We start from the raw sequence: 144,179 nt of genomic DNA, 5'->3' as shown, positions 1-144,179 counted from the left end.
TTGTCCTAAAGTTTTGGAGGTCGGAAGCCTAAAATGGTTCTCAATGAACTTAAATCAAGGTGTCAGCACAGCTACATTCCCTTGAGGAGGCTCTAGGGGAGAATCCATTTTCCTTGGCTTTTCCAGCTTCTAGAAGCTGCCTGCATGCCTTGGCTCAGGGCCCCTTCAGTCTCCAAAGCCAGCAGTAGCTGACGGAGTCTTTCTCACATTACATCACTCGGACTCAGACTCTCTTGCCTCCCTTTTTCACTTAGAAAGACTTGTGATTGCATTAGATATTCCAGAATAATCTCCTTATCTCAGGATCTTTAACTTAATCACAAAGACAAAGTCCCTTTTGCCAACCCATTCACAGATTCTGGGGATTAAGATGTGGAAACCAAAGGCAGGCCATTAGTCACCTACCACATGTACCATAAAATAAAGCATAAAAACATAATGTTACAGAAGGATACCGACAACAAGATTCCAATTATATTAATTTTTGAAGTGTGTGAAACAATACTATATACTGTGTGTGGGAACTCATGGTTTGTGTAAATGTGAAAATAAGTGTGGGATGATATACTTGCCATCTGCCAGACAGCAGTGACCCTGGGGGAAGGCAGGAAGAAGGCAGAGGAAAGGGTTTGAGGGTATCACTTTATTTCTTTAAGAAATCTGAAGCAAAATGTTAACATCTTGTAAAATCTAGGTGGCTGTTACATAAATGGAGGTCTGTTATATTCTCTTACGTGTTGTATTACTTCGTAATTGATAACTAAAAAACATTAAGATAGTATCCAGCAACATCTCACCGTTGGATAACCTGAACTACCTCCAGTTTGATTTTGTTGTCACGAAGAAACCAGTTTTCCATAACTTTTACAAAGCATACCGGAAAGTGAATACAACTTTGTTTTCGCTTTTACGACATTCGTTATACAATCTGCTTCTCCATACAATATTTAGGTTCCTAGTTATTACTTATATGTTTTAGCATTTAGCATTCAAATTGATATTTCAAATGAAAGTGTTGATCTTTTCTGATTCAAGCACATAACTATCTCGTTAGTTGTAGGATTTGAGTATTAATTTGATGACTGACCAGAATGGCAGGAAGCAATGAGAAAAGACCTATCCCCTGAAAGGGCTTAATGAGTACTGGGGAAATTACCCCAGAGATATCAATTCTGAGACTCTGCCTAATAAAACTATTAGATTTCAAAGAAAAAAAATAAAATCTTAAAGGCCTGCAGGCAAAAATGTCGGATGAGTTATAAAAGAAAGAAGAATTAGTCTGGCAGCAAAAGAATTAGTCTGGTATCAAACTTTTCAGTCTCCGTACCAAGGAAGCAACAATGGACACCATTTAAAAAAAAAAACCAAAAAACAAGAAAACCCAATGGGTTTTATGCCCAACCAAGCTGTCCTTCAAATATCAAAGCTAAAGAAAAATAGTTTTAGACATAATAACATAGGGAAATCTGCACCCATCAACCCTCCTTGAGGATTTAACACAGGATGTGTATTATATAACCAAATGATGCCTGGGAAAACTTCAGAAAACATGATGGTGAGTATTCTGAAGCATATAAATGTACCTCTAAGATTAAAACAAAAATGGGGACAGAGGTAGAAGACCAATGTACAGATGTTATACACTGTGACAAAACTGAAATACACAAACTAACATATGGGAGAAGGGAGCAAGAAAGTAGAAAACAGAATAAGCTTATGAGTAATTGTAGATAATAGGTAGGCTTTAAAGGAGCCAGATCATAAAAATTAAATAAGAAAACAAAGGAGAGACCTAAAAAAATGAGCCAGATCATAAAAATGAGCCAGATCATAAAAATTAAATAAGAAAACAAAGGAGAGACCTAAATATGAGACTGAAACCATAAGGCTCCTAAAAGAAAACATAGGCAGTAATCTCTTGGACATCAACCATAGCAACATATTTTGGATAGGTCTCTTCAGACAATGGTAACAAAAGCAAGAAAACTATTGGGACTACACCAAAATAAAAAGCTTTTGCACAGCAATGGAAACTATCGACAAAACAAAAAGACAACCTACTGAATGGGACAAAATATCTGGAAACTATCGACAAAACAAAAAGGCAACCTACTGAGTGGGACAAAATATCTGTAAATGCAACCAATAAGAGGTTAATATCCAAAATATATCAAGAATTTACAACTCACTACCAAAAAACCCCACATAATCCAATTAAGAAATGGGCAGAGGACTTGAATTGACATTTTTCCAGTGAAGACACACAGACGGCCAACGGACACATGAAAAGATGCTCAACATCACTCATCACCAGGCAAATGCAAATCAACACCGTAGTGAGATGTCACCTCACACCTGTCACAACGGCTAATATCGAAAGACAAGAAATAGCAAGCGCCGATGAGGATGTGGAGGAAAAGGAACCCCGTGCACCGCTGGTGGGAATGCAGACGGGTGCAGCAGCCGCTGTGGAAAACAGTTTCAAGGTACATTAAAACATTAAAAACAGGGGGGCGCCTGGGTGGCTCAGTCGTTAAGCATCTGCCTTCGGCTCAGGGCGTGATCCCAGCGTTCTGGGATCGAGCCCCGCATCAGGCTTCTCCGCTGGGAGCCTGCTTCTTCCTCTCCCACTCCCCCTGCTTGTGTTTCCTCTCTCACTGGTTGTCTCTCTGTCAAATAAAAAAAAACTCTTAAAAAAAAAAAAACTCCATTAAAAACAGGAATACCACACAATCCAGTAATTCCACTCTTGGGTATTTACCCAAAGAAAATGAAAACACTAATTCAAAAAGGTACATGCAGGCCTATGCGCATTGCAGCATAACTTACAATAGCCAAGGTATGGAAGTGACCCAAGTGTCCATCGGTAGATAAATGAATAAAAAAAGATGTGGTATGTGGTACACACACACACACACACACACACACACACACTGGAATATCACTCAGTCATAAAAGAGAGTGAGATCTTGCCATTTGTAACAACATGGATGGACCTGGAGGGCATCCTGCTAAGTGAAATAAGTCGGGGGGGGGGGGGGCAAATACCATGTGATTTCACTTATATGTGGAATCTAAAAAACAAAACAAAACAAAACAAAACAATCAATAAAAGACTTAAATACAGAGAACAAACTGGTGGTTACCAGAGAGAAGGTGGATTGGGGGGATGGGTGAGATAGGTGAAAAGAACTTCCAGTTATGAAATAAAAAAGGAAAAAAGAAAAAGGAAAAAAGAAAAGAAAATTGGGGAACAAGGGCATGAAAAAATTACAAAGGACTTCTGCCTCTAGCATGACAGAGTAACAGGGCCTGGATTCACTCTCCACCCTTAAAATGACTCAAACAAAGACAAAACATGTGCCACATGATTTTCAGACATTGCACCTTAGATTACGCAGAACAGGGATTCCTGAGAGTGGAAACACTTCCTGAGAGACGAGTGAGCGCCGACCTTGCTGTCTGGCGACAATCTCCAGGTGGTGGGGGAACGCAGGTAGAGCCCAGGGGTTTCCCTGAGTTGAGGAACTGGGATCAGGAGTTCTGGAAGGCCAAATGGCTAGAGTGTGCAGGGCGAAGTGTCAGAGAGGAGACAGCTGCGTGTGTCTACACACACACAGAGACGCACGCATGCCAGAGACTTCTTCTAGTCTCCTCAGTGCATGTGTATGAGGAAAATACTCAAGGCTGTGGGAAGAATCAGCCTTTCAGATGAAAGGGAACAATCCCGGGAGGTCACACAGGGCTGGGAATTGTCCCTATGCTCACGAGCTAGAGTGGGAAGCCTCACAACTCACGTCAGTGAGTAGAGGACTAGAAAGTCATTGCCTCAGGAACGGAGTCATATTAGCCACAGACTAAAGGCTGCTCTGATCCCACCTAACCAACCCAAAAAGGGAAATCCAAAAGATCAAACTGTTTCTAAATAACTTAACTTCATCCCAGAACAAAACTCAATGATATTTATAGGAATACAAACAAGATACAATATTGAATAATAAAAAAAAAAAAGCTGGTGTTCTGGTATTCATTCAAAAATTTCTGAGCATACAGGGGCGCCTGGCTGGCTCAGTCAGTAGAGCACGCAACTCTTGATCTTGGGGTTGTGAGTTCGAGCCCCACGTTGGATCTAGAGATTACCTAAAAATAAAATCTTAAAAAAAAAAATTCTGAGCACACAAAGGAGAAGGAAAATATGACCCACAGTGAGGAGAAAAGCAAATCAATAGAAACAGACCCAGAAATGACAAGATGATTATATCAGTAGACAAAGCAAACAGTTAATGTAACTCTGTTATTACGTTCAAGAAGGAAAAGCCTGAATGTGCTAAATAGAGAGAAGAAAGATATAAAAAAGACATAAATGAAAACTCTAGAGATGAACCATGCACTGGAATTAATAGCTGATTAGACACTGCAGGAGAATAAAGGCCTAAGCACAGAGGTAACCACCGGAAGAAAACATGAACTTTATTAAATACCAAGAACGTTTTAATAAATAAGAGCAAAGAATGTCCTTTTTTTTTTTTTTAGGGAGAGAGTGTGCATGCACGGGGGTGGGGAGAGGGAGGGGCAGAACGAGAGAGAGACTCTTAAGCAGGCAGGGGTCTTGATCTCACGACTCTGAGATCATGACCTGAGTGAAATCTACAGTTGGACACTTAACCGAGCCACCCAGGCAGCCCAAGAATGCACATCTTGCAGGAAAAGAAGTACAGTAAATAAAATTGACCTCATTATAAAATTTGACAGAGACGAAACGCTTACCCATACACATTCTTCAGTATTTATTAACAGAATTTTTAGCTTCTCAAATTGACTAAAGGACATCGAAAACGGCTCTATGTTCGTACCTGGCTTCACTGCCTTTGCGTGCGACAGACTGTAATTAGAGCTACCACTTAAAGAATGACTGACACGCAGCCACGGCACCGAGAGGCTTTACTTACACATCTCATTCAATCTTCAGAACAACTCTATGGCACGTATGTATTATTACTCCCAGTTTACTATGGAGAAAACGAAAGATCAGAGAGGTCAAGTACTTGGTCCACGGTCACACAGTAGTAAGTGGCATAGACAGTACTCAGCCTCAGGTCCGTCTGAGTCCCTTGCCCCTGGACTCATCCGGTACCCCACACCGCCTTACTTTTCGTGAAGTTCTGATGAGGTATTTAAACAATATGGTCAGATTTCCAGAATGCATATTAAATACTATGCTAAATATAAAAAAATGCCACGTCGAATAAGTATCCTTCATTTTAGAGAAGACTTTAAAATGCCCAGCATGGAGCTCCAACTCACGACCTTGAGATCGAAACCTACACACTCCACCAACTGAACCGGCCAGGCACTCCATACCTTTTCTATTTTTAATAAAAATAGGAGGACAATACTGATTTTTTTTTTTTTAGATTTTATTTATTTATTTGACAGAGATAGAGACAGGCAGCGAGAGAGGGAACACAAGCAGGGGGAGTGGGAGAGGAAGAGGCAGGCTCATAGCAGAGGAGCCTGATGTGGGGCTCGATCCCATAACCCCGGGATCACGCCCTGAGCCGAAAGCAGACGCTTAACCGCTGTGCCACCCAGGCGCCCCAGGACAATACTGATTTATATTAAATGGCCATTGCAACAGGGGTTATTGTATAAAGCAAAAGGTTACTTCAGGATCCTAATTACACTATTTTTTAAAAAGATTTTATTTATGTATTAGAGAGAGAGAGAGAGCATGAAAGGGGGGAGGGTCAGAAGAAGCAGCAGATTCCACGCTGAGCAGGGAGCCCCATGGCGGACTCGATCCTGTGACTCCAGGATCATGACTTGAGCTGTAAGGCAGTATCTTAACCAACTGAGCCACCCAGGCGCCCCATACACTATTTTATATATATAATCTCCCACTTAGTTCTTCTTTGGGCATAATCAAATGAGCAGAATCATTAAATAATTGTTGTTTTAAGTTTTCCTAAAATATTTTGATATTATAAACATGCTCTATTTTTTTTTCAGATTTTATTTTCACATAATCTCCACACCCAGCATGGGGCTCGAACTCACAACCCCAAGATCATGAGTGGCATGCTCCACTGACTGAGCCAGCCAGGTTCCCCTGACTTGCTCAACCTTTGAACTGTACAATTTCCGTGGCTTATGGATCCTAACACAAACTGTATTTGTATTCCGGACCTGAGGAACGTGAGTATGCTGACTGTGTACACGGATACATACACACAATCAAGGCTTTCATAAGGTTGCATTTATATTAACATAAGTATATAGTATCTCCATTCAATCCGGAATAGTAGCAACTTTATTTTTATCTGGATTTAAATTCCCTAAGAATTCTCGCAATGTGTGTAATGACAATTCCTGGCCTCAGAAACTGTGTGACATGATACATGTTTGCTGTGTTCAACAGCTGAGTTTGGGGGAAATTGTTACCCAGCAATAGTTAACCAAAACATTGTGATACAATCTAAGTCAACTAAACAGATGATATGGAAGTTATTGGTTATCATGGCAGCACATCTCAAAAGTTACTGAGTGGTTCTAATTAAATCAGTGCTTAATAAATTGTTGGAGATGAGATGTCTCGCGGCTTACTGCCTTGAATACAGCTTCGTCAGTGATACCAAGCATTTACTCATCACCGTCTTCTAGGGAGCGAGCCCCTGAATCTGGATTATAAGAATAATTTGGCTGCATTCTCTGTTGGGGAATAAAGATGATCCTGTTTGCCTGTCTCTGAATTTAGAGGAATGACCACTTCCAATCCATTCTACTCTTTTGATCTGTTTTATGCCCGTCAAACAAGTCGGAATAGTAATTCAGCTTTCCTGACCGCTGGGAAGGAGGGTGGGGGTGGGGGGTCCTCACTGTGCGGCAGGAACATTTGGATCTGTGGATGCTGTCCTAGACTGCTCAGCCAAAGGCCATCTGGACAAACCCCAAATCTGACAAAGTCAGGTTTATTGGCTCAAGGAACTAGAGCCTGCATCGCAGCAGAGCTCTGGGGCATTTCACCAAACAAAGAGATAAGGTTATTATGTAATTTGGGGGAAGGGAGTTTAGGTAAAATTTAAATGAAGTCATGTTTGGATAGCCTCAAGCAAACAGGCTGTGTGTAAGGGGTCAAGTTTTGGGTGTAAACTGCAAATCAGACTCAGGGCTTTGCCTCTTGGAAATTAGCAAATGAAGATAGCTATATAAACGTCCCGTCCAGGGAATCCTTATCTAGAGCCTGCGTTTGGGTTCAAATGGAGGTTGTTTCTCTATGTTAAAGACACAGATCTTCCTGGCAGAAATGGGATCTTTCGTTCTCACTGACTGGATTTTAAACAGCGAAGTTTCTGACAGTCTCTGATTTTAGAACAAGGTTTCTCACCAAGAAAACAGAAGTCACTCAAAAGGGGGTTTGTTATGACATTTTACAGCTTTAGTATGACCTTGGGAGTAATACTGTTTCCAGTTAACTTTGCAGCTGGCTTTGTGTTTGCTCTGCCAGCCAGATTCAGGGTAGGGCAGTTTTTCCTTTCTCAGTGGTCTGGAGAGAGAATTGTTTGAATCTTTATTAAAAAAAAAAATCACCAGCTACTTTGCCGAATGTAGTACACCACAGATGAATACAATAAGAAATAATTGCAATGTTTCAAAACAATCCAACCAACCCCAAATACTTTAGGTCAGCTACATCATTCTTTCACAATCATCTATAAAAAAGTGGCGTTCACATCAGAGGGATCCGGAGCATGATTTTAAAAGTAATTAAAATATTGTATGATTGCGAAATGTGACTCAAGACAGAACACATGTGTTTTTTTTTTATTCCATGAGAACCTGAGAGATCAACGCCAAGAACATTTCTTTCTTGTTAGACGGTGTTAATCAGTGTCCAATCAGAAAATCAAACACTCTAGATAATTCTAGTAAACAGGGATTTAATGCAGGGACTTAGCTACAAAGACCTTGGAAGGGCTGGAAGAGCCAAAGGCCTAAGAAGTGGGGGCTGGGAGGGAGGTGAGGATTATGGCAAACGCTCCTAGTGCCTGGCTGGGGGACGTGGATCTGCGTTACCATTCTTCTATTATTGAATCAACATAAAAATTTCAATCACAATTTGATACTGAAAAATCCACAGATAAGCCTGTTGAGTAGTGGTTCAGAGCAAGGACGTGACTACCAGGAATTTCTAGCTGCGTGACTCTGGGGCAGGTTTTCTCACTTGGCAATGAGAGCAGGACCTATCTCCAGGGGTTGCTGCAATGGCTAAAGAGGGCGCAGCTTGTGAACGGCTCACCGCAGGCCTGGACCATCAGTCAGTGGTCCTTCAATCTGCGGGAAGGGGCGCCTGCCTAAGCCTGAGCCCATGCCAGGGACGCCGCTCACCCTGGTGGAGAATGGAAGGAAAACTACATGGAAATGACTGGGATCTTCCTGGAGCCCATACAGTGTTGAGAGGAGGGAGGAGCGGTTGGAGTCAGCCAGTCCTGGGTTTAGTACCCACTGGGCGGCCTACCTGGTCCTGGGCGCCGGGAGTGCAGGTCTGAAGGGCTTCCTGAGCTGCAGGTTTCCCACGTGGAAAACGGAAGCATTTTCTTCCTTGCAGAGCAGATGTAAAAACTAAATGAGATTTTTTTTTTAAGTATGTGAAAAACCTAGCTTATAGCAGTTCAATGACAGGAACTGCTGTAATTGAATAATTATTTTATAAATAATTAACATATAAATAATTAAAAATAATTGAAACAATTAAATATTTAAACATCACTATCAAAATGCCATAAAGTATTGTGTCTGTCCTGTCATCATGTGCGGTGAAAACCTTTATCTGCGTGTGTTTTCAAAGGGAGAGCGTGGTGTGCATGCACGTCCACCATGGATACTTCATTAAAGGTGGCTCGGGGCCGCGCTTTCTCTCTGGCCTGGATCCTGCATTCCGGATTTGGGATGCTTTGTCCCCGGATTCCCGGTTCTGGAAAAGGTGACGTTCCCAGATAGTGCCAGCAGGTGGCGCAGCGATCCTTTGCCAGCCAGGCTATTGCGAAAAATCCGCCAGGTTTGGAAGCCTGGGAGGTTTTGTCAGAAGCTCTGGCAGGGTTGGCAGTTTATCTGGAAGTGGCCAGGAGAATGCACGACCTCAGTGCGGGGCAAGAAGGCTAGGGACGAGAGTCACAGCAGGAGAAGGAGTAAAGACAATGTGTCAGTGAAAGGTACCCATGGGACTTGGGGAGGGGCTCTGGCCCAAAGCCCACAGATAATTCATCCATTCCTGTCAAAACATATGTCAAGTGCTTACCTTGAGCCACGGACGGGGCACAGTGTGAAATCAGCCCCCTCAAGCAGCTCACAGTCTTGCTGAGGAGTTTGACACATGGACGAATGGCTAATATGTCATGTGGAAATAATGGGACATCACACCACCATCTCTTTAACCCTTATGACCAGCCGGGTGCTTTAGTAGGAAGAGATACTCTTCCTACTTTGCACATGAAGAAACTGGATTCAAGGGATTCACTCGTTTCCCAAATTCACAAAGCTGAGAAACAATGGATTCGAGCCACGCCACTCTCTTTTAAAGGCCATGGCTAGTAGCGCTTTACAAAGCACGACTCCTCCACTAAAACAAGACAAAACAGCCCCGCTCCTTCAAAGCTCACCACCTGAGGTTAGTCTCCGCAAGGGCTGTCAAGAACATGGCGGGCACCCCCTCTGGGCTCAGGTGTCCCCTTTCCCTCCTCCCTGCTGGCACCTCCCCCTCCTGCTCACTGTCCACTCACTAAGGCATGTGGCTCACCTGAACCACCATCTTCTGGTCACTGCAGCGGCCACAGCCTGGCCTTGGTGATCGCTGACGGATGAGCTCTCGAGAGCACAGTTCCACATCTCCCTGTTTACAGCGACTTGGCCTTGCAGCTGGTTGGCTCAAGGGCCCCGCTGCAGCTGTGAAAATTGATACAAGGAAACCTCATTTAACGCGGCGTGAGGAGGCCAGCAGGGGGAGCTCTCCCGCCCTGCCGCTGGTTGTCCATTGCAGACCCAAAAGCAAGACTTACCTGCTCAAGGAGAGAGAATTGAGTTGCTCCTTCGCTCTCCAGGCAGGAGAGAGAAAGAGTTCTCTCCTCCCCGCTCCCACAGCCCAGCCAATGGGAGACTGTCACAACTCAGCCTGTGAAAAGCCACTGCACGTTGAACTCCCAGTTTACACCAATGTAACTCCTCCCCCATCTCCCCCACTTCCTCTATGAAAGACCCGTCCTCTCCTTTGTTTTGTGGACTTGCCTAGGATTTTGCCACAGCCTGCTTGTCCCAGGTTGCCATTCTCTGATATTCCTGAATAAACCCATTTTTGATGGGAAGATAACTGAGTTTTATTTCAAGGTTAACACAGCTATTCTTTGCTTTGCTGGGTCCCTTTGACAGCTGGTCTGGCTTCTCCCTGCATCCACCTCTCCTGACTTCACTTCCTTCTTTCCCCAGCTGAGTTCCCATCATGTGGCATGTCAGCTACTCTTAAAGAACACCCAAAGCTCGCCCTTGTCCCACCCTCCTCCGTGGTGCTGGCTTCCACCTCGGATCACCTGTCCTTGCTCATGACTGATCCCGCAGCTGTGGTGGGAAACCTCGCAGCAGGGGAGCCTGTTGGAAGAGGAGGAGGGGAAGGCCATCGGCACTTCTGAACGGAGTTGAGGGAGTGCGCATCCAAAGGCTTCAGAGTCCTCTGGGAGGGGAGCGAGGGTGTGGGCTCCCAGGGCTGAAGGTGCTTGAGAGAATGGGGGGATCTTGGCGGCATGGAGGGCCCCGGGGAGGATGTGGACCCTGGGTCTAAGGTGGGACCAATACTGTGGTTGTGGCTTTCCACTGTTACCACTCTGCAGACATTACCAGATGACCTGGCTTGAAAACCTGATTGTTTACGGATTGTTGACAAAACAGAAGCTTCCTGAGGGCAGGGCCTTGTTCTCCACGGAATCCTCCCCTGTTGCGGGTCCCTCTTGGAGCAGGTGAAGTCAGGCGATGAGAAGCAAGAAGCTCAGAGCTCTGGCAGCAGGGCAGAAGGTTGAGGGAGAGAGGCTGCGGCTACAGGAGATGTCCGAAGGCTCTGTGTCATAGTTGGGTCGCTTCTGGAGATGACCTGCTTAGGACCCGAGCCCCTGAGGTCGAGTGCAGGTGGGGGAACAATCCACTTCCGTTTGCCCAGACCCTCCTGGCTCTACCACCGGAAGCCTTGTGTCCTGGAGAACCTTCAGTCCTGGCTAAATGGGCCAAGTGGTCACTAAGCAGTGGACGGGAGTATCTCTGAGAAGCCAGAATATCGGTCAGTGGTCTATGGAAGCTGCAGGATTGATCACTCTTGTGGGCTTGTGTCATTTTTTGGCCATGCTCCATGTGGGACTCGTGGGGCATGTTTTCTCAGCAGTGAAAAGGAGCTTTTTCATAGCCCTGAGCTCTAGGAATAACAAGTATGCTAAACATGGCAAATACTTCCAAGAGTGGAACGCCAGAGTATGGCTACATCAGCATTTTCTTTTCTTTTCTTTTTTTAATGATTTTTTATTACATTATGTTAGTCACCATACAGTACATCCCTGGTTTCTGATGTAAAGTTCGATGATTCATTAGTTGCGTATAACACCCAGTGCACCATGCAATACGTGCCCTCCTTACTACCCATCACCGGTCTACCCCATTCCCCTCCCCCCTCCCCTCTACATCAGCATTTTCAAGTCTGCAAGTTAAGTGCGTTGTACTCAAAGCCTTAAAGAATCATATCAACAAAGCTCCCCCTGTTAATTCTTTTCTTTCTAGCGGAAGTTTAACTGCTGATTTATTATAATAGCACCTATTTTCTTAGAATATAATAATGTCAATTTGCAATATTACATGAAAGGACTATATATAAATATCATAATTTTATTTAATTGAGCATAAGAATCATATCAAGAATGAAATAGTCTTTGGTTAAATAGACATGTCTAGTGTTGAAAATAGATTTCACACTCCACATGCATTACATAGCATAGACAAACCATAGCTTCATTCTAATTCAAATTTTCTAATAACTGACTTGTGGTTTTAGCCATCAAATGTGCATCAATAAATTATTCTGGAGCTGTTTTATTTTCAGAACAGTATTTGATGGTTAAATCATTGAAAATGAAATACAGACTTTCTGGAAAAATTGCAGAAATACATTTCAACCAAAAAATAACTCTTTCATAATATGTCCATAATATGTCCATATGTACATAATATGTCCATAATATGTACAAGGCATATTGAAACACCATCAGAATTGTATTCTCTATGTCAACATCATGGATATGTACAATCACTGTAAATAAAAACATGGGGGTCAGGATATAGTTGTTCACAGAAACAAAAGAATTCTTTCCCAGAATATTTAGGAATATTCCAGGAAGGTTACTGAGAGTACAGTTCTTTGCTATAACCGTCAGGGGAGAATCGGTATGCACAAACTCGGATTCCTATACGTACCCATAGCTTACTCAACATGCTTACGTCATAAAGTTGAAGATATCCTTCTTTTCTAAGTGTCCCACATAAAATCTACATAGAGATTTGTTGAATTCTTATTAATTTGTATTCACTATTAAATTGAATACATTTAAGGAAACTTAAATCTTCTCTCTCTTTCACAAATGCCTATATTAATGGCTAACCAAAGACAACTAATGTTGTCTGTTCTGTTAGATTTTGGCAGAGTTCAGTTTTTTGTTTTCATTAGGGACTAACAGGAAGGAGCATAAATGCCTTGGTAATAAGCTGAACCTTATATTTTGTTTGTATTAAACTTTTCACTCTGAGATAATTGTAGATTCTGAGCTATTTGCAGAAATTGGATTCACATGCAGTTGTAAGAAATAATACAAAGAGATCCTGTCTGCCTTTTACCCAGTTTCCCCCAAGGGTAATATCTTGCGAAACTATACCATATCCCAACCAGGATTTTGACACTGATACGGTCAAGACACAGAACGTTTCCGTGGTAAGGATCCCTTGTGTTACTCACTTCTCTCCTCCACCCTCCCCTAGCAACCTCTAATCTGTTCTCCATTTCTAGAATTTTGCATTTCAAAATGGTATATAAATGGAATTGTGCGGTATGTAATCCTGTGGGATTGACTTTTCACTCAGCAGAATTCTCTGGAGATTCGTCCAAGTTGTTGCTCCTACGAGAAATTATTCTTATTGCTGAGTAGTATTCCATGGCATGGATATATCACACGTTTAACCAGCCACCCATTAAAGGACATCTGGTTGTTTACAGGTTTTGAATATTATGAATAAAGCTGCTATGAACATTCATGTGCGAGTTTTTGTGTGAACATAAGCTTCCATCTCTCTGGGATAAATGCCCAACAGTGCAATTGCCGAGTGTTACGGCAGCTACATATTTGGTTTTACAGGAAACTGCCACATGGTCTTGCAGAGTGGCTGTTCCATTCTACGTTCCCACCGGCTCTGTACGACTGATCCGGTTTCTTTGCGTCCTTGCTAATACTGGGTGTCGCTGCCGTATCTTAGTGATTTTGGTAAGTGCACGGTGGTATCTCACTGCGGTTCTAATCGGCAGTTCCCCAGTGATCGATGATGGTGAGTAGCTTTTCATGGGCTTATTTGCCATTTGTAGAGCTTCCTCAGTGGAATGTTTGCATATGTTCTCCAGTTTTGAATTGGATTTTTAAAATTGTTGAGTTTTGTGAGTTCTCCGTGTATTCTAGGTATTAGTCATTTGTCAGACATGTGCTTGCAGATATTTTCTCTCAGTCTGTAGCCTGTCTTTTCGTTCTCTTAATATGGTCTTTTTTCAGAGCAAAAGTTTAAAATTTTGATGAATTTATCAAACTTTCCTTTATGGATTGTGCTTTTTGGTGTTCAATCAAAATACTCTTGATGCTTAGCCCTAAATGCTAGGTGTTAAATCAAAATACTCTTTTTGGTGTTAAATCAAAATACTCTTGATGCTTACTCCCTACAATTTTCCATTTAAAGAAAGTTTTATAGTTTTACATTTTATGTTTAGGATTATGACCCATTCTGAGTTCATTTTCATATAAGGTATGAGGTTTAGGTTGAGGTTTTTACTTGCCTGTGGATATCCCATTGCTCTAACACATTTATTGAAAAGACTATCCTCCCTCCATTGAATTACTTTTGTACTTTTATACAAAACCCAAATGAGTATATTTGTATGGACCTATTTCTAGATTTTATATTCTGTTCTGTTGATCTATGTGTCTGTGCCTCCACCAATAAAAACCATACTGTCTTGATTACTATAGCTATGTAATAAATTTTTATATTGAATAGAGTGATTCCTCCTACTGATTTTTCTTTTACAAGACTGTTTTAGCTATTCCAAGGCCCTGGCCTTGGAATTTTTAGAAAAACTTGAATATGTCTACAAACTTTGCTGGAATTTTGATACACACTGCATTAAATCTATAGATAAAATCTATAGATAAAATCTATAGATAAAATCTATAGATTAATCTGGAGAACATTCCAATCCATGAACATAGTGTATCTCTTCCTTTATTTAGGTCTTTGATTTCTTTCATCAGTATCTTTTAATTTTCAGCATATAGATCTTGTACATGTTTTGATAAATTTATACCTAAATATTTATTTTCCTTAGAGTGATTGTAAATGGTATTGTGCTTTTAATTTTGGTTTCCGCTTTGTTCATTGTTAATATTTAGAAATGCGATTACATTTTGTGTGCTGGTCTTGTATCCTGAAACCTTGCTGAACCCATTAGTTCTAGGAGTTTTCTTTTTCTTTAATAGATTCTTTGGAATTTGCTATGTAGACAATCATGTCATCTGTAAACAGAGATACTTTTCTTTCTTTCCAATCATATGCATTTAATTTCTTTTTCTTGTTTATTGCCACGTGTAGAACTTCTAGTACAGCCTTTAACATTTTCATCAATGTAAATTTCCAGAGATTTGCTGAAATGTACTGGCCTGAACAGGGCCCATCATTCTCAAACAGATGCCCTTTCAATATTCTTCTTATCATCCAACCTGTTTAGACCTCATTTCCTATCATTTGGTTAAATAACTGACAACATTCATCAGTGGTTATAAATGGCACCCACACTGCAAAGCCCCTTGAAGCAGCAGAGAGGGCTTTAATGAGCTGAGAGGAACCTGATTATAAAGCAAACTTAGCATACGAACATTATTTCGTAAGACAGAACCAGGAGGTAGTGATGCCCAAAGAATTAAGGTATGAGGTTGACTTATGGAGCATGTGGTTTACCCTTGCGGTTTTCCCCTCCTACCTCTAAATTGGGGGTAATGATAATTTTTAACTCAGAAATACAAAGTACCATCAAAGTGACCTTATTCTTATGTATTAGAAATTGCTCTTGTTAGGAACTCTTTTGAGAATTGGTTTTTGACAAAAAACAATTCTGTGCATCTTACTAAGCTTTTAGTAACAGGCACTTAAACAATATTTTGACATCTCAAACTCTGTTCATGTCTTAATTTTTTAAATAAAAGTATAACCATTAGTAACATTTGACTTATTTAAAAAATGTATATTTCCTGTAGTGTTGTGTTTTTATGTTACCCAACACACCTAGCACACCATAGAGGGTTCATAGCCATTATAAAAAGACAGAAAACTGGGTACTGCTAGATCTTTACAGACGTCAATGGAAGAAGTCTTGGATGTCTACACATAGGTCCTTTATAGACCTTAAGATGTGTACTCAGGTACAATGTCGTTCCTTGCAAAACCAGGAGCTCCGGCATATAATTTGTAGAAAATTTTAAATCTGTAGTAACAATCAAATTTCAGAGACTGTTTGTTTGTTTTTTGGTAGTTAACAGTGGCAAATCAGCCTCAGGTAAGTTAATCCTCACTTTATTTGATTTTGCCGATTCAATGACCACCCATGCATTTCAGTGACTCTCCTGTCTCATTCTCAAGATGGGAAATTGTCTAAGTATCATTCCATCCATTGTGTGCGGTGAGTCAGACGCCGGGATGCTGCCTTGGCCTGTCTGAGCCCCAGTTTTCTCGTCTGCAAGTGACAATGATGATATGACTACCATTGGCCGTCAGGCTTACGTGAGATGACCCTGCCAAGGGCCTGGTCCAAGGCTGGGCAGGGAGTGTGCCTTCGATTACAGACTTCTATGCTTCCTTGTACATTGTCCTTGCTTCCTTCCCCCCCCCCCAACACACAAGCCACAGAATGAGACCCTCATTATTTTGGATGCCTCTCCTCGTGCCTAAGGGACGGGAACCCTCTCTCAGCAGCATTAGCAGTGGGGATCTGGGGATCTGGGGATCTGGGGCTGAAGCTGTCCCACCTCGTGAATGAATCGCCACGGCCTGCTTACACAGAAGGCGGCTGTGCACAGGACTCTGTTCTCACACAGTTTGTCTTGTTACAGTGGGACACGGGCTTCCTGAGTGACCAGGACATTCCAGCATCTGCAGTCCAGCAAGCCGCACGATGAATACTCCACAGACAACCAGTCCCGCGCGCTCACCCCAGCACAGGACTGTGGCCGTGTGATGCGTGTTTAGCTCCCCCGTGCTTGCGGTGAGCTTCCAATCAAGGCTGCTTTGGACACAGCAAGCAACAAAAATACTCTCACAATACAATGCAATCACATGGCACATACTTTTTTTTTTTTTTTTGTCCTAAAGAATGGAACGGCAACTGTCTCAACGTGTCACTTTGACAACCCACGATGATTCCCTAGTCGGCGAGACCGGGTTGAATACGATACAGAGGCTGTACATACGTGAGTACCTGCGTGAGCGGGGGTTTGCGAATGACCGCTCTAATCTCCAGCCTGGCACCGGGCTCCCTGGTCACCCTCTCTCGTTCTGCCGTGAGGATGACCGGGCGGCCGTAAGGCCTGCAACAGACAGACAGCAGTCAGGCCCGGTCTGGCCGCGCGACTGGAAAGGTGTTCGTTTCCCGCAAACCCCGAGGACTTCTTACTGCATCAGGCCTTTCTCGGGACTGCTTTGAAGTAGTCCTCCTTTGAAACGTCGGCGACTCCTCCATACCATTTCTGAAGCCAGATGTGCTCTACCCTCATCTTCATGAAGAACCATTCATACTGGCGAGGCCACTTCCTCATCACGGGGTGTCTGCAGAAATAAAGGACAGGACGGGGAGAGCTGCTGCCATCGGCAGGTGGGCCCTCTGGGGCCCCCGGTCCAGACTCCATGGCATCGGCCAGGTCATACAGGCCTCCAGCCCCCAGGTCTCATGTGGGCTGAGACCCGAGGCAGAAGCCAGGGAGCCAGGGATGGGGTCTGGGACGGCCTCGGGAGGGCAGGGAACTGCCACCTCCACGGAGGGGCCAAGCAGCCTTGTCCCGGGCTCCTGGGTTCGAATCCCAGGTCGGCAGCGGATGAGCTCTGAGGCTTCGGGGGCCGTTTGCCCTCTCAAACCCTGGTCTCCTTACCCGTCCTGGGGCATGCCAGTGGTGCTGCTCGGACCATGGGGCTGCGTGGGGGAGCGAACCACTCCGCATACATGAGGCACCCGCACAGAGCAAGTGCTCAGTGAACGTGGTTGCTGATACCCGGAAACATCAAGAAAGGCTTTCTGCAGCTCCGTATGAAACGTCACAAGAATCGTGAGCCCATGAAACAAATCTGGGGGTGGGAAGATTCCTATTCCTGCCGCAGGATTAGAACTGCTGAACCAAGGGGAGACTCAGGCAGAATGGACAGGGCTCGTCACACTCCACCTTCTACTTACTGACTTGCTCTCTCCCTCACGGGCAACCCTAAACACGGGCCTTATTCTCAAGGGCAGGCGCTTGGCTCAAGCTTCCTTTAAACTTCATAAAAATACAAAAATTAGATTCCTATCTAAACATGTCAAAAATGACACTCACAGGCCCAGTGCGGACGGGGAAGGCTATCTGCAACACTGTAGAGGCAATAATAGGCCGGTGACCCTTTATAAGAGACCATCTGTTTTGAAATAACTGTAAATGCCCAAAGAAGTTGAAAGTATAGTACAACAAACTATTTTTTCCCCAAACCATTTGAAATGAAGTTGCTGATCTGATGCCCCAACACTCCAAATACTTGTGCAGCCAAGATAATAAAAGGATTGTTGTTATTTTTTTCTAATGTTTTTTTATTATGTTATGTTAGTCACCATACAGTACATCCCTGGTTTTTGATGTAAAGTTTGATGATTCATTAGTTGCGTATAACACCCAGTGCACCATGCAATACGTGCCCTCCTTACTACCCATCACCAGTCTATCCCAGTCCCCCACCCCCCTCCCCTCTGAAGCCCTCAGTTTGTTTCTCAGAGTCCATAGTCTCTCGTGCTTCATTCCCCCTTCTGATTATAAGAACTAGGAAGATTGGTAGGGGAAGAAAGGGATAAAGAAAGGGGGGTAATCAGAAGGATTGTTGTTATTTTAAGCAAACATGTTTTGTACTTGGGATGGGAATGCATTTTGGCACCTGCAGGGGCGGCGGCAGGTGAAAAATCCTAATGGGGGGGCGACGGCTTTGCATTTCGGCAGTGAGTGGCCCGTGGAGGGAACCCCAGGAGACTCACAGTGGGGGGCTTAGAAGAAGGGAAAGATGAGCTCAGTGGACGCGGGAGGTAAAGGGGCACATGTCACGTAGTGGTAAAAAGTTTGTCAACACAGCGCCTGCTGTGATGCAGAAAGCAGGAAATGAACTCAATGAACCCAGTGGTCTAGCTGAGGTTTTGGCCTCTTCTCACTGCTTATCGAAACACAGAAAAGGAGTGTTTAGAAATAAAGAGGACAGCGGAGTCCAAAAACATATCGTGCGGGCACACACACAAGGAATGTTCTTTTCTCAACCTATGTTCTGAAAACCCTGCCTTCAGGGGGCCGTATCCAGTCGCCATCCAATTCCAGAGCTCATTCCCATGTTCTCTGTTGGTGCGTGTGAAACCCTTTTCGATGGCAGTGGGAAACCAGGCTTCCCCTTTCCTTACCACGTTTACTGATTTGACGGCTCCCTGCAGGTAAAATCTTCCCTTCTCTGTGGGGGTGTGGGTGGCGCTCCCAACTTACCACCTGCTGTCGTGTTCCTCTTCCACGAACTTAGACAAAGTGTTAACCTGCTTGTGTTCATCACCTGCACCCCGGGGAGGATACCTTGGCCCAGCTCTGACCACTCCAGGTGGCCCTCTGCCTGGACACCCCCCCTCCCGCCACCCGCCCTGGGAGACCACCCCTCCCTGCGCACGCCCTCCACTCTTCCACAAGCTCTTGACCTCCTGCCGCCTCACAGGGCTGCCCTCTTGCTCACTTTGACCCCTGCAGCCGTGGTTGTTAAACTTCAGCACGCACGCTCATTTCCTGGGCCATGCTTGCAAAACGTAGAGTGAGTCTTCTCTCCTGAGAATCGGATTCAGTAGCAGGCCGGGCGGGAGGGTGGGGGCACAAGCTGTGGCCACCAGCACCCTCAGTGGGTCAGACGTCGGCGGCAGGGGACCACCCCGAGCAAGGCGCTCTCTCTCTGCTGCACTGCGCTTTGCTCAGAGAGGGCGTTTGAAATGGTTGTTGTGTTGCCTTCTCTGTAAAGCCCAGTTGTTTCCATTTCAAGGCAGGGCATTGTGGAAGGTCGCCAGTGCGCAGGAAGAGTGCCTGCGATCCCTCAATGCGGGAGCCCCTCCAAAGGCAGCAGTGGGGCCACCGCAAGCCCCCTGCTGCCCCCTCCCCAGCCGCCACACAGCCAGCGTGAGGTTGGCAGCGCTGCCCCCCCCCCCCCCAGGGCAGCTCAGACCATTCCTGTCACTGCTTTCAGGGGCATCCAAGGGCACGTCCTCCCCTCTGCTTTTTATTACGGTGTATTTCTGGGCAAACCGACTTTAAAGCAAATACACACCTTGAAAACATGGCTTGCTTGGCAAATTCTACTTCTTCTGGAGACACCGCGACCATCTGGCCAGTGAGGGTCAGGCGGGCGCATCGGGGGTCTTCCGGGTCGACGATATTTTTTCTGCATTCAAAGAACATTTTCCCCATGTTAAAAGGATGATAGGAGGATTTTATTAAAAATTAAAACTAGCAGTCGCGTGGCTGGCTGTACCATTCAGGTTTTTACACTGCGTGCCATTCCTTTACCCTACTCTGGCACGGGCCGTGTGTGTGTGTGTGGGGGGGGTGTGGGTGGCTGCCCTGCACACCCCCAGGGGGCGCCCCTCGCTTAAAGACACTCTGCGTGGTACTCCTACTGGTAATGCAGTGCGTCTGCCTGGACCCCGCGGTGAGAGAGGTGAAGGCTTGCAGGCATCACTCTCAGAAGGCGGACGTTCCTCGCTCAGCACAAGGGACGTTGGAAATAACGAGAACGTTAGTGTGACTGCATGTGTGACTACTTGCTCGAAGTGTTTCCATGGTGGCAGAATTCTTCTAGGACTTGCTTTCATTGAAAGAGTCACCTGGCAGTGAGGGTGTGTTTTGTATTCTGGATATCACTCTTTCTCTGGATAAAGAGAATTCTAGTAGAATATAATAGGATATGGTATGATATGATCTAACGTAATTCTCCTAATTAAAAATTCTCCTCATTAGGGTTGCCAGATACAATATTGCATGACACATAGTTACGTGAGAAAAAATATTTGTTGTTTATCTGAAATTTAATTTTTTACAGCTTTACTGATAAAAATAAATTTATATATATTTACATAAACTTCACCCTTTTAAAGTGCACCGTTGAGGGTTGTTAGGCTATTCACAATTGTGCGACCATCCCCATAACCTAATTTTAGAATATTTTCATCACCCCCTGAAAAACCCGAGTGTCCGTTAGCAGTTCGCAGTTATTCCTCCTTCCTGACCCTGCACCCCACCCCGAGCAACCGCTGATCTTCTCTCTGCCTCTACAGACGAGCCCGTTTCGCCGAGACAGATGGAATCGGGCCGAATGTGACTATCTCCTCTCACTTAGCATAGTGACTTTGAGGTTCATCCACGGTGTAGCCTGATCAGTACTTCGTTTTTTTTATTGCCGCATATGATTGCATTGTACGGATAGACCATTCACCAGTTGTGTTTATTCATTCATCAGTTGATGGACATCTGGGTTGTTCCCACTTCAGAGCCATTACAAATCATGGTGCCAGGCACATGTGTGTACGTGTTTTTGTGTTGACATGTTTTTCAGCGGTGGAACTGTGAGAAAGGGAATCGCCAGCTCCCACGGCAACTTCACGTTTAAGTTTTTGAGGAACAGCCAAACTGCCTTCCAAAGCAACTGCACTATTTTACCTTCCCTCCAGCCGTGTGGGAGGCCGGGTGGTCCCTGTCTTTGCCAACACTTGTTTTAGTCTGTCTTTTGCATTCTAGCCAGCTGAGGGGGTATGAAGTGGTACCTCACGGTGGTTTTTACTTGTATTTCCCTGATGGCTAATGATATTGACCATCTTTTCATGTGCTTATTGGCCATGTGTATATCTTTGGAGGAATATCTGTTCAAATCCTACGCCCGTTTTAATTTGGACTTGATGCAAAAAATTTTTTTTAATTTGCATCAAGTCCGAATTACCTATTTTGCATTTGTTTCCGTTTATGAATTTTTTAAAGCTCCCAGCAACCTAGGGCAAAGGATATTTATCAAAATCCTATATATATGTTATAGCTCACAGAACAAGACAAGCATGTCCATATTACCAGATATTATAGTTTTTGTAGTAAGACAAGAAATAGAAATATGTATAAGGATTGGGAAATAATAAACAAAGTTGTAGTTATTTGCAAATGATATGACTGTATACAAGGGAATCTACACTCGGAACATTAGTATGAGGATAAAACTCAGCAAGATTGTAGGATTCAAGAATAATGATTATAAAACAACTGCCTTGCTACTTATAAGCAAAAAACTATTTTTAAATATTAAAAAGTATATAAGATGGTAACAAAACCTATAAAATACCCAGAGATAAATTTAACAACAGTTGTGTGATACCGTGGGGGAAAAAATTATGACGTTATTGAAATACATAAATGGCCTACATAAAGGGCAAGTTATCCCATATACATGAATGAGAAAACCCAATTTAATGGAGATGTCAATTCTCCCAGAATTCATCTTTATAGATGATGTAATTTCAACTCAAATTCTGATATTTTTAGAAGATTTTATTTATAAGTAATCTCAATACCCAACGTGGAGCTCGAACTTACAACCCTGAGATCAAGAGTCACATGCCCCAGTGACTGAGCCAGTCAGGCGCCCCCAATTCTACTATTTTTTAAATAGAACTAAACAAGCTGAATCTAAACTTCACATGGAATAACAGAAGTCTGAGAATAGTCAAAACCATTAAGAGCAATATGGTGGGAGGGTTTCCTCTACCAGATAGCAAGGCCCAGGGTAGAGCCATATTAATTAAGGCAGTGGTATTGGTGCAAGGATGGACCCAGGAACAGACTGGAAGACCCAGAAACAGATCCATGCTTATATGGTACTTGACATACAACAAAGACTGAATTAGAAATCAGCAGGTAAGATTCTAATCATTCAATAAATGGTGCTGAAAAAAAATGATTATCTGTATGAAAAAGAGTTTAAAAATAGATCCCTATATCACACCCCACACAAGTAAATTCTACATTGAGTTAATGATTTAAACGTATAAAGCAAAGCCCTAATACTTTTAGGACAAAATCTTTATGACTTCAGGGTTGGAAAGAATTTCTTAAGCAAGACACAAAATGCACAAACCACAAAGGGAGATGAATGTGACTTATTAAAATGTAAATTCTTCTTTAATCAAAGACTTCATAAGTCAGCGATGGGTGAATCTGTTCATTCCCATCAGGACTTTTTATTCTGTCGGTGAGTGTGGTAGGCGGAATTCTGGGACAGCCTCTGTCATCTCCACCCCGTAGTGTTCCACCCTGTATAACACCTTCTAGAGTGTGGGTGGGAGCCGGCCCTCGCTTCTAGCCGAGAATACGGCAAAGGTGATGGGATGGTAATCCGATGCTTAGAAGATGTCACGGCCAGTGAGAGAGACTTAGAGACCGTGGCAGAGACAGAGAGACTGTCTTACCCGTGGGAAAGACTCTCCTGCGGCCCTTGAAGAGGTCAGCTGCTGTGAGGTGACCTTCCCTGGCTGTGCAGGGGACCGTGGTGGCTTCTGGGAGCTGTGGCCCCAGTCCTACAACCGCAAGGAATTGAACTGTTCCATAAGAAGCAGCACTCACGGGAGCTAGAAAGAGGACCAGAGCTCCAGAAAGGGATGCAGCCCCACTGACATCTTGCTCGCAGCCTCGGGAGACCCTGAGCAGAGGACCCAGGTAAGCCACGTCCAGAGCCGTGACCCACAGAAACTGCGAGAAAACACATCTGCGCTCCTCCGAGTCTCTATGCTTGTGTTGAGTTGTTACTAGCACGGAGAATGAACACAAGGGTCTGAAAACTGGAAGTTTTAGCTGACATTTTTTTTTACCAGTTACATTGTTTGTTACTGATTTCCAACCTAACTACGTTTTGGTCAGAAAGTTATCCATATGGTATCCGTTGCTTGATATTTGTTAAAATCAGCCTTAAAGCCTCCTGGTCAATTGCTGTGTGCCTGAATAGGATGGACATTTCTCTAATTGTTCGGTGCGAGGCTCTACAGACTACCATTACAGCAAGCCCCTTAGGTGTCTTCAAATCTCTTGTATCTTTGCAATTTTTGTTGTTTGCTTGCCCTATCAATTTACTAAAAGATGTGCTGAAAATTTTAGGGGCCTACTTTCTGGATTTCTGTCCTACACACACACACACACACACACACACACACACACACACACACACACACATTTCTCTTCCTCCCAAAGTAGTTATATCATAATTTTTATTGTTATTCATATAAATATTGTGTTTACAGTGAACACAGTATTTACATAAGCCGTTATGAATAAGCTTTTTATACAACCTTTTGTTTTCTTTTGGAATTAGTAATACCTTCCCCTTTTTCTTTCTTTCCTTTTTCTTTTTTGCTTAGTTTTCTACAAACCTACCATTTATTCACTCCCAAACTTTTCCGTTTAGCACAATTAAATATCAGACATATTTCACTGTATTCGAAAGAACTGAAAACATAAGTTCGTACAAAAACTGAAACAGTGATGTTGACAGCCGCATTATTTATAATAGCCCCAAAGTAGAAATAAACCGAACGGCATCAAACCACACAGAATGTGGGACAGCCATTCAATGGGGTATTATTCAGCGGTGACAAGGAACGAAGCACTAGGCTGCCAGATGGCTCAGTCCGTAGAGCACGCAACTCTTGACCTACACCCATCTTGGGTGTAGACATGACTTTAAAAACATTCTCTATAAAATCTGTGCCCTGTCTCACTTCTAAAAAAAAAATATAAAGTACTGATAGCATGGATAAGCTCTAAAGCTACTTCAAGGTGTGTGTGTGTGTGTGTATATGCATATATACAATGTTTATGTATATATGCAGAATATGCAAATTTATAGAGACAGAAAGAAGATTAGTGGTTGGAAGGGCTGGAAGAGGAGGAAATGGGGAGAGAAAGCTCATGTGCCTGGGGTTTATTCTGGGGGAAATAAAAATGTTCTAAAATTAGTGGTGATAGATGCACAACCTTCTGAATATTCTAAAAGTCAGCGAACTTCACACTTTAAAAAGGTGAATTTTATGGTATGTGAACTCCAGGTCAATTAAGAAAAAGGCAGTATTCCACTGAGTTCATTTTTTTCCTCTTTGGGAACCGCCTCTGCCCCACGCGCACCGTTCGCTTCCATGCTCGCTTCAGGACCACCATGTGGAGAACCCCTTTTATCAAGGAGGAATTTGCCCGGTCCTGTGTTGTATCACTTCCTTCCTTTTTCTTCTTATTTTGCTATAACGATTCTACTAAAAATGTGTGAGTGTTCTGAGAAGTACATTGGAAGTAAAATCATTTGAGGTTTTGTATGTCTGAGACAGTGATTCGTTAACTCTCGTTCTTTTATTTTTTTTTAAGATTTTATTTTTTTTGAGTAATCTCTACACCCAACGTGGGGCTCGAACCCACAACTCCAAGACCAAGCATCGCATGCTCCACTGACTGAGCCAGCCGGGTGCCCCTAGTTTACTCTCATTCTTGACTGATAGTTTGGCCTGGTAGTAAACGTTATGTTTACAATAATTTCCCCAAATACTGGTGAAGGCATTGCTCCATTCCAGTGCTGCTCCCGAACAGCCCAATGTGATCCTCTTCCTTGCTCTTTTGTACGTGGCTTCCCTTGCCCCTGTGAAAGCTTTCATGAACCAACCTTTACCCATGAGTTCCTGAAATTTCATGATGATGTACCTTGATACAGGCTTAAAAAAAAATCCATTGTTCTGGGCGCTTGGTGGATAGTTTTAAGCCTGGAGATGCATGTCTTTTGGTTCTGGGGAATTTTTCTCCAATTATGTCTGATAACTTTTTTCTTTTATTTTCTCAATTCACCTTTTCTGGAGTTCTTTTACTTTGACCGTTGGCCCTTTTGGGTTAGTCCTTTAATTTTCTTATTGTTCATCTCATATGTTTCATTTATTTCTTTTTATTCTACTTTTTGGGAGATTACCTCAAATCCACCTTCTAATGCTTCAGTTGAGTTTTTTATTTCTGTTATCATATTTTTAGTCCTTAAGAGCTCTTTTTTATTTGCCCTGAAGTGTTTTTATTTTAAAGCCCATATTTCTGCAATATATTGTCTTCTGCCCTGAATTGCTTCCTTCTCTTTGTATTGTTTTAATTTTCCCTAGTTCTTTTTATCTGGTCATTTTGCGTGGTAGAGATTTTCCTCAAATGCTTTCCATGGCTGTTTATTCATATTTAAAAGGTGGCATCCCAGAGCCACTTGGAAATTCTGACTGCATAGGAATGGCTTTCCGACTAGTGCACTTCACTCTAAGGTGAGCAGCTTTGATGATTTTATTGAGCAAACCATAACTATTCAGTATCAGTGTTTTGCTTCGTTTTGCTTGCATCTTGGGCTGTTCCCTCGGGGAATCCTCAAAGGATTCTCAGACAAAGTCTTGTTAAAGATGAGCTCAGTCCATAATTCACAGGAAGAAGCAAGAGCCAATAGAAACAGAAATACTAGAAATAGATACCCAAGATACACTTCACTGATGATAAGACCAGGATATCTAAAATGAGTAAGATCTCCCAACTTTAATTGAAAGGTTAGAGTGTAGCTCTTTGGAGGTCTGATTTTATATAGGGACTTTATTTCTAACTCTTCATCTGCCCCAGCCCAAGCTATTGTTTCTTTTTTCTAGTTGTATTAAAACCTAAGCCTCCAGGCGCCTGGGTGGCTCAGTCGGTTAAGCGTCTGCCTTTGGCTCAGGCCCTGATCCCAGGGTCCTGGGATGGAGTCCTGCATCGGGCTCCCTGCTCAATGGGGAGTCTGCTTCTCTCTCTCTTTCTCTCGCTCACTCTCTCTCTCTCAAATAAATAAATAAATCTTAAAAAAAAAAAAAACAAAAAAAACCAACACCACCAAAAAAACATAAGCCTCTATTGTTCCCAGACTGATAAACCCCACTAGAGAAGTTCTGGTTCTGGTTTTTTGTTTCATCTTCATTTTTGACCCCTAGGGATTTCTTTTTGTTTCTTATGAGTATGCATTTAAAAGGAGGTTTTTCTCCCTACTGTTTTTTAGATTGATGAAGTCTGTAGTTTAAGATTTTAAACAAAAATTTTTCTTCTTTTAAGATAATAACATAATCAATTTTCATGTGGAAGATTTGGAGACTATAAAAACACATGTTAGAAAATAAAAATAAATGTGTTTTTAAATAAACTTGGAATTATATCATACATAGAGCTTTTACCTTGTTTTTTCCACCTGAAAATTAAATTGTGAACATTTTATTTTGAGAAGTACATGCTGTGAGGTCTATTTACTCACAGAATTCTCAAACATTTTTCTGCCATTCCTGTCCACTGGGCATACAGAAGGGGCTCTGATGCTGAACGATGTCACTCTGTAGTCACAGGAAGGGCACGGTGTCCGCTCTCAGTGCCACCACTGACCCTTGTGAGCTGAAGCCCCATGGATGGAGCCTCAGTTTCCCCTTCTGTAAAATGAGGACATTATCTTCTTGCCTGCCTTCTTCACAGAGTTCAAAGGTATGTAAAAGCACCAAGGGCATCATAAAGAAGTAATGAATGGTGTTCTCATATAAACGTCAAACTACGGTGAGGTAATGGGAGCAGGCTAAAGATGGAGAAGCTTGTCTTTGACGTGGACTGAATTATTTCCCTTTTCCATTAGTCTATAGCCTTGAAAGATTTTTCTGGCATTGCATTTCATTATCGAAGGCTAAATGAGAAAACTTTATGATGGATTATTCTCCAACACAACAAAGGACAGAAGGAAGCAAACAAGACAGCTTGCATTTCCCTTTTGCTTGAGGCCGGGTACAGCCAGGAAAAAGGGAGATAAAGTACTCTCTCCTTGTCTGTCTTGTACAGTCTGTACAGCTGAGTATTTGATAGACGGTGAGTGTAGAAGGACGTGAAAGGCATATAGGAGGTGGTTAAGAGTGTGAGCTCCTGGGGCGCCCAGCTGGCTCAGTCAGTGGAGCACACGACTCTCCGTGTCAGGGTTGTGGGTTCGAGCCTCACATTGGATATAGAGATTACTTTAAATGAAATCTTTAAAAAAAATGAGCATGGGCTCCAGTCAGCCTCCTCGACTTGAATCCTGTCTGTAGACTCAACCTCTTTATGCCTCAGTTTCCTCACTTGTAAAAAACAGACACAAAGAATTCCTGCCTCATAGCAGTGTTGTGAGGTGTCAGTGTGGGGAGACAGGGAAACTTCTTGGTCCTGTGATGAGGGGGGTTCCCCAGGATAACACTCTCAACTCTCTCCGCTACTCAGACTTCAATTAACTGACGAATCTGAAAGAAGATACTGGACATCTCCCTGCAGGAAGTACCCATTCTATTCTACTGGTCTCTGCCGTAAACTGGAAAGACCTGCCACAGCTCAGGGAGGTCGAGGGTGAAGCGTGGCAGGCTGCGCAAATCTGTCAAATTCGGGAGTTTCCTCGTCCACGTTCTCCATGTTGGTTTGATCAATGTTAAAGGTGAGACTTGGCGATTCCCTTCTGCTTTGCTCTTTTATTTCTCAATTGGTTTAGACCAGGCAAATGATGCCCTGTCACCTGTTTCTGTTTGGCGTGACAGAGAAGAATGGATTTTACATTGTTAGAGGATGGAGAAAAATCAAAAGAATAATATTTTATGACACGTGCAATCTATATGAAATTTGGACTTCGGTCTACTTGAAAGACGCCGTCTTGGACTTCAGTCACGTCCACTTGCCTGTGGCTGTGTTCACGCTACCACGGCAGTGTGGAGTCGTTGTGACAGAAACGGTAAGGCTCACCACACCTACAGAAGCTGCTCTCCTCCCCCTACAGAAAACATTTTCCGAGCCCTGGTTTAGATGGTGGGACTGTTCATCGGGTCCCCTGGAACCGCCCATGAGGATGAAACGCACGAACTCACACAACATAATGAGAAGAGTGCCTGGTGTGCAGTAAGCGCTCAGAGAATGATGCTGTTGCTGCTCAGCTATCTGGGGGCCGAAAGGGTGGAGTGGCTGGAAAGTTCCGGAATTGTACAGCCTCGATTGGGGGTGGTATCGATCATGAAATCGCAAGAAGATTGCTATGGACTGAACTGTGTGCCTCTCAAATTCCAATGGGGAAGCACAAACTCCCAGTGGGTCTGTATTTGAAAATAGGGTCTTAAGAGAAGCAATTAAAGTTCATTAATTACTTAAGGTTAATGAGGTCATAAGGGTGGTGTCCCCATCCGATGGGACTGCTGATCTTATAAGAAGAGACCAGGGAGGGGCATTCAGAGGGAAGCCCGTGTGAGGACCAAGCAAGATGGGGGCCACCTTCAAACCCAGGAGAGAGGCCTCAAGAGAAAACCAGCCCTGCTGACACCTCAGTCTTGGACTTCCAGCCTCCCGACCTGTGAAAAAATACATTTCTGTTGTTTTGGCCTCCCAGTCTGTGGCTTCTCGCGATGGCAGCCTGAACTACAACAAAGATGGCAGGGACTGAATGGTGACTCTGAGGTGGTGAGCACCAAAAGCCTGCCCCTCTGCCCCTCTGGCCACAGAGGTTGCAGAGGGAGGGTATTAGAGGATGGAAGGGGTTAAATGAGGACGGTGGTAGATAATATATGTAGGTTGGAGTCAACTTATAAAATCCTAGAAGTGTTTTTTTTTTAAGCTTAAAACGGAGACCTATTATATGTTGGCAGACCCTCTCCCTCCATTGGGAGACTCGGTGTCTAAGGAGCCCAGGGAGATGTGGGAAAGACACACTCCAAGCTGACTCCGGGAAGTATGTGTATTTTTTTAAAAAATATTTTATTTATTTATTTCAGAGGGGGGGAAGAGAGAGAGAGAGAGAGAGAGCACAAGCATGAGTGGGGGAAGGGGAGAGGGAGAAGCAGGCTCCCCGCTGAGCAGGGAGCCCGATGTGGGGCTCGATTCCAGGACCCTGGGATCATGACCCGAGCTGAAGGCAGATGCTTAACCGATTGAGCCACCCAGGCACCCCAGCTTGTGTATTTTTACCATCCTAATACTGTGATATCCCCCGGCATCATGGTAAAAGCTGTCCCCACTACAAGAACCTTGACAGTTTCTAGCCGGGCTGTGCATTTCATTTCAAATCTACCCACCCAGCTACCAATCCATTTGTTTCACTTTATAATTTAATTACTGCTTGAGAAAATGACATCATTTCTTTTTTCCTCTTTGAACTCAGGTATTATTTGACATTCACGTTATCTTCTTTACGCAGCATGACCTATCTTTTAAGGCATCTGACTTGTTTTAATCCTCACAATCTCCACGTGACGTAGGCCCCCTCTCACGATTGCCTGGTACGTGGTAAAGAGCTAACTCAGTAGGCTGCAGCTGCTTAAACCCTGCGCATTCCAAACAGAGGCCTGTTTCAGGACTGGCCCTCGACTGGCTCCTGGGACATACCTTCTGAGTCCCTGACACATCCTCCTTTGTGAGAGTGTTTTTGTATGCCTGAGGCCCTGGGCCATGCAGGATCAACGTGACCTCATGGGGTCCAGAGACGGAGTAGCTAAAATCACTCCTGCAGACACTGCAGCGCCATGTGACCAAGTTACAGCAAAAACCCTGGGTATCGAGACTCAGGTGATCTTCTCTGGTGGGCAATACTTTGCATGTGTTGTCATGCTTCATTGCTGGGAGAATTAAGTGTGTCTCTGTGTAATCCCACTGGGAGGGACTCCTGGAAGCTTGGGCCTGCTTTCTCTTGGACTCTGCCTTTGATGACCATGACCTGTATCCTTTTGCTGTCGCAAAGCAAGAGCTCCTGCATCCCATGAGTCGTTTTAACGAATCACAGTGCCCCGGGGTGGTTTGGGGGCTCCTGACACAGCTGGCCAAGCAGATTCTCCTAGATCCTCTTCTCCCAGATGGCTTGTGTCATAAAATGGAAGCCTTGAGGCACGATTCATTAACACTCATTCTCACCCACTCAACTGCATTAAAATCTTGAGAAAGGTACATTTGTTAAGCAAAGCATATGTTTTGCTTATATATTAAGGAACTTATTTTCGCCTGCCTGGAAGCTTTTCTGTATTACACAGCCTACTGAGTTATAACGAGAGAAAGAGTGGACATGCCCACACTCTCAGGGCACTTGCTTCACGTGAGAACACTGTGCACCATTTGAAAGTGTTATGGTCTGCTGTGTTTAGGACACTGCAAAACTGTGGTTGCTGAATTGTGAATTTTTCTTGTGGGTTAAGATGAAAGAACGCTGGGAAGCAATCCACATAATAACTACAAAAACCGAATCTACATGGAACTTTGTAAAAAAACGCGAGACAGGAGAAAATAAGCAAGAACGGTGAACGGGAATTAATTTACATATACTGGACCAGACTGTCATCAGTTGTACCGAATTCTTTGTTCGCTATTAAAGCTAATTTCTTCACAAAATTGCTCTTTGATGAAAGCAACAAATTAGTATTCATAAGTAAGTCATTACCGAATTTAAATGGGGCCATCAGATTTAAATAGGAAGCGTTTTGCTTCCCCACTGGTGGTGATTACACAGAACAGAAAGAAGATTATGTAACGATGTACTATATGTTGGCTAACTGAACATAATTTTTAAAAAGGAGATTATGTATATAAATAGGTAAACAGAAAACTTTCCCTTTACACGGTGGGCAACCCGGCTAGACTCAGTGTAAGTTCCCTCCCACCTGTGGTAGGCAGGACAATGCCCCCTCCCCCCAAAGACGTTTGCAGCCTAACATGTGCCTGTGTCACCTTACATGGCACAGGGAAATTAAGGCGGCTAACCAGCTGGCACTGGATAGGGAGATTATGCCAGATTATGCGGCTGGGCCCAATGCAGTCACAGAGGTCCTTAAAGGTCACAGGGGAGACAAAACAGAGCGTCAGAGAGATGCGGCTGTGAGAAAGACAACTGGCCATCGCTGGCCTTGAAGGTGGAAGGGGCCACAAGCCAAGGAAGGCAGGCAGTTTCCAGAAGCTGGAAAAGGCAAGAAGATGGTTTTCCCCCTAGAGCCTGCAGGAAGGCACCCAGTCCTGCCTACACCCTGATTTTAGCCTACTAAGAGCGGTTTGGGACTTCTGACCTCCACAGCTGTAACAGAATCGATCTGTGGTGCTTGACGTGCCTATGCTGTGGTGCTTTGTTGCCACAGCAAGCGGAGACTAATACAGCATCTGAAGGAGGTGGGACGGCAGCCCCAGCCTTAGTCCTGGGAGCACGACACACCGGAGTTACTGGCAGCGGCTGCTCCTGAGCTGGTCAGTAAAGGCGCCAGCGACCAGCAAGGAGGGTGCCGTGTACCCTGGGGACCCTTTCAGTTTCTGAGAGCCTCCTTTGGTGAGCAGGTGCCAGAGACCGCACCCTCTCTCCTCTTGACACTGTACTTTGTATACTGTTTGGGCATTCACTTCTCCCCGACACAGCGTCAGGGAACCCTATTCCCCCCCAGATCCCGAGAGCTGGGATCGCCTACACCAGCCAGCACACTGTATCCCCCGGGCCAGAGCGATGGCCTCAGGGATTGGCACAAGAAGTCTGGTCACCAAAGCTCAAGGAGCTACTTGCTGGGGACTTCTGGAATGGCAGCCCCTGACTCTCCTTTGCAGTCTACCTGGAGAGGTGCTCACTTTCACTGGACATGAAGAGGGAGCGGCCTCGAAGCTGCTGGCACCACAACTGGATCACAAGCGGGGCCGCCCTTCACATGAAGCAGAAGAGAAGGAGAAGAGGAGAAAGGGGAAAATCTCATTTTGGCGGACACTGCAGAGCCCCTAAGAAAAGCCTACCTCTGGACTTTTCAGATAGGTCAACGAATACATTTCTTTATTTCTCTAAGTGCACCTGAGCTCATTTTTCTCTTTCTTGGCATCTGAGAGGCTCCTCACTGACAGAAGGGTTTGCCGTTTCTGGAACTCTCCCTGGTTTAGAAGGGATCCTGTGGTTGAGGCATGCCCACCTGACGCTGGGTGGTATTAAGAGTGATCTGCAAAAGAGTTCTCCATACAGGCAGTAAAATCTTGATGGAACTGTGTAAAGTAAGGATGGTTCCCATATGCATCCGTTTCTACTAACACAGTATCGTGCAAAGCAAAGCTGGCCCGTGTCTAAAAAACATTCACAATTTATACATTTCTTTGAGATAAGACTGTATACACCATCCGTTGGAAGCAGTTCTCCGTGAGTCTCTCATGTTTCCGACCTCCTGTGAGCAGAGGACTGGCTTCCTTTGTTCAGGACCACCTTTTCCCAAAGATGTTTCTAGAGCAAATTGCTTGGAAGATACAGTGTTTTCCTCTGGGGCAAAGGGCAGGCTTATTTACTGTCCAGTAGGATGAAGACGTGGTCTTTCTCGGGGACGGTGGTGGGGGCAGGCAGGCTTGATCTCTGGTACAGAGATTTTGTTTTCCTAGGCTGAGGGATCCTCTCCTGTTGCGCAACCCACTGTGCATACAGGTGCCACCTGGCCCTTGTCACCTCCCTGTGGGAACTGGGGCCCTCAGGAGCCCCTGCTGTAACACGCCACTGCTCTGGCCACCGCTCACGGCGAGGAACACAGTCCTTTGTCTCTGATGCATGAGCTTTGTGTCTTCTGCCAGCATCTGCAAACCACGGCGAGCTCACTCGTTGGTTAGAACGAACACAGCCAACTTGCTGGCAAATAGGGTCAAATCTTAAGACCTGTCCCAGTGCTTGACACCATGTAAAGCCAGTAAGTTTTTTTGCTTTTGGTCGGAATTGAATCACTTTGGAATCAGTGAGGTAAAAATAATATATCATACTGATCATAGGCTCTGATTTGCATATGCATATATATCTTTGACTAATAAAAACGGGAGAATGAGTTATTTTAAAACGTGATCTGCCCATTAGACAAAAATACTTTATTTTATATGGATTAGAGAGTGAAATAACGAAAAAGACCTTGCTGGTGTGAAATCTGGAATCCGTTGGTGGCCTCGTTCTTTCTGGTTTAGTCCGGGCCTTGGTGGTCCATGCCCCGACTGGGGATGGGTGCAGCACTGGCAGGAAGGGAGCTGCCTCTTCTACTGAACCTCCCCCACATCTGGTTACTTCTTGTTCCTGGTTATCATTTTGCGCCCCAGTCTGATACCCCATCTGCTATTTCCTGACCTCCGACTCCAGCTTAACTGCATTCCTTCACTCCTGATGGAGCAAGAAAATAAAATCACTACTGAAGAAACAGTAACTAACTGCAGCTGGTCAGGAGCTCCTGCGTCTCTGTGTGACTGGGGTAGAGGACCCGGTGGGGGTGGGGGTGGGGGGTAGCCAGCACATCTCCGGAAGGGCTACTCTTCTGTTCAGGAAAGCACGTGAATGAGTCTCGATGATCAGGACAAGGCAAGGCCCCCTCCCCAGGGCACCCAGGAGGCAGGAGTGCAGGAGGAAAGAGAGGTTAAGTGCGTACAGTCCTGTAAATGGCGGCCTCCCTGATGTCATTGCATTTTGGCTTCTGGTACCGGCAGGAGACACGGAAGAAGGAGTTTGGTTCTGTTTGCGTCGGTTGCTGAGACTCAGGGAAGAAAAGAAAGCACAGGCAGGAGACGTGGCGTTTGGAAGGGATGCCCAGCAGTGTGGCGGAGGCTGGAGGTAAGGAGCAGAGGCGCTCTCCATGCCCGCGGTGGGGGCCGGCCAGTGACGAGCGGGGACGCCATGCGACCTTCTGAGATGGCGGCTGGGCTGCCCTGGCAGCTCCTCGCCTGCGGCGCTGGCCTGAAACCACTTCCAAGATTCCACCCAGGCCCCCTCTGCCGTTCTGCCAACACCGCCAGCAGCCCATCCCGGGCAAGCGGGGCTCCGCTCTGGCCACCGGCTCTGAGATCCGCCACGGCTCCCGCCTCGGAAAGAGCACAGCGGCTCCCCGTAGAGGCTGCACAGACCGCAGGAGCCCTCAGAGCGGGCTTCGCTTTGGTCCTTGTCCCGAGTTAAGTGATCTAGTCGGCGGGCGGGGCCTGAGGGGTAGCAGCCACGCCCTCTAATGACGCGGCCCGGCATTGCACGTTCGGTCGTCCCTCCCCAAACCCCACTGTCCATCTTGCCCGAGAATTCAGCCAGAGAAGCTGCTGGCACTCACTTGAGAGGAGGGAAGGAGAGAAGGCAGCTCCAGAGCAGCCGAACCGGGGGCTGTGCGCGCTCGGTGGGGAGTAGAGCCGTCTGTCTGCAGAGACTGTGCGGTGGGGGGGAGCGAATGAGCGAACCCGCCCCCTCCACGTCTGCCCTCCAGCCCTCAGCCCTCAGCTCCTAACCTGTAGGACGGAAGGCGGCAGCCTAGGGCCAGGCCCTCACAGGCCGTAAGGACTGCCACGCGCACCGGAGCCCCGTCCCGTCTCACAGGGAAAGCTTTGCCGCTTCGAGAATCCCATCTGCCTGCCGCCCGGTCGACCTCAGCACCGCCCGCTCTGCACACACATCCCGGGGAACGGGGCAGAAAGGCGGGGGAGAGAGAACTAGGATCAGCAAGCGTGCAGCCTGCAAACACCCGCTGTCCCGGCAGACCCGGGTGCAGGGGGTCCTGGGCCGGGGCGCTGAGGCCGGGGCTGTCCTCGAGAGGCAGGCAGAGATGAAGGGCATCCTGGGGAATGAGCTGGTAATGACTGGGACGAGCAAATGCGAACACAGCTTTAACATGGGAAGGAAGAGGCAAAGAAAGGAAGGGGCTTTCAAGAGGTTAGTGTCTTCGTTGGTTTTGTTTTTTAGATTTATTTATTTACTTTAGAGAAAGACAGGGAGAGACAGTGTGCGAGTGGGGGGGGCAGAGGGAGAGGAGTCTCAAGCAGACTCCGCCCTGAGCGCAGAGCCCAACCCGGGGCTCGATCTCAGGACCCTGAGACCATGAGCTGAGCCGAAACCAAGACGCTTAACGGACTGAGCCACCAGGCGCCTCGGCGTCTTCGTTTTGAAGGACAGGTCAGGTGGGGCTGGATGAGATGGAAATGGTGGACAGACAGATGCGAAGTGGAGATGCTAAGCCGGTGGAAATCACACCTACCATGTGGATTTCTACTCCCCTCCTGTGGAGAGACGTGGTTTTAACAGGGGCCCGTTCTGCACATGGTCATTGCGGGGCATACGGGGAGCGCTCGGTAAATATTGTTTGAAAGAAAAATTTCCTAGTCTCATCACAATATTTAGTATGCTCCTTTGTACACAGTATGCTTAATTCAATTAATATTTAACTGAATTTATAGTATCTCCCTACTGCATCTCTACATTATTAGAATAACAGCTTTCCCTCACAAATTCCTTTGTAATCCAATTAATTAAAATCTTTTTTCTTAGACATTTACTTACCAATCTACACATTAGATAATTTAGGTACACTTCTGTATTATCTCAGGAAAGTGACTTCAATTATGTCCTTTTTCTGATGGGGGAGACCCAGCTTACAGAAGCGAAGGGACACTAAGAATATACAGAATTTATGTATTTATTTATTTTTTTTAAGATTTTTTTTTATTTGTTTATTTGACAGAGAGAGACAGCCAGTGAGAGAGGAAACACAAGCAGGGGGAGTGGGAGAGGAAGAAGCAGGAGCCCAGTGGAGAAGCCTAATGTGGGGCTCGATCCCAGAACGCTGGGATCACGCCCTGAGCTGAAAGCAGATGTTTAACGACTGCGCCACCCAGGCGCCCCTTATTTATTATTTTTAAAAAGATTTTATTTACTTTTTTAAAAGATTTTATTTATTTGACACATAGAGAGAGAGAGAGCACGCACAAGCAGGGGAAGCTGCAGGCAGAGGGAGAGGGAGAAGCAAGAGCAAGGAGCCCGATGTGGGGCTCGATCCCAGCACTCCAGGATCATGACCTGAGCCGAAGGCAGGCACTTAACTGACTGAGCCACCCAGGAGCCCTAGAATTTAAATGTCAACATTGAATCCTGAGTTTTTGTACTTCTTCCAATGACAAAAAGAAGAGAAAATTAGACAAAAATGCATTAGGAAAATATTTGCAAATTATACATCTGACAAGGATTGTATCCAGAATATAGAAAGAACTCTGACAACTGAATAATAAAAAGAGAAATAGACCCATTAAAAGCATGTAAAGGTATTAACTAGTTCTCCAAGGAAGATACACAGATAGCTAATAAGAACATGAGAAGACACTTAACACTAGTAGTCATCAGGGAAATGCATATGAGAACCACGATGAGATACCACTTCGAACCCACTAGATGACCATCATAAACAAGGCAGACAATAACAAGTGTTGGTGAGGATGTGGACAAACTGGAAACCTCATACATTGCTGATGGGAAGATACAATGGCACAGCCAGTGAAGAAAACACTCAGTTCCTCAAAAAGTTAAACATACAGTTACCATGTGACCCAGCAGTTCAGTTCCATGCTAGGTGGATACTAAAGAGAACTGGGGGGAGGGGAGGAAGCCCATACAAAAACTTTCAAATATTCATAGTAGCATAATTCATAAAAACCAAAACATGGAAGCGAATGTCCATCAACTACTGAATAAATCAATAAAAATAGATAAGTAGACTGTGGCGTATTCATACAATAAAATGGTATTTGGCCATAAAAAGGAATGAGGTATTGATATACCCTAAAACATAACGAACCCTGAAAGCTGATGAGAGAAAAACCCTCTGAAGTTCTGCAACGGAAACCATTCTAGATTTCTTTCTAAGTCAGCATGATTGTACATAAACTTTGCTCAAACCAAAAGCCTGATTTATGGCCCCCACGCACGCTGCACATCTGCTCTGTGAACGAATAGCCTAAAGGAAAACCATCTTGTCCTTGAGATATTGATCAATGCTCCTGTGCCCTGTGTTCCCTGGTGATAAAACTCTAGATTCCTGCCTCTATGCTAATCCATAATCTTTTGAGCTTCTACAGGATGTAAAAAGTATATAACCTTGAAAAAACAATTCATTCTCTGGAGTACTTTCTTCGCTATGAAAAGCATGTTTCCTAGGAAGCTGTCCTAACTTGGGCACGAATAAAATACTCTTCCTTGCTGTTAGAGATTCTAAAAGATTTGTTCATTTTGCATCAACAAGACATCGTGCTAAGTGAAAGCAATCAGTCATAAAAAGCATATATTATATAATTCCACTTACAGGAAATGTCCAGAATAGACACGCTCAATAGATACACAAAATACATTCGCAATTTCCAGAGACTAAGGGCCTTGTAATAAAACTGTTACATCTATCTTAACAAGCCTAAAAGCTTTCTGGAAGGTGTGTGTTTCAGGGAGGTACATCCTTCTCATGAATTCGTATCGTTCCAGCTCAAGGTGGAATCATGTCTAACAGGTGGCTGATGGGGAGAGGGAGTCAGAGACGTGGGAAAGACATAGTATAAAGACAAGAGGAAACAGAATCATCAGTTGACCTGTGAAATGAGTGCCCTGGGAACCACAGGGACAGAACTTCACGGAGCTAAAACGAAATTACGGAGAAAGAGGTGGCTGCAGGTTTCTGGGAGCAGTGACCTTGGAAATGAGTGGAAGACAGGAGAGAATACTCAAATACCTGCTCAGGAATCCTTCCCTTCACACAGCTCCCTTCTGTCCCAGACAGCTCTTCGAAAAGCAACTCAGGTCAATGTTAGCTTCAGGATTTTAGGGATGTGCGGGCAAGGGAGAGGAGCCAACGTGACTCTGGACAGGGAGCCATCGAGTTAGAAGATTTATATGTTGCCTTCAAGGGGAACGAACAAAATTCAGTGAAGAGAAATGGAATTCAGCTTCTTTATCTGATGAGGGCTGGGCCCTGCACGTTGAAACGCACGTCACGTCTCAGGTAGATGGAGTGCAGACGGAGATCCATCTTGGCCGTTAGCAGGCAAGTTGTTGCAAGCACATGCTTACTCTGTGTGTTCACTTGACTGAACTCTCCTTGAGAATGACGGAGAAGAGCGCCTTCCACACACAGTTCTAGGGGCACGGATCCCAGAGCCTGCTTTTGGGCTGGGCTGAGGTTTTTAGCTACCGTTCAACATAGCTTTTCTTCTTACAAGAACAGTTAAAAAGATGCAGGCTAAGGGGCATTCACATTTCTGGAATTTCTTGCTATCTTCTGCAAAGAAGGAACGATGCAACTCAGTTCACTATTTTAGCTGCGTGTGCCCACCAGGCATTTATCCTGTGCCCGTGGCATAAAGGCAGACCAGCCCACCCACCGACACCCTCCCACGTTTCACCGAAGGAGTTTCTTGTTCTGTCAATGTGCCTAGCACATGCAGGGGCTGCTCAGAGGAGACGGCGGGAACCTGTGTCCAAGCACATTGTCCCAGACCCTCTAGTGTGAGCGTTTTTGATGTGCGATTCTTCAGTGTTGAATCGCCTCTGCCGCGTGCATGCTCCAAGCAAATCATTCGGAAGGACCATCGTCTCTGAAGGGCTCCCGTTCTGCATTTCACACGCCCGCTGGCTTCAGTCCGTTCAGTCTGGCAGCTCCCTCTCAGAAATTAGTTTCCTTTACAAGCCGGAATCTTAGCTCTCCTCCCGCCAAACCACGCTGAGCCCTGGTCCATCTAAGAGCTTTGACAAGGCTCATTGTTTGGGCAGGGATGCCCTCAGACGGAGGGAAATGAATGGGCCATGGCAACACTTCATGAAAAGCCTTTGGGGAAAAGGAAACAAGTGTTTTCAGATCCTTCTTTTCTTTTCTTTTCCTTTTTCTTTTCTTTTCTTTTCTTTCTTCTTTTTTTTAAGATTTTATTTATTTGAGAGAGAGAGACAGAGACAGCACAAGCAGGTGGAGGGGCAGAGGAAGAGGGAGAAGCAGACTCCCCACTGAGCAGGGAGCCCGACGTGGGGCTCAGTCGCAGGACTCTGGGATCATGACCTGAGCCGAAGGTCATGATCCCAGACTGAGCCACCCCAGCATCCCTCAGATCCTCCTTTCTTGATAATTGAATAGAAACCTAGCATGTGTCCCAACTATCAATCAAATTTTTTTCATTGCAAGAAAAGCACCAGATAAGCCCCTTTTGCTTCTATTTATTTCCAGATCTTCAAAATGAAAGTTCAACTAATGCCAATGAGCAGAATGTCACTCAACAGAAGAGCCCTCCCCGGCCTGGAGGCAAAACCTAAACCCCACGGTGTTCAAGCCTGCATGCTCCCTAAGGAAAGATGTTTCAGCAGAAGAGAAATGCTCACGGTCAATCAGTATTTACTGGATGTTCATGCAACGGGGTCTCTTGTCTGAGCATAAATTCCCTTGGGCATAGGAGCTTCTCTACATGCTTATGTGTTTGAGGGGAGAGGAACATGAGAGAGCAGGGATTGCTCAGTGCTGGTGAGCACTGGCATCTCATTCTCAGTTTGTCATGTTAACCTGAGCTGGGAAACCTGAGCTTTGTCCCTTAGAAACCACCAATCCTGTCCTTTTTCGGTACTGAAAGTCGCTTTCTGCTAATTATCCAGTTAGATTCCCTTTCCAAATGATCTCCAGGAAGAAGGCAGAGTAATAGCACCCAATTCGATATGCCCTGGGCTGGGAGTCAAGACAACTGCGTGCAATTAAATCTGCTAACGTCCCTGTGAAATTTTAGGGTACGTTCAGGGACCAGAGGATCGGAGTGGTAAAAAGTTTGGGGGGAAATCCCATAACCAGATGGCATGGAATAACCCAGGATGAATTTTACAGATTCACTGAAAAACTCTTTAAGGTCCCCGTAAACCTGTAAAATACGGAGAAATATTCGTTCCTTTGCTTATTCTCAAGATGTTGGCCTCGCCCAGCTTCAGTTAAGGAAAGAACATCTGCTGTGTATTTTCTTCATCATTAAACTTCCTGAGAGTTTTGGATACGCGATACTCTTCTCCCATAGCAGTTTAGATCCAACTTTATCATGAATCTACAGGCCAGCTGAGAGACCCAAGTATCATGTTTGGGAGGCATGATCTGTGTCTACATACATATGGCGTTACTGAATGAAAAGCCCTTCTTATATGTATCATGGAATATTCCTCAGCCAAGAGCAAAAGGGAGCCCTGCCATCTGGGACAACATGGATGGCCCCTGGGGACATTACGTTGAGCGAGAAAAGTTGAACAGAGAAAGACAAATATGGTATGATCTCACGTACATGTGGAATCCAAAAAAAGCCGAACTCACCGAAAACAGAGAGTAGGATGGCGGTTACCAGGGCCTGAGGATTGGGGGAAATTGGGGAGATGTCGGTCCAAGGAGACAGACGTGCAGTTGGACGATGGATACGTTTTGGACAGTTAAGACACAACACAGTGATCACAGGCAAGATACCATTTACATACTTCGAAGTCGCTAGCAGACCAGATCTTAAATTCTCCCCACAAAAAATAAGGGGTAATTATGGGACGCGATGGAGCTGTTAGCCAACACTACGGTGGTAATCACACTGTAATATGTAAATGTATGAAATCAACACGCTGTACACCTCAAACTTATAGAATGTTATATGTCAAGTATATCTCAGGCAAAAAGCGCATTTCTTAGCTACATGCCAAACACCTATATCAGCTTTGATGGCAGCAAGCTTTTAGGTTAAACCTCTCAAATGAATAAAACTGGATCAATCAAATATTGAGTCAATTAGCAAAGACTCAGGCTCTCTTATCTATTTTGAGAGGGAGGAAGGCTCCCGACTGCGCAGGGCCTCTCAGGCCATTACTAAGGATTTTGTTATTCTTCCCAATGGAAGCATTTAAGCAGGGGACTTCCAGGATCTGATGTGGGTTCTGAAAGGTCCCTTCAGCTGCTGGATTGAGGATGAATTCAAGGTGACAGAGTGGACTGGGGGGATCCAGTGGGGGTGACTGAGGTATATGCCCTCGAAACGGGTAATAGTCGGATATGCGTGTGACAGTACACACGTGCGTGCACACACACACACACACACACACACAGCTGTCTGTGTGCGGAGCTCCATAAGCAGAGGGCCGATCAGCCTGCCTTCACAGCAGAATCAGATGCACTGGGCTCACCCTTGGCGGGCACTGTGCTCGGCCCTGCGTCGGGGGCTGAGGCCTGTCCGTGGAGGTGGGGCTCGCCAGCCGGTCCCAGCGCCCCCTCTGCGGACACCAGGGCTAACCCCGATGCACGCAGAGGCAGGCTGCAGCTGAGATGCCCTGTGGGCCTTTCAGGAAATGGCTGGGAGGGCACTGCTTTTCCTTCTCTTGGCGCATCGGCGGCCACATTGCTTCCTTCCTGTCTGGCCTTGGTTTGTGGTTCGGGTGCTGCGGCTCCTCAGCCCCTGCATGGCCCTCGGGGCCCTCAGTGCCCTGACGCATCACGTGGAAAGAACAGGAAAGAACAGGTTCAGGCTTTGTCTGGCCACTAGGATGCAGTGGGGTGGCCCCTGCCCCGCCGCAGGGGTGGAGAGCGGCAGGGGCCCATGAGCACACAGCACGCACCGAATGTGCTGGCAAAAATGCTATAATAGCACCTTTTCAATCTCCACGGACACCAGCTTTAACGAATGATGGCAACGCTCATTTTTCTGAGTATGAGCTGCCTTCTGAAGGTGGAAGGATCAGGTGGCTTTGAGTTATCGTCATCATCATGAGAAATGGGAGTTTTGTTTTTTTTTATCCCCCTGCTCTGTGGGAAATGCTTTGCCATGCTTGACAAAGAGGCCTGGTCCCACGGGCCGTCCGTCTAGGCCCTGGGATCAGGTAGGAGGGCCAGCCTGTTACTGCCTTGCCAGGTTGTAACCTTGAATTTCTGGCGCGTGGGGGCAGTTCTTCGCCACGGATGCTTCCACCTGATGCCTTGCTATGCTCCTGTGGCCCAAGGAGCTCCCACTAGCTTGATTACTCAGGACTCCAGTGCTGGCCTGTCTTTCTTGTGAAGTCTCTGTGCTCAACACCCCCAAGATTCTGGAGGCAAAACCCAAAATGTAATGCTGAATTTGGACTATGAAGCTCACACAGAGGAAACACACCTGGGCACAGGCCGTTGATTGCAAGTAGTGACCCTTGGGGTGACACCAAGCCCCATCGCCTGGTCACCTGAGCTTCCCCGCTTCCTGTGGCTAAACTGGATTTTTGTGTGTATTTCTTTCAGCTCTATTTCAATGCTTTGGAAGCTTAAGCAGGGCAAGGGGGGGAGCAGTTCTGAGAAGTGGTTTCGCGAGGATCTAGACATAGGTGTACCAAGGGTGGCAGCCCACACCTCCTCTTCCAGGCCAGACGTACCAGTGTGCTGAGACACCAAGGCCCTAGGGCCTGGGGGGGCGGCCTCGGGTCCCCAGCTGCCTCAGCCAGCTCCCCTGGCATGCTGCCCTGACGTGTGCACTTTCTGTAAGTGGTCTGCACACTGAAGACGGTCAGCACGCATGGTTCCAGGCCCTGCACGCAGGCAGGCCCGGTTCTTAGGGACCTGGATCCCCCCAGCGAGGCCCTGTCGAAGCCGATTTCTCATGGCTGCCAGCTTTCAGCTCCTGCTGGCGTCCCCTGGGACCTTCCAGTCGACAAGTCCTCCCACACCCGGAGCGCTGCTGCGGCTGCGCACACCCGGCTCCGGGTTCTGTCGTCTGTGTCCAAGAGCAGCTGTGGCATCGCCACGCTCCGGCCTCGTGATGACTTTTAGGATGCCTAACTTAGGAACTCCTCCGACGTTTAGCCAGGTATCCTGGGAATAGACCTCTGGTGCCAGTGAACTCGGCAGGCCAAGAACAGAGAGAATATTCCATGGAAGAGGAAACATCCCTTTCCCTGGCTTCTTGCCAGACCCTCTAGGGAACTGGGTCAGCTCAACTGCCTCCAGCCCTTGTCAGCGTCCCAAGGGGAAGCGACGGGGTCTTTTTATCTGGGTGGCATTTTACAGCATGTTGTTGCTTTGATTATTACCACCCCCCATCCCCCAAAGAGCTAATCCTTTTGTTTGCTTACTATGTTTTTTATGTTTTGCGTAAAGAATAACAGAGTTTTGGAATTGGGATGAATCCTAGCCTAGTTCCTAAAGCGTCACTACGTTTTACAATGAAGCGACAGAGTCCTGGGGCTTAAGGGACTCGCCTGAGGCCACCTGCCCCTTCGCTGCTCCTCGGGGGGTTCCTGCATGATCGGCCTCACACAAGCTTGGTGCAGCCCTCTCCCTGGCAGAATGCGACCTCAAGCTCCACAAAAGGTGCTGGATTAGCGTTTCATCTGCGCTGAAGTGGCTTTTCTTTTAGGCTTTTCAAAAAAGTGTGTTAAAGACTTCAGGGTCTTTGTGCACACATCTCTGGGGGTGTGGGGGATGGCGGGTTTGGAATTAATTTGAAAAACAAGAAACAGAGAGTGAACTAGGGAGCCCGCTGGGGGGCGGTAAATGGATTCCATGCTACGTGTGCCTCACAGACCAACCGCGGGACCTTCCTTCACCAACCTCCTCTTCCTACCCCTTTTCCATCATCACAGGAGCTGCCATTTGTCCACCAGGTATCGTGCGAGACCCTCAACTCTCCCAGTAACCCTCTGAGGTAGGAATTCTTATTCCCATTTCACAGAGAAGGAAGCCGAGGCTCCCGAAGTTGAAGTCACGGGTCCCCAATCACACCGCTTGGTGAGTGGCGGACTCCAAGGAGTGGAAAGCCACTCTTCCCACTTCAAGTTGGTGAACCCATCACTTTGCATCTCAGGGCCCTGCTAACGTCACGTGACCCAGGGAGGTCCCACCCCCTAGTTTCCCTGTTATATGCAGAGGACCTGTGGGGGCAAGGCCAACCCCTTTGTCTACCTGCAGAACTCTCCTTCCGATTCTGGCAGCAGGAGGGAGGCCATGGGGTTCTTCATCAGATCGGCCACTGCAGGGTCTTTGGGGGTCATATAGAAGAAAGGAATCCCAGTGCTGTTGTTCAAGGGGCCGTCGCTGATGGGCAGGCAGTTCCCAAACGGCAGTCCTGGGATCTAACAAACAACAAAAAAGGCTTTTTCAGTGCAGGGTTTTGGGTTGATCTGAGCTGGGAGCTTCGCTTGTGTCTCTGGCCGGGAAATATAGCAACGAGGATGGCATGGCATCACTATGGTTTTGACAGGTAGTAACGAAGGCACAGTGGTTCCCAATGGACCCAGTTCATCCAGTGATGGCTCCAGAATTTCTACAGAGGAGCTGAGCAGGGGCATTCTGTTTGGAACAACAGCTAGGGGATTATTTTTTTTTTTTTCCCAAATGTTCACTTTTTTTTTTAAAGATTTTATTTATTTATTTGACAGAGAGAGAGAGACAACCAACGAGAGAGGGAACACAAGCAGGGGGAGTGGGAGAGGAAGAAGCAGGCTTCCCAGGGGAACAGGGAGCCTGATGCGGGGCTCGATCCCAGGACCCTGGGATCACCCTCTGGGCCGAAGGCAGACGCTTAACGACTGAGCCACCCAGGCGCCCCTAGGGGATTGTTCTTGAAGCTGCTGCATGTACACAGAAAAATGCTCACTTTGTGCAATTTAGAGTTATTCGTGGGAGGGGCAATGAAATGTATGGAGGGGTGCTAGAACCTTTCCCACAAGCTGCCCCTGGGAGCCCCACTGTCCCAAGGTTTTAAAAACTTCGGGGATAGAACTTAGGTCTTAACTTTAATATCTTCCGTGATCTTTGGACTCCGGGAACTTTCTACTGCTGTTTCTTTTAGAGCCACACCATTTTCTTACGTATTAGTTACATTTTTCTTGTAATCAATATTTCATTATCTAATTCAGCAGCTCACCCTGGCAGTCACAGAAACATGCTACACTTGTTTTTGTTCACGATCGTCTGGTGGAGGAGGTAAAGTTCTCAGACATATACACAAATATTTCTCGGGTTTTCCCAACCCCTGCTGGGTCCCACATCCCAATCTTCATGAGCTTTATTTACCCTTTACAGAGTGCTCCTTATTGTCACTGAGCTCAGAGCCCAGGGGTTGTCTTTGTCTTTAAAGTGATACAGGGCAACAGTGTGTAGACTTGGAATAGGGATGACTTTCGTCTCTGAAGAAGACGCAATGCTTAGGAGTCTTCCAAAATGGTAATATGCGTTCACTCACAGATTCTGTTTTTCAGCTTGTCGTAACTGCCTAGAGGCATGCTTTGCACACATGATGTGTGCATGGGAAATGTTCTCTGAATGTATTGAATTTGGATTAAATGTCCATAATGGAAAGGGGAATTCCTAACAAAGCTAAGAAAAGAGAGGTTGAAAGTCAAAGTATCTTCAGTACATCAGCACTAGACTTTTAATTGCTTGAAACAATCTGTATTTTTTTAAACATTCACTCTATCTAGATCCTTCTTTCTTTAAAGTTTATTGATTTCTTTAAGTAATCTCTACACCCAATGCGGGGCTCAAACTCACAACCCCCAGATTGAGAGCCGCATGCTCTTCTGAGCCAGACACGCACCCTGAAAAAATTTGTTTTAAACGAAGATCAGCTTCATATTTAAGCTTCATATCTTCCTAAGGCGTGTCTTCAGAGCATAATGTATAACTGAGAGAAACCACTTGGATGCTGTGACTGTGGTTAAGATCACTGCCATAATCAAAGTAAACTTATTTATTTTTTAATAAAACAGGAACTTCAAAACTACATAGTCAACCACTTAATTTCATAGAGGAGGAAAGCAAAGTGGACAATCCAGTGACTTGGCCATTTCCAAATGGGTGAGACCCACACCTGGGTCAGAGCCTGCCTGCTGGCCAATGACCTATACATTCCAAAAAATTTGTTTTTTGCATAAATTAAATAGGAGTTCAAACTACCTCCCTGTAATAAAACCTTTATATGGATCTTACCAGCCCTGAAAGCTTTCTGGAAGGTGTGTACTTATGGATGTCACATCCTCATATTTCTCCATGTCATGTTGGCTTAAGGTGGACTCCTGGCTAACAAGTGAGTGAAACATTTGCGAAATGAATGATAAAACTGCAGCTGAAAACTGCTCATTCCAGTATGTGTACACTTTGCACCCTAAGCCTCCTTTCGAGAAAAATTTTTGAGTTCCATATTTCAAAATGTCAATTTCCACCAAAACCCCCGTGGTGTCTTTCTCCCAGTGCCCAGCGTCAGTAGGTGCCCGGGAAGTTCGGGTCTGTTGGGTGCCGTGGGCCGGGAGGCTGCGTGCGCCTACTCTAATGCCCACGGCGGGTCTGGCTTCTTTTGTCCAGGTCTCCAGTCGGGCGCTGGTTATGTGTAAGCCTCTTTGACCACCTCAAGACTGCACTTCAGTCCCCAGCGACCTGGCAGGATGCCTGGCTGTCAGCACCCACCTCCCCCTTTGCCAGGTTAAGCAAAGCACAGTCTGGTTCCATTATTCACGCGCTGTCCACAGTGCAACCCAGCCCGCTGGGCACGTCTGTGAGACCTGGGTCCGAGCACGGGGAGCGGTCACTAGCATTTCCCCGTCCCCAGGTCACCGCGAGGCACGCACCTGCAGCCGGCTCCCCGTGGGGCGGCTTACCTTCTCGTGGGCGGACACGGTGGCCAGACAGCCCCAGGCGCTGGCGTGGGCCAGGAAGCGGGCGGTGCCGGGGCACAGCCTCGGACCGCTCTCGCGCCGGTAGGAAAACATCCCAGGCGGCGCGGGGGGCGGCCTGGAGCGGGCGGCGCCGGGCGGGGGCGGCAGGTGCGCGTCCTCCTTGTGCGCCGAGGCCGGGAAGCTGCGCTGCCAGATGCTGCCCGAGTCCTCCAGCAGCGCGGGCAGCGCCTCCTCGGTGGAAGCGCTGTCCAGCTCCTCGTCCACCTCGTTGGTGACGGCCCAGGACACCGAGCTCACTATCACGTAGCCCGCGGCCGGGGACAGCAGGGCGCTGCAGCACAGCAGCCAGCAGAGGCGGGCGGCGGGCCGCGCGGGCCGCTGGCCGCGGCGCACGGACATCTTGCAGCGGCGCGCCCTGCCGCGGGGACCGCCTAGAGCGCGCGGGCGGCCGGCGAGAGCGGCAGCGCCCCCCTGCGGCGGGCGCGCGGAACTGGACTCGGCTTCCGACCGCCGCAGGATCCCCGGGCGGGGTCCTCACCCCGGGAAGCCCTCGCCGCCTCACGCCCGCGTTGAGAAGTCCAGGCTCCGGGAAAAGCAGATTCCACTCGCGCGCGGCACGTCCTGCAGCCGCCGTGCGCAGAGTCCTCACTGCGTGCCAGGTCCGGGGATGGGCTTGTTTCCTGTTGGATGGCACGGGTTCTGCAGCCAGACGGTGGTGGGCGTTCAAATTCCAAATCAACACACTCCTCTAGTCAGCAGCTCTGTGACCCTGCCAAGTCACTGAACCTGTCTGTGCCTCAGTTTCTGTATTAGAAAAACAAGCAAACCACAGTATCTAGCTCACAGGGGCGATGGGTGGGAGAATGAAGTAAGTTACCATCTGCAAAGGCTGAGAACAGTGAGGGGCATGGAGCAGGCGTTATATTTCTGTAATATACAAAGGCAGAGATTGTTATCATTTTATAGAGGAGTAAACGGTGGAGGGAAGATGAGCACCGAGTCAATCTGATGCCAAAGCTGATTCCCTTGCTCTGTAAGGACAATGACCATCTTAACACTTTGCTCGGACAGGAATGCATTGCTGCCAGTTCATCTGAAAGCAAAATCAAATGTTTACGTATCAACTAAAGTAAAAGAGAGTGCACACCCAGATACAAACTAGCTGGGACGGACCAGGCAGAGAACTGTATGAACGCACCACAGTTTTGAAACATTCTCCTATTGGTGGAAATTTGAGCTCTTTCCAATAGTACACTTTTATAGATATCAACATAATTCTAAATTATTTTCACTTTTGAACGTCTGCTTATGGCATTCCCTTATCTGCCCATAAGGACACATATTCTGCTCTAGATTTTCTATCTAAAATCTAACAGTCCTGCTTCCAGTTTGGTATGGATCAAAGTAACAAGAACTAGGACCGACTTCTTGTAGCTATTTTGGCAAATGTTCCATTGCGCACTAACCAGAGGAGCCGTTGTCTACCCTGGCTCCCCATCTACCTCCTCCTTTTCCCTTCTCTTCAAAGCCATTTCTCTTTAAAAATCTACTTAATCTCCTCAGTGCGCTCCAAGCTGGCCTCCTCCCATCCCATCCCAAACACCTTTTCCAGGATGCCCTCTTTCTATGGAGAGCCTCAGGGGAGTGCTGGTATGCTCCTCCCAGCGATCCGTCTCCTCCCGAGGCTCTGTAATCCTTGCCGACCTCTCTCCCTCGCCCCCAGAATGATGTGTGCCACAGTCTTGCAGAGGCAGTAGGGCAAGTCATTAAAAACATGGGCTCTCTCAAATGACTACAAATAAAGCCAAATCCTGCTCTATCACCTACTGGCTGTGTCTGCAAAGGAAGGACAGTCACATCTCTCCCAGCGGCCTATGAGGAGCGAGGAGCGCAGAGCAGAGCGGCCCTCTGGCTTCTCTTGGCTTGCTCTTCACATGATCTCCAGTGAGCCCGGCAAGCCTGGCGGCTGACTCCTTCCACCAAGGCTCTTGCCCTTGGCGGTGAGGGGCTACGTCTTCCTCTAGGCTCTGGTGAAGGTGGGTGTTTTCCTCTGCCAGCCCCAGCACAAGATGTGAAGAATAAACACCCAATTCTTACTGTTTGTTGCTGGCAGGATAAAGTCCGAGCTCCTCAATCCAGTATATAGGCCCCCTGCAGCCTGGTCCCCGCCTGTGTGTCTGTCCCTGTCTGTCCCCCCTGCATCTCCCTCCCAGCCTCTTTGTGGTGCTACAGTCAGTGAGCACCCACTTGCACCATGTGGATAATACAATGAATATTTTGACCCATCTGCATCCTCATTCTTCATCTCTCTGTTCATTTATCAAGCTACATGATAACAATTGGAAAAATATTTCAAGTAAGAGGACATATGCAGAAAATGCTTAAAATACATATGTACGATTTACAGAATCACTAAAAAGAAAATCTGTTAAAATCACTCAGTGAGGAAATACTACCGTGACCTTTACCAGTTCCCCAGGTGCTCTCCATCCGCTCCTCTCCCCAAATCGCAATCCCCTGCCTCCTCTCCTAGAGGTAAATACTATCTTGACATTTGTGATACACATTTCTCTGCTTTTCTTTACAGTTTCACGGCCTACATATGCATCCCTCCATGCTACAGATGGATCTTACCTATTTTGAACTGGATATAAATGAAACCATACTCGATGTATTTTTTTGTGTCTTTGTACGTTCAGTCAAAATTCTGTTGTGGGAATCGTTCTTGTTTTGTTGTTTGTGGATATGTATAGTTCGCGTTGTGTAGCTGTATGACCATTTATTCAAGTATCGTCAGTAGATGTTTGAGTAGGTTTTCTTTTTCAGAGAGGGTGAGGCCGGCAGGTCAAGAGATGACCACCATGGCAAAGGTGATAATTTATTCCACTCATAGAGCCCAAGAAAAGGATCTTCGACCAATGGGGACAGGAGCCAAAGGATAAATAGTCCCCATTGCCAGGTCACAGGTGGGCAATTCACTTTCCACAGTTTCTCAGAGGGTGTCCCGCAGGATTGAGCCCCAGTTGCTCACGGTGCTAACAACGCGATCACACCCCCTTCGAACGGCTTTCCTTCCTCCCCAGTCTAATCACTCTGGGGCACCGCCCCTGTTCATTAGGACTACATCCCAAGATAAACTACCTGAGGCCGAGTCCTTGTCTAGACCTTGGGAGGGCCCTAAGCTCAAGTGCTGGAGTTTCTCTAGAGTATATACTTGTAGTAGGATTGCTGCTTGTGGGGTGTAAGTATGCTTAATTGTATTATAGAATGTCAAACTGATTTCCAAAATGATTGTACCAATTTACATTGCTACTATCAATGACTAAGAGTTCCTGTTGCTCCACAGTCTCATCAACACAGATTATTGTTAGATTTTTCTGGGTTTTGTCTCCTCCCCTCATTTTTATTTTAATGACATGTGGTTGGTTGATTGATCACTTTTTCATCCTTTCATTGGTCAATTGGATAGCCTCTTTTGTGAAATGCCCATTAATGTCTTGTGCCCATTTTTATTGAGTGGCCTGTGGGGTTTTTTTGTATTGATTTGTAAGAACTAATTTTATTTTCTGTATTCCAGTCCTTTGGTGTTGAAAAGTACCACAGCTTGTCTTTGGGTAATTGTTAATGCTAATATTTTTATGCATTAACTTCACGGGGCAAAGGGAGGCCCAGACAGTGGGTAAAACATTTATGGGTGTGCCTGTGAGGGTGTTTCAGGAAGACATTAGCCTGTGAGTCAGTAGATGAGGAAAGAAGATGGGTCTCACCATTAGGGGTGGCATCACCCAGTCCTTCCTTGAGGGTCTGAATAGAGCTGAGACACCCATCTTCTCCTGCCCTTGGACATCAGCACTCTTGGTTCTCAAGTTTTCAGATGCAGGCTGGGATTGACTCCATTCACACCGCTGGTTCTCAGAGCTTTGGGTTTGGACTGGGACTACACCCCTGGCTCTCCCGGGCTTGCAGCTTGCAACGGCAGATCTTGGACTTCTCAGGCTCCATAATCGCATGACCTAATCCATGTTGTTCTATGTATCAGTAGTGTTTTCCTTTTTATTGGTGACTAATATTCCCTTGTGCGGCTATACCACATTTGTTGATTCATTCAACAGTTGATGGATACTTGTGTTGTTTCCTTTTTTTTTTTTTTTGCTATTATGCATAAAGCTGCTAATAACATTCACATACAAGTCTCTGTGGGGACACATGTTTTCATTTCTCTTGAGTTAATACTTAAGAGCAGGATTGCTGGGTTGTATGGTAATTATAGGTTTACCTTTATAATAAATTGTCAAGCTTTTTTTCCCAAGGTGTCTATACCATTTTGCATTCCCACTGACATTGCATGGCAGTTCCAGTTGCTCCACATCCTTGGCAACACTTGGTATTTGGTAGCTTTTAATTTTAGCCATTCTACTGGATACGTAGTGATATTTCATTTGCAGTTTTTTTTTTTTTTAAGATTTTATTTATTTGACAGAGAGAGAGACAGGGAGAGAGGGAACACAAGCAGGGGGAGAGGGAGAAGCAGGCTTTCTGCTGAGTGGGGCTCGATCCCAGGACCCTGGGATCATGACCTGAGCCGAAGGCAGACGTTTGACGACTGAGCCATGCATTGGCTCAGCCACCCATTGCAGTTTTAATTTACATTTCTCCAAAGATTATTAATATTGGGCAGCTTTAAAAAAATAAAATTGAGCAAATCTCATGAATAAGTTAAGCCTTATGCCCAACTGCTCAATAAAAAATATGTATTCTCACTAAATATATATATATGTGTATATATATATATATACACATATGCCATATATACATATATATATATGTATATATGGCAGCTTTTTATGTGCTTTTTGTCTATCTTCTTCGGTGAAGTATCTGTTTAACTCTTTACTCATTTAACAATCTGGTCGTGTCTTCCTATTGTTGAGTTATGAGAATTATTTTATATATTCTCCATACTAGTCCTTTGCCAGGTATGTGTTTTGCCAATATTTTCTCCCAGTTTGTGGCTTGCATTTCCATTTTCTTACCAGTGTCTTTTGAAGAACAAACACTTAAAATTTTGATGACATCTAATTTACCAATTTTTTTTCTTTCATGGTTTGTGCTTTCTGTATCGTTTCTAAGAAATCTTTGCCTGACCTAAGCCCATGAACAATTTCTTTGATGTTTTGTTCTAGAGGCTTAATAGTTTTATCTCTTACATTTAGCTCTATATTCCATTTAAAGACATTTTCTGTATATGGGTGAGGTTCATTTTTTCCCTACAGAGATCAAATTGACCCATCACTCCTTGTTAAAAAGACTATCCCTTCTCTTGACTTACATTTTATTGTCGTTTTAATGCTGTATTTCTCTTAATACAATGAGATATTGCTATTATTCTTTTATTCAGTCCACATTTATTTATTTTTAAAGATTTTATTTATTTGAGAGAGAGGGAGAGAGAGCTTGAACAGGGGAGAAGGGCAGAGGGAGAGGATCTCTCCCCACTGAGCACAAAGCCCGACTCGGGGCTTAATCTCAAGACCCTGAGATCATGACCTGAGCTGAAATCAAGAGTCAGATGCTTAACTGACTGAGCCACCCAGGCGCCCCCAGTCCACATTTATTTAGATTTAGCTACGTATTCTCCAATTTCCTCACTCTTCATCTTTTCTTGTATCTCAGATCTTCCATTTGTGATCATTTTCTTTCTTACCGAAGTATATCCTTTAGAATTCCCTTTAACAAGGGTCTACTAGTGGCAAGCTCTCTTTTGTTTGTCTGGAGTTTACTTCTCTTTCACTCACAGAAAATATTTCCTCTGAGTATAGAATTCTAGCAGTAGTCATGTCTTCAACACATGGAAGTTATCTTTCCATTTTTGGTTTCCATGTTGCTGCTGAGAAGTCAGATTTCAGCCTCATGGCCACTCCTTTGAAGATGCCAGCTCTTTATTTTTCCTGTGGCTTTAAAACTCTTCTCTATGTCTTTGGTACGCATCTAGGTGTGGGTTTCTTCCTTCCTCCTCTCTTTCCTTCCTTCTTTCATTAGAAACATTTTAGATCGCTCTGTTCTCTAACCTGTGTCTCTTTATCTTTGTGCTACACTTTCGATAATTTATTATTGTGGACAGAAACTTTGTGTTCACCCCCACCCCCAATTCATATGTTTGGGGGGGCTAGATTTGGGGATGGGGCCCTTAGGAAATAAAGTTAAGTGAAGTTGTAAAGGTGGGCACTGATCTGATAGAATTAATGCCCTAACAAGGACACCAGAGAACTCTCTCCCTGTGTATGTGCACCAAGGAAAAGCCATGTGATGACATAATGAGACGGTGGCCATCTACAAACCAGGAAGAGAGCTCTTACCAGAAACGGAATCAGCTGGAGCCTTGCTCTTGGATTTCCCAGCCTCCAGAACTGTGAGAGAAGAAATTTCTGTTCTTTCAGCCACCCAGCCTGTGGTGCTTTGTTATGGCACATGAATACAAGGACTATACTGAAATGGGTTTGTCCCTTATCCTATTGGTGGATATTAGTCTTCTTACCAGCTATTGTCTATTATAAATAAAGCTTCAATAATACCCTCGTGCAAGTCTTTTTGTGAATATAGGTTTTCTTTCTTCTGGGTAAATACTTAGGAATAAAATCGCTGGCTGATAGAGTTGGTATACGTTTATACAAAACTGTGTTATGGACTGAATGTTTGTGCCCCCCCTCTTCATATGTTGAAGCTCTACCCCTCATTGTGACGGTATTTAGAGATGGGGCCTTTGGGAGGTAATTAGGGTTAGATTAGGTCAGAAGGGTGAGGCCCCGTGATGGGATTAATGGCTTTATAAGAAGAGGAAGTGAGAGAGTTCTTCCCCCCACCTTCCTGCCCCACTGTGTCTATGCACCAGGGAAAGCTGTGTAAGGACACAGCAAGAAGAAAGGTAGTTGCAAGCCGGGGAGGGAGCTCCCAGCAGGAACCAAGTCGCCTGGCATCTTGATCTTACACTTTTGGCCTCCAGAATTGTGAGAAAATAAATGTCTGTGGCTTAAGCCCCCCAGCTGGTGATATTTTGTTATGATAGCCCAAGCAGACAGAAACACTGTCAAACTGTTTCCCAGTGTGATTTTTATCATCTTAGGTCCTGCATGACTGCCACATGAGGTCTCCAACCGAGGCATGGCCACAGCACTTACCCAAAGGAGCTGCTTTGAATTGGAACTCGGTTACTTGGCTTAGTAACGTTTTCCAGAGATTTCAGGTGTGTTTACTGTAAGCAATCCAGAACCATCGGGTATGTGCTACTGTAGCAAGGACGCTCTCCTAGCCAATACTCTCGGGTTTGGTTGCAGGAGACTGGCCATCGGTATCTTTACAAGGAGATTTAACTAGTAACGGGAGAGAACGGATTGCAGATCTGCTGCTCACCCATTACTTCCCACTCACAAATACTTTGTCAAGAACAATGAGAGCCAGGTGGTCAGAGGTAACAGGGCGCGGTTTAAAGTTTGGGGCCGGGAATGTACAAGACGCGCCTGGGATGCCTTCTCAAGTCAGAAAAGAAACAAAGCTAGAAAAGATGAATGGGTCATGTCAAAAGAACACAGGAGGGAACTCGAAAGGTCTTCCACTGGGAAAAGGTAGAATTTAAGCATCAGAAAGAATAGTGGTGGCAGTTATTTTAAAAACTAAACATACATTTATTTACCGTACTCCCCGGCAATTGCTCTCCTGGGCATTTTTCCCAGAGAACTAAAACTGTATGTCTCCCACAAAAACCTACCTACATCAGTGTTCATAGCAAATTTATTTGTAACAGCCCCAAACTGGAAGCAACCCAAATGTCCCTCAATATGTGAATGGCTAAACAAACAGGTATGTCCATACCATGGAATATTACTCAGCAATACAAATTGATACATGCAACGACTTGGGTGGATTTTATAAACATTATGTTGAGTGAAAAAAACAGTTGCAAAGGGTCACACATTGCATGATTTCACTTATATAACATTCTCAAAATGACAAAATTATAGGGGTGGAGAACAGTGGTTGCTAAGGGGTAGTGACGGTGCGTGGGGTGTGTGTGTAACTATAGGGGGTAGCATGAGGGAGCTCTTTGTGATGGTGGAAGAGTTCTGCATTTTGATTGTGGCGGTGGTTACACAAATCCACATGTGATAACATGTCACAGAACTACACACACAGCACCGATGTTCAATTCCTGCTTTTGATGTTGTGCCATAATCATGTAAGATATAAGTATAGGTAATGGGTATACTGGTCTCTTGAGTTTATAATGATTAAGAACAAAAACAAAAGACAAACCCTCAATAGTCATCACTGGAAGTTATCAGGGCATCTGATTTATTCTGTTTTTTCTAAAGCAAAAATAATCCAAGCATTTATCCTGCCTTTCCTCTTATATTTCAATTCTATTTCAAGGTAACCAAATTGTTCATGAGGGAAAGATTTTCTTTCTAGACAAATTCCAGCTAATACATCTAGAAGGAATTAGAAAATTAGAAAAAAATCATTTTGCAATCCCTAATGAAGCAATCAGTATAGGCAACAATAATCAATATATAAAAAACTACGTGAAACTTCGAGTGGAATCTTATAGTGGCTACATCAGCCTGGCAACACTTGAGCCCCGTGATCAATCTCGATTCTTAATTTCACCAAACGTGGGACAAAGGACCATCTTAGTCTGTTTGAGCTATAACAAAATACCATAGACTAGGTAGTTCAAACAACAGACACTTGTTTCTCACGGCTCTGGAGGCTGAGAAGTCCATGATCAAGGCGCTGGCGGATCTGATGTCCGGCGAAGGCTCTCTTCCTGGCTTGTAGAAGGCCACTTCACTGTGTTTGTCTTCTACCAGGAATATAAACTCCCGAGGAGCAGGGATTTGTCTATTTGGTTCCATGACGATGCCGATGCTTAAAGAGTACCTGGTAAAAGAATATACATGACAGATGTTTAATTTCAGAACACATTGTCATACACTTTAGATCAAATACCTGTGTTTGCAAGATGTCTCCGGCCAGAATGTTAGTGGGCTTCCAGTTTAACATCATCGTGGGTGCGATTTTATGTTCCAAGATCAGTGTGCTGTTTGGTGTGCTTCTCCTTCTTTCTATAGGCACTGTCTTGACACTAGTGATGGGCCCTGGGAAGATTTCTGTTTGTACACGGTTTCGTTGTTATTTCTATTTCAAATGACTGTTTCAGAAAATACTACTGCCTCCGGGGCAGGGGGCACATGGCTGAGTGGGCCCAGCTCGGGTTCACGAGGTCCAGCCTAGGCCAGCATAACCGTCCAAGCAACCCGAGGACTGGTGAGGAGTAATACCCACAATGCGGCTGTTTTAAGCCATTTGGAATTGGTTGGCCACACCACAATTGTGAAGTGATAGATGGTGCAAGCAGAAAACAATCTTTGCCATTCACTCTGTGAATTATTTCTGGCTCTTGGATAAAAACCCGAGTTTGGGAAAGGGGCCGGAGGGAGTTCCCATTTATGCTCCTGTTCACATAAGAGACCACCAGTCACTTTCAATCGGAAGAACTGTTACGATTTCAAATTCACTTCTTTATGGCTTAAGTGAAGCTGTCTTGATCTAAGTGCGACTTGGTTTACATGGGGGTGGCCACGTCAAAAGGATGTCACCAAAGCCGCCGTGCTGAGTGCTTATACGTAGGAAACCCTTAATACTAAGAATTGGTGAAGACTTACCAAGAGTGTTCTGTCTGGGCAAGGCTACTCTTTGCTGATCTAAAGAGCTCTCTGAAGACCTTGGGACATTAGCTCCTGCTGTGGCGAGACTACTCTCGCTGGCAGTGCTGCGAACCGTGCAGCGGCCCCACGAAGGGGAGCCTCCACCCCACCAACGCCGGAGCCTCGGCTCTGCTGGCACTGTGCTCTAGCGACAAGACGCTTGCCGTCTGCGTGGGCAGCTGGATGTCGGCTCTTGGTTGGCTCAGCCGACTCTTCTGAGAACCAGCTTGTGGAAAGGTACACCTCAATTAAATTTGGACTTTCTTCCTTTCATCTCCCCTTCGCCTGGAACAGTAGTGTAATTAATCTACCGCTGGTTTGGAGTATGTTATTTCTTTCTTGGCTCATGAAGAGACATTATCCTGGATGCTACTGGCTTGTGACATATTATTATTATAAATTCTAATTCCCACAGTGAACTTTCGTTAAATAAATTATTGGCAAAGACAATCTCAGTCTCTGAGGCTAATTTGCCGTGAATGAAACAGGAACCATCTCTGTTGAGTAATTAGAATGTCCGAGCCAATGTAATAATCCAAATGTCAAACTTTATTAAGGATAAAAGCTTCTTCTCTCTCCTGGCTGAGAACTGCGTTGGGTCTTGATGCCTGAGGTGAGGGAGGAGGATGTGGTTAGATTCTTGGTCTCCTTGCTCGGCCTTCTGCCTCAGTTCATCAGGGAGGTAGACTGAGCGGGAAAACAAAGACGTCCATGGCAGGGGCTGTCCCATTCTCACATCAGTGCTCATTGGTCCCGGAGGCTTTCCAGCCCGGCACACCGTCTCTTGAGGTCTTATGTGCTTTTTAGCCATTCTCCCACCAGGAACCTCCAACACAATCCCCATTATGTGTGCAATACCTTTATTTTTAAAAATACATTTTCATACATAACATAAAGCAGAAAAGTAAATCAAATCCTAAGCTTCGTGACACATTTTCGCAAGGTGAACACACTTGTACGGCCACCCCCCAGCCAAGAATTGGAAACCCTAGGAGGGTCCCAGAAGCTCCTTCCACTCCTCTGTCTTACTACTCACTCTCATCCCCTACTCTAACTTCTAACCCCAGAGTTAAACAATTCAGATTGTTGCCTTTGATAAACCTGGTTGGCTTTTTCAAGGACAGAATGTCCTCTACTAGCTCTCAGCTAATCAGTTTACCCCAAAATATGCAAACAAAACTCACTGTTCCCAGACTGATACAACTTGGTGCTGCTACCTTTGTTCCTTGACTCAGTCTCCCCCCTCCTCAATTTACATGTGAGCAAACAATGATATGCAAGGTCACTGAACAGTGAGCAAAGGAATATCTCTGAGTTAGTCTTTCACAAACAACTCCTCCCAGAGAGCTTAAGTAATGCGGTAACATATTAAATGCAGGGGGAGAGGGCCTTGAAAAATGATTACTTCTTCAACTATAAAGATGAATAATTCTTAATGAATCTAGAGGCACAGGGTTCTTATGTTTCTTTAAAATTTCTAAGCATTTAGGGAAATTTAATTCATTTCTTAAATAACATGAGATCAATAAAATATTCTCTATTATCTTCACTTATGCAGAAATCATGTGAAGCATGAATTGTTAAATTCCTTTTAAATTGTATAATCAGTTACATAAAAATTGATCTGGTTTAACAAGGATCTGTCCTTAGTTTCAACATTTCTTAGGATTTTGTAACAAAGAGAGGAATAAAAAGTGATTCAAAACAGGACATCATCATTTGTTGCAGACGCTGTTAGGTTCAAAACTCGATCTCACTTTAAGAATGTTCTTAATGGACCAATGTGTAAGCCGAATGGTATCAAATTGCATTTTGTCGGTTCCTCACTGCCTGAGGGGATCTTTCGGCAAATTCTATTTCAGTCAAAGCACTACCAAGGGGAAGAAAAATGTTACCATTGGCCTTCTACTCTTTGTGTCAGTTTGTATTCTTCAAACTTTATCTTTCTCTAGATACTATCCATTTCTCTACTCCCAACAAGATTTCTCAAATTTCTCTTCTGTTAAGTTCCCAATAAACACACCTGAAAAGCCCTGAAGAAAAGCAACAGAGGCAAAAATTATTCTCCAAATCAGTTCATATGATTCATCAAAACTAACTCCTTGAAATACATATAAACACAACATAGACAATGCTACCTCTATTATGTACATAACATCTTTTTTCTTTATCAATATAAAAATTTTAGCATTTAAAATATTTTTAAGAGCGAAAATCTATATTTTCTTATACCCTATTCAAATAAATAATTTTATATATTAGCATTGCTTTCCCTGAGAAAAAATATTTTCAGAGCTTTGGGGTACATCTGATATGTGAATTACAAACTTTTGTCCATCTTTGAGGGTTACAAGGGCTTCTTGTCCCACAGGAAGGCTGAGTTTGACCGTGCTCTCCGTGGCCTTGTCCTCCAATAATACCTGGATGAGCTGCAAGGGGGAAATGTTTAAAAGGCAAAGATAGAAAGAGAAGTTATTGCGTGTTGCAGGACCCGCCATCTGTATTCTTCTCCCATGCCCTCGCCCCACCTTGGTCATCAACCGGAAGCCCGTGCCTTTATTTATCGCTACTGTGGGAGATTCTAATTTCTTTGAGGAATGCTCAGGGCCTGGCGAGCACTTCAGGAAGGAATCTCAACCCTGGGATGGTACAAGTGAGAGGGCCTATGGGGGTGGGGGTGAGGCAGGTGGACTCTCTTTAGGAAGAGGAATGGGCCTGCAATTGTTTGTGAGGAGCCAAGATCAAACCAACACTCTTCCATTAAAGACACAGGAGAGCGTGGGTCCATTGTGAAAATCAAGAAGGAACCTGTGAAATGTCTAAGGGGCTCCATGTGGCTGCAATGCTCATCGTTTTGGCTGCCTTCCAGATGGATACCAATCCCTGCATACTTGGCTCCGATTCCCACATAGACTCTCCCTCCACCATCCATCAAATATACCAGTAGATAAGGGGCTGGGCAGGGGGAGAACCATGAAAACAGTCATTGGTTAAATTAACACTCAGTTGGGTATTAATAGATTTGAGAGATTCACAGATTCTGATGTTAGCTTAGTGCCTGCTCTCGGATAAGCCATCTAACTTGCCTGAGCAAGGCTTCCTATCAGAGAAACAAGGATACTATGCCTTCCTTCCCTTAGCTCCAATGGTACTCAGAATACTGGCAAATCCTTGGACATGATTACTTTCAAACTGATAGAGACGTATTTTCTTGGTCTGATTTCATCGATAATCCCCTCCACTCCCCCATAACTGAATATATTTTGACAGAGATGTACACAAGACAACTTCAAATGCAAGGTTAGTGAAAGTATTTCTCACTCTTTCTCCCTAAATTTGACAATAACTATCACCACCCAACGAGAGGATGTTTATCTTCTCTATCAAAAAATCGTCTTTGCCTTTGTCCTATAGCTAAAAAGTCACTTGTTTTGAAATATTTCTGCCATGCTTTAATCCTTGAGTACGTGCTCTAAAGTGAAAAACGTATGTTTTTATTTATTTCTATTTTTTATTTCTAAATATTTTTTAAAGTGATCTCTACACCCAGTGTGGGGCTCAAACTCACAACCCCGAGATCAAGAGTCACGTGCTCTACCGACTGAGCCAGCCCGCTGCCCCCCATGTGGTATGTTTTTATAAAGAATATTCTTTATTTAATATCTGTGACTTTTTTACTTTATTCTTAAACACTCCTGGGCACCTTCCTATCTTGAACGTTGCTGGAGTGTAGAACGGTGACAGATGGAAACGGCAGTCCAGAATGCTGACTCTGGATGTTACCATAGGTGCAGGGCAGCACTAAATTGTTCAAAGAATGAGGAAGCCACAGCTGTGCAGCTGGATGGGGTGATAACTCGTGGCAGATGAATGCAGATGGGACACAGAGGGTGTGCTTTTTTGTTGATGAGGAGGGCAAATGCTGCATAATGAATGCAGTAAAAATTAGATGAGCGTAACTTTTTGGTGTTAGAGCGTTTAAGTCATTACAGCTCATTCAGCAGGCATGCCAAAACAGAAGCAGGTTAATTCACCTCTAATGCATCTTACCTTGGGTTATCTGACGTTCGTCTGCCTGTATTGCTTTAGCATGTAGCTCAGTTAAGTATTTAATGTCTTTATTGTTTCCACCAATTAAATATAGGTCAAACCCCACTGCAATGAACTTCGGAGGTGCTGGGGGATTGGGTGGAGTGTCATGGAAAGGCGCTCAGACTAGGTTTCTTTGGAGAAACAATAATGATGACTAATGGTTATGGGTACTTACTGTGTTCCAAGAATTTTGCAATGACGTTGACTTATTTAAACTTCGTGACACCCCTATGGAATTAGGTATTATTATTCCCATTGTGTAGATAAGGAAACTGAGGAAGAGATAAATTAAGCAACCGGCTCAAGGTTCTCAGCTAAGAAGTGGAAGATGGGGCATTTGAGCCCAGGAAGTTATATACTAGAATTCCTCACTTATGTTCCCAAATCATCACAGTTGAAGGTATTTTTAATTTATTCCTAAGTCACTGCTTTTGGAATTAGACCACATGGTAGCATCTTCTGGGGAGAGAGAGGGTGCTAGGAAGGGACGGTTTTGCAAGGAGATCTAAGAAAGTTTGCATCCCTGCTCTGTCAATTACTAGCGAGGTGACCTTGGGAACATTACTCGACCCCTCGTGAGCCTCAGTTATGCTATCTGTGAAACGGGGGCAATGATGGTACATCACATTGGGTTGTTGAAATGGTACATTTAAATGCCCAGCACAAGATGCTGACGGTGTCTGTTCTCCACCAGCTTCCAGCTGTGGCCTAAGAAGTAAAAGTTCACTCCCGGTTACTTTGGTGACCAAGGGGCATGTCAAATTGTCTACAGTCCTAGCTCTCCCCCCGGCCAGTGAGCCGAGAGATGTACACTTGAAACTGGGTGTCCTGCACAATTGCTTGTCCTGTCAGGGTTCCACAGAATGCTCCCGAGTTGTACTCTGTCGGGCCCCTTACTGGCCAGCCCTTGCTGGACCCTGTTGCCAGGACAGGGTACACTGTCCAGAGGGCCAGGATGCAAGGAGAGGCATTCCCCTGGGCACAGCCTGGCCAACTGGGTCTAACTGGGCCTTCTCTCTGCCAACAGCCCTGCAATACCAGCTTGTGAGTGATGCCCGAACTGTCCCCAGCTGTCGGTCTCCTAAGGAGGCCCAGCTCTCCTGCCCCTGCCATCAGAGGTCCCTGATTTGAGGCCAGTATGTCACTATGTCCCTATTTCATGCCTATCCGTCATGTCTGCTTCACATACACACTCTCCGAGGAGGTGAGTGTCTTATCTATGGACACACGTCTGAATCTACTCCACCAACAGCATCGGAGGCAGCTGGGTATATGAACTTACTACTGCAAGGTAAGAGAAGAAAGACCAGAGAATTTGTAAACCTGAGAAGCATTTCTTTCGCTCCTGCTCATATTATTTTTGTCTAGTATGGTGTTCCATCCAAGTAGCACTCAATAATAGGCTTCTCTGGGGGCGCCTGGGTGGCTCAGTAGGTTAAGCGTCCAACTCTTGGTTTCAGCTCAGGTCATGATCTTAGGGTCCTGGTATCGAGCCCCATGTGGAGCTCCCCATGGGGAGTCTGCTTGTGGATTCTCTCCTTCTCCCTCTGCCCCTCCCCCTGCTCATACTCTCTTTCTAAAAATAAATAAATAATCTTTATATTAAAAAAATTAACAGGGTTCTTTCTACTCTGGAGTACTTGGAATGAGGGTTTGTTCAGGAAGGAAAGGTCCCTGGGAGGTTCTGGTTATTGTGAGAACTGTAGGGCATGGACCGTTTCAGGCTGTGACTCATTTCCATGATCAAGACCACTGTTAACTCAAGTGAAGGGTAACACCTCTGCCTGGGTCCCCTACTCAACTCAACTCCTCATCTTCTCAAAAGAGGAAGGAACTTAAGGGTGCAAAAGAAATACTATGCAAAGTGGCTAAACTTCCAAACATGTGTATAGAAGTTTTAGAAATTAGTACAAGGCATTTTTTTTTTTTTTTTAACACCAGGTACCCCCGCTTCCTCGGTCAACAAAGGAGTTTCGGTTGTTTGTTCCATCGGTTTGGCTCCTCTTTCTGACACTCAGAGAGGGCCCCCTCTCTGACCTCTGCAACCCGTGTCCTAGTCTCCTGGGGGCAGGGAACAGCGTGCACGTCAGCGTCTCTGAGCCTCAGTTACCTCAGCCGTGGCATGAGAATGATAAGAGCAGACACTCTGAGGGTTGCACGGCTTTGAGATAACGCATATAAAGGGTGTGTAGTAGGGTGTTAGATAAATAGCCATTCTTTTTTTTTTTTTTTTTTTTTTTTTGAGGTGGGGGAAGAGGCAGAGAGAATCTTATTTGTTTTAGAGGAGGAAGGGGCAGACAGAGAGAGAATCTTAAGCAGGCTCCCCACCGGGCATGGAACCGGACACGGGGCTCGATTTCACGACCCTGAGATTATGGTCTGAGCTGAAATCGAGTCGGCCGCTTAACCAACTGAGCCCCGGCAATTCTTATTTTTGTATCTTTCAGGATGCACCCCAATTCCATCTTTTCAAAATCCGAAACACCAGAGGTGTTTTCAGTGCTTCTCTCTTAGTTAGCTCAGTTAGTCTAACCACGCCTGGTAAGCTGTGGGAAGGCAAGACCCAGGCCATCCAAATATCCACACCTCTGAGTGTGCCAGGTACCTATCTATGCCCCATGAACCTGAACTGACCAGTGATCAACTGATAAGCTACTATAACCACCTCTAGCAGAAAGCTCCCAAAGCAAAGACGAATCTAGAACTGTGTATTGTTGTTTGGACAAAGTGATCTTCATGGGTTTCCTAACCATGTGATACTTCCTACTTCCTTTGCAAAGACTAGAAGCTGGGGCCCCTGTGTCTGTTTACCTTATTGCCCGTGTCAGCGTCCACCAGGAAGCCCAGGACCCTGAGAACCACACTGCTCACACCCATGGGACATCGGCTCTGGCCCATATGTTTCAGGGTCACCCCGTGCAGATCCACACTTGGGCCTTCATACTCCTGAGTTGGTAAAGAATCTGGAGGGTGGAAAGGCGCCTGGTCTGGCTGGACAACAGACTGGTCATCTGGTAGCATTTCTTTGAGATTTCCCACGTCGTCGTCCTCCTCTTCCTCTTCTATGCATGACTGAAGTAGATGGGTCACAAATTCCAAAAGCAGCAAATGGAACAGATGCCAGGAGCCTACATTGAAATAACAACTGCAAATGAATAATTAGATAGACAGATGGACAAATACACAGATCGCTGTGGAACTACCGACTTTTCTGGGGCTTTTAACTTCTGTGTATTGGGGCCTTCTCACTCCTATAGCTGATCCTGGGGGGTCCCGGGCAGGCATTCTGTACCCGTGAACCCCAGCAAGGTGCCTTTTGGACAGAAAGCACAGACAGCTCAACAGCCTGAACCATGAGAGGGAACTTAGAGCCCATCTACTGTGAGGTGGGAGAAAAGCAAAAACTACAGAGAAAGAAGTGCTGTTCCCAGAGCTGGAGAATGTGCCCCTCAGCCCGCCCCCCCCCCCCCCCCGGCGTTGGCACGCAGGGCAGTAAGGGCCAGGCTGGGAGGGATGTAGAGGCAGAGTGTGGGAGGGAGCAAGCTACCCATCAGAGGCTGGAAATGTAGCGTTGCCTTTCCCCGTTGCAGTCTCCTGAGGAGGTAGGTGGGGGAAGGGAGGCTGGCGGGCCTGCGAGGGCTGCCATCAGGGAGATGTGCAGGGGGAGCCAGGAGGGCATGTGACTCAGCTGAACGTTCCAAATCCCAAAGGCTTTGGTCTTCCAGGAAAGAAGGATAATTAATGTTCAGCTGAAAAGCAAGGCAGGGTTGGGGGGAGGGGGATCTGGCTTATTGCTATCATTAAAAGATACTTTTTTAATGAAGGTAAAACCAGGGCTCTCTACAGATACAAAATGATCATGTGTCAAAGATCTCACGAAGTCCTTTATTAGAGGAAGTTTGTAAAATGTTGCCAACTGGTTCAAAGGAGAATTCCAAGCACTGAACAGGTATAGACAGTAAAGAATTTACACAAAGATACCCCACAGATCTGTCATCAGGGCAGTGATCAATAGCACCCACCTGACACCATTAGTTTGCATTTCCCTGGGGGAGGGTCATTTGCATTATTATTGATACAATTTCGAGCGGTGTAAAATAACAAGCACCATGGAAGGTGGAAGTTAACTCAGAAGGGTGTGCTGAACCTTCTGTGTACTTCAAAGCCTTTTGTCCATTTCCGGCAAACTTCTGTCCATTTCAAAGCCTTATACAATGTTTGTTTTTCCTTGATGGATCTGGGTGGGATGGAATGGCCTGACCGGGTCTGCAATAAGCCTGACCAACAACCCCTGGCCCATTTAACTATATGAAGGGGAAAAACCAGTGTAAATACCTTTTGGATATCATACGGAGGTCCAAAGACGGTGTGTGGTGGGGTAGGGGGCCACAGCTTCAGGGCTGGTTTCTTATCATGGGCTCAGCACAGGAGCGCCTCTCCATCACTTTGCTCTGGGAGAGCATTAGCATAAAGCAGAGTCATTTTGGACTTCATTAAAGGGGAGAGTCTCATTACCAGCAGGTGTCACCTACATGGCAGCCTACAGCAGCCACCCTCAGAAGAGTTCCAGAGTGTTGGCAAAACTGGTCTACGATAAAGCTTGTCTTCTCTTCCTCGTTTCATCTACCCGCCGTGAGGGCATCTGGCCGCTCTCTGGAGCAGGGATTCTTCACCCAGATGAGTGTGCAAGCTCACAGGGGTGGAGATTTTGTCTTTTCACTGCTGTTACGCCCACCGCCCAGGAAGGTGCCTGGGACTTTGCAGGGACACAATAAATATCCATGGAATGGATGATCCTTTCCGTGGGGCTCAGTGGTGAACTTCCCTTCCTACATTCTGTGCTGCCTCTTTGCCACAGATGGGACAGATGGGACTTTCCTGACAGAGAAACACCACCTACCGGACCAGATAGTTTGCAGTGGATGCTACTTCTCTCTTCCACTATCTGCATACGATGGTGACTGTATCAGTTCTTATTCATGAAATTTAAACTTGGGTGTCCCAGAGAACCCATTTTGTCCCCATCTCAGTTGGCTCCCTGCGTGCTTTTCTAAAAACACCCAAGTACACAATTCAAAAAACAAGGGGAAGCCTCTTATGCATCCAGCCATGATGGAATGGGAAAGGGAACCTTGGTTCAAGTGTTTGATGGGCTATCATGTTGCCGTTAAAAAACAATTATTATGGCTTTCTATGTCTATGTTATATTTTGCAAAAAATGTGAAAAGAGGGGCACCTGGGTGGCTCAGTCGGTTGATCATCTGCCTTTGGCTCAGGTCATGATCCCAGGGTCCTGGGATTGACCCCGGACTGGGCTCCCTGCTCAGCGGGGACCCTGCCTCTCCCTTTCCCTCTGCCCCTCCTCCCTGCTTGTGCTCTCTCGCCCTCTCACAAAAATAAATAAATAAAATCTTAAAAAAAAAAAAAAACGGTGAAAAGAAGGTGACTGGATTCTATGTAGAACACAAAAAATACCCATGCTGTAATAACAGTTTTAAATACAAAATGTTTTTAGTCTCTGACTTACCAAAACTATCTCTGTGGCAGAGGGTCATGGCTCTGCTCACGGCAGTGAGAAGGAAATTCCACCTCAGCTGGAAGCTGGCGGCCAATCTGATAAACTCTTCTTTGCTTCTGCTTGGCTATTCCATTTTTGTGAGAAAAAAAATGCTGAGGTTTATGACAAAACCAGGACGATCGTGCACACAGTTGCCACACACACAAGCTCCCAAGCAGCTGGGAGAGAAGAGGAAGAAGAGACGATAAGGCAGCAAGGGAGGCAGAGGCACCGTGGCCTATTTCCGGTCTCTTGGCATCTCCCGTGGAGATGATTCCAGGGCAGAACCCTTTGAAGTTGGTGCAGAGAAGGAAAGAGGTGGGAAACTGGCCTTCATTTTTTGTTTTGATCCCACACAATTTTTCAAAGGCGGTCATTTGTGAGGCACAGCAGAGGACGACCGCGGGCAGCCTTGCTGGGCCCACGTGGCAGCCGCCACGGAGAGAGCTGCCGGCGGCTGTGTGCTTGCCAAGTCCGAGTGCGTGCGAACGTGGCACACGACCCCATACTAATGAGAGTAACGGCGCTGACTTCGGAAAGTACAAAGCTGGCCACTGCGCCATGGGCATGACCTGAGGCCTGGAAGGTTCCACCCGGGCGTCCAGCGGAGCCCAGGCCCACGGACAGCTGAGTAGCACTAAACTGGGTACCAGTGAGATGCCCCCACATGCAGGCTGCCAGACTCCATCTAGACTGAGAGTCTCCTTGGGGCTCCTATGAATCTCGCAGGCATGTGTTGGAATGAACGCCCCTGCAGCCCTCCTAAGTCTCATGGTGTCTGTGGACCACACACAGGGCTCGACCACAAGTCTCTGAGGAGGAGCTGCTGGGACTGGCTAGAAAGGAGGGAGTACGCTTTTCCATCTCTGCTGCTCCTCCCTCTGCCCACTGTGAGCGCCCCGGGCTCGGGGAGGGGGTGAACCCCATCCAGGAGCAGCACCCTCCCCCTGTGGGCTCCTGGCCCCTGGGCTCGTGCTTGTGACCACCTAACACAGGGCACCCAGGAGGAGCCCCGCTCAACACACACAGGGATACTTCTGAAAAGCATCGAGAGAAGCTGCCTTGGGTGACCAGCACTCTGCACAAACGTTTAACCATAAACCCTGAACGCTGTGGTGCATTCCTCTGCTCGCCACCCACGAGGCACACAGGCTCCTGTGTTCGGAAACTGCTGCTGGGCCCGAGCCGCCCGAGAACCGGGAGAGAGAATGCGTGACACAGCGGAGCGTCTTCTCTGCGAGCGCGCTGCCAGATGCTAGCCACTGAGGCCATTAGTCATCCCCGACATGCCTCAGGGCTTACATTTTCACAGTCTGAGGATTTTATTGACAATAGCCTGTTTTTTATCAGCCAAGCTGTTGTACAAAAACAAGCCCTTCAAAGGCACGGTTACAAAAATACCATTTTTCTAACATGCCTCATTTGTGAAGGCTGAAGATATGGGGGTGGAGTCTTGGGAAATACAGGGTGTTACATGGTCTAAGATAGGGTGAGCCTCTCGGGCTGCTTCGAGGCAGGATTGGTATTACTGGTCTCAGGAGGCTTATCTTGGTTAAAGTCAGAGGTGGAGTGAATACCCAAAACAGGGAACAGAGGCTTGAAAGCTTCTATGGGTGAAGCTGTCAAATGAACACATGTCCCCACAGCACTGCCACCCTAGACAGGCTTACCACTGTTACAGACAGGCTTTGCCAAAGCCCAACGAGGAGAAATAAAAGCCAGACGGAATCTGGAATGGTTATCATCCAGAAGAAAGAATGGAAACCGACACCTGACAAGGGTTGGAACTGACTTTCAAGCTCCTTCCTGAAAACTTCTCTGGTTCATCTTTATGAGGTGTGCGACCCTACTGCCACCTACAGTCTTTGTGCCCTTAGGTAGTACCTGTGCCCTTTCTCTTTGATGGTGAGGACAGGCACACAGACAAGAACAGGTGGCGCAGGAAGGGGGAGAGAAAGAAATGTGACTGGAGGCTTAACAGAGAAAGCCCCAAGCCGAGCTCCCGGCCTAGGCTCTCCAAGTCTTTGCTCTCTGCTCCAGGGACGGCTGCTTCTTCTGTAAATAGGTCCTCCATTTTGCCATGTGCTCGTTCTGCTCTTGCCAGTCTCGTGTGGACATTGCTCGCTGTCCTAGTTTGCTCTAATCCCGTTCACCTTCTACATCTTGTTTCACTCCCACCTCCCCCAGCAAGGCCTTTCCTAGCTGCCTCAGCCATCAGAGGACACTGCCTCAAGGCGGGGCAGCCCTGGGCTGTCTTGTTTAGGTCTAGGTTTTACTGCATAGCCCCCAGCTCCTCACCCACAACCCACATGGGCGTCCATCGGAGGGCAGGGGTGCTCTCAGCTCTTACAGTGCAGCTGCCGAGGCAGAGAAGGAGGACAACCACCCCAAAGTAACGCCCTATTCAAGTAACACCCAAGTTTCAAGTCGACCAGTCGACCATCTGTATCCAAAACAATACATCTTTGCTTTTGTAAAATCAAGCCTGACACTTGGATGGTTCTGCAAAATACCCAGACCAGCACTGTTCTCCCTAAATAGTCAAAATCCCTCTTCCTCCTAGACATTCTTGCGTGGTCACACATACACTCATCCATGCTCACCTGCACGCACGTGCTCACCCATCCTCACACACACTCACCTGCACACCCATGTTCACCCCACACTGTGCTCACTTGCACACACACTCAGCCATGCTCGCCCACACGCATGCTCGACCACCTGATCACCCGCACTCAACTGCACATACACGCTCACTTGCACACACACCTGAGCCCACACACGCTCACCCACAAACACACACCTGTATGTGCCAGCCTCTGATTCCTGCCTTGCTACAGGATGGAGTGAGACACCGCTTCCCTATCTTTAACACCCGCACCAGCCTTGACACATTTCTGGCCAGAGAAAACTGTTTCATTTCATCAGGTCATGGGCACAGGTGCTAAAACATAGCTAGAATGATCAACAGCCCCTTCTTCCCTTTAAAAAAAAATCACGGTTTTGTACCTGGAAGACAAATGTTTGGAGATTTGAAGACAGACAATTCAGGAATATGCTGAGATCTGTAGATGTTCCCAGCAAAGAAATCAAACTGCTTAAACCTGCCAACAAAAGAAATAAAAAGATGACGAGCAAAGTAGCAGGATTTTACTCTAGGTATTTGCACACTAGGTGACCTAGGGGACAACACTGGATTGTTAGTTCAAAGGAATTCCCTGGGGTCTCATACTCCTTTTGAACACAAAGGATGAATTCTAAAGCTGGACTTGTCACCTCTGTAGTCAACTAGTTAAGGTCTTGCCTCTGAGGAACCGCCTCTGTCACTTGTTGAAATGGAAAAAAATATTTTGAAATAATAACTACACCTTATAATTATACAGAACCCAGCTACAGATGAGCTCATTGCATGATACAGACATGAGCTCACCTACCCTTGCCGTTTTCACAAAAGGGGTAGTTTATTAATGTCATTTAAACTGATGGTGGACATCAAAGCCGATGAGGGATGTGTCTTGCCTGGGGTTATAAACTCAGTTAGTACAGACCTGAAGGGTAGAGCCCAAGCATATGTGACGTCAGGACTTGGGTCCTCACCTGCACAGGCAGCACCGAGCAAAGAACAGCCTTGGGCTCTCCCACCTTTTGGAATGCAGCTATGTACCAAGCAGAGTTTTAGAAAACCGGTAGGTTGCCATGGCCCTGACTGAGGCGTGACCAGGTCTCATCTGGAGGATCCTCCAGGGACACCTCAACATCTACCTGCTAGGCATCAGCAGTGGCGATCAGAATACTGTCTCCCTGCTGGCTCTTTGCCCTCTTGGAGGTTCTTCTATTCACAAGAATGCCAGTAGGAACACAGGAGTACTGGGCACGCATCTGGGGGAGAGGCCGCATGCCCTCCTGGGGCTCCCTGGGCTCTGCCTGGGGGTAAAAGCGGGATCTGGGCAATCATCTGGAGTTTGGGGGAGAGCCAGTGGCCTGGGAGGGGGGTCTTTTGGGCTCCTACTAATGAGCACTGCTTGTCCATATCTCTGAAGTTTGCTAGGTTAGGCCCTTACCTTCTCATTACTGGTTTGGGAGGGAAGGAGCTGGGATTTGAGAGAGCCAGTCAATTGGGGCAGGGGCGAGCCACCAGCAAGTATGGACCTATTTAAATATTTTAATAAGGGCTACCAAAGTCAGCCCTACTTCAAGGTCAAAGAGAGAGGCCAGGATAATTTGTGGCGCATTTACGCACCACTGAATCCCTGTATTCATCTAGCTATGAAGTGTGAGACTGCTACCGTGTGCCAGCACTATGTTGGGTGGACCGAGATGAAAAAGCCACAGCTGACACCTGAAGAAACCCACTGGCTCTGGGGAGGCAGCTCTGTGCAAGGTGAGCGTATCAGGACAGGGCCAGGCTCATGGAAGATGAGGCTACTAGACCTTCCTGGGCCATCCTGGCGGAGTGCGTGGAACGCGCATGAATGGAGCACGGCCCCTCCTGACAACTCTCCTACAAAGGCCTAGAGATTCGCCTGTGGTCTGGGGGCGGAGGTCATATACCTCTGCAGCTCTCCTCCCGAAACAGCGCCCAGGCTCTCCCCGCCACGTGAGGACAGCTCCTTCTCTCACTACTTTCACTTTCCAGAAATGGAACAGTGCTGTCAGCCTGCTTGCCAAGCTCTTTGTATAAGGGACATTTTTTCCCTTGAAAAACAATTCAACTATCAGATGGCAAAGGGCAGGAATATCCACATATTTACTATCACTTGGTAAGAGCATCATGGCTAAACTTCGCCTGGTTAAAAGTAATTCTTGGTGATGCTAATAATAGCGACAGCAGAATCTGGCAAGGCAGGGAGCTAACTCAGTCCATTTCGGACAAAGCTAGAAAAGACACTGTTGAATCTGCATGTACAAGATCGTTGCAGAAATGTTTTTTCCAAAGGAGACACTCCAGGTATTTCCAAAAAGAAGCAACAGCCACCCTCCTCCGTTCATTCATTCAACAGACATGTATTAGCACTGGTGGCCTGGCGGACCCTTCCTCACCCCTGCAGGAAGAGATGTGTGAGCAGATAAATGATAATATCAGAGTAAAGTAGGTTCTACCTCTATTAAGAATTCATAAACTAGCGATGGTCACGCCAGCCCCAAATATATCCCAAACACTGCAATAACGCAAGGTGCAGAAGGAAGATTACATTTCAACTCCGTGTGTGTCTCCAGGTCACCGGCGCTACTCGGGTGACTAGGCAGGGCTTTCTTAGGGGTGTCCAAAGCGCCTCGATTGATGATGGCATGTAGCTCTGACTTCAAAACATTGACTCTCCTGTTATTTTTCAACACCATTCTCATAGTCTAAAAATAATGGAGACGCATAATACTTCATTAAATCTTGTCCTTTTACTTTTGCCTAATCCCCTCTCCAAACAACTAAGATTTTTTTTTTTTTTTGAGGAGAAAGAGAAGTGGATTTGGGTATGATCCACTAAAACTGAATCATAAATGACAACTGAAACTGAAATGTTCAAATTGCACACATCTTCGGACAGCCTTTCTGAAAATCACCATTCAGAGTGCTTCTGCTCGGAGGCAGATGTGGTCAGGGCTCTCGGGGCTCTGGGGCTCTTCCTCTCCAGGACTCTTATTCTCTGCGCTGCGCTCCACGAGCCTGAACTGCTCTAGAGAGGAGCACGGGGGCTCTGCCGGAAGCGCAGCAAGGAAAGCATGGCTCTGCAGACGCCAGGGCTGACCAGTTCCAGGCGGGCGCTGTGGGCACTCTGATGCTGTCCCTGTCCTTCCCTCGGGCCATGAATTCAGCCGCTGGGAGAGGATTTCCTCAGCCATCCAACGGGGACAATCCAGTCCCCTCTGTTCTGGGGTCCGTGGGCTGAGCTGTGGGTCCTCAACACCAGCCCTAGGAAGGGGCACTGGAGCCACCTCCTCCATCTGGCAGGGGAGGAGCCCGAGGGCACCTGGGGTGCTGAGTCAACTTTCTCAAAGCCATCGTGTTCAGAAAGAGAAGATTCAGAGCAAGGTGGCTCTAGAACCCGAGCTTGCCGCGTAGGCTGGGTTGGGGTGAAGGTTTTCTGTGGGAACATCACCAGTTGATGCAATCAGGAAAGAGAAAGTGCTGGTGAACAGGATGGGCTGTGAGCACACAGACAGGAAACAACCCCGAGAAACGTGAAGTCGAGAGAGAGTTTTGTGCAGGAAGGACAGAGATGGTGAAGTGGAGGGCCCAGCAGTGCTCTTCCTGAGCTGGGACTGATCTGGAACGGAGCCCCTGTCTAAGCGGTGTCCTGATCTTGTGTCCACGGGATTTCGGAACAGATTCCTGCGCGGCCTGCAGCCTGGTATTACAGAATCTTCCTTTCAGCCCTTCTCTGCCTTCCTCTAACTAAACAACCCATGAGGGAAAAAGTCAGAGCTGAGAAACCTGGCAGGCCGAACACACGGAGTCCATGGGGCCACGCACAGGGTGAAGGGCTCCGTCTGTCTGTTCTAGGCTTGATGCCCCTTCACCTCTGACACTGGCTGGCCCTGGTCGGCACTTGCATGGGGTCTTCCTCTGGAACTTCAGAACGTTGACCTACTTGTTCTGCTTTTTCTTCTGCAGGGAGGACCTTTCTGAGCAGAGGAGCAGTGGGGTGGGCTTCTAGCTGAGAGTTTTGGGAGCAGTATGCCTTCCCAGTTAGTGGCCAACAAGGTCCTCCTGTCTGCCCACTGCCCTCTAAGGGGATGGACACGGCCTCCCTACAAAGGGAGTTACCACCTGCTCTTAGGACATAGTTGCAGCTTTCACTTTTTGCTTCAGGAAACTGCTTTGTTCCCTCCCGTCCTGTTGGCTGAAACCTACCTTTGCCATGTTGGAAAGATACGTCTTCCTTCTTAGTCTTTTGACAAATACAGTAACTTCTGTTAAGAACAATACACATGGCCATTATTAATGTAGCTTCGAGTTTTTTTTAATAAAGATTTTTATTTATTTATTTGACAGAGACAGAGAAAGCACAAGCAGGGGCAGGGGCAGAGGGAGAGGGAGAAGCAGGCTTTCCACTGAGCAGGGAGCCCAATGTGGGCCTCGATCCCAGGACCCTGGGATCCATGATCTGAGCCGAAGGCAGATGCTTAACAGACTGAGCCACCCAGGCATTCCTGTAGCTTCACGTTCTTATGTACACAGTGGGGAAGAGGACCCACAGCACAGACATGAGGCCTACTCATTTGCTAGGAAGGTACAGCTGCCTAAACTGCCCTCCACACAGGGAGGCCTCCACACATCCTGGGCTTCCCACCACCCACTGACCCTTTCCCTAATGGCTAGGAGATGCTGGCAGGGGCCACTTGACAAAAACCATTCCCCCTGCCTCTCCGTGCCAGAATGTGATGCACTCCCAGCATCTGACGTGCCTGCTAAAGGAGTTTAAGACTTTTGCTTGAGATCCCCCAGCTTTGTCATCTCTACAGTGCTCTCCTCAACAACTGACCCAAGGAGGGGCGCCCAGGGGGTTCAGTCAGTTGAGTGTCTGACACTTGATTTCAGCTCAGGTCATGATCTCAGGGTCCTGGGATCCCGCATTGGGCTCTGTGCTCAATGAGGAGACTGCTTCAGGATTCTCTCTCTCCTTCTATCCCTCCCCTCATGCTTGCTCTCGCTCTCAAATAAATAAATCTTTAAAATAGAAAAGTGACCCATGAAAAGGAAAGAGTGAAAAGAGGAAACATCAAGGGAGTGTGCATGTATTCATCTGACAAATATTTATGAGGGACACTCGTGCACTGTTTGCTCCATAAATGTGTGCTGGGTGTTCGCCGGATTGTTGGACAAAGGAGGGCAGCCTCTACCCTCTAGGGGCTCACCCTCTGAGCATGGGTCACCAGATGGGCAGATGTCTTCTCCACAGCAGGGTAAGGGCCCCTGGCAGTGTGAGAGCCGCCTGGGGAAGAAGGAAGGAAGGGGTGTGTGGGGGTGCCAAGGGGAGGGAGAGGCCTGTTTGGAAGAAGGCGTCAGGTGTGGCTTCATTTAGAATGTGCAAGTTAGGCGTTAGGGAGGGGTGAGGGCTTGGCAGGGGAGGGAGGTGGGGGTTGGGGACGGGGCTGGCAGTCCAGGCAGAGACAGGAGCAGGAATAAGGGCCTTTTGGGAGATAACCTGTCTTGTGTTGCTGGGGAGCGCCAGTGTGGGGACTCCCCAGAGGTTGGGGACAAGGATGAGGCCAAAGGCCAAGCTGTAAATGACTCTGCATGGTGAGTGAAGGCCCGGGGATCAACCAGGCAGCAGGGACCGTGGAAGGTTTTAATGGGTCAGATCACTGTGTAGACCCATCACTAGGGGTAGGCGGAAGTGTGACCGAGGGCATGAGGCTGGAGGCAGGATGGTCAACTAGGAAGCTCTGAAGTAGACTCGGGGAGGGACGGAGGGAGACAGGCTTGAGGGCTGGAGCGGGGCTTTGTCTCCTCACTTCATGGACCCTCTGTCACAGCAAGTTCTAGACCTCACGTTCCCCGCAGCACCCTCTTTCTGCTGATCCTTGGCTGGCAGTCTCACGGCACATGGTCTCTGCCCAGCCATGGGAACATTTCCAGGCAGGTCACACGGGGTCAAGATTCCCAGTGTGACTACTGAATACAGCAAGGGGTGCAGGGCTGGTGGGTTAAAATTACATTTGGTCCTGTTCTGAGGGCACTGTAAGAAGACAGCAAAAGGCATACAAAGAAAGCAAGACTCAGCCCTGAGCAAGCTGGCCCAGGAGGAGGAGGGCCCAGGTTGGGGGGGCATTGGAGGCAGCAACAGGCAGTGGTGGAAAACCTCACAGAGGCAGGAGGGGGAGGAAAGGTATTTCCAGGACCAAAAGCATGTCCCGCACATATGGGTGAGTGCTGGCTGTTTAAGCCGTTGTAGGCCTTGAACAGACAAGCAGCCTGGGGAAAGTAGTATTCAGAGACCATCACCTGGCAGCAGGATGGAAGGGAACATGTTCTAGAAAGTCAATGGGGGAGACTGAGACCATAAAAGTGTGAATGCTGCAGTGGCCCAAGAGGTGTGAAATACTCAAGGACATGGGAGGAATTTCTAAGAAGGGAGTGATATTCTTGGAAGCCTTGCTGGGAGCCCACACAGAGCACAAAGAGGCAAAGAATACTGGAGCCAGAGCCCTGGTCAGTCCTGCCTACAAGGCCACCAAGCCCAGGGACTGCAGACTGCCCTCAGAAGCTGGTTTGAGAGGGCACACATTAGCCACCGGCTGGATGCACTGCCAGCTTCTCCCCTGCCTGGACCACGGTCAGCGGCACCTTTTCTGCACCTCTAACCCCGTGGGCCTGCTAGAAGTCCATGTTAGTATTTATAAGGGGCAATCGGTGAAAGGGTGTGAATGGATCAGCACAAGGACCCAACACTGCGCTAAAGAAAATGCCAGCAGGTCCGAACTGGTCAGGCCTGCGGACTGCAGTTTAGCACAGGAGGGAAGAGTTACCCGCAGCTGAGGTGTCCTGCCGCAGCGTGAAAGTTAGAGCCTTCATCTACTCTCACAGAATTTATTTTTTTTCATTGAAACCTACCTTTGACTTTGGAGATCTGTACAATGGCTGGAAAACATTCCAAAGCATTAAGTAGCCACAGCTTAAATTTCTTACTGAATAACCGGACAGACTTCAGGTACTGGATAGAAACATCTTCCAAAAAGTCATGAAGGAGAACATCCTCAATTCCCTACAACAGAATTGACAAGATGTGGTGACAGCCGGCCAGGGTATGCATCCTCTAGTTATAAGTGGCCCCGCTCGGCTGTGCCACAAATACAGAGGGAAAGCTACCACGCAGCCCTTGCCATTGCTTAATGTGCAGGGTGTGCAGCCGGAATGGGATTTTTTTCAAAGATCTTAAAATATTGATAATTGATTCAAAATTTTCAGGGGGCGCCTGGGTAGCGCAGTCGTTAGGCGTCTGCCTTCGGCTCAGGGCGTGATCCCGGCGTTATGGGATCGAGCCCCACATCAGGCTCCTCCGCTGGAGGCCTGCTTCTTCCTCTCCCACTCCTCCTGCTTGTGTTCCCTCTCTCGCTGGCTGTCTCTGTCAAATAAATAAAATCTTTAAAAAAAAAAAAAGAATCTCCAAAATTTTCAGAAACACTATTTCAGCCAATAGTAGGTGGATCAAACCCAACTATATAAGGGCTGAACCCAGCCTCTAGTTTTCAACCTTTGCGTTAAACACTTCTAGGCACCAGATTGTTTCCTAAAAAATAATAAAGTAAGAGGTAAAGGTTCATGACCAGTTTAAGGAGAACCACAGAAATTATATGTAACTGATCCCCAAACAACAATAATCACTCCGGAAGTTGAGCATTTAAGAAAAGCAAGGAGGAAACCCCCACACTTATATTCCAAAGCAATTACTCCAATTACTCATTTTAAAGACTTCTTTTGTTGAAGTTACCAGAGAAAAAACTTTGACTCGGTGCAGGGCTAACTAATCACTGGAACCATCGGTCACCAGGGGTATTGGCTTTTTCTTTCCATGAGGTAATTCTTGCTGAATTTAAAAAGAAAAGTTGAGTTTTAGGGAAAGATCAAAAGGCTCCATCAACACCACGATTTACTCCTTAGAGGGCCCGAAGTCCCCGGAGCCTGCAGAACAGGAGGGCTGCAGTTCTAACCCCAGCATCTGGCATCAGTTTCTGAAAAGGACACACACCAGCAAGGCAAGCAAATGTCTTCCTACCTTGTACAGCTGCACGTCGTAGCATTTAAAGAGCTGGCACACATCGGGCAATGTCATAAGCATGACTGTGTCTTGCCGCAGAGATTTCCAGAAGGAAGTGAGCAAGTCCTCCACCTGATGAGGGAACAGAACATACCTCCAAAAACTCATTTTGTGCCTGGTGAGACTGATCCCCCCGTTATATACTTAATCAGCCCCAAATGATAATGGGATGAATTTCAGTCTAGTTAATGTAAAGCTCGGCCTATCAGCTTTTCGCAGCTGTGTTTTGAAAGTGTTCTTTCTAGCATCAGTGAGCAACTGCCAGTTGGATGGGATGATGTGCAATGGTGTTTGCGGGAAGTTTTCTGGAAGGAAGGAAGGCTGTTTCTGACCACAAGGGGGCTCCTCTTGATTTGTAATAGGATGAGGATCTGGCCACAGGGCATAGACCACAGTTTGGAACGAATGTTCATTGACTGACTCCCTCAATTATTTGTTAGCTCAGAAGGACGTGTAACAATATGTAATCAAAGAGGCCTCCTTGATAAGTTAGAATTCACTTCACCCAAGGACTGTGTGAGCCAAAGGGCACCAGTATCATTCTACATGGGAGCCGTCCTTAAAGGCTTCTATAGACACCTTTTGTTGTGGAACAAAATAGCAGCTTCCCTACTTTTCTTTATGTTTGTCCACGTTGACTCTTCAGACTGTATTATTGAACCAGATGGCCAATCTGAGATGCCAACTAATAAAGTCTCTTGCCTTTTTGGGATTTTTGCAGGCTCAGATATTTTATGGCATTGAAATACGTGACACACGTCCACGTCCTGCCAATGACTCCAGGCAAGGAGCTATTCCTATGTATAGGCTGCAAGGAAGTTATGGCCAACTCTCGGAGTACCCGATGACAAGCCCGTGATTTGAAATCCTGTATCAGGGCATTAATTCTAGAGAAGACATCACCAAAGAGACTCATAGATATTGAACAAAAAATGTAATAGTGGGATGAGAAGGATTATTTAATCCTTTTACTGTCAGTTTGGTAACTTCAGAGCATGGCTCTTGGGGGTTGGTGGGTCTGAATGAGGCAGCAACCATGGGCTCAACTCTGCTGACTCCCTCACCACCCTTGTCCAAAGTCATCCAATCCTGCTGCATCTGCTTCAGAAATATTTCTCCAATTTGTCCATCTCTCTCTCTGATGTCATTGTCACTGCTCCAGACTTGACCCTTCCCCTCACTTCTCACCTTGACCATGACAAAACCTCCCCATTGCCCTCTGCTTCAATATGGCAATCTTGCATCACTGCTCCCCCACCACTTTCTCAATCAATCAGAATTCTTCACAGGGCTCGAGGCCCTTTCTAGCACCAGACTACTTTCCCACATCCCCTCGGGTTCTCTCCTTAAGAGATATTAACATCTAGTCATAGTGAACTTTCTGCCATGTCATGCCTGAGAACATCTTGCTGCTCTTGCCTACACCATTGGTTCTACCTGGAACCCCTTCCCTACTGCACTTTTGAGTATATCTGAACCTCTGCTTTTCTACTGCAATCAACAGCATCATGGCTTCCCCTTGGGAGACTCTCTAGCCATCTTTGTTACTCTTCCTCCTGGGACCCGGAATGATCTAATCAAGCTGTGATTCTAGAACTTGCCATATTGTATCATATCTATTGGCTTATATTGCTCCTTTTAGTATCAGACTATAAGCTTCTTAAGCCTTATGAGAATACCTTCCTAGTTCCAGAAATGGTACTGGTCACAAGGTAAGAATTAAGTTAATGTTTGATGAGCAAATGAAGGGAAGGAGCGTATTAGATATTCAATGTGGATGGATATTCACAAAAGTGCATCAGTAGGACAGGGGCCATCCTGAAGACATCTTTGTCTCTCCTTCACTATAATGCTTTACACTGAATAAGTGCTAAATGAACTCATGTTAAGTGAATATTATCACTCCAAGTTGAAGTACTTAGAACACTAGGCATCAGAAAAGCTTTCATTTAAATGTGTGCTTGTTTCCCTGGATTTTCTATTGCAAAAGATAAAATTCAGAACGGTTTAAAGATTTGGTTGTGCTTTCCACAGCCAATTCTAGAGTAAAACCCCATCGTTACAACACAGATGACCCTGCTTCAAAGTCTTGCTTCTTTTTCAGTTAGCATGTATCAATAAAATGGCAGTTTAGCATTACTGAAAATTCTAAGGTGAATAATATTACCAATACTTTATTCAAAATCAGCAGGAATTAGATCTTAAAAAATAGCATATTTGAAGCATAAGGTTACATTAACACCTTGGAAAACTTCCAAATGATTAAACTGAATAAAAATATCACCTCAGATATCACCTCAATATCTATAAATAGCTGACTTCCAAGCGCTACAGTGTAATGAATTACCACTCGACATCCCGAGGGGGTCTTTTCAAGTACAATGATTAATAATGATTCATAAATACTTGTATTTTATAGATAAAACCCTACCTTCTCAAGTTCTTGGTTCCTCACGTTTTGTAAAATATCTTGGCAATAGTTGTAGTATTCATCGGCAAGAAAGGCCATCTAGGAATGATACGGAAAATCATTTCAGTCTTAAGGTCACTTCGAGAATGGACTGATCCTCAAAGACCTCTCTGAACCCGTTGAGGCTGCTGCTTATGTTGCAGGCTGCTACAGCAGCAGCTGGGCTCTAACGGGGCTGTTTATTTATGTGTAGCAATGCATAAACATCGTTGGTCTAACATGGACATAGCTTCAGTTCTGATGTCCTAACTCCAGGGTCTGTACCACCCACTAAAGAGGCCACCAATCTCTGACATCTTTCTCCCTAAACCCTTATTTCCCCCTTCATATTCCCCAGTCCCAGTTTCTAGAAAATCTGCCTATCTGTTCTCTGCTCTCTCATAGGGAAGCCCTCATTCTAGATGACAAAGTTGTCCCAGGTAGAGCCTTTCTATAGGAAGTGAGGGGAAGACCTGAATTTCCTGACTGCTACCGAACCCAGGAGGGAATATTGGTGCTCACGGGTCTGGGAGAAGGCAAATATTACCCTATCTGGTTCAAATGATCACAGGCAAACTAAGAAGGCATTTATTCCTCTAGGCATCAAAGGCATGAAAGATTAGTTTCTCCCATGCGTGCAAGCCTACCATTTTGTAGGAATACTTCTTTGCCAGTTCTTGCTCCCAGAATGGACATCTCCTGAATTCAGACAAAGGGGATCCAATTGGGTCTGTCCTTATCGGTGAATGATTTTCACACTAGAAATCATATACACATGGATTATCTCTTGAAAATAAAATGCATTTTCTTGTATATAAATCATGTAATAATCACATTGCTACTACAGGCTAATGTTCCATGTAACCTTTTATCCACACCTCCGGACATATTGATCCTAGTAACTTTTCCCCCTTATTTCATTCCAAATGACATTAACCTTCCCCTATATTCTATAAACTCTGGTCATCAGGAAGCAGTTACAACTGAATGTCTTACTCAAATGTGTCATTCTTGTGGTCGTGTATTACAAGTGCTGTATAGTAACATGTGATAAAAATATTATCTATGAATAATTTAATACCACAAATACATTTATACAATCCTTGTCTGTATAACTGTCCCTCCGAAATAAAACCATATCCTGTCTAGGTCATGATGCCTGTATTATAAAAACGGTTAGTTATATCAGAAATCTCAGGGCCTAACTACCAAGGAAAATGAAGAGCACAGACTTCAGAAGGACAAATTACAGAATGGTCAAACATTTCCATCAAGGAGGAAAAAGGTAACATGGCAGAAAGCTAATTCAACATTGCTTCCTGCTGTCCCCTTTGAGCAAGGGAAGGCAGGATCACTCCTGGTTGATTGCAGGACCTTGATTTTATTTTAAATGACTTCTTCAAGATTTTCCAGAACGACTTTTGAATAATTTCCAATTCAATGGAGCAGATTGAAATCATTCCTAGGAGTTGGAAATTGAGCTTGTGAAGCCTGCCGCATTGGATTGCAACACGCGTGAGAGTTTTCCTTCATTCTCTCTCCAACCCAATGGTTTTTGCTCTGTGACAGTACAGTTCCGAGATCAGTATTTCATCCTGAGATCTTACAGCCTCAGATCTTATCTACTTAGAGCCTCACTGAGCTACTCACTTGTATCTTGCTTAGTAGATTGTTTCCGCGGGTTTGCAGTACGTTCCTATCTACAAGCCATGTGACGGCACAGAGGCCTGCACCCACCCTTATGGATAGGAGTGGACTCAGCTGCCACTCCACGAGGCACTGCACACAATCGAGAACGGGCACTGCCACCTTCCTCCTTCTCTCATGCTCCCTTGTTATCAACCCATATCACAATGAGGATCCGAGGAGCTTAGCGTCATGCTTAACAGTCTTTTCAGTGTCCTAAAATCTGTACTACTTAACTCTGTGTAGTCCTGAACCCCTTTGAGAATCTGATGAAAGCAACTGACCCTCCCCCTAGAGAAATGCACACTATGCACTTAATATTGTGAAGATGCCAAGGTGAAATTCCCCTTAGTGATATTTTTGGAATAAATAGAGGTGTGGGTGTCTAAATACACAAAATAGTCTCACAAATCACAAATAGAAACCTTTAAAAAAAATTTTTTTACAATAGAAACAATCAGAAATCTAAAGTGAAAGTATGTTACAGAACCACTGAAGTTGGAATTTCTGCAGAAGGCATTCAGGAAAGAATCAGAGGGATTCCCATTTTGTAGAAATAATTCAGCAAAATGACAAAGAAAAAAGTGAGAAATTCTATTTAGATTTTCCAGGTATATTAAATGCAGTTTGGGATTTTCAATAGTTCCAAAAAATGTCATTATAATCTTTAGTGAGCACATACTGTGTGTCACACCCTAGAGATACAATGGCGGACGCTTTCTGTCAATACCTGACCCTCTAGGCATTATCTGCCTCCTCTATCAATTCTCCTGGATGCTCCTTCCTGCATCCTTGGCAACACTGGTCACTCAGTTATCATCCCCAAAGCAAACGTATCCTGTCATTCTCCTTCTAAAGATGCCTCAATGGTGGCCTACAGTCTCCACCAGTCTTCGCTATAGGTGAAATGTAAAATCCTCAGCCTGGCATTGACAAGCTGTCTACCATCTGACCCCACCCGGAGTGTACTGCTCCCCCAAATCCTCACATCTTCCTCCTCACTGCCCACACACTTCCCAGCATGAATGCAAACTATACCTTCAAGATGAATGCCTCCTAAAAGAAGATCCAAGTGACCCCTCTGGGATCAGCTCAAGGACATTGTGGCAGGCAGAATAATGGCCACCAAAGATGTCCACATCCTAATCCCTGGAACCTTAGATGGTGAGAGGGACATTGCAACATGTGATTAAGGTTAAGGACTTTGAGATGGGGAGATTATCTGGATCATCCAGGCAGCCCCAATGTAACCACAAGGGATCTTAACAGTGGGGAGCCCTTCCCAGCTGCAAAGAACCAGAGGGATGGCAGTGTGAGAAAGACTCAGCCTGCCTTTGTTGGCTTTGAAGACTGAGGAAGGGACCATGAGCCAAGGAACATGGGCAGCCTCAAAAGCTGGAAAAGGCAAGATATGGATTCTCCCCTATATTCCCCAGAAAGACTGTAGCCAGCACTTTGATCTTTGCCTGGTGAGAACCAGGTCAGACTGTGACTTCCAGAACTGTAAGAAAATAAGTTTGTGTTTTAAGCCACTAAATATGTGCTAATTTGTATAGTAGCAATAGGAAATGAACGCAGGCCACCTCTTCCATGAAGCCTTCCTTAATCACTCTGGCCTGCTACAACATTTCTCCTCCAATCCCACTTTGGACTTCCCAATCCACCTACAGTCTACCCTGCCTATTCCATAGCACACCAGTTATTTCATGTCTATCCTAGTTCCCCAACCCCGAAATTGTATTCTATTCGAGTATAAAGAGTATGCTTTTGTTTGTTTTTACTTTTTTTTCACACCTCATTCAGGCCTCAAGAGCACTGGTCACAAAAAAAAGTCGCCCATTCAATGACACCTATCAACAAGACAGTATCAAAGTACTACCATGTCATCTTGGCCAACTTAAATAAAATTCAACTCGTGACATCATAGATTAGCTATTAATAGTTCTGGTGTCCTAATTCAAAGAGCTATAACAGTAATATGGAAACACTTTCACACAAATTTATTGCTAACAACCTATACATCCTTCTTAATTATAGCAAAGGAAAGACAAACAGCTGATATGTAGCAAACAGTATGCTCCCTGGGGACATCTGTCCTCAGCATAGTGTGTGGCACACTGTGGATAATCAACAACCCTGGTCAAATGGATGAGTGGTTAAGGACCACATAATAAGAACATTAAACACAGGAAAACAGTTGCATCTGATCAGGCAATTACTGAATATTTCAGGGTCTATTATAGTAAATCTATTTTATTCCATACTCACTGTTCTTTCTTGTTGGATAATGCTGTTATAATTAGTAGATTTTTCAAAGGCAATGATGTCTCCACTGTGACAGAACAGATAACAGAGCAATAATTTTAGTAAGCCACCTGTTTCTGAGCACCAGGATGAAATGTTCTTCTTCTTCTTCTTCTTTTTTGCAGCAAGTTTACTTATATGGGGTATAACTTTTATTTCAAAACTCTCCTCCAAGTTTCTATAATGACTGGTGATTAGCATCAGCTTGGAATTAAAAAAAAAATCAATCTGTGTAACTGGGACAACTATGTATTTCTTTTGAAGGCTTTATTCCCCTCAGAAGTGAGGTTATGACATCATCATGGGTAGAACTTGCTCCTGAGAGAAAAGACAAAGCATCATGGAAATGAAGTCTTACACTTTCTGATTTGGGGCTTTTAAAATGATCAATTCAGACATGATAATATCCTCTGAGTTGATGGATGTAGCAGAGCACCTTCACAGAACGAGGAAATGGAGAATAATGGGATGTACATTGCATTTCGCCATGCCTCGGATTCATACCTTATATTGAAGACATTTGTATGACATGGAGAACAGATTCAGCCCTCCCCATGTAGTGTGGGACATTTTCCCTTTAATTCTGGGTAGTGAGAAACCGGGAGCCCACAGATGACTCCCTTTGCACAGGAAATGTGTGTTCTGGGAAGGAGATGCCAGGGGAGGTGGCCTCTCCTTCCCAGCTCCCCCACCATCCTCAGAGCTGTAGCTGCTCTGTCCTCTCCAAGTCAATACATATCCTTGCACCTGGTTTTTTCAACACTCCATGAACATACAAAGAGAAGAGGAAGGCAGTAGACTAGTGCTGTGCTTCTGGAAGCAAGGCGATGGTCTTCAAGGTAGGATGGCCTGGGAGGAAGTCAGAGTCTGGGGGAGCAGAGGAGATGGAGGTCAATGGCTTTCATCTCACACAGGGAGAGACTACAGCCCCTCCCAGCATCTCCAAAGCCCCAGAAACTCTCTGCTAAAAGTTTGTGTCCATCCAGTCTCCAAAGTTGTGGGAAACTGGGCAGAATACTTGATACCCATCTGATCAACATTTCCACATAATATTCTATTTCAAAACACAGCAAATAGATTCAGGGTCTGGATACAAAACCACTAGAAAGCCGCCCTCTTCACCTTCCATTAAGAGCTGTTAAAACAACGGAGATTGTACTTTGGAGTGCTCAACGGCAAGTGTATATATCCCCAGAACGCGGGATATATATACATATATATATATCTCCCATCCACATAGCATGACGGATTGATGGATTATGCAAGGTGAGCCACAGATGAAGAATTTGAGATGTCTTGGAATTCTACTTGTCATATCTCAATGATCTCTTGGGTAAGTGTGGACAATGATGGAGTTCCTCCAGGCAAAATCTGTAAGCAGCCCATTGCCAAACAGGTTCTGGGAAATTACCTCAAGACCAACAAACAATAAATAAAACACTGGATAAAACCTAGAATGAAAGAAGACAGAGGAGGGGGGCCTGGGTGGCTTAGTCGGTTAAGCGTCTGCCTTGGCTCAGGTCATGATCCCAGGGTCCTCGGTTCAAGTCCCGCATCAGGTTCCCTGCTCAGCAAGGAGTCTGTTTCTCCTTCTCCCTCTGCCCCTCCCCCCTGCTTATGCTTTCTGTCTCGTTCTAATAAAAAATAAATAAAAAATCTTAAAAAAAAGAAAAAACAAGAAAATGTCAGAAATGAAAGATCACTGAGTAAAGGGCTAATAGAAGAGGAATTTAAATAAAAATATATAGTCATCAGCCTTTAAGAGATGTTCTAAAATTCACTTGTGAGGCCTTACCTCAACTAAATTGGAGGGAGAGCAATTTCTCTACGATTGTATTCTGTGTTAATATGCTACTCCTAATATATTTTCTTTGGAAAATGAATGCAAGACCATGGTATGAATATATTCAGCCCCATCCATCCATCCATCCATCCACCCACCCACCCACCCACCCATCCAACCGTCCATCCGCCATTGCCTCATCAAACATCTACTGCGTGCCTACTATGTCAGGCATTGCGCTAGGCCTTGGGGGGATATAGCTGTGACTGTGGCGGACAGTCTGTTCTCACAGAGGTGGCAGCCCATAGAGGAAAAAAGATGTTACATAAATAACTGCAAAGACATTGCTTGGGAGTCGAGACAGTTGAAGTATAGGGCGTTAGGGGAACAGATGTTGGGGGGGGCATGCTATCCCTTTGTTAGTTCGACAGTCTACGTGCCTGTAAACTAGCAGCTTGATAAACTCAGGAGAGCGTCACTTGTGATTAGTTAACCCCTTTGGTTGGTACTCATCACAACACTATTTGGACAGCACTTACTAAACTCTTTTGACTCCTTTAGCTACTTAGAAACAGGAGTATGGAAGCTAGAAGGTTTGGTTTCTGACTTAAAAGAACAACAAGGGAAACCCTCTGCCTTATTGCTCAGTCCCCCTCTGCCCCAACCCTGATTCTGGTAGCTCTGGAAGCCAATCAGTTGAGAGTGATACTCTCAATTATTTAGGATTTATAAGAGCAACTCCCAAGTTCCTGCCATGTGTTCAATGTAGTGTATGAGTTTAATCCAACAGCCATTGAAAGGAGGGTGGTGTTACCCTCCTCACTGTTAAAAGGAGGCTGAAAGGGAACTCCCTGCCACATAGAGGGCTTTGTGTGTCAGACTAGGGGACATAATCCCACTATTCTCACTGGGGCGTTATTTTATTTTTATAACATTTAAATTGGGGGATTTTATTCTTTGAATCAACAGTGACAGGAAAAATAAAATCTCTTCAAAGGCAGATGTTAAAAAAAGTGCCCACCTCCTTCTGGCCAGACGGTAATAGCTTGCGTGTTCAAAACAATGGCAAGGCTGCCTCTTCCAACCTTTGGGATCCCTTAATTCAGCTCAATGGCTCATAACATGGGTCTGGGCTTAGTGCAATCCTATCTATTTATTTAAAAAATGACTTAGTCTCAAAGGCCCACTTCAAGCAAAGATGCATGAAAGAATGCACCAGTTAGTGAGAGGGAGGGAGGCAGTATCAGAGCCAGGCTACAAATTAGGTGAGTAGAGGATCGCTGTTGGGAGACCAGCTTTGTGGCAAAAGGGGGATCTGTGGGGGCCCAGGTCAAGGGCAGTGGCACCCAGGGGATTTGGCCAACTAGGCCAAATGGACACTGCAGGCATTCGGCCCATGCTTTCATCTTAAGACTGGGCTGAGCTAGAAAGGGAGACTGTGGTAGACAGGTGGGGTCTACCACTCAAGAGGAGGGGCAATGAGGGTAGGGAGGCCAAAGCAGCATTAGGGGTGACAGTTTCGGCTCTCAGGGTGCCAGTCAGGATGGCCTCGTGTTCTAGGGGTCACTGTTACTGCATCACTTCCCGTGTGCGGTTCTGACTCAGTCCTTTGGGACATTTATTAGATTGTGGTCAAGAGCATAGTCATTGCTGAAATATGGTTCTAATAAAACCACACTAACATCCAGAGCCAGCCTTGCCATGAAAGAAGGGCTTTCAGTCCAAGAGGTCCTCTTCCACCATTCCCTGAGGCCTCAGATGCTTTACCGGTGCCAAATCACAGTGAAGCCCACAGCTTAGGAGGGACTGCAAGTCAAGTCTGCCCAATGAAGTCACTTGTGTTCCTTGTGAACTGTCTCCTCAGCTCCTGTTCCACAGGGTGCAAGCCAGCCCAGGCCCAGGATGGCAGGATTTAACTTCTAGGGATAGGAAGGGGTCAGGAGGGTCCCCTGGAAATGGACGGAGAGAGGCCTGGGAAGAAGGAAGGTTCAGAATTCGCACAGTACAATACAGAATCTTGAACAGATTTCCTGCTGAGCAGAGAGCCCGACGTGGGGGTTGATCTCACAACCCTGCGATTATGACCTGAGCTGAAATCAAGAGCCAGGTGCCGAACCAACTGAGCCATCAAAGCACCCCATTACTTTAGTTAGATTTTATGATCAATTTGGCTAAAGAAGGATCCGGCGTGAAGAGGACTGCGACATGATTATATGGCACCCAACTCATCTATTTTTTTTTTCTTCCATAAAAGCTTTCAAATGCAGTATTAGCTTAATATGCTTTTTGGCATTTGACTTTCTTTCAGTCTAACTACAATTTGCACTCACATTCTCAGGTTTTGACATCATTTGTCATTAGTCCAGACTTTCATTTACATCATTTTGGCCTCGTAATTTGTCCTCTCAAATCACTCCAACAGCAGTGAAACAACTTGAAACAATTACAAAGGTAAGAGGATAAAAATGTAATAAAACCTAATTCGTGGACCATACTTGTTTGGTGTCAGATTGCAGAGCAAAAGTGCTTCATCTTCTAATCATTAAAGGATCTAATTTCAATTTTTACTCAAAGTACATGAATAATTATATTTCCGTTTGATTAGGAGAAGATGAACTGAACTTGATGAATATTTTTATAACTGAAATTAAAATAGTAAATATATGTAGTCATAGAAGGACGTGGGTCATAGGATTGCAAAAAAAGCTTTCTTTGATATAATTTTGCTTCTACTAATGATACTAATCACTACAATCCACCGAGCATTTATTTGTTGCACAGTGCTTTACTTTGCATTACCTAAATTCTTCCAACAATCCACAAGGTAGCTACATAATAATTCATTATTATCCCCATTTTATATATTGGAAAAGAGAAACAATTCAAAGAGCTAGAGACCCAGCTCTGACTCAGAGCCTCATCTCTATTACCCATTCTACTCTTCGTCTTATGAGAGGCATATGTAGGATAAAAATATTGTACATGAGAAGAACAAAGTAAGACATCAGGTATTTGAAACTTAAAATAGAAAAGAACTACCTTATTTTTAAAACGGGTTTGCGGAGTGTTGTTTGGGCATTAGTCATATTCTGCATTGGGGGCTGGTGCTTTTTATACTGCTTAACTCTACCCTGACCCATTAGATTTTATGAACAACTTAATTGCAAAATGATGACCTCAGGGAACACGCTGGGAAATGTTGAAAGTCTATTCATTCACGTTCACCCTCCTGAAGTCAAACTCAGCAACCAGAAGTCAAACTCCACTGGCAGACAGCAAATAGCATGTTGCCTTGTAGCGGCTGTCTCTGGCTGGAGCTGGGTGAGTGAGGGAGGCTTTGAGCAAACTGGATCGTCCACTGTTCGTGAGCTTAGGAGTGTTACCTGCTTTTAAAGTCTTTACCAAGCAAGGGTGCAGTCTAGGGTATAATTCTCCACATGGATGTTTCTTGAGCTGCTAGACAGCAACCAGGTAATACGTATTTTTTTAACCTTAACAAGTTCTAACCAGCCTTGGAAACCATAGGGTGGACAGAGCCAAAAAGCGGGTTGCAACTTGGACACATTATTGGTGCCTGAGAGTTAGGCCCTCTGGGGTTCCTCTGAGCCAGGAGGGCTCAGCCCTGCCGGATGCCATGGCTGCACAAACAGAAGGAAAAGACGCCCTTCTTGGGTCTGGAGAAAGACTCTGAAGGAACGGCTGGCGTTCTCTCTGACATCATTAGGTCTGTGGTGCCCACAATTGCCAGGCTGACAGCTCCCTGTGAACTCATTCTCCTCAAGGGGGGTGTGGCCTGAAAGCCGAGCCCTTTGCCTTTCTGCTTTGTCGGCACAACTAGCCAGCTGTGGACCCACAGCCCCGGATTCCGCAGGCTCGGGGCCCACCGAGGCAGCCCCCTGAGCTCATGAGCTGGCAGAAGAACAAAGGACCGAAGAACAAAGGCATGGAATGTTGAAGGCACAATTTTAGAAGCTTTTTAAAGGCTTTTAATATCCTAAGTTGGAAAAGCTGGGAGAGAAAGAAAGGAGAGAGGGAGAGAGGGAGGGAGAGGGAGAGGTGGAGAGAGGGAGATCGTTGTTGGGGGAGGAATGAGGGCAAGGGTTAGTTTCCATATTTCCTGAGAGAAACATGAGACTGTACAATTGATTTCAGAATTTACATTAGGTAGAATGGGGATTCATCTATTTGCAAAATGACAAAAACAATTTTCCTTGGAACATACTAACGGGGATTTTTGCCTCAGAGGTAGAGCATAGCAGTGAATAAGGCAGGATTTTTTCTCTAGATGTGACAATAATACACACACTCTCCCTCCATTCCCCCCTTCTCCCCAGACAATAATAAAGCATTTTATACTCTGGCCTCAATTCTTCAGTGAGTTTCTAGGTCAGCAATTATCCCAGGTCCAAGTCTCAATCTGGTTGCCAGCTAAACAGGATTGGAATCTGGGGAGGCCCATTCCCTGTAAAATTATGTTACCCCGGAGAGGGGAGCAGGAGGGAAAACGTTCTGGATTTTGTGAAGGGGTCCTTTTCATATGGTGCACACTGCATATTTATAGTTATTTTTCTTTTTCCAAAAAAAAAAAAAAAAGCCTCAAACTTTTCATTTGCTTTGAAAATCAAACCTCGGTCTCTCCTTGGTTCAGGGCAGACGCTGCCTCAGCAGTTTTGAGTGAAATTCAGCACCACCCCCACTCCACCCTAGTGCAACTGAATGCTGTTGACATGCCGGACTCCTGATCCGCTCCTTGGCCACTTATTCAGGTGTCCAGTGAAGGGGATCATCAGTATCATCATCCCTGGCTCTGGATCCTGTCCTGCTGCTTCTGCTTGAGTGGAGGGAGGGGCAGGATGGATGGTTCTGGCGGAGACCTGGGCATCAGAAGCTCTGTACTAATGAGCCTCATTGGAGCCATATTGGAGGAGCAATATGGAGGAAAGAGGGAGGAGACGGGGGCTTATTTTGAAACTAAATTTATTTTAATTAGATTATATGCTTCTTTGCAGTGCTTGGCAGTGGTGGTGAAGAGGAAGCAGTCTCCCAAAACCACCCCTTTTCTACTAACCCTGGTTCCTCACCGAATCTCTCTATGCTGATGCTCTTATTAGTGTTTCCATTTCTTTCCTTTACACAAGGGGGAACAAAAGACAAAAAGCATGCCCTTGAACAGCAAGTGCACCGATCAATAACTCAGAGGGTTGTTGCTGGCATGGAATATATTCCACTCTAAGACACCCCTAACAAGCCATGCTCTTAAAAAACAAAGCAACCCAATGTCACCACCACCACCACCAACAACAAAACCTAAAAATTCAGGTTCCTATTCTTCTCTTAAAAAAAAAAAGAGATCTAGTCACATTAATAATTGCTTTAAACATAAATGGACTAAACAGTGTAATTAATGACCAAAATTGTTAAATTGGGTAAGATATCAACCCTGAACAATATGTTGCCTAAAAAACATACACTTTAATCATAAAACACAAAAGGCTAAAATAAAAATGCAAATTTTAGACATAAATTCCCCCAGCTGTTCTTTAGCTGAAAATGTATTTATTTTGCTCTCATTTATGTTGCCCCAGGATCCAAATAGGTCACAACTACAATGTGTTTAGATCCTACTAGCCATAGATGGCATGTAAAGTATGCTTTTCTATAGACAGACAACAGCAAATATTGCTCACATTCTGTGCCTTTTTTATTTTTTGCTAGAATTAATTACTTGTGCTTTCTGTCCTCATTCTTTTAGATTTTAACAGACTATATTTCTCACTAGTAACAATGGGAATGGGGTGAACTTCCGTATAGCTACTTTATATGGTTGCCTGAAGTTTGTTCATAAATGCTATAGCAATACTTATAAATCAGGCTCTGCATTAGACCCACCTAGGAGCTTTGAGAAAATAAAGATGTATGGATTTAAAAAAAAAAAAAAAGAAAGTTTTGTAAGAAAGTTTTTGTAAATTAGGCCTCACATAGAGAAGTGCCTGCTTCACCAGGGTATTCAACTTTTAGGAACTACAAATATACTCATCTGTGGTTTGCCGGGGGTTCCCCTCTGTGTTTTCAACGCCGGGGAGATCATGTTCTTGAAGGTGAATGTAAGAACATGCTTGAGCAGACATAGCTGCCCTCTGCCCACTGGGGTTGAAGACTTCCAAATGTGCAGGGCCTGGGGGGCCCTTCTCGTTGTGCGCCTCTTAACTCGAAGGAGTCCTGCTTGGTTAGGGTAATGAGCCAATTTAAGGTCTCCAGAGGAAGAGCAACTGGGCTGCCATTGCAACTTCCACACAAAGGAACGTGCAGGAGAGTGCTTTGAAATAAAGGAAAAATCTGAACTCTGTGAGAAGAGAGAATGGGAGGGAGTGGGAAGGAACAATAAGACCTCAGCAAATATGGCCTTGAGAAATGGGCAGGGGAGCACTGTGGGGATGCTTCATGGGACCTGTCCTCACATAGGATTAGGCCTCATTTATTATTTGAAATTGAAATTTTTAATTAAGGTAACTGTAGATTGACATATAGTAAGAGATGATTTGGAGAGCTTCCTTTTACACTCTGCCCAATTTCCCCCAATGGTAACATTTTGCAAAACTATAGTACAATATCACACCCTGGATATTGACATTGATACAGTTCACTGATCTTACTCAAATCTCCCAAGTTTTATTTATATTCATTTCTGTGTGTATTTAGTGCTATACAATTTTATCACCTATGGAGATTTGCGTATCCATCCCACCACAGACAACATATAGATCCTTGTGTTGCCCCTCCCCAACCATACCCATCTCTTGCTTCTCCACCCCCAGGGCCCTGGAAACACTAATTTTTCCTCTAAAAACTTGTGTCATTTCAAAATGTTTTATAAATGGAATCATAAGGTATGGAACCTTTTGAGACAGGAATTTTTTCACTCAGCATCTAGGGATTTAGCCAAGCTGTTAAAGCAATAGTTTATTACTCTTTGTTGCTGAGTAATATTCCATGGTATAGATGTACCAGAGTTTGTTTAACCATTCACCCAATGAAGGAAATCAGGGCTGATTCTCATTTTTGGCTGTTGTAAAGAAAGCTGTGATGAATATCTACGTATGGGTTTTCGTTTTTTTTTTAAATTATTTTTAAAAAGATTTATTTATTTATTTTAGCGAGAGAGCACAAGCAGGAGGAGCAGGGAGAAGGGGAGAGCATCTCAAGCAGACTCCACACTGAGCATGGAGCCTGATGAGGGGCTCCATCTTACAACCTGAGCTGAAACCTACCTTGCCACATAGGCGCCCCTGTACGGGTTTTTATGTGGACATGATTTTTCATCTGTGTGGGACAAATATTCAAGAGTACAATTGATGGTTTGGGTGTTAATTGTACGTTTAGTTTTATAAAAACTGCCAAACTGGGGTGCCTGGGTAGCTCAGGGGTTAAGCATCTGCCTTCGGCTCAGGTCATGATCTGGGGGTCCTGGGATCGAGTCCTACGTTGGGCTCCCTGCTCAGTGGGGAGTCTGTTTCTCCCTTTCCCTCTACTGCTCCCCTGCTTGTGCTTGCTCTCTCTCTCTGTTAAAGAAATAAAATGTTTTAAAAAAAACAAACCAAAAAAACCCCTGCCAAACGATTTTGCATTCCTATCAGCAATGTATGAGTGATGCAGGTTCTCTGAATCTTCATTGGCATTTGGTGGTTGTTGCTGCTTTTTAATTTTAGTCAGTCTGATAGGTGTGTAGTTATATTCCATTGCAGTGTTAATTTTCATTTCCATAATGATTAGTGATGCTGATCATTCTTTCATGTGCTTATTTGCCATCTGTATATATCCTCTTCAGCGAGATGTATATTTATGTCTTTTGCCCATTTTGTAATTGGATTATTCTTTTTTTACTGTTGAGTTTTGAGAAATCTTTATATATACTAGGTACTAGTCCCTTGATGGATATGTAGCTTGCAAATACTTTCTCCCAATTTGTAGATTTCTTTCCACCCCCTTCATAGTCTTTCACAGAACAAAATTTTTAATTTTGATAAGATCCAACTTATTAGCTTTTCCTTTTATGGACTGTGGTTTTGGTGTCAAGTCTCAGAACTTTTTGTCTAGCCCTAGGTCCCAAAGGTTTTCTCCTATTTCTTTAAGTTTAATATTTTTATGGTTTAAAAGTAAGTCTATGCTCCATTTTGAGTTAGTTTTTGTATAAGTTGTGAAGTTTAGATGTGAGGGTCTTTTTTGTTTTTCCCCCGCATGTGGGTATCTAGTTGTTCCAGCACCATTTGTTGAAAATCTAGTCTCCTTCCACTGAATTACTTTTGCACCTTTGTGAAAAGCCAGTTGAACACATTTGAGTGGATCTATTTCTGGATTCTCTACTCTGTTTCATTGATCTGTGTCTCTGCCTCCACCAAAACCACGCTGCTGTCTTGATTACTGCAGCTACATTACAGTAGTGTTTCCTCCCACTTGATTCTTCTTTGTCAAGAGAGTTTGAACTATTTTAGGGCCTTGCCTTTCCATGTAACTTTTAGAATAAGCTAGTCTATGTCTACAAAAAACTTGCTGGGATTTCTTTTTTAAACAAATTCACTGAGAGATAATTCATATACCATACAACTCACCCATTTAAAAAGTGCAATTCAATGTTTTCTTCATATATTCACAGGCTCATACAATTGTGCAGAAAAGAGATAACACAGTGGTATTGAGACTGCTCTCCTTAGAAAGGCCTGCTTGCAAGATTGGCCCTTGTCTGGAGTCTGGGAACTTGATTCCCAGAGTGTTCCCAGTCAACAGTTAACTGATAAGAGTGGTTCCCTGTGCTTAGACTGTTTGTGCAAACAATATAGTTTATGTTGAATAACATACTTTCTTTTTGGGAATCTGTCATTTTGGCACATGTTAGGAAGAATGTGCTTATGACCAGCCCCCAGTAAAAACTTTGAGTGTGGAGTCTCCTAATAGGCCTGAGCAGAACCACCGCATATGTGTTGCCATATTTTTGTTGCACAGAGGGTGCTCTGTGTGACCCTTCATGGGAGAGCAAGAAGCCTGCACATGGATTCCTTCAGAACTCCGCCTCTTTTCCCCTTATGATCCAAATGTATATCCTTACTATGTCTGTAGTAAATTTTACTCATGGGTATGAATATAATACTATTGTGGTTTGCCTGGCTTATCTTGTGCCACTGGGGCTCCCTGCTGGTGCAGCCTGAGGGAGCTAGAGGACTTTTCCAAGAGTGGGTGGAGGATTTCTCTCTGTGGGGTGGGGGTTCCCTCCATTGGTGCTCCCCAGCAGCCTCTGGGTGGAATGGGGACAGAGACTTCCTGGACTAGGCCACTTGCTATAGCTGGGTCTCCCTTGGCAGATTAGCCATACTCTCTAGTCTATCTCTTGGTGGAAAAGGGGTGCCTCAGACCCAGTGAGTAATGAGAGTGCTTTCAATCTGGCTGTTTATTTTTGGTGGGACTCCCTCTTACTGCCCCTTGCCTGATATTATTAGAAGAACTACAGGAGGGGCACCTGGGTGGCACAGCAGTTAAGTGTCTGCCTTTGGCTCAGGGCGTGATCCTGGCGTTCTGGGATCGAGCCCCACATCAGGCTCCTCCGCTGGGAGCCTGCTTCTTCCTCTCCCACTCTCCCTGCTTGTGTTCCCTCTCTCGCTGGTTGTCTCTATCTCTGTAGAATAAATAAATAAAATCTTTAAAAAAAAAAAAAAAGAACTACAGGAAGAATGAATCTACCCAGATGCCTTGTCTTGCTAGTTAAGGGGTTGGGAAACAGTGGGTCTGGGTGAGTGGGGGAAGATACAGGGTGCCCTATCACTGTGCTGGTTGTGCAGTCTTGGGGTCCCCAATCACCTCGCTTTCTTCTCACCACCTTTCAGAGTTTTCCTTTGTTTGCCTCTTGCCTTATTTCCAGTGTTTACGGTTGTGTTTAGCAGGAAGGAGAAGAAATGGACCTATGCCATCTTGTCCTAACCAAAAGTCCCTACCATCATATTTTAACTCATCATGTTTTAATTTGTTAGGCACAATCATATAATCAAGGATTCCAATTACTGCTAACAGTAATTTATAATATATACATGGTCTGCTTTCAGAAGGTTTCTGAGGCAGCTTGGATGATGTGCAAGGAACAAGATAGTGTAGATTCATTTTTCCTTGCTGCCTCCCTCTAATACAAATAAATACCCTGGAAATTGTTCAATGGGTCATGATAAAAGGGCTCTGAAACCTGGGAAGAAGAAGGTGGACTGACTAGAGAAGAGACAGTGTGGCGAGTGCCCTGAGTTTTCTTTTCATGTCCCATACATAGCTGGACTGGATACTGGAGAGACCTGTAGCCCAGAACTGTCAGTAGGCATAGACATAAATCCCAAGAAAAATCTGCACTCTCTGAACAATGAATTAGGAGAGAGAAGCTTAACAGAGACGTAGAGTGGGCTGCAACACTTGCTTTTGGAGCATGGGCTGGCAACCTAGTTTGACCACAGTGGCAGCCTCAACATCCTGGTGGGCTGACCCCCCTCCCCAACTCCACACCCACGACACTGACAGGTGGGCTGATCCACCTGCATAGACAGTACTGAATCCTTTGGCCAATTCAATGGAGCACAAAAGGGCAGGCATGAGCACATGGGCACATGGAGCACATGCCACAGGAGCAATGCCAGCAGAACCTGCTATTTCTCTGCCAGACACCAACTGGCATAAAGGGACCCAGGCCCGGGCACTCTGGCTTTCTGCATTCCCCACAGAAGGTGGCCCAGGGAAACACGTTCAGCCCCTGTAGGCAGCACCAGTAAGGAACTGATCAGGAGACCCTGCAGTGCCAGAAGAAGGAAGCAGATCGAACAGTACACAACGGCTCTGAGAACTAAACCGTCTTTGGGACTACAGCACACAAAAGTAGGCCAGAACCTATACGCTTCGCCTAAACAGGGTGACCGCCTGCTGAAGTAGAAGATTTAAATAGGATCGAAAATTGAACATCATAACTCAAATGCTCAGGATACAATAGAAAATCAGTAGAAAACACCCAGGATACAATAGAAAAACCTATAGATCAATGGAACAGAATAGAAGGGCCAGTAGTAAACCCACACATATATGGTCAATTAATTACAACAAAGCAGCCAAAAATATGCAATAGTCTTTTCAATTAATGGTGTTAGGGAAACTGGACAGCCACATGCAAAAAAAAAAAAAAAAAAAAGAGGAAACTTCCTTATGCTACAAAAATTAAATCAAAATGGGTTAAAGACTTGAGTGTAAGACCTGAAACCATAAAACTCCTAGAAGAAAACAGAAGAAGTAAGCTCCTTGACATGAGTCTTGGCAATGAGTTTTTTGGATTTGACACCAAAAGCAAAGACAACAAAAGCAAAAATAAACAAGTGGGACTACATTGAACTAAAAACCTTCTACACAGCAAAGAAAACAATCAACAAAACAAAAAGCAACCTACTTAATGGGAGAAAGTATTTGCAAATCATATATCGGATAAAGGGTTAATATCCAAAATATATAAACATACAACTTAATAGCAAAAAAAAAAATTTGATTTACAAATGGGCAGAAGATCTGAATAGTCATTTTTCCAAAGAACACATACAGATGGCCAACAGGTACATGAAAATATATTCAACATCAGCAGTGATCAGGGAAATGCAATCAAACCACAATGAGATATCACTTCACACCTGTGAGAATGGCTAATACCCAAAAGACAGGAAATAATAAGTGTCAGTGAGGATGAGGGAAAAGTGAACCCTTGTGCACTGTTGGTAAGAATGTACATTGGTGCAGCCACTGTGGAAAACAGTATGGAGGTGCCTCAAAAAATTAAATATAAAACTACCATATTATCCAGCAATTTCACTTCTGGGTATTTATCCAAAGAAAATGAAAACAGTAACCTGAAAAGATATCTGCACCTCTATGTTCAACACAATGTTACTTATAATAGACAAGATATGGAGACAACCTAAACGTACTTTGACATTTGAATGGATACAAAAAAGATGTGGTGCATGTATTCCATATGATGGAATACTATTCAGCCATAAAAGAGAATGACATATAGTCATTTGTGACAACATGAATGCAACCTGAAGGTGTTATGCTAAGTGAGGTAAGTCAGACAGAGAAAGACAAGTACTGCATGGTCTCAATTATAGGTGGAATCTAAAAAACAACAACCAGCCCCACCCCCCAAAAAACCCCTAAAAACCAGGCACACAGATACAGAGAACAGATGGGTGGTTGCCAGAGGGAGTAGGGGGATGCTGGGGATAGATAATTGGAAATTTGTACCTTTTGGCTCCAGTTATAAAATAAGTAAGTCCTGGGAGTGTAATAGACAGTTTGGTGACTATATTAATAATACTATACTGCATATTTGAAAGTTGCTAAGACAGTAGGTCTTAAAAGTTCTCATCACAAGAAACAAATTCTGTAACTACATATGGCTGTTAACTAGATTTTACTGTGGTGATCATTTTGCAACATATGCAAACATCAAATCATTATGTTGTATACCTGAAACTAATGTGATGTTGTATGCCAATTATGTAGAAGGAAGGAAGGAAAGACCGTGAGAAGAATGGAAAGAAAGAAGGAAAAGAAAATCACCCATAATTCCAAGAATTAGGTAAGTCACAATTTGAATGAGAAAAGATAACAAACTGACACCAATATTAAGATGGAATTATCTGACGAAGATTTTCAAGCAGTCATTATAAAAATGCTCTAACAAGTAGTTATAAATTCTCTTAAAACAAACGAAAAAACAGAAAACCTCCACAAAATATAGAAGATACACAAAAGAACCAAATGGGAATGATAGAACTGAAAAATACAATGACCAAAATAACAACCGTATACATAATACCATGAAAAAAATCATAGATACGATAAAATGAATACATCAAAGTCAAGAGCAATATGCTTAGAATCATATTAAATGTTTACAGTGTGCCAGGTACTGTTTCAAGCATTTTCCTTGTATTAATTCATTGTATTAATTCCTTGTATTAATTCATTTAATCTTCACGACAGTCCTATGAAGTAGATATTATTATCCTTTTCTTAAAAAATTTTTAAAGAGAGAGAGAGCACACACAAGTGGGGGGGAGGGGCAGAGGGAGAGGGAGAGAGAGAATCTTAAGCAGACTCCACATTTAGTGTGAAGCCTGACACAGGGCTCAATCTCACAACCCTGAGATCATGACCTGAGCCGAAATCAAGAGTTGGATGCTTAACCGACTGAGCCACTCAGGTCTCCCAATATTATTATCCTTATTAATAGATGAGGAAACTGAGACAGAGAGAGGTTGAATGACCTGCCTAAGATCACACAGCTTACTAGTGGCAGAGCCAGGCAGGCTGTTCCAGAGTCTTTGCCCTTATCCAAGCATAATATTATGCAGTATTATGTTGCCTCTCTGAGAGAATCAAATTAATTTCAGTGAGAAATCTCCATGGGCCAGCTCTGCCAGGGCTGCTGAAAAAGTCTCTTAACTGGTGACTCTGGGTCCTCTCCCATCATCTTGCACAGTCCAGTGTTATCATGGTTGGCAGGAGGCTCTTCTTTTGAAATACAAATCAGAAACACCATATGATCCAGTAATTCCACTGTTGGGTAGTCACCCAGAGAAAAGGAAAGCACTAATTTGAGAAGATACATGCACTCCTATGCTTATTGCAGCATTATTTACAATAGCCAAGATATGAAAGCAGCCGAAGTGTCCACTGATAGATGAATGGATAAAGATGTGGTGTATATACACAATGGATAATATTACTCAGCTATGAAAAAGGATGAGATCATGTCATTTGTGACAACATGGTCGGACCTGGAGGGTTATTACGCTAAGTGAAATAAGTCAAATAGAGAAAGAAATACCATATGATTTCACTTTTATGTGGAATATAAAAAACAAAACAAATGAATTAAAAAAAAAGCAGAATCAGACCTACAAATACAGAGAACAAACTGGTGGTTGCTAGAGAAAGGGGGTGAGGGATGGGTACAATGGGTGAGGGGGAGTGGGAGTTATGGGCTTCCAGTTATGGAATGAATGAGTCACAGGGATAAAAGCTACAGCATAGGAAATGTAGTTGATGTATTGTAATAGCCCTGGATGGTGACAGATGGGAGCTACACTTGCGGTGAGCATAGCAGGATGTGTAGAGTTGTTGAATCACTGAAAACTCAACTGAAACTCATGTAATAGGCATGTCAACTATACTCAAATTTTAAAACATTAAAATAAAAATAATCAGATTGCTTCAGCCTAGCTTGAGACTGTCCAGTGGCTCCCTATCACACTCAGAATAACATCTCACCTCCTTGCCAAGACTTAGAGGCCCCGCTTGTGTTTTCAGATTCCAGTCCTCCCACTCTTCTGCTCATTCACCAACCTCCACCTTCAGACTTTCTTGCTGTTCTTTGAACTCATCCCTGCCTGGGGCCCTTTGCATTTGGTCTTTCCTCTGCCTGGAATACTTACATGTCCCCCAGATCCTCACTTGGCTGGCTCTTTTTTTCACTTTTCTGCTCAAAAAGCATCTTCTCAAAGAGGCCTTCCCATGACTCCATTTTATCATTTTCAGATTAATCTTGCTGTTGTTCCATTTTTATTGTCTTAAGTCTTCCCCACTAAAACTGACAGGACGGAAGACCTTGTTTGTCTCATTCACTGCTTCATCACCGGTAACTAGAACAGGGCCTGACTTATTGTAGGAACTCAAATAGTTGTTGAATGAACAAATAAATGAATAGATGAGTTGTATAGTTTTCATTACCTGAACACTAAAGAAATGAAGTTTTTGTTTTGAGACCTAATTTAAAAAAATGTTTTTAAAGATTGTATTTATTCATTTTACAGAGAGAGAACACAAGCAGGGGGAGGGGCAGAGGGAGAAGCAGGCTCCCTACTGAGCAGGGAGCCTGATATGGGGCTTGATCCCAAGACCCTGGGATCATGACCTGAGCTGGAGGCAGATGCTTAACCGACTGAGCCACCCAAGCACCCCTTTTTTGAGACCTGATTTTTAAGAGGAATTTGTCACACAGGTCCTTCTATAAAAGGTACAATAAAATGGAAGACATTTTCATCTGTATAGTTCATAGATTATTAACAACAGTATATCATTTATTTCAGCATTCTAAAATATATTTAGTATTTCTAAAAATGTGGAATCAGTAAGAAAGTTACCTTAAATTTTAGTGCTTAAAAAATAACTCCTAACTGGCCAAGACTTGAGTTTATCAATTATTAAATATTACTAAATATGTGTTGAGCATGAAAAGCACCTGCTGCTGGGCTTATCTCATGGATAAGCCAACGTCTGTGTCTTATCTGTGTCCCCTAACAGCCCTCCTCTTCCTTGCTGAGCATAAAACCTACTTTTTTTTCCCCCACAAAGACCAGTTTCAGACCATTTCTGACACTGACCCAGAGACCTCAGGACACTCATGGCCTCTCATGGCTGAGGGCCAGCCTGGTCATGCTGCAGGGCTCTCCAAACTGCCTTGGGTGCTCTGGGACAAACAATGAGACACTGGCTCTAGCCTTTCAGGAGTGTATGGGTCAGCAAGCAAGAGAATACATTTGCACAAGAAGAGTTCTAACCCTAAGTGAAATAAGTCTCCCATCTGTTCCCTTCCTTAACTTCTCTATTTTTGTTGACGTAATTTTTCCATCTTTGTGACTAATAGATGAATAAGACATTTAAGAGGAAGAGCTGGTTGGAAGAAGAACATAATGACTTTATTTGAGGTTAAGTTTGAGGTTTCGGTGGGACAGGCTGTGCTGAGTCAACCAACTGAGGACCCTGCCTTGGAGAGGTCTTTCTGATCTGCCTCATTTTTTATTCAGGCGCTCATCCCAATGATCACGGCAGCTTTGGAACCATCTCTGGGCTGAATCTCTCCTTTCCAATCTAGTTGGGGATAGCTTTGGGGTGACAACTTTGTACAGATTCTATCTATTGGTAGTATAGATTGAAATAAGGAAGTCAAGAGGCAGAGATGACTTGGAGGGAGATTAAAAATGTAGATTTCTACATACTAAGTATGAGGCACCAATGGGTCATGTAAATGAAAATATCCAGTAGAAAGACTGAGAGGAATGGTTGGGAGGTGGGAGAGAAAGGGCCATGGAAAGTGACTTAGAAGGAGGAGTCATCATGGGGGTGTGGTGATAGGTGAAAGATAAAGAACGATGAGATATCTTGGGACCAAGGGATAGGAAGAGCACCGTTGGTTGAGTCTCAGGAAAATGCCCACACTTAAGGGGAGGGGAGCAATAAGGAGACAAGAAGGGGTCACTCTAGGAAAGAAATTGGATAAAGCAGTCTTAAGAGCTAAAGGACGTTTCAAGAAAGAAGTGGCCAATTCTGTCATATTTTACCAAGAAGTTGAGAAGAACGAATGAAAAATGGCTTTGGCGATTGAGATGATAATTATAATGAAAAGTATCCAAGAAAATGAACTGGAAATGCCTTTCTCTGTTGCCAGAGATTGATTTACTGCCCACATCAAAGCCATGTTGACATGATGTGTGTGTTTCCATTCTTAAGAAGGTATCATTAATAGCAGAACAGCTGAAAAAGCCAATTAGATTCAACTAAAATATGAATGCTTCTCATATTAATCAGACTGTGACCAAAATACCTAAATAACAGACACTAACCTGTGATACCTTTTTTCACCCAGAAGGTAACGATACTGGGCATAGAAGAAAGAACTTTTCTTGATACAGATTCCATCATAATGATATCTGAAAAATAAAGGTTGTCTTCAAGATTATGTCAAATCACTGACATGCTTTACAGAAGCCACAAAATAGACTAGCTAACGAAGATCTGAGTTTTATCTACGACACCATTTATTAGCTCTGTTGGGTAGACAGTTGCATACTATTCCATACACATTAGCTTTGAAACGGGCTCGCAAGTGTTTTACTCTGCTTTCCCAATTTAGGACACACCGGTCTTAGAGAGATGGGACAGGGAAAGCCTCTTACTGCCACCGCCATGAACCTTTTTAAAGTATAGGGGAGTGACACCCACGTTCCCTCTCTCGGGAACCAGGCTCGGATTCTTACAAACCCAAGAAGGAAGTCGGCTCTTGCCCTGCAGCCCAGGCACTTTGCTGAGCTGGGAAAATGCAGCTGCTTGTCTGGGCTCACAGCAGCAGAACAAAATTTTTTCAAATGAACTATTACCCAATGTTTAGTTTGGCAAATGCTTCAGCTGTCTTCATTCCCTCGTGGGTAGCAGGCCCCTTTCTTAATTTGGCTTCCATCCCTTCTCACTGATTTTCTGATCTCACTGATCTCTCCTGATTTCTCTTTATTTAAAAGAAATAACAAATAACAATAGCAATTGAGTGACAATTATAATACGATGCACCTGATAACACTGGAATTTCCTTTTGCTTTAAAAATACATGGAGCCTGGGTCCCTGGTCTCCGGAAAATAATTCAAATATGCCAACTAGGTGAATACTTAGAAATTTTAGTTCAAAGAAAAATTAAAATAGTTCTATAACTCTGTGTGTATTTAAATATTTTAATGGACACCTATATGTCTAAACATTTTAAGTGTTGAAACAAGAAAACATTGTGACTTTCATATTTCAACAAAATACCTAAGAAAGTAGAAACTACTATCTGCTTCTAGTGTCACCCAAATTATTCCAGGCACTAGGATTTCATTTGAATCATGGGAACTCTTTGATAGTGTTGATATTTCTAGTTTGCTTAGTTTTGCATTTTTGTGTCACCCATTTTGTGATTTTTCAAAATGTTTGTTTCTAACATTTCAAATGAAACAAAAATGACAAGCCTACCTGGCACTTCCTCTCGTGCCTAGCCTCCGGGTGCCGAGATCAGGAAAAACCAAATGCACAAGCTAAAAGAATAAACCAGATTTAAAGCTGCAATTGGAAAATTTAGAAACAAAACTTATAGTTTCTATTCTTACAATGTTTCAGTTGTATTTCCTCTTTTTTTTATTATAAAGAAAATATATGTAAATGACATTTGGAAAAAGTCAGACAAGTATAGGGACAAAAATATACGATTCAGAGGAAACTGCCATTGAAAACTCAGTGTGGTTCCTTCCAGTTTTTCTTTTTTAAAGATTTATTTTATAGAGAGAGAGCACATGCGCACGGAGGGGAGGGGCAGAGGGAAAAGGAGGAGAGAAGCAGACTCCCTGTTGAGCCTGGAGCCCCTCACAGGGCTAGATGTCAGGACTCGGAGATCTGGGCCTGAACGGAAACCAAGAGCTGTTTTCTTAACCAACTGAGTCACCCAGGCTCCCCTTTCCAGTTTTTATTTTCAAGCCTCAATATGTGTATGGATTCCTTGGGTATACATAGGAAACAACTGGTGTCACACAATTAGCATGTGTGCAGTTTTGCTTTTGATTTTCTCCCCTCCACAGTGTATCATAAACATTTCCCCTTGTCATTAAGAATTCTCTAAAAATAAGGGGTTAATAGCTGCATAAGAGTCCATCATGTGAGCTGCCATAATTTTATTATTTTCCTCTTTTTCCAATGTAATAGTAATTTTCACATTTTATTATTCATTTGTTTACTTATTTATTTATTTTTTTTTTGGTTTTAAAGATTTTGGTAGCAAATGATCTCAAAATATTGAATAACATAGCACCTTCTGACTCAACTTCTCAACTCCCAGAGATATGTTTTTGATGTGTTTTGTTAGCGCTAATATTATATTTATGACTAATTACATTAAAAAAATAGAAGTCTGTTCCATTTTCCTAATTAGAAGAGGTTCATGACATGCATGGTATCCAAGTGTATGTCTGTTTGAAAGTGGAAATACCGGAGCATGGTGGAATTAGAAAAATACAGAGTATGGAAGGCATGGTGTTTCAGGAAGTCAAGTAATGATTTCCACTATTTTTCTCAAATCCCTTCCATAATCATTCAGCTTCTGCTTGCTTTCTTGTTAATATCCCTCTTTTTTTCTTTTTTTTTTTTTTTAAGATTTTATTTATTTATTTGAGAGAGTGTGAGAGAGACCAGGAATGGGGGGAGGAGCAGAGAGAGTGGGAGAAGCAGACTCCCCGCTGAACAAGGAGCCCGATGCAGGGCTCCATCCTAGGACCCTGAGATCATGACCTGAGCTGAAGGCAGATGCTTAACTGACTGAGCCACCCAGGCGCCCCCCCCTTCTTTTTTTCTTAACTGCTAAGCAGCAGGATTTGACAGTGTCGTGTAATGTTTCTCTTGCCTGGTTCTAGGCGCTACGTCTTCCTATGGGAAGCCACCCAAGCCTAGGTGTAGAGGAAGAAAAATGAAGGAACAGGAAAAGCAAGTCTTGACAATTAAACACCAAGGTTGTGAGGCCAAATCGAGAGGTTCCTTCAGGGAAGGGGTCCAAAATGTACAGATGAAGAATAAATGATAAAAGAAAAAGTCAGCAAGTCTAAAAATACAGAAATAGAAGCCAGAAATTCCTACTTTCCACCACAGACTCTGGAAATTCCATCACCTCTTAAGAAAATCACATAAAACCTTCCCTCTATATCTAGTTGTAAAATCATAGGTACCCAAAAGAATTAATATAAGCTATGCAGCAGGCTCAGATTCAAGGCCCTGGGAAATAATCTGGTGTTTTGGAGGGAGAAGCAGAAATAAATTGCCTAGTTGTCTGGCAGCATAAGAATCTGCACATTTTATTTTACTGAGTAATTCCAACCCCAGACTGTCCTGTGATTTCATTTTGTGATCAGGTGCACCACAGTTCAATGTAAAAACCAACTGAGGTGATTATTTCAAAAAAAAATGTAATAAGTAAGAAATGTATATATTTAATATATGGACAGTTCACATAAATTAATGGGAAAACAACAATACCCCAGTAGAAAGTGGTCTGGCGATAATATGTATACACACAAGATCCGTATGACCAAAATACATGCAAAAGTGTTTACCTTCCCTAATCATCCGATAAGTGCAAGTTGAAACAGCTAAATATAGTACTTAACCAACAAATTTTCTAGGTTAAAAATATTAGGGATTTGGTTAAGAGTATCAGGAACTACCATGAGGGCTGTGTATTGGTTACAATGGTCTAGAATCCCTCCTACGGAAGTTACCACCAAAAGATGGAGACTTATGGTGGAATAGAGAAAAATGATAAACAACCGAAATTTCCAACAAGGGAAACGGTTCAATGAATTCTGGAACATCCAAAAAGTGTTTGGCACCATTTTACAACATTTATTTAAAAAATATTTTAATATGAAAATGTTTATGATATTCTAAGTTTAGATAAATGGGCATGTAATTATAAAAGTTAATTATTTCTTGAGTGCTTCCTATGTGCCAGGACCACTCAGTTCTTTTTATATGTGTTCTCTCATTAATTTCTTAAAAGCATCTCATAGGGTAGGTACTGTTATTAACATTATGAATCGTTTCATTTTACAGTTGATGATGTTGAGGCACAAAAAGATGAAATAACTTGCCCAGGGTTATAACCTAATTAGTCGGATTCCAGGCTTAGTTCTGTTAAAAAGTATACCATATTGCAAAATCAACAATACAAGACACAACAAGTATTGGTGAGGATGTGGAGAAAAAGGAACCCTCGTGCAGTGTGGGTAGGAAGGTAAACTGGTGCAGCCACTGTGGAAAACAGTATGGAGGGTCCTCAGAAAGTTAAAAATAGAACTACTCTATTATCCAATAATCACACTACTGGGTATTTACACAAAAAATTTTTTAAACACCCCACGAATTTAAGGGGATACAGGGGCCCCTATGTTTATTACAGCATTATTTACAATAGCCAAGCTATAGAAGCAGCCCAATAATGGAATATTATTCTGTGACAAAAAAGAATGAAATCTTGCCATTTGCAACAACATGGATGGAGCTAGAGAGTATTATGCTAAGCAAAATAAGTCAGTCAGAGAAAGACAAATGCCATATGATTTCACCCATATGTGGAATTTAAGAAACCAAGCAAACACAGGAAAAAAGAGAGAGAGAGAACAGACAATACAAGAAACAGACTCTTAACTGTAGAGAAAAAAACTGATGGTTACCAGAGGGAAGGAGGATAAGGGGGAGGGGAAAATAGGGAATGGGAATTAAAGAGTATACTTATTATGATGAAAAAAATGATAAAAAAATACCATATTGCATGCTGTCTATCCACCTGTCCATTCACCTCTCAGTTCACCTATTCATACACCAATCTTTCAATCCATTCATCCACATAGTATCTATACAACAGGATGAGACATGAACACAACAGACAACAGATAGCAAAGTGAATTCTGAGACACACATCTTAGGGACCTTGTACCCTCAGGCATTTAGCTAAAATTGGGTTTTTTATTTTTTTTAATTAACTAATTTATTTTAAAGGTCCATACTTTTTTATTTTTTAAAGATTTTATTTATTTATTTGACAGAGATAGAGACAACCAGCGAGAGACAGAACACAAGCAGGGGGAGTGGGAGAGGAAGAAGCAGGCTCATAGCGGAGGAGCCTGATGTGGGGCTCGATCCCAGAACGCTGGGATCACACCCTGAGCCAAAGGCAGACGCTTAACGACTGAGCCATCCAGACGCCCCTAAAATTGGTTTTTTTAAAACCCTAATAAGTCTCAACTCAAATCACTCATGATGAAATGGAGAGAGGAGGAGGTCTAAGGGGATTTCTTGTGGCAAAATAACCTCTTTACCTGTGAAGGGTGTGTGGGACAGAGTGTGGCTCAATCATCTCAGGCCTAGCAGAAGACGATTCACAGATTCACTTGAAGCACTCTTTGTGAGGCCCCTGGAGTTAGTGTCTGGCTCTGGCATACGACTCCTGATAGACTGTGGGCAGGCAGCCCAGCGCGCTTGGTGGACAGGCAGAGGAGAGTGGCTACCACCCTGGTTTCAGCCGGCGCACCCACAGTCTGTTTAGGCCAAGAATGTCTGAGTAGTTCCTATGGCCAAAAGTTGTCTACATGTGAGAAGGAGATGGCATGTGGAAGAGCCTGGACTTTGCCCAGCAAAAGGCCCCCAGAATGGACAGTCAGGCTGCAGAAAGAGTCATTGACCAACACAAGGAAGGCACACTAGAACATTCCCAAGGGCTGTTCTGAAGAAGCCACCAAAAGGACCAGGAAACAAGAGTCTGCCTGGCCCCCAAAGTGTGAAGCTGAGCAGTAGGAGTTTTCCAGCCATTTTTACCTCCCCCGATTCCAGAGGGGTCAAACCAACCCCCAGCAAGTTGTGGGGAGGAGAGATAGGGAGGGAAGAAGAAGCCCCCACGCCTAGTCCTTTGCAGGTAAGAAGCCATCCTGGAGGAGATAAAATAAAGATTCCACTTTAAACTCAATTCAGTTTTGATATTATATGGGACTGGACATACTAAGCATCAGACTGATACCATGTGGTAAATTAAGAGTGACAACAGGGCTTTGTATCACCCAAGGACTAGAGAGGTCACACTGCATGCTCACGTGCTGATTCAGGAGTGGAGGAAAAACCACCCAATGACCAGGTTCAAAGCACCATGGGAAATGAAGACAAAGTCACTGTGCAATTAGTCCCTTAGCTCTGGCTGATCACATGTATGTGCATGTGTGCGCAAACTTGCAAATAAACTATATGCATGTGGCTACAGCTCTGGACAGGGAGGCTATAGCCAGTAGTTATCTTTCTCTTTTTATAGTTTTCTGTAATTTTTACACTTTCTATAAAGGGGACTGTAATACTTTATAATCAGAAAAACATCAGTAAATGCTATTTTTAAAAAGGAAGTCGGTGTTATGGAAATTCCCTAATCCATGTGAGTTATCACTTGCACCAAGAATGAGCACTACCCATCATCTGCCCAGGGCTGCCAAAAAGAGCAAGAAACATTCCGACATCTGCACAGGAACTTGATGTGGAATCTGGAATCAACTCCATTCCCAGGGGAAGAGGGAGGAAATGAGAATTGGGTATTTTGTTGTTTCTCTTGTAAACATGCTTGGGATCATATCCTTTTCCCCTTCCTCTCCCTAGTCCATTAGTCACAAATTCGGCAGTAAGGGTCCCTTCCCAACAAGGGCTCCACTGAATGGCCCGTTCTTCAGGCAACCCCCCAATGAGAACTGAAAGTTAGTGGTCTTAAAGAATGGATTCTAAGGCAAGCATTAAGATGAAAAATGCTAAATATATGCCCCTTGCTGCACACTGGAGTCTCTTTTTAACTTTTCCTTTGGAATGCTCTGCAATGAGACTACCCTAGAGGGGACACAACTTACAAGAAACTCTTAAAAAGGATTTTGAAAAGCAGGCTTTGATTTCTGAGAAAAGGAAGTAGAGATCTTACAGAGACTAAACATGTCACGCTCAAGTCACACCGCTTTCATCTGATCAAGTTGCCAGGCAGGTGGATAAAGAAAATGCTGTAGAGCCAGGGGACGCAGGAATGGGTCCCCTTGAGGAAGTGTCCCAGGCTGCCAAGTGATGAAATGATAAGCTAGCCGAGGGAATTCCTGGCTGGCTGGAAAACCTTCCTTAGGGACACCTTGTGAGCACAATGTCTTGTGCACACTCATATTGCTTTCATTTATTGAATGAGGGATAAGAGATATGCATTTCAAATATGGGAGATTCACCAGGTTGAGAAGACTGGATGACCTACAAGATTCAAGAAGATACTGGTAAGCAGAACCACAGATTGAAACTAAGAAGCTAAATTATAGGAATAAGGGAGTGGCTGCTCCTGGGTTCAAATAGTTACCTGTATAATGACAATAATCTGACAATAATATTTTGTATTTATGTAGAGTATTTCACAGTGTCCAAGGCAGTTTTGAGGGGGCAGCTTAATTTTAATTCATGTGAAAAAATACTTAAGAGTTATTTTTGTTGACCACAAGCTTAAAATGAAACCAACAGAGTGACATGGAAGGATAAAAGCCAATAGTAGCTCTCCCCCCATAAAACTAAGAGCCTCTGTCATCGAGCACTCCTAAGGTACTGGGTTGTACCCCTTGGGGCTATCTACCTTTTAAGAAGAACACTGGTAAATTGAAGTCATAATGAAACAAGTGGGCAGGAAAGTAAAAATTTGGCAGCTGAGGAATATTCAGTGTGGAGAAGGGAAGACAAGGAGATGTAAACAATTGGTTCAAGTTTTTGAGCAGCTGCAATATTACAAGATTCTCCTATGTATTTTATTATTATCAAAAGTGCAACCCTTCCACCAATGACTCTGTACCAGGGATGAAGACTTTGGCTAGGGGAGTGGATCTAAAAATGTCAATGTTTTGGAAACAACATTGGAATCCACAGAATTGCTTGTGGGAGGGTAACCTGGAGCAGCCACTTTGGAAAATAGTTTGGCCCCCTCCCCAGACATCAGTCACACCCCCCCTTAGCCTGCAAGGTTCATCCCTGGACATACACGCCTAAAAGAACATCTTCATGTGCACAGCAGGAAATACACACATGAATGTTCACAACTGCAAGAACTGGAAACAACCCAAATGCTCATCAGTAGGACAGCAGATGAGTAAATTGTGAAATATTACACAATGGTCAAATGAATCTAGAGGAACCTTAATACAATATTAAGTGGACAAAGTCCCAAAGATGACAAATAATATGATACCTCTTTTTAAAAAGTTAAGCAACAAAAATTAAAAATATGCTTTTTAGAAATACATATATGAAACAGGTTAGACAAAGCTAAATACCATATGATCTCACTTATATGTGAACCTAAAAAACAAAAACAAAACAACAACAACAAAACAAACTCACAGATACAGAAAACAGGTTGGTGGTTGACAGAGGCAAGGGGCAGGGGAGTGGGCAAAAGAGGTAAAGGTGGTCGAAAGGTTAAAAAATACACATAAATGCACCAAAACTCTTTTTTAAAAAGCAAGGTAATGACGAACAGGTTGATGATTCCCACCAGTGGGGCAGGGCAGGGAGATGGGATATGGGGCAACTGGTGCAGTGGTTCATTGGGGTGGTGGGTTCACAGATGTCACTCCACTGTTAAAAAGAACTAAATACCCAGATGGAATTAGGCCATGCATAAACCCATGATGACAGTGTGTCATGAACCAATTCAGTTCTGTACATCTGAGGGCCACTGAAAAGAGGGAGAAGGCACAAAAAAAGGAAAGAGGGAAGGGAGGGAGATACTGAATTGACATCATTGCAGCCCAGTCAGCAAGCTCCTTGTCACCCACATCATTTCAGCCCAAGCCAAGTAGCTGCCCAAAGCAGTATGGTTGTATAGGTTGTGAACTGTACAAAGGTCCCTGATGAGTAGTTGAGCAGGTTTTCATCAGCCTGTGCTCTACTTGCTGAGCAAGATCCTGGGGCAGGACCATGTTTGCCCAGAGGAAGAGCACAGAAGTGTGCTACCCCATCACCCAGTTCTAAGCCTGTGATAGTCTCTGCCCAGAGAGGGCATTTTGTTCTCATAAAATTTTAGCTCCAGCCAGAGGCGTTCTCAAAGGGATCTTGCACGGAGTTGGAACAGGTGACTTCCAAGGGCTCTTTTAACTCAAGGATATTTTTGAGGGAAAAACAAGTGGGAGAACTGACCCACAATTTAGGAGACTGTATTTGAACCCTAGGGGAGCAAAATTTGCTACCGGAAAATGTATCTCTTTGGTATGTGGATTATTTTAAGGTGATTATTTTTAAGAAAGAGAAGGCTCAGGAAGAACCTTTGACCTTTCCCCTAATCACCAAAAGAATTTAGAGGACCTGCTATCTTTTTTTTTTTTTTTAAGATTTTATTTATTTATGTGACAGAGAGATAGCCAGCCAGAGAGGGAACACAGTAGGGGAGTGGGAGAGAAAGAAGCAGGCTCCCAGCGGAGGAGCCCGATGTGGGACTTGATCCTGGAAAGTACTGGAATGCCGGGATCACGCCCTGAGCCAAAGGCAGACGCTTAATGACTGCACTACCCAGGCGCCCCCCTGCTATCTTCTAAGCGAGGTATCACTGTAGATAACTACAGTACAATATGAATGAACTGTGAAAGATAGGGAGGAATTTAGCAAAATCTGTTAAAATTCTTCTCTTTGTTTCTGTATGGCCCAGCTAACATTTGTTTACCAAACATTTACTCTTTTCATCTTCCTATGAATTGCATTCTTTCCCTTTTGAAGTCCCACTTTCCTACCCTCTTCTCCTTCGGTCTAGATGGCTATAGTGAGCGCCCACACATACATAATTAAATTTGATTCTCTCTTGTTGATCTGTCTCTTGTCAATTTAAATCTTAGACCAACCAAAAGAACCTGAAAGAGTAGAGGAAAAAAAAACACCACCCAAGCATTGCAACTAGCTGTGCTATCCTCAGCCTTAATCACTGCTGGTTTGTTTTCTTGACTTCTAATGTTACCTGCTTCAGCCAATGGCTGTGACACAAGACAAAGCATTAAAGATGCCAACTGTTTCCTCCCCGCCCACATGTCTTTCCTGCAGGCCTCTCTTGCCCACAGACTGGTACAGTATCAGGCACTGGGGCAGAAGGTCAGGTGTAGCATCATGGGAAGCACCATCCAAGCAGCCATAATGGGAAATCAGGAAGCCAGTGAAGGAAGTTGGCTTCTGGGAAGGGGCATGGAGCAGGCCAGTGGAGAGAAGCAGAGTCCCAGTGGTTTAAGGATATACCAGAGGGAAAGAAAAGAGATGCCTGGTGACTTAGAATCTAGGTGTGGGCTGTCTGAGATGGGACCCACCAGCCACATGTGGCTATTGCACATTTGAAATGTGGCTAGTTCAAGCTGAGATGGACTCTACATGTAAAGTACACACAGATTTTTGAGATTGGGCACGAAGAATGAAAAAGTAACTCAATGATTTCATAATATCGATTCCACATTGAAATAATATTTTGAATATTTTGGATTAAATTTCAAAATAATAAAAAATTTCACATTTTAAAAGACTTCAAAAATGAGGATACTAGGATATTTTAAATTATATCTGTGGCTCCTGTTACATTTCTATTAGGCAGCAATGGGCTAGACTCTATGAAGGCCAAATTTTTTATAATAGGATTTAATGAGATATCCCTTACCCTTTAAAAAAATTCTTTTAACTTGTACTGAGTTGGTGTCTGTCTATTCCTAAAAACCAGATGGAAAAGTGCCTTGAAAAATAAATATGACTCAATGATTGGAAGTTATTATTGTTAATTTAATAATGATTAAGTCCTGTGATTCTATTAATTATTTCCATCAACAAATCCTACTGACTGTTTCCCAAATATAGCCAGAATTTGACCTCTTCTCACTGCTGCATTCCTGCCCAGTCTCCACACACCTGGCTCCTCTCACCTCCCTGATTTGACTTCAAGGTGCTGAAGATCATCCTGGTCCTCCCTCACTGTTCTCCTTCCTCCAGCTGTTGCAGCTTCCCTGCTGCTTGTGCTCCTTCTTCCCTCACGGCTTTTGCACTGGCTCTGCCTGCACTGCTCTTGTTTATATCCACATACACTCACTGCCTATCTCTTCAAAGTCTGGACTCATACTTCTGAGGGAGGCCTTCCCTGGTTGCTTTCCCTGAAATTACAACTCTTACACACACACACCCCTTATCTCCTTCTGTTCTATTATTTCCCTTAGCATTTATACTATCTAATATACTATGTATTTTATCTTATGTTTCAGCCTCCTTCTACTGTAATAAATTTAGTAAGGGCAGACATTTTTCTCTGTTTGCTCATTATTGTATTCCCAGCACCTAACACAGTGCCTGGCACAGAGCGGCTGCTCAGTAAATTTGTTGTATGTAGAGGGTCTCAGTGACTATTCCTGTGCTAATGTTTGCTGTGTATTATATGGTCTACACAAAGTTCCTGACAGACCTCTTAACCTCCAGAGGAGACATTTAAGAGCCAATGGATTCTCTAAGTCCAACCAAACTGTAGGAAGCACCAGCTGTCTGACATCACAAGTGGCTCTTGGAGTTTGTGTGGTGCTAAGTGTTGGCATTTCTTTTCCTTTTTTTTTTTTTTTTTTGAAGACTTATTTATTTTAGAAAGAGCGTGCACGTGAGCATGAGCGGGAGGGCCAGAGGGACAAGGAGAGAGAATCTGGAGCAGACTCCCCACTGAGCATGGAGCCCAACATGGGGCTCCATCTCACGACCATGAGACCACGACCTGAGCCAAAATCAAGAGTCAGACTTAATCGACTGCACCACCCTGGCATCCCAAGTGTTGGCATTTCTATGCAGAGAATAATGGCCCAGCAAACCTGGCTGAGTTTTTGGCGTGTTTGGAGCTGCCACAGTTGCCTTTTCTTAGGCACCGCCCGTTCCTTACCTTTCCTGGTCCCTCACGATGAAGTGCGGACAAAGGACAGAACAGCTTTTCAAGGAAGATGAAGGAGAATACTAACCATCTGGTTGGCTTCCCGGAGTGAAGCCAGTTATTCCCACTGAGAACCCATTAGACCCAAATAGATTTTAACATTTCCTCATTAATCCACTTGCATACTTTTTTTTTTTTTTTTTTAACTCAGCACCATATTTTTGTCATTACAACCTACCTTCCCAAAGGTGGCTGGGTTGACTTGCTGCTGAGCATTTTGGCCACAGGTCTCCACATAAATCTCATACATCAGGCATCGAGGCACACTGTACCCTTCACAGATACAGAAATTGTCAACCAACCTGGGGGGAGAGGGAGACAAGGCAGAGGAAACCGGCATCAGTTTCTCTAGGGCAGAACATTTTGATAAGGATCAACAGCCAGACACAGGTGTGGGATCCAAGGAACTGAAACCTGTTTAAGTTATTGAGTGCAAAGGCTCACCAATCAGTGTCAGCAATGTACCTTTTTGTTCTCAGCCCAGAGTTAAGTATATCGATTGTGCGTCTTTATTTTTTTTTATTAAATCTTTCATTTTAATTCCAGTATCATTAACTGTTATAGTAGGTTTCAGGCGTACCATATAGTGATTCTACAATTCTATACATTACTCAGCATTCATCCTGGTAAGTGTACTCTTAATTCCCATCACCTAATTCATCCATCCCCCCCCCCCCAGGAAACATCAGTTTGTTCTCTATAGTGAAGAGTCTGTTTCTTGGTTTGTCTCTCTTTATTTTTCTCTTTGCTCATTTGTTTTGTTTCTTAAATTCCACATATGAGTAAACTCAAATGGTATTTGTCTTTCTCTGACTTATTTTGCCCACCCAGCATTATACTCTCTAGCTCCATCCGTGTTGTTGCAAATGGCAAGATTTCATTCTTTTTTGTGGCTGAATAATATTTCATTTGTGTATATCCCACAACTTTATCCGTTCATCTATTGATAGATAATTGGGCTGCTTCCATAGTTTGTCTACTGTAAATAATGCTGCAATAACAGGAGTGCGTGTGTATTTTTGAATTCGTGTTTTTGTATTTTTTGGGTAAATACCTAGTAGTATGCTTACTGGATCATAGGGTAATTCTATTTTTAACTTTCTGGGGACCCTCCATACCGTTTTCCACAGTGCCTGCACCAGTTTGTATTCTAATTATGGGTCTCTAGATAATCAACATGGTGGGTTTTTATTGTTTTGTTTGTTTTTTTTGTCTGTTTTTGTTTTTGGCATGTAGACATATTAAAAAGAAGCCCAAATTATTGGCTCAGCAGACACTGTTTTATGTCCTGTTGTAAAGGTTGCAGCCCAGATCTCTATAGCTATAACAGTGAGGGTTATTTACTCGCTCTATCACCCCTGCAGGCTCCCCAGTCCCTGTGTGCCTGTGACCCAGGGCACGTGTGCAACACTTTGCCTCCCTCCCCTAGTTGTTTGCACAAATTTTTAATCTGAGTAATTTAGGGCAGGCCACGATATTTTGATGCTTTGAACTGAGATGAGATGTAATGTGTGAGACACCAAGAGACAGGCCGTACGCTTTCCCTCTCCAGCTGAGTGGCATTTATGTGTGATCTGCAGCATTCTCGGCCTCTGCTCAGGGTGGGGTCTTCCACTGCTCAAATGCTCCCACGCTTGGGGGGAGGCGGTGGTCCCTTGGCCACGAGGGACTCTGCCTGTGGCTCACAGCCCACAGCCCACAGCCAGCCCTGTGGGGACAGCCGTGTCCCTGTTCCAGAAACTAGTATGTGTGTGGGGCAAGAAGTGGGGGAGACTGAGGTCAGAAAGTGTGGTCTACAGTGACATCTGATCACAACGCTCCCTTTACTGGTTGAGGAGGGACTCTCAGGGTTCTCCTCATTCTTTTAGAGAAATATACGAAGCAAGCCAGTATAATTTTTAAACACAGAAGAATTTTGTAGCAGGAAATTTACCAATACATCTTCTCCTTTCTCATTGATGATGTACAGCTTATTTTCTGGGATGAGGCCCCCTGAGGCCCGAATTTACTTTCTCTGAGAGCTAAAGACACAATTGTTAACCCCGTCGGCTTCCTAGTAAAAGGAAAACCAACATATGGGAGGTGGGGGAAATCTCTGGCCCTGCACACTGAGGTATACAAATCACCTACCACAGGCCAGGCGGCTTACAACAACAGAAACTGGTTCTTCCACAGTTCTGGAGACTGAGTCCAAAACCAAGGTGTCGGTAGGGCTGGTTCCTTCCAGAGGCTCTGAGGGAGAATGTGTTGCACGCTCTCCTCCAGGCTTCTGGTGGTCGCTGGACATCCTTGGCTTGTAGATGCGTCACACTCGTGTCTGCCTCCATCCTCACCTGGGCTTCTCTTCTTTGAGCGTCCTCTCTCCTCTTCTTAGGATGACACCAGTGATTGGATTTAGGGCCCAGCTGAATCCAGTATGATCTCTTCTTAATTAGTTACATCTGCAAAGACCCTATTTCTGAATATGGTCACATTCTGAGCTTCCAGACAGATATGCATTTTGGGGAGACACTCTTCAACCCAGTACCTGCCCAAGGAGTGGATTTTCCAAGGGTCTCCTCAACATTGTTGTGAGAACATGCCACTTGACATACTTTACCATGGTTTAAATATGGCTGCTAACTGGCTCGATGTTGACTGCAGGGTGATGTCTCTCGGTGGGGAGGGGGAGGCGACTTCATGCAACTCGGTGATTTTTATGTATCTTTTGTTCAGAAACCACTCACTGATACATGAAAAGTCTATACTTGAAGTACCACAGAAGATAGCTAGGCTTGGGGAGCTGCTGTGACAGGTGTTAAGTTCAGACTCACTGTTGTTTATTTACAGCTACTACTGATTTAGTCATGGAATGGTCTCCTTAGAAAAGAAACACGCGAAATACTCCTTAAAACGAACTCTAGTTTAAATTTCTGCAAATGCTTCTTCCTTGTCACAGAAATTCATTTGGTCTAGGCCTCTATGAACGATTTCTCTCTTTCAAAATGACATTACTGAGTCTGCCTGTTATCCGGGTGCACAAGTAAGGCCAAATAATACTATCAATGAGAATAACAGTAAAGGTCTGCGAGGAGAGTCTTTTCTCTGTTACACACCTAAATACAGGGCTGCCTTCTGGTCTGAAGCCTTGCACTGCCACTTGGTGACTTTGCTGCTTTGATCCTGGCTGCACCCCGTTTCTGGCCATGTGCCTTTGGTTGTTTTCCCAAAGACCCCAGCCAGATCTCAGAGACTGGCCTGTGGTGGGGAGCCAGCATATATTAACTGGGAAAAATGGAAAGTTTGAAAGAAGGTTTTAGTTTGTCCAGTAAGAGCACCTGTTCGGGGTTGTGCCTTTACTTCAGCTCAAAGAGCAGTTGCTTCAGCATATAGTCTCCACACACATAGGAAATTATGATTTTTAAACAAGATTTATTGACTTATTTTAGAGAAAGAGAGCGTGCACGAGTGCGGTGTGGGGCGGGGCAGAGGGACAGGGGAGAGAATCTCAAGCAGACTTTCTGCTGAGTGCTGAGGCTGACTCTAGGCTAGATCTCATGACCTTGAGATTGTGACCTTAGCCAAAATCAAGAGTCAGATGCTTAACTGACTGAGCCACCCAGGCACCCCTATGAATTTCTTTTAAGTAAATGATTTCTTTTTAAGTAATCTCTCCACCCAATATGGGGCTCACACTCACAACCCCAAGATCAAGAGTCGCATGCTCTACTAACGGAGTCACCCAGGTGCCCCTCAAAATTATGACCATGAGTATTACCCAGGGCTTTGCACCTCATAGGCAGGCTTGCATTCTGACTCTGAGATACTGCCTAGAGCTTTTGGGACTAGAAAACAAGCACATGATGTACCGAGTACACTTCTTGGCACATGGAAGCTCTTCTTGGTGTCGTTTTAGTGTCTACCTCCAAAATATTCAGAGGAAGTAAGAAAGACGTCCCTATTGGCAGACTGGCAGCCCAGAAACACCTGCAGCAAATGAGCCTGGCTTTCAATGACATTTGAGTCCAAGGAGAGGCTGATGGGGGTGGGGGGAGTGTAGGCAGTAGGGCTGAGCAGAACTACTGGCAGGTGAGATTGGTTAAGGATTTTACATTGTGCCACCAAAATGTGTTTTGGTGATCCATGATTAGAAAGGTGTGGGATGAATCAATCACCGAATTCCTTGCTTAGATGCCTAAGAACAGTATTTACCAGGTCTCACCATCAGATGAAGTTGATTGCTAAGATGGTAAGGACATTAATGTTGTTCTCCTTGTTTTGAGTGATGGACAAGCTGATAGTAGCCAGCATCAGAGTGCACATACCTAGCATTGCGACTCTAACATTTTTTTTTTAAAGATTTTATTTATTTATGTGACAGAGAGACAGCCAGCAAGAGAGGGAACACAGCAGGGGAGTGGGAGAGGAAGAAGCAGGCTCCCAGCAGAGGAGCCTGATGTGGCACTTGATGCCGGAACGCCGGGATCACGCCCTGAGCCGAAGGCAGACGCTTAACGACTGCGCTACCCAGGCGCCCAACTCTAACATTTTTTCTGAGCGCACCTTTCCATGATAAAGAAAAATGTAACGCTAGGAATTACACACGCTGGGAATTATAGTACCCTGATTCAGTCTGATCAAAAGCTCCTATGAATTCTGTATCTTTCAAATAAACTTGCATTTCATTAATTTCAACAGTCTGCAGACATTTGCAAAAGCCATATTATATGTGGGAGACATTATTTTAGATTATGGCCAGGCTCAGCATGCATAGGGATTAGGAGATGCGTAGTAGTTTCATCTGAGGTCTGAAGACAGAGGTCCCACCCAGTCAGACCTGTTCGGTCTGCACTCCCCAGCAGGGGAAGTCAAGTCACTGCTCTTCCTCCCTTTGTGCTCCCCCGAGGTCTGATCACTTCTCTCCCCATTCCTACAGTCCTCTCTGTCTGTGAAACAGAAAATGTCTATTACTTCTGGTCCTGGAGACTGTCCTGCTCCTTGCAGGACCTTTCTCCTTGGAGAATTTATCGTGTTTATGACAGTGGCACTGAAGTCTCTAAGGAATGCTGGGGACCTAACTAGTGACTGGAAATGAAGTAACGAAGCAATGCTGAAAGTGGAATGTTTCTTCCATGTGACAATAATCAGCCCCCTCTCTGTCTTCCATGCAGAAAGAGTGTCTGGACAGGAAACTGGTCTCCTTGGGCATCTTCTAATACCTTCCAGGATGCCAAAGCTCTGGATTACAAACTGAGTGGCTCTACTGTGCGTGTGTGTGTGTGTGTGTGTGTGTGTGTGTGGTTTTTTTAAAAAACATTTATTTTATTTTAATTTTATTTTTTTTAAAGATTTTATTTATTTATCTGACAGAGATAGAGACAGACAGTGAGAGAGGGAACACAAGCAGGGGGAGTGGGAGAGGAAGAAGCAGGCTCACAGCAGAGGAGCCTGATGTGGGGCTCGATCCCATAACGCCGGGATCACGCCCTGAGCCGAAGGCAGACGCTTAACCGCTGTGCCACCCAGGCGCCCCTAAATATACATTTATTTTTTAATTGTGATAAAATACATATAACAAAATTTACCATTTTAAAATGTACAGTTCAGCAGCATTAAGCACCTTCACACTGTTGTGCAACCATCACCACCATCCACCCAAAGAACTCTTTGCATTTTGCAAAACTGAAATCCTGTACCCATTAAACACTAACTCCTCTTTCTCTCTCCCCAAGTACCTGGCACCCACCATTCTACTTTCTGCCTCTATGAATGGGACTACTTTAGGTACCTCATACAAGTGGACTCATACAGTATCTGTCCTTTTGTGACTGGCTTATTTCATTTAGCATAATGTCTTCAAGTTTCATCCATATTGTAGCATGTATCAGAATTTCCTCCTTTTTTTAAGCCTGAGTAATAGTCCATTGTATGTACGTATCACATTTTATTCACTCATCTGTTAATGGACACTTGGATTGTTTCCACCTTTTGGCTATTGTGTATAATGCTGTTATACACATGGGTGTGCAAAAATCCGCTTGAGTTCCTGTTTTCAATTCTTTGGGGGTACATATCCTGAAGTGGAATTGCTGGATCATACGGTAGTTCTATTTCAATTTTTTGAGGTGCCGCCATATTGTTTTTCTTAATGGCTACACCATTTTACATTTCCACCAAAAGTGCACAAGGGCTCCAATTTCTCCACATTTTTGACAACACTTGTTATTTTCTATTTTTGTTTGTTTGATAATGGCTATCCTAATGGGTGCAAAGTGGCTGGGGCTGTATTTTTAATGCCAATGTTAAAACCACCAGTACCAATGATCTGTTAAACATCCCACCTCAGAGACTAAATGCCTAAAGAGCAGTCCTCCACAGAAAGCTATGCCCTCCTCATCTTGATTGCTCCACCTGCTCCCCAAACTCGAAGAGCATGACCTCTGTGTTTTAGAGGCCTGTAGGGGTGGGTAGGAATTCATGGCATAGGACTCGAATTAGTTTGGCTCACTGCTAAAATGGTACACCATCCTAATTGATTTAGGGCAACTGCACTATGGGCAGCCTGCACTGTGTCATCTCTAATCATTCTTTCAAGTCTCTGGAATATAATGCAAACTCCAGAAACTCTAACTTACTAAATGGTGACCTGGAATGGTTGACAAAGGCATCCTCATAATTCTTTCTTCTAAGAAGGAGCCACTCTGCTGAGGGGTCTGAGTCAGTGAGTGTAAAAGAAAGAGAGCACAGCTGTATAGTATTCTGAAAATTGTTGTGTGCTCTAATATGTATTCTTTCGATTTTTTTCTCTTATGCAACATAAACTATATCAAAAATTTTCTCTTGGAAGAAAAGGGTAAAACTTAAGGCATTTTCATGTTATGATCACAAACACACCCTTCATTTTTCTATTTTGCTCACATAACTTTTTCAGAAAGTCTTTCCTGAGAAATATTCCTTAAAACCTTTTTAAAAAGTAATCAGCTCTCTGCTATTTATTCACCTTACAAAACTTAGGTTTTAGGTTTTAGGACTGGTTTCAATTATTTTCCTATTTATTAAAAGCTACAAACCCATGAGTTCATCAGTCCCAGGGGCTAACGATATTTTTCTTTCCAGTTTTTCTGCCCCTATTTAAATAGCCAGAAGTGAATTTCACAAACAATGTGGAATGCATTGTTAAAGCTAAAAATTGCTTTGCTTTAAGTTAGAAAACATCCCATTCTGGATCTCATACCAAGGGGAAACATTTCCTCTCGTGGCCAACGCCCACGTGCCTTCAGATGTGTATGTAAGAGCTGGTCCAACCAACAGGCCCCCCGGTGAGGGGCAGTCCGGATTGCTTCCCGCGGTCAGCGTGACCAACAGGGAAGCCCCCACATAGAAAACCCACACCAGGAGGCCTTTACAGTGTGTGTGTGTGTGTGTGTGTGTGTCCAGTCCCATCCGCTGCTCTGGCGAGCCAGCAGCAAAAGTCACTGGTTCTGGGTGTCCTTCTAGACCTATTTATCAGGGCTCCCGGAGCACCGGCGGTCGCTCCTCGCACTGGGCACTGGCCCGAGGTCCTGGGGACAGCAGCAGAGGCAGTGACGTTTCCTCCCTTCCCTGCCCCACCTCTTCCATTCTATCGGCCCAGAGCTCAGACCTCGAAACCCGGCCCGGTGGGAAGGCGCCCGGGGCAGCTCACCACTGGATGATGTCGCTGTGCAGGCCCCGGGTGCCCGCGCTGCGGGATGGGGAGGCCGGCACATCCTCAGCCATGGTCCCAACTAGGGCCAGGCGCACCGAACCAGGGAGCGGGCGGCTGCTCTGCACCCGTCGGGCCGCCCAGGCTGCTGGGTGTTTACTTTAGAGCGGGGCGCGCGGGGGGCGCGGGGGGGGGGGGCGCGGAGCGGCGCGGCTTCCCTGCCGGAGCCCCAGGGGCGCGGGGAGGCCGCTGGGTCGCGCGCCCTGCGTCCTGCTGTGAAGGTTATTGGGGGCGGGGGGTGGGGGCACGGGGTGGCCGGCCCCTAGATAAAAGATGGAAAGACAGAAGTACAGAAGGCGCTCTTCCCATGCTAATCCATCAAACAAACGAGAAAGCAACAAGCAAAAACCAATGTGTAAGTTTCAAATCAGGTCACAGCAGTGGTGACTAGCAGTGGTCCTCAACCCTGCTTGCCTTTGGAATTACCTGAGCAGTTTTCAAAAATACTGACGCCCAAGAGCCAACCCCAGAGGTTCTGATCTAATTGGTCTGGGGGTGGGAGCGGCCCAGGCAAACCGGCTTTTACAACCTCCCCAGGAGTTTAGTGATGCTGGTGTGGATGCGGGACTGAGAACCACTGGTCCTGGGAGTTTTGAGGGGAGCCGGCAACAGGACCTTTGAGAGGCCGACCCCAGATAACTTCACTGGCAGCTTGTGTTGAGAACCGCTGCCCTGGATGATCCCCCAGAACCAGACAGGCCTTGCCCTCAGGAGCTATATGTGCGCGTGGCTGATCCGCGATGTCAAACTGCTTACTCTCTCCCAACCTTACTTCACTTACTAGGAATTGCTTGGTTGCGAACTAATAAATGTAGGGCGTGTGGCACGAAGAGGAGCTCAGTCAGGCAACTGCTACTTTGGCTGCTTACTGCTTCAAAGTCCTCTCATACAGGTTTCTTCATCTCGGTTAAAAAGACACTTGACAACTCAACAACAGCAGCAACAAAACATTCCAATTAGAAAATGGGCAAAGGACTTGAATATCTCCTCCAAAAGAAGATATACAAATGGCTAATAAGCATGTGGAGAGATGCTAAACCTCACTGGCCATTAGTGAAATGCAAATTAAAATCAATGAAATACCACTCCGCACTCATTGGGGTTGCTATTATTAAAAATAAGAAATAAAGACAAGGAAATAACAACAGTTGGTGAAGATGTGAAGAAACTAGAACCTTGCTCATGGCTGGTGGGAATGTAAAATAGTGCAGCTGCTATAAATACAGGCAGTTTCTCAAAAAAATTAAAAATAGAATCAACATATGATCCATCAGTTACACTCTTGGGTATGTACGGTGGGGGAGGCAAATTTTTCCTTTACCTTTCAAAGATTCTTCTGGCTGGCCTAAGAATAAAATTTACATCAGACAATTAACAGGAGAAGACCTCCACATACATGAGAGGTATAAAGACAGAAAGGTAAAATGAGGTATATATGCCATTCTGAGCTGAGGAATGGGATAGGGGCCTGGGTTTCAAAGGGGAATAGGGCAATTCACAGAGCAATAAGAAAATGGCAAATGTTTGGTAATTAGATGTTTGCCCTGCCATTTGGATGGGTCACTCATAAAATTTATCTCTGGTAGTAATTTTATTCTGGGAAAGATCCCCAATTTAGATTCTTCTAGGTAATTAAGGGAGGGGCAAAGTTTCTCTTAAGCCCACAGGGTCTCAATTGCCTGCAGCTTAAAATAGTCCACATGCCAAAGTGGCACATTTTGGGGAGACTGGTTCTGAATCCCTTCAGTACCCAAAAGAACTGAAAGCAGAGACTCAAACAGATATTTGTAATTTGTACCCTCCATTCATAGCAGTACTATTCATAATAGCCAAAAGGTAGAAGCAACCCAAGTGTCCATCTATGGATGAGTGGATAAACAAAATGTAGTATTTGTATTTACATACTTTGGAATGTTATTCAGCCTTAAAAAGGAATGAAATTCTATTACAAGCTACAACATGGATGAACCTTGAAGACATTATGCTAAATGAAATAAGCCAGTCACAAAAGGATGATTCCACTTATATTAAATACCTAGTATAGTCAAACTCAGAGAGACAGAAAGAATTGTAATTACCAGGGGCTGGGAGAGGAGAAATGGGGAGATGTTGTTTAATGAGCACAGGCTTGGGATGAGGGAAAATTTCTGGAGATTAATAGTGTCAATAGTTGCACAATGTAAATGTCCTTAATGCCACTGAATTACACACTTAAAACTGGTTAAAATGGTAAATTTTATATTATGCATATTTGACCACAATTTTTAAAAATCTGCCTCAAAAAAAAAAGATACCCCAGGGTGCCTGGGTGGCTCAGTCAGTTAAGCATCTGACTCTTGATCTCAGCTCGGGTCTTGATCTCGGGGTCATGAGTTCAAGCCCCATGTTGGGTTCCACACTGGGCATGGAGCCTACAAAAAAAGAAAAGAAAGAAAGAAAGAAAGAAAGAAAGAAAGAGAGAGAGGGAGGGAGGGAGGGAGGGAGGAAGGAAGGAAGGAAGGAAGGAAGAAAGAAAGAAAGAAAGAAAGAAAGGGAGGGAGGGAGGGAGGAAGGAAGGAAGGAAGGAAGGAAGAAAGAAAGAAAGAAAGAAAGAAAGAAAGAAAGAAAGAAAGAAAGAAAGAAAGAAAAAAGAAAAAAAGGATACCCCACCTCTGCCAATAATACCACATGAACACATTTGGAGAACCGCTTTTGGAAGCAGGGCAGAGATTCATTCAACCAATAGCAATGACTGCCTTCATATGACAGCACTAGAAAGTAGTTGCTGTGGGGGGGTTTGGTGCCTGGGTGGCTCAGTTGGTTGGGTGTCAGACTCTTGGTCTCAGCTTGGGTCTTGATCTCAGAGTCATGAGTTCAAGCCTCACATTGGGCTCCATGCTGGGCGTGGAGCCTACTTACAAAATAAAAAAAAAAAAAATAAGAAAGTAGTTGCTGGGGCATATCAGAGGTCTCCAGGGCCAGCGCTCTCCTTCCAGTGGGGGCACAATCATCAGGGTATCAGGGACAAGGCTTCAAAAGCAGTTTCAGAGGAGAGATCACAGGATATTCATTAAACAGCCTGAGTCTTGAAGTTTGGCCAGGTCACTGGAGCCAACCCCAGATGGCATCTGAGTCCCCTTTGGGGAGCTGCACCAGGAATCATCCTGGTTCTGAAAACTTGGGGAGGGTTTTTTTCCAGGGGAGGGGGTAGATGTAGGCAGTAAAGCAGAAAGGACTCATAAACAAGTGATGGAGGCCGATGTTTGTCCTTTTCATCTTTTCAGCTCAATTTCCTTGTTCAGGGCTGGTGGCTTTAAAAAGCCATCCAGTAGGGGACACTTAACACTACATCAGCCCCTTTCAGGCTAGGAGCCAAGGGGAAGAGCATGTGGAGAGACTCCTTCATGACCTGGCAGTGATAGGAGGCCAACTGTGTGGGTAAAAAGCAGATCGGCAGCACCTAGTTTCACGTAGTGCCGGGAAACTGCTGAACAGGGAAAGCTGAATGGTAACTGTGATAAAGACCTAGCAGGAGGAGAGAGGAAACAACCAAGTGACATGATACGAAAGGTTCTCCAAAGAAGCTTTCTTGAGTTCAGCCCTTCTTCTCTGGTTGTTTCTAAAGAGCTGGTCTTAGGACCTTGGGCGGGAGCCCTGCCAGGCTGCTTCATCGGCTCTGCTTTGCCCTGAGTGCTCACATCCTGGGCCTCCTACAGTGGGGCAGCTCCTTCTCAGTGTCCCGTGGAAGCTGAGAGCCTGGCTCCTGCTCCATTCTTCATGCAGGTCCTGCAGCAGCTCCCTGCCACCCAAGAAAATACCCAAGAGGCCCACTCATTTCCACAGAGACTGGAAATAACCAAGAGAAGACCTTACTGTTATTAGGCTCAACTTGTTAGGGCCAACTTCAGGTCTTACTATGTCACTGATGATTATGTGATATTTGCATATTTACTTTGCTCGAGTCAGTACCGGACACCGAAACAGATCTTGGAAATACAATGGAACACCATGAACCTCTGGTTGACCAGCGGTCTCTGCTGTTTACTACATCAAATGCAATGAAATGCAAACCTCACTTTGCCTTGCTCCAGAGCTGTTGCGGCCAGCTGGTTAGAGGACTATAGACATGAAGCCATGGGGTCAATTTCACACCCTCTACCCAAAGGACCAGTTAATTTCTTCTATGACAGGTGACAGCTGGTGTGCCTAATTTGACCAGCCTTCTTATAGATGCAGACTCTGAGTAGGTACATGCTAATACAATAACACTCTTAGATTTATTCACTGTGTGCTTCCTAATGTGCTAAATGTGCAAAAGACACTTACCTCTACATGTGACTCTTTTACTAGCAGCATAATTAAGGCTTTCATTTGGGTTGAGCATATAGCCACATAGACTGCGGAGTAGAATTAGTTCTAAAATTCATTTTATTTTCAAAGAATGTTTAATTGCAACTGACATAACAAAAAACTTCCTTTTGTAGCTTTCACTGATGAGACAGCTAGACCCATGCATATGCTCTCTTGTACCTGAAAGGTCCAGTCTCCCTCTAACTCAGGTTCAGCATCTGACCAGTAATGTCCTATACCATTACAGGGAAAAGAAATCTTAAAGTTCATATCAAACAGAATTCCAATTCCTCATGTCACATTTTTGCACAACAAGCTTTTTCTCCCTCTGCCATAGAATATATCTCTTTCAGCTAACCAGTGACTTCTTTTGCCTACTTCCGTCTAATTGGTTTCTAGATTATCCAATTAGTCTTATTTCACCTTCTAAAAGGGCACCAGCTGTGCCTTATCCTTGCAAAAAACCATCTCTGATCTGGGGTGCTTAATTTCATTCAATCCTTACAATTATTCACTTTCTGTGGATGCACCAGGTGTCTTCAGGCAATAGATGTATTTTTAAATAAAGCTAACGAGTATAATGCATTTGTTAAGAATGTACAATGTAGTTAGTATCTGCACGGACAGAACATTACAGAGATCACCTGGAAGAGACTTTCGAAGACCACTGCGCACTAAACCAATAAGCCACGGAGACTTTCAAACTATCCTGGAGCAAAACGGTCTCATTGGAGAGATTCCAAACTGCTATCACATGTTAAAATTTTCATTGTTCTAGATTCACCTACGGAGTGTCTGGTTTGTGCTCTAGTTGAAATTGATTTGGTACACCACATTCACAGGCATGAATGTGCTGGAAAAGAAACTCCACACAAAGCACATCTCTGCTATTTCTTGATCTGAAATCCATGATTTGGAGCACCTTGGAGACAAAGCATTTCTGTAGAGGTTAATTTCTACCAATCCACAGTCTCCCCCCTCCCCAACGTTTGCAAGGTCACGTGAAAGGCTGGCCACCTGTGGTATATAACAAACAGTATTATCTGCAGAGGAACTCTGAGAATGTATAGAATGAAAGGGAACAGCCTTCATCACAGAATGCTCGTCAATAATAATTGGTAGAGGAATACATTGGAACTCTTGCTACACTAAAAGTGGGATCTTTCTGAAGTCTGATAGAAAACCAGGCAAACAAAGTGAAGAGTGGTTTCCTTTTTTGCAAAGGGACAGGAGGAATTAAATAAGTCATCCTATTTGAGCTGTCCCATAAAGTCAAAAGGAACCTGTTCAAATCATAATCATGTGCAACATTGTAAATCACGCCCTAATTCATTTAATAATTTTCTAAGGGAGTGAGGAAAGGCGCACTAATGCAAACAGTTTTGGGTTGTGTGAATACTATTTTAAAGGTTTATGAGCATGGAGGAATTATTTTGAAAAGCAGTTTTAAAATGGTAGTTTTAGCTGACTTTCTGGTGTGACAGACCTTCATTTTTCCTCACAGTTCATATTATTCTTTGGTAAAAACATATTCCAATAGCTCTTTGCTCCCAGCTATTCTGCATGGAATTATCTCATGATATCCCCACCATGAAATGAATTTCACTAAAGCATCCCCAAACAAAACACATGTTTGACACATCTTTCTGAAAGCAGCTAAAGGATAGCAGACCGCCTGCCTTTCAACTGGTTGTGTGACCCCCTTCTGCTAAGTAGGAATTGAATCTTCCAGCAGAGAGACACAAGGAGAGTGCTTTATAAAGGGCATCTGCCTATATGCTTTGATGCAGGACAAAAGTAAACCCATCCTGATAGGTGCCTAAAGATTGTTGAGGAATGTCTTATGAATAGGAGCTTGTTTTCACCTGGGTTAAAAACCACTAAAATGAAGACCCCAAAGAGCTAGTCCATGGTGTAAACAGTTGTCGAGTTCCTCTTTCTCAAATGCAATCTTCACATGCCATTGTTGGGGCAGTGGCTCTCCTCCACACCTGCCTGCAACGGAGTGGTCCACGTCATACTTCTCCCACCTGCCTCTGATCATTCCCCAGCCAGACCGCTCAGTTTGTAACACTTCTTAGAAGCTTGCAGAGGAAGCAGATGAGCAAGGAGAAGCTGAGGGGAAAGGCCACGGAGCCAGGGAGAGCTGGAGAGGGCAGATACCTGGTCACCTTCTAGTTCCCAAGTGGCTCTGCTGTCTGTCCTGAAATTGAGTTCTGCAAGATTCTTCTGTGTTCTCTGACGGACTGCCTTTTCACATGAGTTAGTGTTAGCAGATTTTCTTTTCTTATAATGAATTGATGTGTTTTAATACTTGTCATTTATTTTTTCAGTGAGGATTCTGGGAGAAGCGGGGTGCTCCCACAGCAACCTCGAGGTGACCCTTCCAAAGTATACTTGGTATATGAAGACTAAGCAGAGGGAGGGCTAGGTTTGAGTCTTTCACTCGATATATATTTATGAAGCACCTATATGAGCCATATGCATGCCAGGGCCTGGGGGAGTGAGGACACGTTACCATGGTACCTGCCCATATAGCCCCCCACAACAATCACTGCTCCTGACAGAGACATAGAAATGAAAATAGGGCTAACCTCCCCCAAAATTCCATAGAATTGAACACACAAGATAGTGGTTGAAAGTCTAGCTAGGATGTTGTCAGAGTGGACATAAAACTCAGGGCCACAGGGTGGGCCTTGTGGCAGGGAACATAATGAAGACGGAGTGAGATCTCAGGGGCCCATAGGGCCCTCGGTAATAAGGAGACACAAGTCCCACCCTGGAGGGCGACTGAGGTCTAACCATGGCCAGCTGCATACCAGAGTGGGCAGCACCCATGAAGACAAGGGCATTGTCTTTGCATGCTGGGGGCCAGGGAAGAGGACAAGGCCTGAGAAAGGACCCATGTTGGGTGGAGTTTGCCTGGAACAGTGCCAGTTTATGCCTGCTGCCCTAGTGTAACTGTTTCTTGCTCTCTTCTCCATTCTGAAGAGTGCCCTGCCTTAAACCCATGGTTTAAGCATGAGTTACGTGGTTCTCCCACACAGTAAACCACCTCTCTCCCCACTGCGGCCTGGGTCCATCTTGGGGAAAAACAGGGGAGGGAAATGAAACAGAGATAAATCATGTTTCCCTAAAGAGACTGGGCATGATCTCAGAGGGCGGACTGAATCATTACATTGGACTCACTTTGGCAGTTTGGACTAAAATACTGATTTCCCCCCTTGTACCCAATACATGCAGAAGACAGCAGTCCTCCCTAGGGCCTCCTAGATGATTGTAAGTATAGAGGAGCATAATATTTGCCTCATTTCACAGGGAGGAAAAGGAGACTAGAAAGGATGTGAAGTGACTTTGTCCCCAAATCATTTAGCCATTAAGTGGCAGAGCACCTGGGGCACACTGGGGGAAGTCTAAGTGGCAGTTTCCTTGGTTACAAAGTGGGCAGTAAAGTAGCTACCACCCAGTGTGGCTGTGAGGCAAAAAGAAAGTCGATAAAGCCTTTAGTGCAGTGCCTGGTATAGTAAGTGCTCAGTAAACTTTTGACTGTTGCCTATCTTACAATTTTCCTTGAAAAGAAATAGTTAAAATGACATAGGTTATTTTGAAATTTTTGGCATGGTGATATTATTATGGTTATGTTTGTAAAGAGAATCCTTATCTGTTTTAGAGAAACATATTCAAATATTTACAGATGAAATGAGAGGATGTCTGAGATTTTCTTCAAAATTAACCCCGTTGGCAGGGGTGGGGAGGAAGAGAGGGGAGGATAGAAGACATGAGATTGGCAGGTAATGATGACTGTGGAAGCCAGGCCATGGGGTGGAGGGAGTTCATTATACTCTCTCTGCATTTTCACGTGTTTGAAATGGTTCATAATAAGGGCACCTGTGTGGTTCAGTCAGTTAAGTGTCTGCCTTCGGCTCAGGTTGTGATCCCAGGGTCCTGGGATCGAGCCCTGAGTTGGGAATCCCTGCTCAGTGGGGAGTCTGCTTATCTCTCCCCCTCTGCCCCTGCCCCCCGTTCATGCTCTCTCCTGTGCACTCTCTCTCTCAAACAAATAATAAATAATAAAATCTTAAAAAATGTTCATAATAAAAAGCCTATATATATATTCATTCATACACACACATATATATGTATATGTATATGTATTCTGGGGGATGATGCATAAAAGACATTTACACACATATAGACACAGACACAGATACAGACACAGACACACACACACACATTTCAGATCTGCCTAGAACTCTCTTCAGCATGTAGAATATACAAACATAGTATGTTATTAACAGCATAATTAACACTAGTGTTTTATCAATATGCAATTATTAGGATGCTGGCTTAGTGTTCTGTAGAACACTTGCAGAACTAAGTGTTCTGCACACGCATACAAAAAATTCTTCTTTGGAAACTTTCGAATACTATATTTCTGTCTTGGTGATTCACAGATGTATTATATTAAAGTTGCTGAGCAGTCCTAGAGTAGATAAGTCTGTTTAACTTCATTTAACTTAGTGTTTCCAAGTTTAATTATCTACAGATTCCCACTCGCTCCCCATTTATTTGTCTGTTTTTACATAACACTGTTTACCACTGATAAACATCTTGAAGGATACTGGGATTCCATGGGATGTAGTTTGGGAAACACTGGTATGAGCCATATCACAGAATAAGTCAGATCTCGTGGGGCCCAGGAAGCGAAGGCTGCTGTTAACCAAATGGTTTCTAGAGGTTTAGCAAAAAAGGAAGTTTAGTGTCCTTGTCTCATGCTTCCTTTGTCTGCTTTTCTTCTCCCTTCTCTCCTTCCCCGGGGCCCTAACCGCCAACTGCCGCATACCCAGAGAGGAGAAAAGGGCGGCCTAGTGAGCACATCTCACTCTGTGGCAGAGGAGCACCGTCTCTGACTGTGGTGTGAACGGGAGGCTAGAGAAACAGTTCTGGTTCCTCGGAGCTCCCACTCTTCCCTCCCATAGTTGCACACAGCTTGGGCCTTCCGATGGCAAGCAGGATCTAAGCCAGAGTTTGGCTCTATCCAAGGAGAGCTAACATAGGAAATTAAAAATACATATGCAGTCATGTTTTGTACGTTCAGCGTTCTGATACAGTGCAAATGAATTTTCTCTGCTTTTCCTCTTCGCTAGCACTCGAACTCATGTTTTAGCTGTGCACGGAAAACCCCTATAACTGAATACACTGAGCAGTCTGGCATTTCCTTGCTCTGGAAGTTTTATCAAAATAAGTAAGTAAGTAAGTAAATAAATAAATAAGTAAATAAATAAATAAATAAATAAATAAAAAGAGTGTGATCACAACTGCTCAAGAAATATGCTGAGCGTACAGAATGTTGATTCACAGACTCACTTTTTGTCTGCCCACCACACAATTAGCCACTTCCCCTTCCTGCCCCTTGTGCAGCCCAGCCAAACACCCGCAAGCACCTTCCTCTCATCCTTCACTCTGTCAGTTGTCCCCAGCGCTTCTGAGATCCTGGAGTCTGCCCCTCCCTTCCGGTCTCCTCCACTGTATCTTCTCTAGCCTTCCTTTCCTTCTGTGTCTCGTCATGTGGGGGGGCTGGGGAGACTAAGGAAATCTTGCGCCGATGATGAACATGACGGTGCTAACAATGCTAATCCCTCACAGTGTTGTAACCATTACATCACCTTTGCTCATCAGCTTATAAAACACTGTCATGTCCACCCATTTATGGAATATTTTTGTTCTGGAGGTAAAAACAAAACAAAACCCATTCCCTAGAGCGAAGTTAAGCAGTTTGCTTAAGATCGTACAGTTGCAATCTGTATTGCAACTAAATATGTGACACAAAGTTTTGCTATCGTTCACATTTCTGTCATACTCTGGATCCTCAGTTTGCCAAAAATGACTGCAGTGAAGTAACCACACACCTGAGGATTTTTCTTCTTTGTAGTTATGAGCCTGTAGTTTCAAATATGCACACAGAAATTATGTAGGTTTGAATATCTGATTTTCTAGCTCACCTCACGCACCTCCCCAAAGCACAGAACTTGCAGTCCCTTGAGGAGCTGCACATTTGCATGTCCCAGGGCCTTTGCACAACCCATTCTTTCTGCCTGGAATCTCTAGCTTCTGTTCATCTTCTCCCGGCTAACTTCTTTCCAGCCTATTTCAACGTAATCTCTCCTTGTCCTGGAAGCCTTTCCAGACCCCCTCTTCTTCAACCGATTTAAGTGGGGGGTTCCCCAGTGCCCTCCTCTACCTCCTGGGCTCAATTCCATCATAGCATTGTTTATGCTGGGCTCTAACACTCTGTGTGCTCTGTGTCCTTCCTCTATATAGTGAGCTCCTTAAGGCAGGGACTGACTAGCACAGCACTGGACAGATACTGGTAGGTGCTGAATAAATATTTGTTGAATGACTAAAGTAATGAGAAATGTCCTCTAGAAAGAGATGATAAGGAACTTGAGTTTTGTGTTTCTTAAAAAAGGACCATTTCTTGCATTGTTTGCTTCAGCATAATATTTTCTATTTCATAAGGTGGGGGTGGTATTTTAGCTTGGACCCATCCTAGGAGCCATCACTTGAACTTCCTGACTTTGTTGCCTTTGCCACATCAGATACAGCCCACCATAAGGAGGCCTGCTGCATTTGATTTCCTCTGCAAGGAAGAAAAACAAAACAAAACAAAAGTCTCAATTTATCACAAAACCCAGCACAGGAAAGCTTAAACAATGGCTCCCAAACTCAGCTCTCACATTGCTGAAAAACTATTTGTCTTGTACAAGGAAGAGAGTTCCTCAAATCCAACAAAGGCAACTCTTCTTCCTGGATAAAGCAGCTTTGCCAGGAATGAGAGGAACACTCACAATACAGGTTGATGGTCAAATGACTTTTGTGAACCCGAAAGACTAGGGGCTGACAGGATCCCACTGAGGAGTGGATCCATTCAGTTTTGAGGATGAAATGGACAACAGCTATGACAGCATCTTTGGACAATACACAAGTTTAAAAATACACCATGAGATCATCAGCTGTTTTGGAGGAAGCTGGGGGCCCATTGAGTCTCACATGGTTGAATAGATGGTGAAATAGAGATTCTGCCCCTGTTTTCATCTCGTACCTTCCTCTGCTAACTGCTTAGAGTGCCTGCTTTCACTTCATTTCATAGTGACCTCCTACTGTGTGATGTCTGTGTTACTAGTTTCATTATTTGTTGAGCACCCTCTGATCTCATGACAAACTTAAAAATCCTTTTTCTCTCCTTTCTTGCTGTCTTTTGGATTAACTTAGCATTTTTAGTATTCCATTTCTTAGCATCTAGTAATTTGGAGGTAACATCCTGTGTCTACTTTTTAAAAGATTACTCTAGAAATTAAAACATAAATATTTAACTTATCAAAGTTTACATTAATCAATATATTTAGCCTACTCCTCGACAGCAGAAGCTTAAAAACATTTAACTTCATTTACCTTTCTATCTCCTTCTAAATACATGCCGTGATTTATTTTAATTCTATCTTTTTGCCACTCCCCCACAATAAGATTTTGTTTTACACAAGCAGGGTTTGGTTGGCTCACCTACCTACATACCCTCCATTTTCTTTTGCTTTGTGTTTTGTTCCTTCTTTTGTCATACTATTTCCATCTGGTATCACTTTTCTTTTACTTAAAGATTATCTTTTAGAATTCTCTTTATTGAAGATCTATCTACTTAGGCTTTATTTCTAAAAATATCTTTATTTTGCTCACTTTCTTGAAAGACGTGTACACTGGGTTTAGAAGTCGTGACTGACATTTATTGCCTTCAGTGTGTTGAAGATATTATTCCACTGTCCTCTGGCTTCTACGGCTGATGCTGAATAATCAGTCATATGTTTGTTTTTTCTTTTTTTTTTTTTTAAGATTTTATTTATTTATTTGCAGAGATAGAGACAGCCAGCGAGAGAGGGAACACAAGCAGGGGGAGTGGGAGAGGAAGAAGCAGGCTCATAGCAGAAGAGCCTGATGTGGGGCTCGATCCCATAACGCCGGGATCACGCCCTGAGCCGAAGGCAGACGCGCTCAACCGCTGTGCCACCCAGGCGTCCCTATATGTTTGCTTTTTCTTTGAAGACTCTTTGCCTTTTTTTCCTCCCTGTCTTCTTTTAAGTTCTCATTGATTTTAGTGTCCTTCAGGTTTGCCATGGCGGATTTATGTGTGAATTTCTTGTATTTTATCCTGACTGGGATTTCTCTGATTTCGTGAATCTATGGATTAGTGTCTTCATCAGTTGAGGAAAAATTTCAGCCATTATTTCTTCAAATGTTTCTTTTATCCCATTCTTTCTCTTTCTCTTTTGGAACTCTGATTAAATATATGTTAGGCTCTCTTGCTCTATTTTCCCAGTTTTTAAATCTCCCTTCATGTATTTTTTCTTTTTCTTTTTCTTTTTTTTTGTTTAATTCATTAATTGAGTTTTTAATTTCAACTATCATTATTTTTTTTCTAGAAGTTTGGTTTGATTACTATTAAAATATGCTGTCTCACATTTTATAGTTCCTTATTTCCTGCAGACATAAGCTTTGTAGCTTTTTAAGAGCATTTCTTTTTAAAAATACACTACGTAGGGGTGTCTGACTGACTTAGTCACTGAAGTGTGCAACTCTGAATCTCAGAGTTGTGAGATCAAGCAGGGTTTGCTTGGGTGTAGAGATTTTAAAGATTTTTAAAGTAATTTAACTTTAAATTTAAAATTTAAATTTAAAAAAATTTAAAAAATCTTAAAAAAAACATTATTTGTTTTATATGCTGTCTGATAATTAATTATCTGAAGTTCCAAGTTCAGTTTCTCCAATCTACTATTTTACTTGTTCTTGCTCAAGATGTCTGGTTACTTTTCATGCTTGTTTGCTTTGGCTATCTATTGGCCTCTTTCTTGAAAAACTATCTTTAGAGTTTTATCTGCCTGAGGCTGAAGATGCTTTCCTCTAAAAGAGAATCTGTGCTTATTTTTGCCAGTAGTCTTGGGACACTACTAGTCCTGGAGTTGTACTGGACCATCAGGTGATATGTTTATGGACTGCAAATCCACACAAGGGCTAGCTTGTGGTTAGGACTCTAGGGAAATTTTTATTTCCCAAACTCTGCTCAGTATTGATTCAATTTCCTTCAAGTCTTCTTGTGGATTTTGCTTAAGGAATAGACTTTTTGGGTCCCAGCTTTATGGAGGGAGGGTCTCTCCTAAGACCAACTCCACCCCAGGCATGCCGTAGGTACTGACTTTTCTCCCATTGTCCCATGAGGCCAAAAAACCCCAAGGTCAATTTTGACCAGTTGGCAGATGCTCCAGAAGGAACATCAGATCTTCACTTAATTGTACAGGTTTCCACTTCGAAGTTTGGTTTGGTAATTCCTTATTATCTTGTCAGCTCTTTGATTTTTTTTTTTTAAAGATTTTATTTATTTATTTGACAGAGATAGAGACAGCCAGCGAGAGAGGGAACACAAGCAGGGGGAGTGGGAGAGGAAGAAGCAGGCTCATAGCGGAGGAGCCTGATGTGGGGCTCGATTCCAGAACTCCGGGATCACGCCCTGAGCCGAAGGCAGGCGCCTAAGCACTGTGCCACCCAGGCGCCCCATCTCTTTGATGTTTTTAATATACAGTAAAGTAAACTTAAAATTAGTAAAAGTCTTGGGGCTGAAGCAATCTGAACCTATTCTCAAACTTTAAATGGGTAAGAAGCCTGGCTCACATGGAGCCAGGTGTGACATGTGAGTGCCTAGTTGGCCACATCTGGAAAACTGAACTGGCACTGTGGGATGACCCAACACTGGGTTAAGGTGCTTGATGCTGATGCTCATCAGACTCTAGAAAGGATGTGGGTAAGATGAGTGGGTAAAAAAAGATGTTAAAGTATTTCCTATATTAATTTTTTTTAAAAGATTTTGTTTATTTATTCGACAGAGATAGAGACAGCCAGCGAGAGAGGGAACACAAGCAGGGGGAGTGGGAGAGGAAGAAGCAGGCTCATAGCGGAGGAGCCTGATGTGGGGCTCGATCCCATAACACCGGGATCACGCCCTGAGCCGAAGGCAGACGCTTAACCACTGTGCCACCCAGGCGCCCCTTCCTATATTAATTTTCATTAATTTTTAGCAACAGTATTATTCTGAGTAACCTAGCCCATTGAATTTCCAGAAGTAGAAGTCTACCATTTTTATCTGACCAATTCTTACTCATCCATTAAGACACATTCAGGCATCAACCGCCCAAAATATTTCCTTATCCTCCTAGCCCTTCTCATGTGACCCTCCCCAAGCCCTGCCCATGTGGACCCCAAAACCTATCCACATGATGGTGCCATCACTGTACTTATCACACCACATTCTTTCTTAATCTTGTTTTTAATTGTGAAATATAAGGCACTACAAAAATCACATTAAATATAAAATAAAGCTTAACAAATTAGTATAAAATAGGGGTTGGCAAATGTTTTCTGTAAGGGCGAGTTAGTAAATATTTTAGGCTTTGTGGTCATATAGTCTCTTTCTCAACTACTCAACTCTGCCATTACAGTGCAAAGCAGCCACAGACTATATAAACAAATGAGTGTGGCTGTGTTTCCAATAAATCTTTATTTACAAAAACAGTGACAGGCAGGATTTAACCCACAGGTTGTAGTTCGCTAACTCTTTAGTACTTTATAGTAATAAGTGAACATTCTTGTAACCATCAACTGAGTTAAGAAATGGCATATTGCCTTTCTTGGACCTTCTCAATCATAATTCCTCCTCACAAATATAATTACTATACTGACTTTGAAGATAATTCCATCTTTGCTTTTCTTTATAGCCTTACCACCTAAGTATGCATCCTTAAACAATATAGTTTTACTGATTTTAATTATTATATATGAAAACACTTAATTTTTTGCATCAGAACTCTTTTTACTTATATTTTTAAGATTCATCCATGTTGCTTCATCTAGCTATAGTTAATTCATTTTCTTTGCTGTATAACATTCCATAGGATTGTATTGTCATACACATTGTATGACCGACCACACTTTATTTATCCATTCATGGATATTTAGGTTGTTTCCAATAGTTTGGGACTATTTTGAATAATGCTTCTATGAAATGTCTTTTGGTACACACATGCAAGCATTCTTGTTGCCCCAAAAATACATAGCAGTGGAACTGTTAGTTCATAAGGTATGTAATTCTTCAATTTTATTCAACATGAGAAACTGTTTTCAAAGGGGCCATAGTAATGTACACTACCATCAGCAGTGTGGAGAGTTCCTGCTGCTTCATGTTGTTATAGATAAAAGATTGCTGGCTGAATGACCATGCCCCCACCCATCCTCCACCTTGGGCAGAAAACTCATTCCAGCAGAAACTTTGAAGTGTAAAATTCAATGGCTTTTAGTATATTCATGGAGTTGTGCACCTATCACAACAATCAACTTTAGAACATTTTTATTACTCCTAAAGAAAACCTGCACACCTTAGTAGTCATTCCCTACCTCCTCCATCCTCCCATCCCTAGGCAACCAGTAATCTACTGTCTGTCTCTGGGTTTGCCCAGTTTGGACATTCCATATATCAGTGGAATCATGTAATACATGGTCTTTTGTGTCTGACTTCTTTCAGTTGGTACAATATTTTTAAGGATCATTCATATTGTAGCATGTATCAGTACCAACTTATTATGTATTTAGTAATTTTAAATTAATTACTAAATTAAATAATTATTTAATAGTTATTCCAAATACTGTGATACTGTTCTCTGCACTGGGCTAAGGGCTTCCTTCTTGGCTCCTAGTGCTTTGAATAAGCTAATACATGTTTCTCTAACTGAACATTACTTAATATTTTTCTAAATAAAAGCGACTATCTACCGTCTCCTTGTAAAGAGAGGGCCTATTCCCTGTCTTTGGTAAATGGAAGCAATTTAATCTACCCTGGTGATGTGGAATAGATGTTTTAGTAATATAAATAAGGGATGCCTTGCTGTGAATAACGTGTCAGATTCTGACGGGTGAGATTAAAGATAAAGTCTCAGATGAATTGGGTAAGGGTTCTATTAGATTTTATGTCTGCTAACATCACTGAATAACGTGATACAAAATATCCAATGTCACCCTCCCTGCAGAGTAGCATCAGTGATGGGCCAGACTGACTTCTCCTCAACAGGTTTCTTAAGCCAGGAAAAGGCTCAGTTTCCTTGCCCGTGTGCTCTTTTTAATCAAAAAAGCCTTTCAGGGCATGGGCCCTTCAGAGGCAATCTCTCAGCTCCCTCAGACCTAAGGTAATACAAAGAAGGAAGTAGAATTACCTGAATGAACTGGAAGAAGGCTGGCCATAGGGCACTTCAACTGAAGTCCCTCTGAGATACTAGAAACAAAACAAAACAAGGAATAAAAGTTGATGAGAATATTGGCTCATACCATACCAATTGATCAATATGTTATTAGGTATCAAAAGAATTAACAAAAGAGCATTTGGAAATGAGGACCCAGATGGAATAAATATCAAATAGGAAAACAGGGAGATAATGTTATGGGCTTCTTACAAAACTTATGTCAAAGTACAATGTTCAAAATCTTAAAATCATGACTTTCATACAAATATAGAAGGTTTATTTAACACATTAGTGAGAGATTCAGTATGACATTAAAGCTGTTTCAAAGTGGAATTTAAGAATTCATTTAGTCAGGAAAGGCCTACTGAAATGGCTTTGCTAAGTGTATTTGTTTATTGAGGCTAACATTGCAAAATACCACAGACTGGGGGCTTAAATAGCAGGGATTTATTTTCTCATGATTCTGGGGGCTAAAAGTCAGAGATCAAAGTGTTGGCAGGGTTGGTTTTTCCCAAGGCCCCTCTTGTTGGCTTGTCGCTGGCCATCTTCTCCCTGTGTCTTCACAGGGTCATTCTTCTGTGTGCGTCTTTGTCCTGATCTCTTGTTACAAGGACACCAGTCAGATTGGATTAGGGCCCATCCTCATGACCTCATTTTAACTTAATTACCTTTTCAAAAATCTTGTCTTCAAATACACCACAACGTACTGGGGGTTAGGACGTTAACATATGAATTCGGGGGTGGGAGGACACAGTTCAGCCTATAACACTTTGTATTAGAGACAAAACTAGTTAATGTCCTAACAGGGCAAGAAAACCGTAACTTTGAGTGTAACTTTCTTTACCAGACAGAAATATTTACAAACCTAACTAGATAAAAATCTACAATTAAGAATCCAGGTCAAATCAGTAGTAATTAGTAGCTCAAGCAAAGGTACATTCCCTAAATAATCCTTGAGTTGGCCTGTTCAGCAATGTCCCTAAATGACACTGAAAGGAAATGCAGTCACCCTTGTATTGTAATCCCAACTTTGCATGGTTTGCTTTTTTTAACATGTATAACAAATACAACAAAACATAGAAACAGATAAGCGAAAATGCAAGAGGTTAGGGAATTAAATGCTACAACAGTGTGTAATGGAGAAATTGTGAGTCTTGAAATACACTCAATAGAATTTCTTCAGGATTAGGTTATTTGTAAAAATCCATTTAGTAACACTGAAACTATTTTATTGCCTCTTTCAATTTATATATAAATTTAAAGGTCACAATAAAACTCAACAAATTATTAGGTATTTATTCATTATTTTATTCACAGGTTTAAATTAAACACTGTACTGTGGGAAAAAATGAATTTGAGAAACTAACATTACTTTTTTCCGTATCTGCTTAAATTTATAAGAGCTATTTTCACACGATCAATTAATGTATCTACTTAAAAATGATTCTGGAATAAATGACAATAGAGTCAACTGAACCTCGACTCCATAATACTTTCTTAGCTATCAACACTATGCTAGTTTAAATGGACCCTTGTGTTACCTTAATGTTTGACAGACACTCCCAGCACCCAGTCATGTCCGGGTTCCCCAACCTATGTCAAATGAATGAGGCATTATTGCTTCTCTTTATGGTACATAAATGTTTCTCTCTATGACATATATATATAGTATATAAATGAATAATATTCTTTTTTAAGATTTTTATTTATTTGAGATAGAGAGTGAGAGAGAGCATGAGTAGGGGGGAGGGGCAGAGGGAAAGAAAGGCAGAAGCAGTCTCCCTGCTGAGCAAGGAGCCCGACATGGGGCTAAATCCTAGGACCCTGGGATCATGACCTGACCTGAGCCAAAGGCAGACACTTAATCGACTGAGCCACCCAGGCGCCCCTAAATGAATAATATTCTATTTATTTTTGGAAAACCTCACTCACATACTGTTTTTCTTCTCAATAGTAATAGCTTTCTTATTGTTATAAGAAGCAATATTCTTTATTATTACTAGAAAGGCAATATATTATTATTATTATTATTATTATTATTATTATTATTAAGGCAATATTTTTTATTATCAAACAGGAAATTTTATCCAGTCCCCTCATTTTATTTTTTAATTTTTTCAAAAGATCTATTTATTTGAGAAAGAGAGAGAGAGACAGAGGAGGAAGAGGGGCAGAGAGAGAGGGAGACAGAGAATCTCAAGCAGACTCCTGCTGAGCGCAGAGACAGATGTGGGGCTTGATCTCACGACCGTGAGGTCATGACCTGAGCCAAAACCAAGAGCTAGATGCTTAACTGACTAAGCCACCCAGGCGCCCCCAGTCCCCTCAGTTTAAACAACAGAGCGAATTCTAGAGTTTGCTATACAAGTGGATGATTCTTAGTATATTTTCCTAGACATGGAATCGTTGAGGTAAGGAGCAAGCATGTTTAATTTTTTAATAGATACTGTCAAAATACTCTATAGAAAAGTTGCTCCTATTTTTCCTGCCAGCCTACCCTTTCTTCATATCCTGGTCAATATTAGATGTTTGTGGTTTGTTTTTTAAGCCAATTAAAAAAAAATGTTACTAACCTAATTCATGTTTTTTTTCTCATTTCTACTTTAAATTTTATTTCTTTGATTATTAGGAGAGTTGTTTTTCATGTTTCATGGCTTTCAAATTTCTCTTGTGTCGGGGCGCCTGGGTGGCACAGCGGTTAAGCGCCTGCCTTCGGCTCAGGGCGTGATCCCGGTGTTATGGGATCGAGCCCCACATCAGGCTCCTCTGCTAGGAGCCTGCTTCTTCCTCTCCCACTCCCCCTGCTTGTGTTCCCTCTCTCGCTGGCTGTCTCTATCTCTGTCAAATAAATAAATAAAAATCTTTAAAAAAAAAAATTTCTCTTGTGAATTGATTAATCATTCTTTGCCTGATTTTCTATTAAGGTGCTTGGCTTTTTCTTATTGATTCATAAGAGCCCTTTCTTTGGTAAACATTGTAATTTGGATGTTAACCATTCAGTTGGATAACTGGCAAATATTTCCCTCTCCTTTTCTTTGTTTTATTAATTAGCTAATTTATTTATTGTTTGGGTGAATTTTTGCCATGTGTAAGTTCTGTATTTTTTGTAGTTGATCTTTTAAAATATACTTTCTGATTCAAATAGCAAGATAAAGTAATATATGTACTTTTGCAGCTGATATTTAAAAGAATAACTTCTTGGAAGGTAGGGACTGATGTTACATATTCTGTATGTTGTGGAGGTTGGGTAATCGTTACGCAGCAACAAATTTAAGTATGTAAGGAAAAATCAATTACCTAATAATAAACAACAACATGCTGAGAAAAAATGATCTGACCATAAAAACAAAAGATTGAATACAATTTCTACCAATGTATTTAAAGGAGAAGTAAAAAGTCTACATGCAATGCAGTAGGTAAGGGGAGCAACAGTTAGCTACGTTCTGGATTTTTTTGCAAGTGTAATTGATCTTTAAAAAGTTGAAGTCCCTGGAAAAAGAAATGAAAGCCTCTGGAAAGTAGGATAATTTTTTGTTTAAAAATGCATGAAGCTCTTTGATAATACAGCGTGGTTGGGGAAATGCCAAAAATGGAGATCTAGCCACAAGAACAAAGCTAAAGTATTTTATGTCATGAAACGAAGTAAAAATCTTAAAAGGATAATTTCAGCAACTTTACGGCTATTTTCCAGGAGATCAGTTACAACCACAGATCTGCAGCTGTGACCAGAAATTATCTGGGTTCCCCCAGCATGGGATGAGAAAACAAAGGAGAGCTCTAAGTTCATACAAATTCAAGTCTATAGCCAAGAATAATTTAAGAACTCCAGCGATAGAAGATTAGCAATCGGCCTTGAAAAGAGTATGAAATGGAGTGTGTTTGTAGTCTTAAAAAAAAAAAAGGAAATAAACAGAACTGAAAAGATAAACTATATTGTCACTGTTGTTGCCATATTCCCCAAGAGCCATACAAAAATTCTTCAGGCACCTCCAACGTCAGTTTCAAATTCAGCCCCCGGAGCCTTCTAAGCCTACCCCTGAATTCTTGGTTAGTCTACTCTTACCTGTCCTGATATCCAAGCTAGGAAGCCTTGAGTCATCTGGGCTTCCTCTCTTCTCCTTTCCCTACCCTATACCCAAATGATGGACAGGTGACAGTTGTTCTGAGGAACTTTCCCAGCTCTCGGACAAGAGTACATTTCCACTGTGCTTCTAAAAGGAAGGTGCTTTCTCTGAGATTGAGTGTATCACAGCAGTTTTGTATTTATGGTCCATGTACATCCCTGGCACATAATAGATGCTCACATGGTTTCCTGAGTCAAAATTAAATCCCGGAAGGCTAGTCACCTATGTGATGTATTTTCTATGGCGGAAATCAGTCTGGCTGCCGTTGCAGTGTTCCTGCTCCTTAATCCTTGCAGATTTCATTGCTGTAATTTTTATGATGATTCTCCTCTGGCCTAGGATGCACGGGGTTTTTTGCAGCTGTTAGTAACTGCCTACAAAATTCTGGACTGTATCCCGAGGCTTGAATTAGTCTCTGTAAATTAATAGGCCACTGTGATCACTTTTTATTACCAAATCAAAGAGCCACCTATGATGCAAGGCATTTTGTAACCTTTGGGAAAAATATTTCTGAAAGCCATTCTCATGAGTCATGCAAGTGGCAATATGAGGAGATTTATTGCTTTTTTAAAAAGATTCTTCTTTTTAGTCTATTTATAGAAGAAGCTTTCACATTATTTAACAAAGTGCACTTTAAGCACTTCTGTGCTACATATATTGAAATAATGTTACTGGAGAGAAGTTTGAAAATGAGCTGCTAGAGCTGGGAGGCTAAGCTGTCTGTCACCTCTGAAGAAAACATGTCTAATTCAATTATCAGAACCAAACAGTCAGCTGCTGGTCACGTGGATGGTAAACTACATAGCCCAGCTCAAGTAGTTCCTGATGGCAGGGACTTGATCCCAGTCACCATTTTATTCCAGAATATTACCCATAAGAGACCCTGGAAGCAGTTTACTGTTTTTGAGATATGCACAAACTTCCCTTCAAACACCGACTATTCTGATGGACGTGATGGGTTAGCAGGTGGCAAAGGGGTTTCCTGGCTTTGGGCACTTGGGGGAAAGTCGCAAGAACAAGAATTGGTTTTTGTTGTCCCATAATTGCCCCATAAAAGAAAAGATGTTCCAGATCTGAGAGGCATTAAGAGGTGCAGAGCCTGGCACACAGAGGGAGAATGTGAGGGAGCCCCAAAGAAGTATGGAGGTTACCCAAGGGTAATCAGGGAGGTCCCCTCACAGCGGCCCTTGTTCCCCATCGCCTCCCATCCCATCCTGCCCATGACATGGCAGGAGTCTGCTCGGTGCTTGTGAGGCTTAGATGGCTGCAGTGCAGTGTTCCCCATGTGGACAGCTGTCCTATTTCTAGACCTTCAGATGGGCCTCCAAATACCTGTCAGCCCAAGGGATGGAAGCTAGGGCTTTGCAAACGAAGGTGACCCCATCCTGCACTATTAACTCATTTAGAGGAAAGCCTGAAAGGAGCCAGCCCAAGCGTGCACCTTAGATTGGATGGTGGTAATTGCTTTCTGCTGGGCAAACCCTGAAAGGAAGCAGAACAGCAACGGTGTGAGGGGATGGAAAAAGTCAGCTGGCTAGTCAGGCTACAAAGATTTGAGTTCCCGTTATGTCCTTGGTATTCTCTAAGGTGCTGGGAAAAGGGCAGTGAAGTTCCTGCCCTTGAGGAGAATAAAGATAGGAAACAGGAAAGTGGGCAGGTAGGCAGTCAAGGCCAAGGATGGCTTCATAAAGAATGAGCAACATGGTCTAGACTTATAATGGAATAATACTCAGCCCTGAAGAGGAGCAAAGTTCTGACACATGCTACAATGCGAATGACCCTCAAAAACATCATGTTAGGTGGAAGAGGCCAGACACAAACAGCCACATATTGTATGATTCCTTTCATATGATATTTCCAGAAAGGATGAAT

At 44.1% G+C, this 144,179-nt stretch overlaps 2 protein-coding genes and 2 long non-coding RNA genes across 4 annotated transcripts; 1 reads left to right on the top strand and 3 right to left on the bottom strand.

The window, feature by feature from the left end:
- Nucleotides 1-6,710: 6,710 nt before the first annotated feature.
- LOC130543122 (uncharacterized) lies at nucleotides 6,711-9,932 on the bottom strand. Its single transcript, XR_008958175.1, has 2 exons — nucleotides 9,794-9,932; nucleotides 6,711-8,598 (listed from the first exon to the last, which is right to left on the bottom strand). It is a non-coding gene; the product is annotated as an uncharacterized LOC130543122 (long non-coding RNA).
- Nucleotides 9,933-13,358: 3,426 nt separating this feature from the next.
- Nucleotides 13,359-16,781, top strand: LOC130543121 (uncharacterized). Its single transcript, XR_008958174.1, has 3 exons — nucleotides 13,359-13,614; nucleotides 16,437-16,588; nucleotides 16,696-16,781. It is a non-coding gene; the product is annotated as an uncharacterized LOC130543121 (long non-coding RNA).
- On the bottom strand, nucleotides 14,792-47,433 carry CREG2 (cellular repressor of E1A stimulated genes 2). The gene is made up of 5 exons (XM_026488137.4): nucleotides 47,017-47,433; nucleotides 44,324-44,493; nucleotides 19,897-20,010; nucleotides 16,997-17,148; nucleotides 14,792-16,910 (listed from the first exon to the last, which is right to left on the bottom strand). Exons 1-4 carry the CDS (start codon nucleotides 47,431-47,433, stop codon nucleotides 17,001-17,003), a joined length of 849 nt encoding a protein of 282 aa, XP_026343922.2. The 3' UTR covers nucleotides 14,792-16,910; nucleotides 16,997-17,000.
- Nucleotides 47,434-57,323: 9,890 nt separating this feature from the next.
- On the bottom strand, nucleotides 57,324-142,278 carry RFX8 (regulatory factor X8). The gene is made up of 16 exons (XM_057309074.1): nucleotides 142,247-142,278; nucleotides 138,157-138,215; nucleotides 113,981-114,104; nucleotides 103,272-103,333; nucleotides 102,112-102,198; nucleotides 83,605-83,668; nucleotides 80,298-80,408; nucleotides 79,633-79,710; nucleotides 77,160-77,273; nucleotides 75,998-76,148; nucleotides 73,295-73,353; nucleotides 71,637-71,793; nucleotides 69,454-69,548; nucleotides 66,415-66,529; nucleotides 63,699-64,015; nucleotides 57,324-59,224 (listed from the first exon to the last, which is right to left on the bottom strand). The coding sequence occupies exons 3-16, from the start codon at nucleotides 114,050-114,052 to the stop codon at nucleotides 59,054-59,056; spliced, it is 1,653 nt and encodes a 550-aa protein (XP_057165057.1). The 5' UTR covers nucleotides 114,053-114,104; nucleotides 138,157-138,215; nucleotides 142,247-142,278; the 3' UTR covers nucleotides 57,324-59,053.
- Between the last annotated feature and the right edge of the window lie 1,901 nt (nucleotides 142,279-144,179).

The sequence above is a fragment of the Ursus arctos genome, unplaced genomic scaffold (assembly GCF_023065955.2).
Source record: "Ursus arctos isolate Adak ecotype North America unplaced genomic scaffold, UrsArc2.0 scaffold_8, whole genome shotgun sequence".
Classification (NCBI taxonomy): Eukaryota; Metazoa; Chordata; class Mammalia; order Carnivora; family Ursidae; genus Ursus; species Ursus arctos.
This window is presented reverse-complemented; position numbering and strand designations above follow the sequence as displayed.

Excerpts from the sequence above, each read along its gene's own strand:
- CREG2 (XM_026488137.4), bottom strand. The coding sequence starts at position 47,433 with ATGTCCGTGCGCCGCGGCCAGCGGCCCGCGCGGCCCGCCGCCCGCCTC. Across the intron at positions 44,494-47,016 it reads CCGTGTCCGCCCACGAGAAG|ATCCCAGGACTGCCGTTTGG; the intron begins GTAAGCCGCCCC and ends GTTGTTTGTTAG. Across the intron at positions 20,011-44,323 it reads TCGGAAGGAGAGTTCTGCAG|AAAAAATATCGTCGACCCGG; the intron begins GTAGACAAAGGG and ends CTTTGAATGCAG.
- RFX8 (XM_057309074.1), bottom strand. The coding sequence starts at position 114,052 with ATGTATGAGATTTATGTGGAGACCTGTGGCCAAAATGCTCAGCAGCAA. Across the intron at positions 103,334-113,980 it reads ACCCAGCCACCTTTGGGAAG|CTTGTGCATTTGGTTTTTCC; the intron begins GTAGGTTGTAAT and ends TTATTCTTTTAG. Across the intron at positions 73,354-75,997 it reads ACAGATCTCCAAAGTCAAAG|AAGTTACTGTATTTGTCAAA; the intron begins GTAGGTTTCAAT and ends TGTTCTTAACAG.